We start from the raw sequence: 144,179 nt of genomic DNA on the forward strand, positions 1-144,179 counted from the left end.
GTAGGCAAAATAATATCCTGCGACCTGTGAAACCTAGACATAACTTTTGGACAAAACTTTGGATCCGTCTGTAATACTAACCTATCCTGAAAATAAGGACTTTTCATAGAGAAGGCCTGTAGCTCACTAACCCTTCTGGCTGTAGTGATGGCTACTAAAAATACTGTCTTTAATGTAAGAAATTTAAAAGAACTGTCCCCTAGCGGCTCAAAAGGACCTTTGGACAGCCCCTCTAATACTAACGATAAATCCCAAGGAGAAACGTATGGCTTGTAAACTGGCAGTTTCCTAGATGGAGCCTTCCGAAATCTCAGTATTGTAGAGGAAGACAAGGGGATACCTGAAAAGGCAGATAAGGTAGCAATCTGCACCTTAAGCGTACTCACAGAAATATTTTTATCCCAACCGTCCTGGAGAAACCAGGACTGCTGGGACTGACAAGCTATCAAACTCAGAGCCAGATAACCAAAGATGGAAAGTCTTCCAGTATTTCAGATAGATCCTCCTAGTAACTTCCTTACAGCTAGTAACCAATGTAGAGGCTGCCTTCTCAGATACTCCCAACTTTTTGAGTAAGGCTAATTCAAGATCCAAACTAACAGATTCAATCTGCCTGGATGCGGATGCCACAGGTTCCCTTGTAGCAGTAGATCCGGCCTGCAAGGAAGTCTCCAAGGGTCTTCTGAGGCTAACCTCCTGAGAGCTGAAAACCAGCTCCTTCTCGGTCACCAAGGTGCTATCAAAATCATCCAATTTTGACAACCTCTCCATTTGCTGATGACCGCCGGAATCAAATTGAGAGGAGGAAATGCATACAGAAGTGGAAAGTTCTACTCTTGAATGAACGCATTCACCCCCCGGCTTTGATCTCTTGGATTGAGAGAGAAAAAAGTCTGAATCTGGGTATTGTCTTCTGTTGCAAACAGATCGATTGACGGTGTTCCCCATCGTTTTATGATGTCTGCGAAAACACCTCCTTGTTTAGAGACCATTCTGATGACAGAATCCTGCTTCTGTTCAGTTTGTCTGCATCTATATTGAGTGTTCCCTTGAGATGAACAGCTCTCAAGGATGACACATTCTTTTCTGCCCAAAACAAGATGTCCTCCGCTTCCTCCTGCAACAACAGGAATCGCGTGCCTCTCTGTTTGTTGATAAACGCTACTGCCGTAACGTTGTTCGACTGGATCAGAACATTGGACTGCAACAGTATCGATTGCACCTGAAATAAAGCCAGCCTTACTACTGTTAATTCCTTTCAATTGGATAACCTTTGAGAATCTGATTTTGTCCATTTCCCCTGAAAAGCTCTGTGAGCTATATGAGCTCCTCAGCTCCAGGCGCTTGCATCCGTAGTTATTACGTTGTCTACAGGCCCATTCCAAGGCCTGCCCTTCACAAGGTAGGATTCCTCCAACCACTGTTGCAGAGACAACACACAGTTTGAGGGATTTTGACTTTGAAATCTAATGTTTGTGGACGACCGTCCCAATTTTCTAGGAGGAACCTCTGTATCTTCCTGATATGCGCTAATGCCCAGGGAACTGCCACCATCGTAGATGACATTAACCCAAACACCGACAAAATCGTTCTTAGGGAAACTTTGTCTTCCCCTTGTAATGATTTCACTGTCAAACTTCTCTTCAGAATATTCTTGGGAGGAAGGAAAATCATCTGTTTTACTGAATCCACTAGCATGCCAAGAAACTGAGTTCTCTGACTTGGAATTAGAGAGAACTTCTCTGGGTTGATGATCCAACCTAGGGATCGGAGATGTTCCGATACCAGATTCAAATGGCTTTTCAGCTGTTCTGCTGAACTTCCTAGAATAAGCAAGTCGTCTAAATACGGAATGGTTAAAATCGATTGTTCCCTTAACGGAATTAATGCTTCTCCCAGAATTTTTGTGAACATTCTTGGGGCAGAAGTGATCCCAAACAGGAGGCAAACAAACTGGTAGTGTTCTACCATCCCATTTTTTGTCACTGCAAAACTTAGGAATTTTTGTGATTTTTGGTGAATCGGCACATGTCAATATGCATCTCTTAGATCCAGAGATGCCATAAAAGCTTCTGGAAACAATAACTCCCTTACTGATTCCATCCGAAAAAATTTTCATAAACCGACTCAGGTTTGTTAAGTTCAGAATCAGGCACAGGATGAATTCCATTACTTTGTACAGCTCCACGGAATATGTTGGCGCTTTATAAATCAATATTATTATTTTTATTATTTCTGTCTTAGCATGTTCAGCAAAATGCTCAAAATCTCTGGAAACAGAGTTGGATCTCTTAGGGCCTTTGAGATCACAAATCTTGATGGTGGAGGAAGGGCAAACTATTTGGAAACCAAACATTATTGTCTGGCAAATAAATGGATTTTTTGCCACTTTTGCCCACCTAATAGAAAGTATCTTAGCCTTCCTCCCACCACCTGACACGAGTCATTGGGATTCTGACTGGGTCTCTAGAGCTTTAGACTTAAAGCCCCCTCTCCTGGACTTGTCAAAAGTCCACCTCCTGCCTTTACTTTGATCCTTAGAGGCATCCTTTTGATCACTCCTTGGCTTACGAAAAAATTGTTACCACAGTCTTATGTTTAAGCAAAACTTTATTTTTATTCGAGCTGAATCCAGCTTTGGACCAAACAACAATTCACCTGAAAGAGGGACACCACACAACCTGTTTTTGGATGAGATATTACCATCCCATATTTTAAGCCACAAGGCTCTAAGAGAAACATTAGAGCAATGGGCCTGGCTGTAAACCTAATTGAGACTGGAAACACAGGACAAGACTACGGGATATCACCTGTAAAATAACCTCGTCTCACCCTATATGAGAATAATCAATTTAGTACAAAGCATAAGGGAGCCTTAGGTATATACAAAATGGTAGCAAAATTTTATTCCTATTACTTGCGTACAAAACACCCCAAAAAAGACACCCAATAAAAAAATCCCACCCCTAAAACCACCGTAACCAACTGAATGCTTGGTCTGTGACCTGTAGAAGATAGTTGCAGTCCTGGAGTGCACTCCTATTTGAACCAGTGCTGTTATTTTTAAATCTTCAGGCCCATTCAGAGATCACAGCATATATGACAGCCAAGATAGTGTGGAGAGGGTATCTTCATCCTCAACCCGTATAGTTTCAAAGCATACCTCTAAACATTGTAGTTTTTACATGCGCATTACAGCCACGACTTGTGTCTAACCTCTCCAACCCTGTGTGGCAGCAGTAGCTTCAGGTAATAACTTTATAGCCTCCAACTCACGTGACCTTGCACGGAACAGTGCTCTTTCACCCCTCCAAGATGGTCTGGAGACCCGCAGTTGACAGCCGTTTTGCCGGCGGGGATGAGCTGCGAAATGGCGTGCTGTACGCTTGGCCGGGAGCAGAGCGAGAGGAAGCGCATGGAGGTACGGGGAGGACGCGGCACCGCCCACCTAGTCTGCGTCACAGGCGCACGTGACGCGTTTCATCCTATCGGATTTCATCAGACGTGTAACCCAGGTTACTCAAGCCTCCTATTTATGCTGGAAGCAAGCGGGTATAATATGTAAACGTATGCAAAACGCATATTAAAAGCAGAGTGTCTGGGTAAGTTCAAATGTTCATGCGGACCAGAGGTGGTGCATTTATTGTGAGTTTACAGAAAAGCCTTAATATTCATATCATGATTGAGTCCCTGCGGGTACAGACTTCCGCATTCATATATCCAGAACGATTCTTTCCTTAATAGTTGGTTATCATAGTCGCCTCTTCTTGGGCTGATATTCAGTTTGAAAATCCCCATTACTTTCAAATCTTTAGTTTCAGAGTTATGTACAGTTTTGAAATGTAATGCCAACGGGTTTAGCTTTTTTCTCTCAATTGTTGTGCTTCTAATATTTGACAGATGTTCGCCAATTCTGGCACTAAGAGATCTATGGGTTTTCCCAATGTAAATGAGGTCACATGGGCATCTAATTTGATATATTACTCTTTCAGTAGAACAGTTAATGAAATCATTCACATGAAAAGATCTGGAGCGGTCAAAATTGTAAAACACATCTGTTCTATCCACGTGTCTACACATGTCACAACCACCACATCGATACATTCCCTTTCGGGCTTTCTCCTTTTTGGCACGTCTATCCCAGCTGAATGCACTACTAGTAAGTAAATCATTTAGATTTGTACATCTACGTGCTGCCATGTGGGGATAATCCCCTACAATTTTGTGTATTATGGGGTCCCTCATAAGGAGATGCCAATGGCGATTCAGAATTTCTTTAAGGTCATTAAAATGTGCTCCATAGGTAGTGACTATCCTAGAAATAGGTTGACTATTTTCAGTTTAAAGACATTGAAAAAGAACTAGAAATCAGTACTCAGAAATTGAATGAATATAAAGATAGAAATGATTTCAAAGAATTGAATGAAAAATTAAAAAAAGGATGTAGAAAAGGAACAGATAAGGTTAAGAAATATGAAGGATAAAAAATTCCTACGGGACGTAGAGGATTACAAAAGGGGTGATATATTCAATTTAGGTGGCAGAAAGTATGGTTCTAGACCGGGGCCTGGAAAAAGAGTCGGCTGGGGTAGCAACTCCGAACCATCAGGGGGTGATTCCTCTGGAACAGATGATAGTACTAAGAGAAAACAGGGAATATTGAAAAAGAACCAAAGAAGGAGAAAAGGTAGATACAACAGAAATAAGAACAGGAGGAGAAGAGGAAGAAGAGGAAGAAAACATAGGGGTTTTGACGAGGGCCATGAGTGGGAGGAGCAACCCACAGAGCTGCTGACACCTGCCCCTAATTTGAATTTTGATGTTATCAACTTGACAAGTGAGGAGCTGTCACGGGAACAGCTTAATGTCCTCAGATATGGAATGAATTTTTGTCCAAAACAAAACGGTAATGAATTTGAGTTTTTTAAGGATATTCAACTTTTTCTGAGAAGGGTCTTGTTAAGACGCATGTACGCTCCTGAACTGCGAGGCACACCAGGGGGTGACAGTAATGAGCTTATACTGGATGTAGATGACATGGACTTGGAGGATCTCTTTGAAGAGGTAGACAGAGAAGTTGTACCCCTCCATACTAATTTACGCCCAAAATCATCATATATACCATCATTGAGCAGCAGTAAGTATACTGCTATGTTCATGGACCTAGTTAGTGAAGATCTAAAAACAATTAACTGGGGTAAAAAAGGAAGGGACAATCTGACCAAATCAGAGAGACAAGCTCTAAGGGAACTCCAAACAAATCCTGACATCATAATAAAAAGAAGTGACAAGGGAGGCAACGTTGTAGTTATGACCAGAGCAAACTATGAAAAAGAGGCTAGAAGACTTTTGAATGACACAGTAACTTATGAAAGAGTAAGATCTAATCCATTTCCAGCTTTGATGGAGAGGATTAATGTGAAATTACAATGGGGGTTCCTTGATGGTGTCCTCTTAGAAAAAGAATTGAAATACTTAACTATAAAGGAATATACAGTTCCGACTTTCTATATTCTACCGAAAACACATAAGAATCTTGAGAACCCACCAGGTCGCCCCATAGTTTCTGGGAATAATGGACCATTGGAAAAAATAGCAAGTTATGTGGATTTAAAGGTAAAGAAAATAGTGTGCAGCCTGCCTTCTTTTGTTATGGACACTAGAGATGTGCTTGCAGCAGTTCAGGATGTACATGTTGAAGAGGATTGGTTATTGGTGGGACTAGACGTGGAGTCCCTCTTTACCTCTATACCTAATGACAGGGGCCTTGAAGCTTTTCGTTTTTATCTTGATAACCATTATCGGGGACATGAATTACAAGCTGAGTTTGTGGCAGACCTCATGAAGTTGATACTTGAGAATAATTACTTTGAATTTGGTGGAATTAACTTTAGACAGAAGAGGGGTGTGGCCATGGGGGCGGCGTGCTCTCCGGCCTACGCGTGCCTCCACCTGGGATTTTGGGAGCAGGAGGTGGTGAGGGGCGCGCGTGGGTACGAGGAGCACGTCGCCCTCTGGATTCGTTACGTGGACGATATATTTGTATTATGGAGAGGCTCTGAAATTGACCTGAGGATATTCGTAGAAGAATTAAACAAAAATGATAGGAACATCTTCCTCACATATACATCTAGTCGGGACAGCATTGCCTTCTTAGACCTATGGATAGGAAAAGAGGGAAACTCCTTGACCACACGTACCTTCCGAAAACCGACAATGGGAAATACCCTCTTGTCCTCGGCCAGCTCCCATCTCCCCTCCCAAAAATGGGCAGTGCCCACTGGGCAGTTCCTGAGATTACGCAGGAACTGCGATAAAGTTGAAGATTTTATAAAAGAGTCTGGGGAGCTGCGGGCTAGGCTGCTGTCAAGGGGGTACCCCAATCGGATAATAATTACCGCATATCACCGAGCGTTGGCAAAAAATAGGAGAGATTTGCTCCTGAGCAAAAATTCCGAAATGGCACAGGATATTCCAGCTGAAAATAGTCAACCTATTTCTAGGATAGTCACTACCTATGGAGCACATTTTAATGACCTTAAAGAAATTCTGAATCACCATTGGCATCTCCTTATGAGGGACCCCATAATACACAAAATTGTAGGGGATTATCCCCACATGGCAGCACGTAGATGTACAAATCTAAATGATTTACTTACTAGTAGTGAATTCAGCTGGGATAGACGTGCCAAAAAGGAGAAAGCCCGAAAGGGAATGTATCGATGTGGTGGTTGTGACATGTGTAGACACGTGGATAGAACAGATGTGTTTTACAATTTTGACCGCTCCAGATCTTTTCATGTGAATGATTTCATTAACTGTTCTACTGAAAGAGTAATATATCAAATTAGATGCCCATGTGACCTCATTTACATTGGGAAAACCCATAGATCTCTTAGTGCCAGAATCGGCGAACATCTGTCAAATATTAGAAGCACAACAATTGAGAGAAAAAAGCTAAACCCGTTGGCATTACATTTCAAAACTGTACATAACTCTGAAACTAAAGATTTGAAAGTAATGGGGATTTTCAAACTGAATATCAGCCCAAGAAGAGGCGACTATGATAACCAACTATTAAGGAAAGAATCGTTCTGGATATATGAATGCGGAAGTCTGTACCCGCAGGGACTCAATCGTGATATGAATATTAAGGCTTTTCTGTAAACTCACAATAAATGCACCACCTCTGGTCCGCATGAACATTTGAACTTACCCAGACACTCTGCTTTTAATATGCGTTTTGCATACGTTTACATATTATACCCGCTTGCTTCCAGCATAAATAGGAGGCTTGAGTAACCTGGGTTACACGTCTGATGAAATCCGATAGGATGAAACGCGTCACGTGCGCCTGTGACGCCGACTAGGTGGGCGGTGCCGCGTCCTCCCCGTACCTCCATGCGCTTCCTCTCGCTCTGCTCCCGGCCAAGCGCACAGCACGCCATTTCGCAGCTCATCCCCGCCGGCAAAACGGCTGTCAACTGCGGGTCTCCAGACCATCTTGGAGGGGTGAAAGAGCACTGTTCCGTGCAAGGTCACGTGAGTTGGAGGCTATAAAGTTATTACCTGAAGCTACTGCTGCCACACAGGGTTGGAGAGGTTAGACACAAGTCGTGGCTGTAATGCGCATGTAAAAACTACAATGTTTAGAGGTATGCTTTGAAACTATACGGGTTGAGGATGAAGATACCCTCTCCACACTATCTTGGCTGTCATATATGCTGTGATCTCTGAATGGGCCTGAAGATTTAAAAATAACAGCGCTGGTTCAAATAGGAGTGCACTCCAGGACTGCAATTATCTTTTACAGGTCACAGACCAAGCATTCAGTTGGTTACGGTGGTTTTAGGGGTGGGATTTTTTTATTGGGTGTCTTTTGGGGTGTTTTGTATGCAAGTAATAGGAATAAAATTTTGCTACCATTTTGTATATACCTAAGGCTCCCTTATGCCTTGTACTAAATTGTAAACCTAATTGCTTCAGTAGAAGCATCTGCTAAATATGCAGCAGTTTAAATGAGAATAGCAATAGAACTCAACAATTGCTAAACAGGTGCACCAGCCAGTATGTTAGCTTTGAGCTGAATAATCCACAGCTCCAAAGTTGTGGCCACACATGTAGAGGTAAAAGCCAGCCTAAACATAGCCACACTAGCCTCCCAAGACCTTTTCAAATAAACATCCACCTTTTAAGTGGATCCTTCAGCTTTGTATAATTGATAATGAATAAAAAAAAACAGCTACCACATCCTCAATACAGAATTTAAACTTTGAAACAGATTCAAATTCTATTTCTCTAGCGTCTGAATCCTCAGAACTAGCTGCAAACTCAGCCCGACTAATATCAACTTCAGTCACAGATACTCCAAATACAGCAACCTGAGAAGTGGATGGATTAGCATTCAATAATGAGGACTTAATTGATTCCAATGAAGCATTAATCTCCTCTCTAAAGGATTTAGGGCCCGTTTCCACTATCGCGAATCCGCATGCGTTGCCCGCATGCGGATTCGCACAGTCAGTACAAGTGGATGGGACTGTTTCCACTTGTGCGTTTCCCCGCACGTTTTTCTGTGCAGAAAAAATCTGCAGGGTAGGGCCCTCAGAATTCGCCTGCGTGTGGAATGCAGGCGAATCGCACGCAATGTATTTAATAGGGAAATCGCATGCGTTTTCCCCATGCGTTTTTTGCCGCGATTTCACATGCGATTTCGCATAGGTATTAATGTTAATTTACACAGGCAGTGACATGGTTAAATTAGCATACAGCCTTACCTATGCGAAATCGCGGCAAAAAACGCATGCGGAATCGCACCCACATGCGATTTGCCTGCGGTGATTCGCCGGCGATTCCGCAACGCTATAGTGGAAACGGGCCCTCAATGTATCCTGAACAGAGTGACCCGGCTCCTCCCCTACAACCCTCTGTATGCACAACTGACAGAGTTTTTGCATAGGGCAACATAAAATTGCACAAAGGGCATGTTTTATCATTAGGAGGATGCCTATGCTTATCTGCAGCAGCAGCAGCAGATTTAGCAGAAGCCTTAGTATTGGCATAAACAACAACACAACAAGGCATGTAACTCTGCTCACACATATAGCACAATCAGCCCAGAAAGAGAAACCATTATCTCACCTTTTGGGCGGCCTGGTTGCTCTCAATCCTCTCAGCGTCTGACATGCTTGCAGCTGACACATCCAGCGCAGGACAAACTCTCTCTGAGCAACAGTGCTACAGGCCCGCGCAGCTTCCCCTTTAAACATATCTGGCCTGCCGCGAATGGATGAGTGGCGGCCCGGAAGCTGCAGAGAGTAATGAGCCGGCACTACAAATTGTTACCTTCGGCATACCCGCCGGAAAGTACGCATCCGGACGCGGCTAAGCGTCCTAATGGCCGCAATGCGCTCTACGCTGCACATGGCCGCCGGCTTACCTCCGTCCTGCTCACTCTGCCGCAAGGCCGCCAAGGGGAACCCACGCCTTCCACTCTTGCTCTCCCTGGAAGCGGGAGAGAAAGGTAGGCAAACCCCAGGAAAGCTCCAGCCTGGGGCGCATGGCCAGACTGCCTCAATACCACAGTCTCAGCCACCCAGAGAGATCCACCTGCAGCCCAGCACACAGGCTTCACCCAGAGGGGAGATGCCGACCTGCCTGGACGCAGGAACAAACAGCACTGAGGGTGGACTAACCATGTGACTTTTATAGGGGACGTGCTGTCTGTTCCTGTTCCTGGGAGGAGCTACGTCTCACCGTTGCCCTGAAGGATTGTGGGGAAAAATAAACACAGGTTTGTTCTAAGTAAAACTGTGACTGCCTATACATGTTTATCTCATCAGGTCAGTTGTCACGTCAGGCAGAACAGGCTCCAGCTTCGATGGCCATGTAATATCGGCATTGAGGTGGCGAGTCGAGCGCCCGATACTAGCCAATAAGCTATAACTAGCAGATCAGCAAGTAGTCTGGCTGCTGCTTTTAAGCAATACTAGCCAAATGGCTAGTACTGTGGCTGGTATATCAGTAACTTAGGGCAGGGCTTCCCAACCCTGTCCTAAAGTACCACCAACAGTGTTTTGTGAACATCCACTGAGGTACCGTATTTTCCGGACGATAAGACGCACCTTTTCTTCCCCAAAAGTGGGGGGAAATCGTCCCTTTGTCTTATAGTCCGAATGTGCTGCCAGGTGTCCCCCACAAGCAGGTGCAGTATGTAGCGGAAGCCCTCACCTGTCAAGCAGCTGGCTCAGAGTCCTGCTTCCTGCTTTATCAACGCGAGATGGTGGGGCTGATCAGGCGCTTACCCGGACTTTAGCCCACCCAAGATGGCACTGCAGGGCTCACATCCGCATAGAGCGACATTCAGGCTCCCTGGCTCTTCCTGGCTGTCCAGCTCACCTCCGCATTGAGCGACCACTCAGGCTCCCCGACTCACATCGGCACTGAGCAGCACTCGGGCTTCCCGGACGCCCTGTGCTCACTCTGTTATTGGCCGCGCACCACATGGGCAGCTCCTGCCTCCTCCAATTCTCCACCACTGCCGCTGATAACCCGGACCTTGACAGCAGCTTGCATCTACAGACCAACGTCCCAGAGGACAGCTTCTCTGGCTCCACCATCACCGCTACTCCGCCAGCGATGAGCGGCACTCGGGCGCCCTGTGCTCACTCTATGATTGTGGGGAACACCACGTGGGCAGCTCCAGCTCCTGGCTCGTGCAGTTCTTCACCGCCGCTAATATGTAGCTTAGTGTAGTTTGTGAGGACAGTGTAAGTTGTGGGGTCAGTGTAGCTTGTAGGGAAAGTGTAGGCTGTGGGGACAGTGTAGCTTAGTGTAGGTAGTGGGGGTAGCAAGGGTTAGTTTAGCTGGGCAGTGTAGTTCAGATAGAGACAGTTTGGAGGGAAAGGCCCATAAAGACACCCCTGCACTATATATGCACCAGGTTTAGTTTTTTGGTTTTTTTTCTGATTCTTGCCCTCTAAATCTAGGTGTGTCTTATAATCTGGAGCGTCTTATAGTCCGAAAAATACGGTAGTTAATCATTTCTGCTGAGACACCAATTACCTCTCCTATGAATGTTTGTGGTTTTCTGCAAAACATGCACTGTTGATGGTACTAGAGGACAGGGTTGGGAAGCCCTGACTTAAGGTACCAAGGGGTTAGTGTTAGGCATTAGAAAATGGGTAAGTGTTAGGGCCCTTTTCCACTAGCAATCGCTAGCACTTGCGCTAAACGCTAGCGATTGAGCAAGTTGCTATTTTTCAGCAATTGTGATTTTGCTATGCAATGCACTGCATAGCAAAATCACGGTAGAAATCACTCCGACGCGCGATCGCGCCTTAGTAAAAAACGAATCGCGGTAGTGGAAAATACCAACCGCGATTCCTATGTTATTTAGCAAACAGAGATTTTTAAATCGATAGCGATTTAGCATCTCAATCGCCGCTAGTGGAAAAGGGCCCTAAGACATGAGGAAGGGGGGGGGGTTACGATTAGGCATAATGAAGGGGGGGGGGTTAAGGTTAGGCATAAGGAAGGGGGTTAGTGTTAGGCATTAGGAAGGAGCTTAGTATTAGGCATTAGGAGGAGGGTTAGTGTACGGTGTTAGGAGAGAGGGTTACTGTGAGAATAGGGAACCAGATAAGTCAACACTGTAGTCAAATATTGGTAATAAATTACAGATATTTTAACAATTGGGATGAAAACAGCGCCTAATTAAAGAGGTGGAGCTGTTATACACATACTCACCTCAGGTGACCTTTAATAATGAGTTTTAAACTAGTAAATCTTCTCATTCCATTCCAATTCTTCATTCATAGCAGGTGTTGAAGAAGGTTTAACAGAACCCATCCACCCTTTCTGTCTGACTTGCCATTTCTAAATACAATATACCTCTCCAAATCATGGCTATTATTCACACAGGTCTCTGTTATTCCCACAACATCATCATTTTTATGTGTCGTAAGCAACTTAATTAGATTCGATAATTTTGTTCAATTATTCCGTTAGATAGAATATAAAGATTTTTCCAACATATCTGATCAGATTTCTATAGGGAAAAAAAAAAAAAGATGATTCTTTTTTCTTGATCGAAAAAAAAGAATTTTTTGATTTGATCATTTTGGTTGATAAACATTTTCATTGTAACGTGTATGGGCACCACAAGGCTTCTCGTTTTAGTTACCATCACATTTTACTTTTTATTTTGTTTTTTTGTTTTTTAGACTTTGGCCCATTTGCAATTGACTTTTTCTCCTGAGTTTTCTCTTAGGTGATATTTTCACATCTTGTAAATAAAATGCCTTTTAAAGGGAACCGAAACTGAGAGAGATATGGATGTTTCCTTTTTAACAATACCAGTTGCCTGGCAGTCCTGCTGATCTCTTTGGCTGCAGTAGTAAGTGGATCACACACCTGAAACAAGCATGCAGCTAATCCAGTCAACACCTGATCTGTATGCTTGTTCAGGGGCTGTGGCGGAAAGTATTAGAGACACAGGATCAGCAGGAGAGTCAGGCAACTGGTATTATTTGAAAAGAAAAAATCCATATCCTTCTCAGTTTAGGTTCCCTTTAATCCCATGTATATATATAAAACTTACTAACAGTTCGATGTGCATCTTTGACAGCGGTTCATCCGTATTCCCATTCTGAGGCTCAGGTTTGTGGTCTAGGCTCTCTGATTTTTCAGGTTCAGGAGGTTTTTGCTTTTTGGTTGAGCTGGATTCTAAAGCTTCAGTATTATTTGGTTTAGAATGTGCATGTTGTAGGTTTGCAGATCTGGTCTGCTCCTGCTTAACCATCTTCTGAGTATGTGTCTTCTTTTCTTGAGCCTGCACCTGTAATACCGGTACTTTCTTTCTTTGAGTCTGAGGGCGGCTTAAGAATGCTTCAGGAGGACAGTGTTCTTGATTGTGTGGTGAGCCTGTTTGTAAAATGAAAAAGAAAAAAAATGCAAGTCAATTTCCAAGAATGTTCCAGATCTCCATTCTAAAGAGGTTTTCAACTGAGTGTTAACAGAAAATCCTGAACTTGGATGCCCTTAGTGGATTAGTCCGACAAGTAAAATCAGGAAGAAGCAAAAACGATCACAAAACCGTGCATTGTTATAACTTCTACATTACATCTTGAAGCAAATCAGAAGCGATAATAAACTTATGAGATAATGAATTGCATGAGTACAGTGTTCTCCCCAGGCCCTTATAGCCGGGTGCTGCACTCGGCTAGTTTTGGCGAGTACCCGGCTGTCATCGGCTCCTCTCTTCCTCTGCTGTAAGCAGAATTGTGCAGAGAAGCGATGGCCCTGCATTCTCTCATCTTGCCCCACCCAGCTACTTTTTCATGCCACCCGGCTACTTTTCATGCCACTTGGATGGAAAAAAATTCTGGGCAGAACACTGGAGTAGTATGGATAATAAATAGAACATTAATTTGTAGCAAAGAAAATAGAATCTACACTCTGTATTTCACGTTGTAAAACAAAAGCAGAGCTAATTATCCTTTGAACTTTCCTGCAGTAAAACCTTAACTCAAGCTGCCTCCCACTGTTTTTTGGCTGTTTAAGCTCTTCAGAAAACAGGACTGAGTACAACCAGGTTAGTAGACTATCTCAGAGAAGCTCTTTAGCAAACTTGTAACAATTCTTTATCTCATAAGTTTATTTTTACTTCAGATTTACTTTAACCACTTCAGGATTCGGCGTACGCTTAACTACGCCCCTGAATCCTGAAGTGGATTGCATGGAAACGGCCGCTCGTATGAGCGGCCTTTCCATGTCAGTTCACGGAGGGTGTCTCCGTGAACACCCTGCGAGCCGCCGATCGTGGCTCGCAGGGTAAATGTAAACACACGGGGAAGATCTTCCCCGGTGTTTACATGTATACGGCGCTGCTGCGCAGCAGCGCCGTGGCGGAGATCGGCGATCCCCGGCCTCTGATTGGCCGGGGACCGCCGGCACCTGATAGGCTGAAGCCTATCCCATCAGGCGCAGGACGGAATTCCGTCCTGCGCCGCTCACAGGGGGAGGTAGAGGGAGGGAAGGGGAAGGCGGCCAGGAAGCGCTGCGGAGGGGGGCTTTGAAGAGAGCCCCCCCCGCAAGCGCAAGCAGCCGGCGGCGATCAGACCCCCCCAGCAGGACATCCCCCTAGTGGGGAAAAAAGGGGGGGGGGGGGGAAGTCTGATCGGCCTGGCTGCTAGCTGATCGGTGCTGCGGGCTGGAGAGCCCACGCAGCACCGATCAGCAAAACCACCCGGTATCCGGAAGTGGTTAAAGTGCAATAAAAGTCATTCAAAACTCCTTCCTGTTGTGACAAGAGGTTTAGGCCCCTTTTCTAATAGGAGCAAGCATTCTGGACTATGCATGTGTACAGATTTAAATTTGTATGCTTCGTGGGGGCTCTATAGAAGAACGCATCCATAGTCAGGCTTTTGGTTACAAGTGCGATTTCCTTTTCCACAAGCAAATACACGTAATTTCCTGCATTAAATCAAAACCGCAAAAATGACTTTGAATGGTCTGTTACACTTTATGAGATTTGTGTGTGCATTGGGACCTGTCCTGAAATTGCATTAAAGAGAACCCGAGGTGGGTTTGAAGAATATTATCTGCATACAGAGGCTGGATCTGCCTATACAGCCCAGCCTCTGTTGCTATCCCAAACCCCCCTAAGGTCCCCCTGCACTCTGCAATCCCTCATAAATCACAGCCACGCTGCTGACAAACAGCTTGTCAGAGCTGGCTGTGTTTATCTCTATAATGTCAGTCTGCTGCTCTCCCCGCCTCCTGCAGAACTCCGGTCCCTGCCTGCATCCCTTTCCTCCCTGCTGATTGGAGGGAAGGGACGAGGGCAGGGACCGGAGCTATGCATGAGGCGGGGGAGCAGCTGAGACTGACACTACAGATGTAAACACAGCCTCACAGCATGGCTGTGATTTATGAGGGATTGCAGAGTGCAGGGGGACCTTAGGGGGGTTTGGGATAGCAACAGAGGCTGAGCTGTATAGGCAGATCCAGCCTCTGTATGCAGAGAATATTCTTCAAACCCACCTCGGGTTCTCTTTAAGTAGAAATTGGGCTTTTTTCATTTCCTAGCTTGTTGCAGAGGGAGCATCTTAGAAAATACTAAGCCAAATTATCAAAAAAATGCAAACTGCAATTTTTAGTGTTAGAAGTAGCATCATTCGTAATCATCTTGGTTCAGATCTCTAAACTTCAAGCAGACAGCTAAATATATAGTTAAAGCAAACCTAAAGCAAAAAAGTGTATGGAGAAGGAATGAAACATTAGAAGCAAAGAAAAGGGTCTCATTTTTATTTTCAGTTATATAGCTTTTTTTTTCTAATAAAATTGCATCACTGTCATATATGCAGCTTTACAAATCACACTATTTTAAACTATAAAACAGAGCAGAGCTAGGGATTCTTTGAACCATCACGCAGTAAAACCTTATCTCAACCTGTCTTATTTCTTTAATGTATAAGTGCTTCAGAAAACAGGACTGTCTTCGACCCAAGTTGGGTTGAAGAGCTCAGAGAAACTCTTTTGCATAGTTAACAAATATAAAGAACAATGCCGATAGACAACACCTGGCTGGGTGGGTGTTACCCAATTATCCACAGTACTTAATAGCCCATCATGCAATGGGCACTTCAGCTCTGACTTGCTGCTGGGGGAATACTTTGTTGGTGGGTGTGGAGTTTTCTGTTTATTATTTTCTGCACGTTATGCTCCTGACGAAATCTGTTTAAAGGTGGCCATACACTGGTCGATTTGCCAGATTCGACCAACAGATAGATCCCTCTATGATCGAATCTGATCAGAGAGGGATCGTATGGCTGCCTTTACTGCAAACAGATTGTGAATCGATTTCAGCATGAAACTGCCGCTGCCTGCCCGCATACATTACCTGCTCCACCATCGCGTGTCCCCGCTGTCTTCTCCGCGCTGGTCTCCGGCTGCCTTCACTTCTTTCTGTCCGGGGAAGTTTAAACAGTAGAGGGCGCTATATTATTTAAACTTCCTGCCGGGACAGGAAGAAGTGAAGCCTGCTTGACTCTGAGCCCAGCGCGGAGACGGAGCAGCAGTGACTGGGGATACGCGCCGGCCAGATCAGGTAATGTATTGCGTCGGTCGTCGGGCATTTGAACGCTGCTATCGACGCACTCCCGACCCGCTGGTGATTGAGAAAAATCTTCCACACGGACGGCTCAACGGGAATCGACGGGAACGATTGATTTCGGACGGAAATCGATCGTTCTGTCAGTGTTTGCGCAACGATTTCACAGCATATTCGATCACAGTGATCGAATCTGCTGTATATAGGCGGGAAAATAGTTAGGTGTATGGGCCCCTTAAGATGAAACATGTCGAGCACTGTATATAATAATATGTATAGCACTCCCTAAACCCTGTATATAACTCCTCAGCTGCATTGTAACTTCTTTGTGTGAGCAAGGCGATTGTCCGCCATTGAAACAACAGGCTGGCAGAATCAAGCATATCAGCCAGCCTAAGTTGCTACCTGCCTGCCTCCATTGCTGCAAGTTTGGACACTTTTATGCTCTACACAACATTGGTAATTTACCTTAACCATTTCAGCCCGCAGGGATTTTTCACCTTATGCATCAGAGCAATTTTCACCTCCCATTCAATCGCTAATAACTTTATCACAATTTATTGATCTACATCTTGTTTTTTCCGCCACTAATTAGGCTTTCTTTGGGTGGTACATTTTGCTAAGAATTATTTATAAATGCATTTTAACAGGATTAATAATAAGAAAAAAAAATGGAAAAAAATGCATTATTTCTCAGATTTCGGCCATTATAGCATTTAAATGTTGTCCCTATCACAATGTATGGCGCCAATATTTTATTTGGAAATAAAGTTGCATTTTTTCCTTGTTGCGTCCATGGCTATATACAATCTTATAATTTAAAAAATGTTTGTAGTATAACCCCTTCAAATGCATATTTAAAAAGCTCAGACCCTTAGGTAACTATTTATGTTTTTTGTTTTTTTTTTAAATTGTATTTTTTCTTTTTTTTCATTAAAATGTATTTGGGTAATATTTTGGTGTGGGACATAAACAGGTCATTTTTAATGTTTTAAAATGTGTAGAGTGTAATGTAAAAAATGTGTAGTTGTAGTTTTACTATTTGGCCACAAGATGGCCACCTTCGTTTTTTTTCCCTCCTTGTACTTCTCGCTAAGCGTAAGTACAAGGGGGATGCGGAAATTGTGTCGGGCAGAAGAACTGAAGCCTCACGCGTGAGCGCTTCGGTTTTTCTGCGGGGAACAGGGATCGGTGATCGGGAACCATGTTCCCTTTCACTGATGCCAGGGCTAGCGGCAGACACCACGGGGACACGGGGCCGCGGGCCAAACAGCGGGAGCACAGCACGGCAGCCGCCCGGACGCGAGCTTCACGTCTGGGCGGCTGAAATGGTTCAACACCTGTATACTGCAACCCAGTGTTCTAGGGCTAGCCACATCCCACAGCATGTGCAGCCAGACATACAGCTGCCTGCACACTTACTGCCACACTTTTGAGTGTACTGTGGGGGGGGGGGGGGGGAGGCAAAGACACCCGCCTGGGCAGACAGTCACAATATCAGGTTGTTATTACTTTTATTGCATTTTTTAATAATCATTATGTAGTCTGTGCAGACACACAAACAAGTGGTCGAGATTTGCGACACTCTTTTCAGTACTTTTTAGGAAGTTTGAGCCAGTTTTGACTCCCGTGTTGTACATAGTTAAATGATATTGCTTAACTGGAAAACAATATGAGACTTATTTGCTACTAAATGTTCTATTTCTTAGCCGTACTACACATACAATTAATCATAATCACTGGTATTTCATACGTTTATTTTCTCTTCAGATTTGCTTTAAATGACCATGTGAATTATATGTTTTTGTCCTCTAAGGCCTGGTGCACACCAAAAACCGCTAGCAGATCCGCAAAATGCTAGCAGATTTTGAAACGCTTTTTCTTATTTTTCTGCAGCGTTTCAGCTAGCGTTTTGCGGTTTTGGTGTAGTAGATTTCATGTATTGTTACAGTAAAGCTGTTACTGAACAGCTACTGTAACAAAAAACGCCTGGCAAACCGCTCTGAAGTGCCGTTTTTCAGAGCGGTTTGCGTTTTTCCTATACTTAACATTAAGGCAGAAACGCATCCGCAATCCAAAATCTGCAGCAGCCCGGGAGTATGCGTTTCTGCAAAACGCCTCCCGCTCTGGTGTGCACCAGCTCATTGAAATACATTACCCTAGCGGATCCGCACCCGCAAGCAGATCGCAAACCGCAGCGGAAACGCTCCGGTGTGCACTAGGCCAAAAACAGTGTTCCCCAACCCTTTCCTGAAGGCCCACCAACAGTGCATGTTTTGTAGAAATCCACACAGGTAGCTGATCAGCTCTGCTGAGACACTAATTACTCCACCTGTGAATGATTCTGGTTTCCTGCAAAACATGTACTGTTGGTGGGCCTTGAGGACAGGGTTGGGGAACTCTGCTCTAAGAGACGTCATAATTCATCTTGACAAATCAATAATATAGATATAGTTTAGCAAGACAACCAGCAATCTTATGTGCACTCTCTTCAGCCTCTCTGCATCTCAAAAGCATGATTAACATTTTTCCAGAGCTGTGCATGTTTAACTTCAAATGACATGTTTTGTGGCAGAACTGTGAGCAATCACAGAACGATTGTGGATTGCAATCCAACATGAGACTGGACTGAGTAGGGCCACTTTTTTTTTTTTTATATATAAAAAGTCAAAGCCCCTTCAAAGCCTGGGTTAAAGGATACCAGAGCCGAAATCCTCCACCGCGGCTCGGCCCAGGGCGCCGGAGTTGGACGGTAGTACGCACAGCCAGGAGCGCTGATATCATCAAGCCACACGTAGAGCACTCCTGACCACAAATGCCTGCGCACTACCGGTGCCTGTGCACTACTAGGTGTCATGTGACACAGTGACACTATATAACCTGGGTGCAGTACACTCTCCAATAATTATAATCATTAACTGAGGTTATCGATATTCTATTACAGAAGAATCTCTAACTCCCAGGGACCAGAAAAAGTTGTTTACTATATCAGAATTGGTCATACATTGCATGTTTATACAGACATTTACTTGGACCTGAAGACTGAGTTTACTATAACGAGATTCTACTGTATTGACTTTACAATTGTGTTTTCTGCAACTCTGTTGTGTATCTTGTATATTCCTAACCTAATAACCTACCTCCCAGGTGTCAAACTCAAGGCTTATATGCCGCATGAGGCCCTTGCTATTTTTTGTGTGTCCCCGAGAGCTTCAAAAGTGCTATAGCGGAGTGCTGGGTGTCTAACTGTTATATATTCTGGCAGGACTTATTCTGGCAGTACATTTTGTAGCCAACAGGTGAAACTTAGTTGTAGCCCTGTGGCCAAATTACAAATCTGCCACCACCAGGAGTCTAAAATACATTACCGGTTTGGCAGCTATATAAAAACAACTGATATAACGTTGTTACTATCAAGACAACAAACGCGTACCTCAATGCTACCCTTTGCCTCCAGCTGAACCCAAAGTATCGTCAGCCACCAGGTTCTGCAGTGGGCATTCAAGGCCTGTTCATACAGGCAACGGTTCCAAGCTTGAACGCCCCCAGACACTGCTTGTGGCCACACAGGACTACAAAATAACGCAGCCCCATTGAATACAACTGAACACACTTGGATCACTCATCCACACCAGTGGAAAATGCACCTGGATCAGTAATGCATAAATAAATGAACAGTGCCTAATTCTAAGTACAGTAAAATTTAAAACAACAACTGTAACTGAAATGAAAAATGCAGTTGCTATTGATTTTGATTGGACCAAAAAAAGAAGAGAAGCCTGCCCATGCAGTGAAGTGAAGAAACTGAAGACGTGGCCTCAATTAGAGGCTATGTACCGGGCTGCAAGGTCACAGTACACCGTACACTGCCAAAACTCTGTCCTATGCTGCTCTTCATCTGGCCCGTTTCTTTCATCTCTCTTTTACTCCATGACAACTCTCTCAGACCTCACTCTTTGCCCTCTCAACTATCTGTAAAAGGTGACCATACACTAATAGATAGTCACCAGATCGACCAACAGATTGATCCCTCTCTGATCTAATCTGATCAAAGAGGGATCTAATTGTGCCCATAATTTTGATTTCAGCATGTGGAGCTGCCGCTTGCCTCGCCGCCCCAGGCCTCCCCCGGCCAGCAGCAACAACATCACCTGTCCGCCCGGCGCGAGTCCCCAAGATCCGTGCTGTCACTCACTTCTTCCCCTCTTCCCTTCCTGTCGCATCCTGTGACTAGCGGAAGTTCATACAGTAGAGGGCGCTCTACTGTTTGAAATTCGGCTAGTCACAGGATGCAATAGGAAGGGAAGACCGGAAGAAGTGAGACAGCAGGGACCCCAGGGACTCGCGACAGCCAGTCGTTGCCGAATCGAACGCCGCTAGTGACGCGCATCCAACCCGCTAACAATCAAGCAAAAATGTATTTCCATCGGGATCGATCGACTGAATCGACCGATGTCGAATGGCAATCGGTCAGCACTTGCGTTAACAATTTCACAGCAGAATCGATCATAGTGATCGAATTGGCTGTGTATTGGTGGTAATTCGACCCAGTGTATAGGTTACTTTACTCACTTGTTACTGTGATGAATCTCTGTCTTTAACCACTTACCGACCACCCACTGCACAGGGGCGGCCGGAAAGTGGATCCCGCAAGGACCGCCACATGTACAATTGGCGGCGGTCCTTGTACGGGCATGGGCGGAGCGATCGCGTCATCCATGACGCGATCCTCCGCCGGGGATCGATGGCCGGGGATTTAGCCTCCAGCTCGCTGGCCACTTAGCAGCGCCGGCGAGCGGAGGAATACAAATCTCCGCCAAACACGTATAAGGCACTTTGTTGTTAGGTAAACAAAGTGCCTTATACATGCTTCCTCCTCGCCTCGTGGTCTCATTGTTCCAGAGACCACCAGCGAGGAGGAAGCTATTGTGAGTATACACAACACTTTTTTTTTTTGCACCTAGCCCCCCTGATCTCCCACCCCAGCCTTCAGACCCCCCCTGATCAACCCAGCAGACCCCTGCCAGCACCCTTGCACCCCTCTAACCCCCCCCCCCCCCCACCATCGACGTTATCCCTTAGATTAGGTCCCTAACTGCCTCCTAATCACCCCTGATCCCCCCCCTACCTTTACATCACCCCCAGACCCCATCCCAAACTACCCCCCTGTATACTGTATACATCTGTATACAGCTACCTTACCCCCTGATCCCCCTCTGATCATCTGTCCATCACCCCTCAGCACCCCCACCCATCAGAGCAGACCCTAACTGCCACACGGGGGCAACCGATCACCTGCCCTGTCCCTCGATTGCCCTCAGACCCCCCTCCTGATTACATCCCCTGCGTATTGTTTACATCTGTCCTCCCCAGCAATCACTAACTGATCTTCGATCAGTAACCCCCTGTGTCTGCCTCTCATCAGATCAGGACTCAGTCTGCCCCGTGCGGGCTCCTGATCAACCCCCACCCCCTCAAATCACCCTCAGACACCCCCCCCCTCTCCCCCCAATCACCGTCCGAGTGCATTGTATTTGACTGTGCTGTGATTGTATTCGATTGTGCTGCAATTGTATTCGATTGAGCTGCAATTGTATTTGATTGTCCCATGATTTGCTTCGATTGTCCGGTGATTGTTTGATTGCCTCTGAGACCCCACTTCCCACCAACCCCCACCCCACCACCACCTTCCGAGTGCATCAGATTTGATTATGCGGTGATTGAATTTGATTGTGCTGTAATTGTATTTGATTGTCCCGTGATCTGCTTCGATTGTCCCGTGATTGCCTCTGAGACCCCATTTCCCGCCACCCCCAAACCCCCCCCCCCCCTCACCTCCAACCACCACCTCCCGAGTGCATCAGATTTGCTTGTGCTGTGATTGGATTCGATTGTGCTGTAATTGTATTTGATTGTCCCGTGATCGGCTTCGATTGTCCCGTGATTGTTTGATTGCCTCTGAGACCCCACTTCCCGCCACCCCCAACCCCCCCCTCCCCACCTCTAACCACCACCTTCCGAGTGCATCAGATTTGCTTGTGCTGTGATTGGATTCGATTGTGCTGTAATTGTATTTGATCATCCCGTGATTGTTTGATTGCCTCTGAGACCGCACTCGCCACCACCCTGTAAGGCTTGGTGGTGTATTCTCCACAGTCAGCATGCAACGCATGAGCTGGCATGGAGGAGGTACACACACCAGCACAAGGAAACAGGCTATCCCTAGTATAGTGGAGGGGAGGACTGACTCCAGTAGGAGATTGTGGCGCACAGAGCCGGTGCAGATCTGACAGCCACAAACAATGCTTTCGTTATAACGTCTCAGCGCAAAGTAGCGCTGAGCGCATAAACCAGAACTGAGGAGATCAGGACAGGTAGACAGAATGAACGCTTGCTAGCTAGCGGCTACTTAGCGACAGCAAGCGTCCAAAACAAGACAGACTGGAATGAGGCAGCCAATGCGATTGCAGCGATGGCGTGCCTCACAAAGACAGGACAGGATAGTCAGGAAATAGCAGGATCAAGATAGATGAACGTAACACAGACAAATATACAATAAGTATGTTTTCCTAGCGTATTACAATTACAGCTATCAATGAAACTATTTGTAACGTCTGACTAACATATGTATATATCGGCAATGAACCGATATATGACATAAGCAGGAACGCTGACTAGGACTGGAGTAATACAGGGAACAGGACTCAGAAGGATTCGCTATCTCTTCGCAGAGATGAACGCAATCCACAAACGGTAACAGGACAGGATTCAGAAGGATTCGTTATCTCCTCGCAGAGATGAACGCAATCCACGAACAGGACCAGGAGCAGGATACTAGCTCAGCACGGGTGCTCACGATACACGCAAACTACCAAAACGTGCTGGAAAGCTGACTAACTGCACACAGGATATAAACAGTTCGTGTACGTATACATCAGCGACACTGATGTATCAACGTAACACGAATACAAGGAAAATAATAAACGTGCTGGTATGCAAATATATGGGCAATGAACCAATATATGATGCAAAACCAGCAAAGTATCTTTTAGAACAAGAAACACGATCGGGGGCTGAAGCGACAGCAAGACAGGCTTAAACTGAAGCTATGAAAACCCGAGGAGTCCTGCAGGAAGCAGGATCTTTATACTGAGGTCATCCAATGGGAGCAGACATGCAGATTCCCACACAGGTGAATAATAATCAGTCACAAGCTGACAGCAGGGAAAGGCAGACAAAGCTATGCAGCTTGCATGGAAAGAGATCAGAACTGCCTGAGCTGCAGCACTACTACTTCCAGCAACACCTGCTGCAGCAGCCATCATTACACACCCCCAATACCTCTCAAATACTCCCTTTTGCTAGGTAGGTGCTTTTTTTTTTTCTAGGTAGTCTCGGAGGAAAACTCCATAAATTTAGCAGTCCACAATGGCAAAAAGGGGGATTTCCGATGAGGAGGTATACAGGTACATGGACCAGTTGGATGAGAGCGTTTGGGAAGACTTAGCCGACGAATCATCCGGGTCCGAATTTGAACCTGTGGAAAGCAGTGGTTCTCTGACCGAAAGTGATGACGAGGTTTTGGTCCCGGCTAGAGCCAGGCGTACCAGACTCCATGTCGTTAGACCGCAGGGGGCACAGGATCCGCCTCAAGGGCAGCAGGGTGGTGCTAGCGCTGATGAGTTTTCTTGGTGAGGCAGGCACCAGCAGCGCAGCATCTCCTGGACTTAGTACCAGTACTTCCGTAAACCCTGGTGAAGTGGTGAGCGCCAGCATGGAAGTTGAAACTGGTACGGTGGCACGTGCAGTAGTACCCCCGTCGCAGCCACCAAGAAGAAGACGGGCCCGTAGTACCCATAGACTCCCAGAGGTGCTGGCACATCCAGATTGGCAATCCCCTGATTCCTCCGCACCCGTAGTGCCCCCTTTCACCGCCTAGTCTGGAGTCCAGGTGGCGACAGCTCATCTAGGAACGGCCCTAGACTTTTTGCAGCTGTTCATCACCCAGGTTCTCTTGGACTTCATTGTGGTTGAGACCAACCGTAAAGCCACACAATTCATCACCGAGCACCCGGAGAGCAGCTATGCCCAGCCTTTCCAGTGGAAACCAGTCCAAGTTTCCAAAATTAAAATCTTCTTGGCCCTTATCCTTCACTTGGGACTAATGAAACAGAATGTATTGCGGTCGTATTGGTCTACGAACCCAGTACATCATGTTCCCTTGTACCCTGCTGCCATGTCCAGGACACGATTTGAGTCCATCCTGTGATTCCTGCACTTCAATGACGACAAAACCTGTCATGAAAAGGGCCACCCTGCTTATGACCGACTCCACAAAATTCGGCCCCTCATAGACCACCTGTCATCAACATTTGCAGATGCTTATACCCCTGAACAGAACATCTGCGTAGACGAGTTCCTCTTACGCTTTACCGGGCGCCTTGGCATCAAACAGTATATCCCAAGCAAGCGCGCCCGGTATGGGGTGAAACTGTATAAGCTCTGTAAAAGGGCCACAGGCTATACATGTCGTTTTAGGGTCTATGAGGGAAAAGACTCAAAATTGCAGCCGGTCGGATGCCCTGACTTCCTGGGGAGCAGTGGAAAGGTTTTGTGGGACTTGGTGTCACCCTTGTTCCAGAAGGGGTACCATCTTTATGTGGACAACTATTACACAAGTGTGGCCCTCTATCAGCACTTAAAGTTAGAAGGAATCCGATGCTGTGGCACTGCGCGGCCTAGTCGCCAGGGCTTCCCCCAACGGCTCGTTACCACCAGACTTGAACGGGGGCAGAGGGCCGCCTTGCGTACGGACGACCTGCTCGCGGTGAAATGGAGGGACAAGAGGGACGTTTACTTTCTGTCCACCATTCACACAGACCCGACAGTCCAAATTCAATGGGCAACTGGGGTCATTGAAAAGCCCCTTGTCGTCCACGAATATAATATCAACATGGGAGGGGTGGACTTCAATGACCAGAGGTTATCGCCCTATTTCCCGGAAAACAAGACGCTGGTATAAGAAAGTGTCTTTTTATCGGATTCAATTGGCAGTTTACAACAGCTTTGTTCTCGACAGTAAGGCTGGGAGAACTGGATCTTTCCTTCAATTTCAGGAACAGATCATTTTGGATCTCCCCCCCCCCCCCGATGCAACTAGCCGACTGCATGGAAGGCATTACGCCTATCAGCTTCCGAGTGCCCCAGGTCAACGCATCTGAAGAAAACGTTGTGTCTGCAGCAGTGCTAGAAGGACTGACACCAGTTTTTATTGTCCCAAATGTCCTGACCAGCCTGGTCTATGCCTAGGGGAGTGCTTTGAGAGGTACCACGAGCAGGTACACTATTAGAACATAGGGAACTCCAGACACAGGAGTAGGCACACACTCAGTGGTATTTCGCACATTGTCCCAGGGGGAGGAGAGGTAAGCTTGAAAACCAAACAGGTAAGCATAAAAGTCGGAAGAAGGATCGGTTTCCATGCTTGATATTGCTGATCTGTCCTGGGTTGGCGATATAAGACGGCATGTTTGAATTGCCCTCGAGTGTGGACACCCCCGGTTTATATGTGATTTACTTTGATAATACTTACTTTGATAAGCCTATGATGATACTTTAATGCCACACAGAGTCATCTCTATTGGCAGGCATATTGCTGTATACTACAGGCATAATGCTGTATACTAAAGTTCTGAGGCCCAGTCACATAAGTTGGTGGCTCACCTTTAGTGCAGGGTGGCACGAGGTGTCTCTCTCCTGAGGTTATCACTGCCATTGATGGGGAGCAAGGTATATTTGCCGTTCATTTTTCCTTTCAGCCCAGGGTGCATTACCCGTATACCCAATATAAGGAGTATAGCAGAAATTCCTAATACTGGCCATACATGTAATGATTGCAGAGACCCTAAAATGCCAGGACAGACTCCACAAATGACCCTATTTTGGAAAGAGGACACCCTAAAGTATTATGTGAGGTGCATGGTGAGTTCATAGAAGATTTTAGTTTTTGTCACAAGTTAAAAAAGATTTTTTTTTTTTTTTTTTTTTTACAGTGTCATTTTCCGTTAACTTGCGACAAAAAATAAAATTTTCAATGACCTCACCATTCCCCTCATGGAATACCTTGTTGTGTATTCTTTCCAAAATGGGGTCATTTGTGAGGTTTGTTAACTGTCCTGGCAAGTGGGCGAGGTGCTAAATTTTGAGCACCCCTGTAAAGCCTAAAGGTACTCATTGGACTCTGGGCCCCTTAGCGCAGTTAGGGTGCAAAAAAGTGCCACACGTGGTATCGCCGTACTCGGGAGAAGTAGTACAATGTGTTTTGGGGTGTATTTTTACACATACCCATGCTGGGTGGGAGAAATATCTCTGTAAATGGACAATTGTGTGTAAAAAAAAATCAAAAGATTGTCATTTACAGAGGTATTTCTCCCACCCAGCATGGGTATGTGTAAAAATACACCCCAAAACACATTATACTACTTCTCCCGAGTACGGCGATAACACATGTGTGGCACTTTTTTGCACCCTAACTGTGCTAAGGGGCCCAAAGTCCAATGAGTACCTTTAGGATTTCACAGGTCATTTTGCGGCATTTGATTTCCAGACTACTCCTCACGGTTTAGGTCCCCTAAAATGCCAGGGCAGTATAGGAACCCCACAAATGACCCCATTTTAGAAAGAAGACACCCCAAGGTATTCTGTTAGGACTATGGCGAGTTCATAGAAGATTTTATTTTTTGTCACAAGTTAGCGGAAAGTGACACTTGGTGAAAAAAAAACAATACAAATCAATTTCCGCTAACTTGTGATTCGATTGTTTTAGTAAAATAAATGGGAAAATCAAACGTTATTGTACTGTGTATGGCCACCATAAGAGATTTTGTTTCAGTAAGTAATCATCTATATTTACTCTAAAACAGTAAGGCCTGTTTTCCACAGACAGGTGAACTGCATGCTTGTTGGGAAGTTCAGCCTGTCGGCTGAAATTTCATACAGCCAAATGGAAGCGTTTGGCAACACCACGCGTGTCATCATTTGACACGTGATGGAGGTTACCAAGCGGCAAAAAGAAAAGCAACTTGTTATGTCTAAGCACAGCCGTGCTGAGATTTGACTGTAGGAGCCCTGCCTTTCCAATGCCCATGCCAAGGGCTAGCAAGCTCCCAGCCAGTGCACAGGAACAAGTGACACTGCCTTCAGCCTCCCATGGAAATGGGGCCTAAAGAGCATACATTTCATTCAAAAAGTGGTAAAAAAAAAAAAAAAAAAAAAAAAAAAAAAAAAAAAGGAAAAAAAGTTAAATACACTTTTCAACCAAACATAATTGCTTTTGAAGTCCATAGGTTTTTAACAATTGCCATCAGGCAAATAATCCCTATCCGATGCTAACAACAGTACCATTTATTAACAGTACTTTTTGATTGCTGTACTTATCCAGGTGGTGATTGGGCCAATCTCCAATTCATAACTAAACAACATCATCCACTTTCCAAATTAAGAACGCCACAGGCTACAATGGAGAACAACTTTCTTTGTTTAAAAGATACATCATACATCCGGGATTTTTTTTGTTTTTTAAACAGTTTTTTAAACAGCTTTACTCACCTGGTGCCCCGAGGCAGGCCCCCTTCTCCCCTCTGGAAGATAGCGACCTGTGGCCGCATCGGGGTGTTCTGTGCATTCGCGCCTCTCGTGACAGAGTTCAGAGAGAATCTGAACTGCATCCTGAACTGTATCCTTTAAGGCTACATTTACAGTGATGCATTGTGGAATAACAGCTGCTCTGTAATGCGGCTCGATGAACTGCAATTCACCACCTATGAGATGTTCACAGTGCAGGGGGTGCATTGCAGCACAACGGACTGCATGCAGTGCATTACCACAAAATACAAGTTTATTACAATAAAGCATACTTTTGATTGACTGCATGCAACAACGTGTGAGTAAAGTGCAGCACCGCTTTCCCGATCCACTGTGTTCCTGCTTACAGGAAGCGCAACACAACAGTCACTGTGAGCATGGCCAACTACCCTGTTTGCCAGATCCAAGCAAATCACCAACTCAAGAAGTAGTGCTACTAAGCAGTATTGAAAGTCAGGTGCAAGTGTCCGTCCATTACTTCATTCAAGTGACTGGACTTTTGGGTTGTCATTTTATGGTCAATATTGTATGTATGTAAATAAATATGTATGTATGTATAACAAAGCAATGATCAAGAAGAATAAAAATATTTTGCATTTAGCGTTATAAGAGCAGTCATTACATTCTGTAGAGCAGTGATGACTAACCTTGGCACTCCAGTTGTGACAAAACTACAAATCCCATCTGCCTCTGATTCCCCGATTTATGCTTAGAGCTGTCAGAGTATTGCAATGCCTCATGGGACTTGTAGTTCCACCACAGCTGGAGTGCCAAGGTTAGCCATCACTGCTGTAGAGGATAGAGATTTTTTTTCCTTTGAATTGGGCAAATCCTATTCAGAAACATTAGGGCTTGTTTCCACTTAGTGCGAATCCTGAATCAGACACGAATGCACACAAAATTGAGGGCATTTGTGTCTGGAAAAAATGGAGCTAGTCTAGTTTAGGGGACCCAGCAGCAGGAAACCTCATATCCTAACGTGATTGGGTGAATGGCACCCTCTGAAACTGCTAGGTTTCAGATAGGTTTTAGTAAACTATGTGAAACACGGAAGCAGAATGCAGGTCCATCCAATGCAAAACAATTTTTTTGTAGTGTCAGTCCAGTAAAATCCAGCTCCAACAAGACAGTTGTACAGTTACTAACAGCGACATGTGCTTGTGTCACTGTGCCTTTAACATCAGTACAGAGGTGGGTGGTAGGGCACTAGAATGCAGGGCTGTGGAGTCGGTACAAAAATCCACCGACTCCGACTCCCCTAATTTGGATTTTACAATCTTGGTGATTGAAAGTATGTAACATGAAATGCAGCTTTTAGCTGCCAATGCTTAGGAATTTTAAAAGACAACTGAAGTGTTTCACCGTATGCACCCGAGCAACTTTCCCCTCCCATTCATTCGCCAATAACTTTATAACTACATATCACAATTAACTGATCTATATCTTGTTTTTGCCACCACCAAGTAGGCTTTCTTTGAGTGGTACATTTTGCTAAGAATAATTTTTTTTCTAAATCCATTTTAACAGGAAGATTAAGAAATAATGAATTTTTTCAATTTCTTTCTTAGTTTTTGGCCATTATAGTTTGAAATTAATACATGCTACCGTAATTAAAACCCATGTATTTTATTTGCCCATTTGTCACGGTTATTACACCATTTAAATTATGTCCCTATCACAATGTATGGCGCTGATATTTTATTTGGAAATAAAGGTGCATTTTTTCAATTTGCGTCCATCACTATTTACAAGCTTATAATTTTAAAAAATTATAGTAATATATTCTCTTGACATGCATTTTCAAAAAGTTCAGACCCGTAACTGTTTTTTTTTTTTGTACTTTTTTTTTTAATTAAAAATGTTATTTGGGTAATTTTTGGTGTGGGAGGTAAACCGTTAATTTTAAAATGTAATATTGTGGGTTTGTTTAATAAAAATGAATGTGGGTGTAGTTTTACTATTTGGCCACAAGATGGACACAGTCAAAAAGTCCTGGAAGCAAACAATCTCGCTTTCAGGATCTACAAGGAGGACGGGAAACCTTTTTTTTGTGCAGAAAAACCCAAGGCTGTGGAGTCGGAGTTGGAGTCGGGGCAATTTTGGGCACCCGGAGTTGGAGTCGGAGTCGAGGTTTCAGAAACTGAGGAGTCGGAGTCGCATGATTTTTGTACAAAATCCACAGCCCTGTTAAGTATTAGACTAAGGAGTCGGAGTCGAGGAGTCGGAGTCTGAGCAATTTTGGGTACCCGGAGTCGTGGTTTCAGAAACTGAGGAGTCGGAGTTGGAAGATTTTTGTACCGACTCCATAGTTCTGGAAAAACCGTGGCCTCTAATAAGAGACCGTCAGTTTTTCTGCTGGGGACTTAGATCGATGGGGGCTATCGGAAGGCGGCGGGAGTGCGCCCGGTTCAGTGGCAGCAGCACAGTCTATCTGGACGGATAGAGCTGTTCAGATAGCCTTAGGTGGTTAAACAATACCAGTTTCCTGGATATCCGGCGGATCTTCTGCCTCTAATACTTTTACCAAGGACTAGTTTTCTTCTATGACTACGAGTAATTGTACAAGGTACAGACAGGAACAAAGAATATCTATAAGGCCCTAGGCAATGTAACTGTGGGTACATGTAAGGCCTGGAACTTACTACAGCGATTTTGCGAGCTTTTAGGGAGCGATTCAAACCGCTAGCGATTTCCCTAAATGCTCAGTTAATGGATGGACCAAATTCCACTGGAGCGATTCAGCCACTACTTGCCAAAATCGCGAACGCAGGACATGCAGCATTTTTAGCGTTTAGAGATTACCTTTAGCATTTCTGCATAGTAAAGTATATAAACGCTGGCATAATCGCTCGTCAAAACCTACACAGAGCGATTTTGCTAGCGTTTTTACATTATTGCACACTGTAAAAAAAAAAAAAGTTAAAAATTAATTGAAAGGACCGATCAGAATTAAAAACGCTCATTGCCACACAATCGCTGGCAATTTTTAAAATCGCTACCCAAATCACCAGAAAACGCTCATGAAGTCGCTTACAAACGCTCATACAAAACGCTAGCGATTGCGATTAGAGATAGCGATTTGTAGTGGGTTCCAGGCCTAAGAGTGATGTGCAGGTACTCTGCAGGAGAATGAGGCGATTCTTCCTCTATTACACATTCTTCAAGTACAATCTGAACCAGGTTTATGGGCGATAGACAACACCTCTGTGTCAATGTGCACAACATTCTCAGTGGATTCCCTGAAGCTCTGTGGAGAGTGCATATGTATAGTACTACTGTGTAACAAAGTAAACCTGAGACAGATTAAGTTTTATACATACCTGGGGCTTCCTCCAGCTCCCTTCAGGCTAATCAGTCCCTCGCTGTCCTCCTCCACCACCTGGATCTTCTGCTATGGGTCCAGGTACTTGAGCCAATCGGCCGTAGTGCGCATGCACACACTCTGCCGCCGGGAGCGTACTACACCTGCGCAGCACTATTGCACAGGTGCAGAATGCTCCTGGCTGTGGGAGCAGCACACGCCCGGACTGCGCCGAATGGCTGAATTACAGGGACTCATAGCAGAAGATCCTTGTGGTGGAGGAGGACAGCGAGGGACTGATTAGCCTGAAGGGGGCTGGAAGAAGCCCCAGGTATGTATAAAACTTTTCTTTTATCTCAGGTACCCTTTAATTCTTAGTCATCAAACCAAATTTTAACAACATATAAAATTATTTGATTTCATGAGCAAAGGGAGTGCATAAATTTGCATAAACCAGCATCAGTGCAGAATTATTTCCATCTCATTGACCATCTCTATTAGTGACACAGCTACACATCAGGCTTTATTCTTACAGGATAGATGTTATTTAGTATATTTGTTACGGCCAGAACCTGAAGTCTGGCCACTTCAGGATCTGGCCGGCCAAAACGCGACGTAGCCGTGCCCCTGCGGCCAATTTTAGAAATGAAATGATTCACGTAAGATTCATGTATTTTCTGGCCGTCTCACTGCGGGCAAATGTATTAAAAGTGAGTTCTTTACATTAAATTAAGCCGGCGGCAATGTAACAGATGAAGCTGCCGGTTCGGCTCTCGCTCTCCTCCCCTTTGCCTCTCTCCTATACAATACTGGCAGCCGGGGACACGCGTGTCCCCCCAGAGTCGTTCGTCGCGGCAGAGAATCCTGCCGTTCGTTCTTGCAGAGCGGGTGCTGGCAGAAGCAATGTCTGCAGCCTCCCCGCTCTGCTTGTTTCTTGCGACAAACGACTCTCGGGGACACCCGTGTCCCCCGGCTGCCAGTGTTCTATAGGAGAGAGGCAGGGGGAGGAGAGGAGGCAGAGCCGAAGCCGGCGGCTTCATCTGTTACATTGCCACCGGCTTAATTTAATAAAATTAACTCACAGTTGATACATTTGACCGCAGCGAGACGGCCAGAAAATACATGAATCTTACGGGAATCATTTCATTTCCAACATTGGCCGCAGGGGCACGGCCATGTCGCGTTTTGGCCGGACAGATCCCGAAGTGGCCAGACTTTGGGTTTTGGCCATAACATATATAAGAGATTCCTGTGTACATCATATATACCCTAGGTTCTCAACATGCGGTACGCGTACCCCAGGGGGTACTTCTGATGGGTCCAGGGGGTACTTCTGATGGGTCCAGGGGGTACTCCAGGGGGTACTCGGGCTTGATATACTTAACCAAGAATAACAAATTTAGAGATTTAGAAAATTATAATTCTTATTTAAACAACATCAAATTAGTATTTTAGCTAATTAAAAGCAGTAATAAATGCTTGCACATTGTTTAGAACCAATTATCATGTACTACGATTAAATATATATTTGTCAAGGGGTACTTGTGATCATGTTTACTATGCTAGGGGGTACTCGATGAGTACAGGGTTTTAAAAGGAGTACACACTTATAAAATGTTGAGAAACACTGATATATACAGTCACAATCAGATCTGTATATCTGACTTTAAAAATACAGGGACTGCTTTATTGAAGCAGCGCAAGTAACTATTTTTTGATTGGTTTATTTCATTTTTGTGGACTAAGCATAGCTATTCCTGTATATATAAATTATTTATGATGACTATTATCTGAGAAGTAGAATATTTTGTCACATTTTCTATTTCAATTACAGTTTAAATTCATTAGGAGTCGGAGTCGGTGCAGTTTTTCCCCGACTGACTCCAGGTACCCAAAAATTGCAAAAAAAAGGCACAGAGACACCAGCACATACCGCTGTTGGCAACAGTACAACTGTCTGGTTAAGTTAAAGTTTGCTGGACTGACACTACAATAAATTATAGTTTTGCATTGCATGGTGCCCACATTCTGCTTCTGTGTATTGCATGTTCTGTCTTCCTTCTACGCACATAGCTGGAGCACACCAATGAGCCATTTCAGCAAAGAAAGTGGAGACATAGTGAGGCATACATTTGCAATCGGAGCCGGTAGACTTGGGCGCAGGATACAGCCGGTATATGGCTGATCCTGCTTATGCACAAGTCCGGGCCGTGTTAATTACTTTTCCCCCCTCCAGGCCGCCATGGATAGTGGGGGAATGATATAATTTGGCTTCCAGCGATTGCTGGAGGCTGAATTATTGTGTTTTAAAAGCAACTTCGGCACTGTCTTCTGACAGCGCCGACGTTACTCACTGAGCGCCACTATACCGTAGTTGTGATTCCTATTATATAGTCTATGGTGGCGTCGGCTGCGCCCAAATCTAGCAGCGCTGAAAAGCACTGCTCCAATAGTGAGTTCTGCACTGACCACACTTTATCTTATGTATTGAATTTTAGAAAACTATGCCAACACTATTTAGCCAATTACAACGCTTTTTTGCTGTAGAGGGTGCTGTGGTTGGATAACTGTTCCCTATGAGGTTTTCTGCTGGGTATCCTAAAGCAGATAAGGGCCTCTTGCACACTACATGCGATTCCGATTTGCGATTTTTAATCAGTACTGCATGCTGCTTTTTTTCTGCATTTTTAGTTTTGTTTTGATAGTAACCAGCGAAAAATAGGAATCACAAACTGGTTTTGCAGTGTGCCTAGCTTCAATTAAATTTGGACCTGTGGCATATTCCTGGAGGAACAGGCCCGGATTTACCTCACAGGAGCCTATAGGCACAGATGTTCTGACACACTAGACTTCATCCTCCATGAACCTACAAACCTCCACTGAACTGCACAGCAAGTGTGCTGGCTAGCTCAGCCGTCACTTCTCCCTTACTTCCCTTGCTCATCATATGTAGCTACAGGTGCCCCTATTGGGTAGCCAGTGGTACCCTCAATATTATGTAGCTAGAGGTGCCCCAAGTTTTAGGTTGCTAGAGGAAGCTCAGTATTAAGTAGCTAGAGGTGCCCCTGACTGAAGGGAGAAATTGTCAGTGGATTGCCGAGAGCAGGGTGAGTAACCTTTCATTTACACTCTCATCAGGACTCTGCATAGGGAAGGACAGAGTCATTCTGAGAGGGGAGTAAGCCACCTTTCCATCATCAGGTGCCTGTAGGCACATGCCTACAGTTCCTTATGGTCCAAACGGTGTAATGTCAGATATTGCAGCCCGGAAGCAGCCTTCCTCAGAGTAGCGCGCATGCTCAGTGGGAAGTTGGACATTATTTACCTGAAATATCTCCGCTTCCGCAACACGTACACTCCTGAAATTTTCAGGAGAGGGAGGGGACCCCCAGATCTAGCTCTGTGTCGAATTGCAGCCCCCTAGCCCCGCTAGTTCCCACGATAGGTTTGCTGCAATCAGTCTCGGGAACCAGCGGGGCTCGGGGGCTGCAATTCGGCACAGAGCTAGATCTGGGGGTCCCCTCCCTCCCCTGAAAATTTCAGGGGTGTACGTGGTGCGGAAGCGGAGACATTTAGGACGTTTTACGTGGCTGCACAATTCAATGGGACGCAGGCTCCTACTGCGCATGCGGGGCTGCAATAGCTGACATTACACCGGCCCTGTGGACGAAGCATGCATTCCTCCACAGAGAATCAAAAGCATCAACCTCCCCACCCCACCCCCAAGCGTTCACATATTTCAGATTCATTTGTGAGCGTCATCCAGAATACCTCATTGGCCCTGGAATGGGACCCTACCATTCAAATCTAAGCAGGTCCATGTAAGGTTCTAGTTCTGTTCAAAGAAATTGACAAATTGGAATCCATAGGCCTCTTGTATAATGGAATTCATTATACCCCTATATATATATCCCTATATATATGGTATATCCCTATCCTGCTGCTTATTCCTTTTAGTTTTGATTAGTGAGGAAATCCTCAGATAAGAGGCGAGCATGTAATGTTTAGGCATTACAGTGCAATGATGCGAGACCAGGCAATACTAGACTGGATTACGCCGTGCATACCTCGCTGCTGTTTAAGACTCTTGAGCTCATCTTCAGAGAAGCCAGCCCAGCCTGCCATGATGTTCTACCTTTCATAGGTAAGTCCTGTGCAGTGTCCGCCTTTACATACAGTAATAAATCCTCAGCAACACTTCCGTGACCGTCTAGGCTTTGAATAGCCACGTCAAAGCCTTTTTCTAAGGACCTATCGTGTGGCTGGCCGTATTGCCTGCCGGGAAAAGTCAGTGTGAAAAGTCTTAACGGAGGTTTTGTATTGGCTGGGAATTGTTCTGTGCTGGAATTAGGCTCATATAAAAATGCGTTTAAAAAATTTTCTCTGAAAAGATGAACCAATGAGCAATAACCAGCACATCTGAACTGCAGGCACACGCTAACAGCTTGGTTGCCATAGTGACAGAAGTTTATAGAGATGGGAAGTTCGGATCTTTTCAATGATCCGGATGATTCGAATCGGATCATTGAAGAGATCCGGATCTTTGATCCGAATCTCGGATCATTTTACTACCGGAAGCATTCGGGGGTGAAATGAACAGCAGGACAGGTCTGTGGACAGGAGAAGGAGAGGGGGGTGGACACACAGAGAAGGGGAGAAGATGGACAGAGGGCAGGGAGTGGACAGAGAAGGGAGGAGGGACGAGCAGAGAGCAGAAATGTTTGCACACAATACCCACATGCTGAAGTCATATGCTTTACATATATTTCACCTATATGTTCATCTGTATACCTTGAAAGAAAAGGTCGCACAGTGAAAGAAAGCATTCCCAGAAGTAAAGTGCAGCTGTTTAGTGCCGAGTGCAGGAGGATTATATTGCCTTTCAATCACACTGTCTGCAAAGTTACTGAGCTGTGCTGAGCCAAAAGCTTCCCATGTGTTCACTCACTGTGCACAACTACGGAACAGACAGCCTATAATGAGCAGCACGTTATAGCCAGTATGTGGGCTCTACACATATCTGGCAGTGGCACCCATGTCCCCTCTCTCTCATCTACCTGCTGTCCCTGCAAGGCTGCCTCCCATCCAACAGAGCGATCCCTGCTTCCAGGACCCCGCTGCCCGCTGAGAGGGGGCGTGTCGCTCCTGGCCCCGCCCCTTTTGCGATCCGAATCGTTCATTTTGATGATTCGGATGATCGACTCATAAAATAGATTCGGATCAAAGATCCGAATCGTTCATGATCCGGACAACACTATTATTTAGTCATGTGATTCTTCATGGAATCGATGCGTGTAACCTTTCCAGATATGGTAAATAAATATGATGATGACGTTATATGTATGATCAAAGTTATAAAGCAGTGCAGTGCAATTATCCACAGTTCAATGCTTTAGGTAATATAAACATTTTTTCACGATGGTTTAAGTGTACCTGAGATCATAAATATCACTGTATAAATACTTACCTAGCCCCATGAGGTGCATGGGCTCCCTCGCTGTCCTCTTCGGTTGCTTCGTTATTCTTCGGCTGCTTTGTTATGCTGGATACACACGGTGCGATCCCGCACTCGATGCGCTCGTCGATTCGCATCGACTCGATTATTTCCGAGTATTTCTGAGCGCATTTTGATGATTGTTAGGTCGATTTACATGTAAAGTATGCCAAATCGACTCAACGATCCATCGAAACGCGAATCGGACATGTCGGAAATAATCAAGTCGACACAAATCGACGGGCACATCGAGTGCGGCAACGCACCGCGTGTATCCAGCATTAGCTTCTTATTGCCGCTTCGTTTGCTTCTTATTGCTCCTGATAATGTGGCCACTCGTGCGCTTTTGCACATGCGCAGCCTGGCTATGCGTGCACTCCCAGCTGCGGGAGCATGGCGTGGGGCGTGCCCGCAAGCAGACCTGCGGACGTGCCGAAGGGCACGGCTGGCCAGATTTCCGGTGGCGATAAGAAACTACATTGAGGGCGGTGAGGGAGCCCACACACCTCATAGTGGAGCAGTGCTTTTCAGCGCAGGTAGATTTGGGAGCAGCCGGCGCCACCATAGACTGTAATAGGAATTACAGCTACAGCGGCGCTCAGTGAGTAACGTCTTCTGACGGCGCCGAAGTTGCTTTTAAAACACAATAATTCGTCCACCAGCAATAGCTGAAAGCCGAATTATATCATTCCCCACTATCCATTGTAAGAAATACGATATTGCTGAAAATATTGCCTCAACAATGGGATATTAATAAAGACAACAATACCGATTTCTCGTAAGTTCTAGGTGGTCGTTTGGCAAAGAAATACACATCAACAAGAGTATAAATAAAGTTTATATTGCAAGTGGTATTTGCGAAACAGGTACAAATACTGATGAACTACAGAAAACAACATGTACAGAGCAATCCAACCATATGAACACACAAAGCTTAGGAAACAATGCCCACAATGGGCTCTATTCTCAAAGAGCCAAATTTTCCGCAAAATGTTACCGCTATATTCCCGCCAGCGGTAAACTCCGCATTTTTTCCACATTCACTAATATTTTCCGCATGTTTTCCGCATGCGGGAAAAAAGATGCGGAAACAGGCATTATTCATGCGGGAATCATGCGGTAAAAAGGTCGCATGAAAAAGTGTTTAAAAAAAAAAAGTTAAAGTCCACCAAGCACAGCCCTTAAGCCTCCACACTTCATTAAAGTCAATGGGATGCGGAATATATCACCTACTACTTGTAGGTGATAAAAATTCGGTAATTAACGAAGAAATGATGCGCCTGAACATCTTTGAGAATTGATCTTTTATTGCGGAAAATACCGACTTTTGCGGAAATTTTACCGCATGAATCCCGCACTTTTATCACACTTTTTCCGCATGCGGAAAAAACATGCGGAACATTTTGAGAATCCCAACTTGCCGGTATTTTGGGTGCAAACTTCCCGCATGTACTTTACCGCATGCGGGAAGTCTTTGAGAATAGAGCCCAATGTATCCATTAATACATAACATTAGTGCAGCTTCCCAATATATCTTCTAAATACAGCCCACAATGCGCAGATACAGCTTACCTAGCCATGGTTTCCCGCTAACAGCTCCACCAGCCCATTCCAGCAAAAGACCTAAAGAAGACCCTCGCAGATTCCAGCAAAAGACCCCCTCACAGCACATGGTCAAAGACAATATACCCCTTGACTCCACCCCCTCACCCTACATCACATCCCTTTGAGGAGGAGGCTCAGTGTGATTGGCTGAAAGGATGCAGATTTGAACTTTATCTCCGCCTTCGGTCAGTTAAGCAGGAAGTGACGTCCTTTGTCTGAAACATGTGCTCTAAGAATGGATTTTCAAACCGTCCATTTCTTACAATCCCCCACTTGAAGGTGATCGAAATTTATGAGAGAACCTTCACCAAAATGTAACAGTCCATAGATCCATGAATGGGATTAGATTGGATTCCAATGTCCATATAAAGAGTCCATCAATGTAAGTTTCCCACAAAAACAGTCCATAAAGTTCTCCTTCTATGTAAATATTTTCCAAATTGCAGATTTAAAAGTTCATAACGACTCCAGTGGCAATGCATTCAGTCTCTTGCACAGTCCCAGAAGTTATCAAGACGTCTGCAGATAGCACATCCGGCTCAGGGTTCCAGCACACTGGATTCTTGGTTGACCTACATTTGCGCAAAATAACAGAACACAAAACAACACAGTTCACAGAATCACAAGTCCTACCCCATTATTTACTTTAAGCAGCTTTGATAGGACTTCTGATTGAAAATGACAATGATATATCAAGACACTGCATGGGACCCATCGAATTTTCCAAGACTACCATTTTGGAGACTAGCACATGCTCTGTCCACTACTACTCCAAGATCAGGCCCCGCCTAGAATGCACACATCTGCAATTATCTGCCCAGCTCACAGTCTCAGCTCTCTGATCACTCACCACTCTGGGTGGTCACACTCCAGCTCTGTGTGGCTTCCATTGCCGAGTCCCTCTCCCAGCTCATACTGGTTCACAGTGGTTTTGCGCGGTTGCTGAGATTTGGACTTAGACATCCATGGCAAGTTACACCTGCCTCTCCACTTACTCAGCCCGCACTGACAGTACCACGTCACTCTCTGGCAGCACTCAAGCATGCCACTTACCAAGCCAGGATGGACTCATGATGCTCCCCCACTCAGTTTGTGAGGCACACAGCACCTTATATGCCACATGCACTGGAAAATTAGCCAAAGAGCTCTCCACTCCGTGATTCTGAAACAGACAGGTTAGCAGACAAAGCACAGCAATGGAACCTCATTATGAATTCATAGCTTCAAAAGCATATGTGTGAACTATATTACCTACTAAGTACAATAGTACTGCAAAACTGAGCCAATCACTAGGGTCACCCATGTCTTTGTACATCAGCATCATCTCCAATTGTGACCCTGTAAACTTGCAACTCATAGAAAACATTATAAAAAACATAACAGACTTTGATATCTGGACTGTAACACTCTAATTGCAATGCTATTACAACTATCTGGAAAAGGGTCTCTGTAGACATACACAGTTCAATCCCATTACACAGTTTTACAATCTTGTGGACCTTTGACTGCATTTATAAAAACTTTCATGGGTGAAGACACTCATAATGAAAGCACATGGGGCTTTCAACTTCTGCTGAATCTGTTCAACACTTCTGGCTAAATCTTAGCTTAGATGTGGTCTGCATATTGTATCTGTACACTTAATTATTTGGGCATTTACATTAACAATAGGGACAGTTTAATTTGTGCTTTCTGTAGTATAACATCTGTACTAGAGCAAACATCCCCCACTTGACTATCTATAAAACCCCCAACCCAGTAAAAGGATTGAAAGCAAAAACTGTTGTTGTGTGCTTTGCAATTCTCAAGTATATGCAAGGTACCTGAAACAAAGCTCACAACCAGAAACAAAAAAAACTCCAGATTGAACAAGGCCTTACCATTTGTTCCTTAACATAATTGACCTTACATTACAAATTTTAAGGCATTTTAAATCTGGTTTTCCCGAAATAAATTGTTGCCTTTGTAAAACGCTATATTCAAAAACATTTCAATGGCCCGCAACTTTGTGCATGGGTCCTTACAAGAGGTGAGGAAACAAAAATTCAGTCTCACCTGCCATGCCTTCAGGCCATTCACAAAACCCTCTACTATAGTAAAGTAACAAAGGCAACCCATTCAGATTTACATAGCTACAGTCAGCACCTGAAGCTACAACAGTAATTTAGAATTTAACTTTTCTGACTGTAGTTAAAATGATCAATTAAATAAAGAGGCTTATTCCTAACTCTAAAAATATGTTAGGATCCTCTTTATACATAAATGCATACATAGACAGACAACAAAACACAGCCAGGATCTTCTTTTGTTCCTCGGTTTCCTACAAAATAGAAACTGAAAAACCATTATTAACATTTGACAAAGTTCCTCCTAGGAAGACTGTGTTCTGGAATGTCCCTCATTGTTCTACATTCCAGTATCTCCTGCTTTATCTCACTAACCTCCTGAGCAAATTTCCCTCGAAGCCAACTTACCTCAGCTTGTAATTGCTCAGTCTGTGATCTGAGAACTTTGTAAGGAACCCAGGCCCTGTCCTGGCTCCTCTGCCCGTTCCCCCACCTAGGAGAGTACACCTCAATTTCTCTCCTCCTGGTAAGGAATTTGGTATCTCTGGAATAATTCTGCCTGTCTCTCCCAAGTGACGGGCAAAACCGTTTCATGTGTCCCTGTTCTCCACAGTGGTAGCAACGCCGGGTCTCATGCCTTCTCTGGGGCTTATTCACTATATGTACAGCGCTGTCCCTTACGGGCTGCACAGCAAACACCTTATTGAGATTTCTCTTGTGCTGCACTGACGATTTGAAACGGTTCCCTTTCAAATCATCTCTTGGACTCTCAAAAGTCCTGTTCCCCTGAATTGGCCTTTCCAGAGAATGTGCCTCCTGCTTACTCTCTGGCAACTCAATAACTGAACAACCACTGCATTCAGAAGAACTATTATCACCAGCATCACTTTCACCTGGACACTGATTAACTGCTTCACTACTGGAGGACACAGACAATGTTTCCAACTTGCGTTGTGCATCCTTCAACTGCTCAGTCAGACCTGCATTCTGACGAAGCAATCTTTTATTTTCCTCAACAATTTGTTGCTGGGTAATGGCAACCACATTGGCCTCTTCAGCAGCAATTGTTAAAATGGAGACTGCACTTTGTAAGTCTTTTACATTGTCCTTCAGCCTCTGAACCTCATGTTCTAGGTTTGATTTTTGTTCAACAACACCTCTGTATTTCTCTGCTATCCATTGAGCTGCAAAAGTAAGCATAGCTTTGCCCTCTTTTTCCTTCAACTTCTTATTATTTATCAGATCATACACATACATCTGGGCATGCTTCCACGGATCTACAGAGCTCTGCAATATATTCACAATACTTTCCTGGTTTTTCAATTTAGTCAGTTGCACAGAGGTCTCCATTTTGTTTACCCCTAAACAACAAAATGCACAGTCTATTCAATGCAAACACTGTGATCTCTGCACACAACAATAGGCAGAGTTTACACTGAAACCATGTGGCTGCTTACACAATTTCTCACAAAACCTTTCTGCAGTATAAGCTCAACATCAGACCTATCTCACAAATCCAGCATGCAATATTATACAGTTATTAATATGCCTTCCCGCCAAATCATAACACACCTCCTACCTGCCGCTCACCATTTATGTAAGAAATACGATATTGCTGAAAATATTGCCTCAACAATGGGATATTAATAAAGACAACAATACCAATTTCTCGTAAGTTCTAGGTGGTCGTTTGGCTAAGAAATACACATCAACAACAGTATAAATAAAGTTTATATTACAAGTGGTATTTGCGATACAGGTACAGATACTGATGAACTACAGAAAACAACATGTGCAGAGCAATCCAACCATAAACACACATAAAGTTTAGGAAACAATGCCCACAATGTATCCATTAATACATAACATTAGTGCAGCTTCCCAATATATCTTCTAAATACAGCCCACAATGCGCAGATACAGCTTACCTAGCCATGGTTTCCCACTAACAGCCTCACCAGCCCATTCCAGCCAAAGACCCCAGCAAAAGACCCCCTCACAGCACATGGTCAAAGACAATATACCCCTTGACTCCACCCCCTCACCATACAGCACTTCCCTTAATGAAGCTCAGTGTGATTGGCTGAAAGGATGCAGATTTGAACTTTATCTCCGCCTTCGGTCAGTTAAGCAGGAAGTGACGTCCTTTGTCTGAAACATGTGCTCTAAGAATGGATTTTCAAACCGTCCATTTCTTACACATGGCGGCCTGGAGGGGGAATAGTAATTAATACGCCCCGGACTTGTGCAGAAGCAGGATCAGCCATATACCGGCTGTATCCTGCACCCAGAACCACTACAGCAGTAAAAAGTAAGCAGTTAAAATCTGACAGAATTGACAAGTTTTGGACTAGTCCATCTTCTCATGAGGGATTCTGAGACAGGGGTCACACTTGTCTGCTTTGGTGCGTATTTTCTTCACAGAAACGGAGAACTCATGTTAATCAATAGTGACACCTGAATGCAGATTTCGCGCGCAGAAACAAATCTGACATCCTGCAGGATAATTCTGCACATTTTATCAGTTTTCTCTATCAATTACAAACACACATAGTATGCAGAAAAAAAGTGCACTGAAACTGAAAAACAAGTGTGATTCCTGCCTCAGGGGCCATTGACACTAGGACAATGCAGCATTTCACCGCAGCCTAACGCTAGGGCAACAAAAGTTTATGGGGCATATAACATTACACGGGACGTGGTGCACCGAAGTCCCTAATCTAATGCGAGTCGTGCAGCGGACTGGAAGTCATGTAAGTCTATGGGGTCGCGCATTTTAAAACAGACGCCGCAAGTTTTTCTTGTTGCGCATGCGCTGAAGCGTATTTTAGCAATACACTTCTGAGCACGTCATCGGTTCGGGCCACAGGAAGTGAGCATCACTTCCTGCTTGGCCTGCTGCCAGACAGGTATTACCATGTATTAACCTGGTAATCCCCAAAGGCTGTTTTTGGCGGTGCAGCCCCTGGGCCTTCAGGAAATGCTTTTGAAAACAAAGAAAACCCTGAGAATCCCCAATGAGGTGATGGGCAAGTTCAAAATCTGTTGGTTCTGTCAGATTTTAATTGCTTACTTTTTTTCGCTGTAGTGGTCCTTTTAAAGAGGAACTTTAACCAAAGATTGAACTTCTTTCCAATTGGTAGCTGATACCCTCTTTTCCACAAGAAATCTTTACCTTTTCTCTAATAGATTATCAGGGGGGTCTGTACGGCTAATATTGTGGTGAAACCCCTCCCACAGTGTGATGTCATAACCATGGTCCTGACAGTGTACTGTCTGTAAATCTTGTTGCATTATGAGAAATAACGGCTTTTTCCAAATGCCTAACAAGCAATATCTCCCTCTGTGCATAGAACTCTCAGTAACAAACATTCTGTACAGATCACCTGGCAGAACTAAAGATGTCATCATTAGAGATGACCCAAACGGTTCGCCGGCGAACGGTTCCCGGCGAACTTCGGTGGTTCGCGTTCACCAGCGAACGCGAACATTATGGCGGTTTGATTCGCCTCCCATAGTGCATCATTAGGGTCAACTTTGACCTTCTACATCACAGTCAGCAGACACATTGTAGCCAATTAGGCTACACTCCCTCCTAGAGCCCCCCCCCCCCCCACACCTTATAAAAGGCAGGCAGCGTCAGGCATTGGACACCCTTGTGTGCCTGCAGTAATTAGAGAAGGGAGAGCTGCTGCAGACTCTCATAGGTAAAGCTTAGTTAGGCTCTTGTAGGCTTGTTAGCTTGCTCCTTGCTGATTCTTATTGCTAAAAAAGCACCCCTCAACAGCTCTTTTGAGAGCTAATCTTGTTCTTGTGATCTATTTTTTTTTTTTGTGTGGTCCACTTCCATTATATACAGCCCTGTCAGTCAGTCGCAGCTGGCCTTTGGCACCTTGGTGGTATAATTACTACTGTGCCAGGTGCACATTGTAATACCCATCACTGCATATACCTACCTGTTGTTCACTTCAGTGCACCCACCTACCTACGTGAGCACACGCAGCGTCACTGTGCCTGTCCGGTACCTGTCTGTGTGTGACAGGTGCACATTTGTAATACCCATCACTGCATATACCTACCTGTTGTTCACAGTGCACCTACCTACCTACATAAAGGCACGCAGTGTGATATACCACTCCGTGCATACCTGTTAACTGCACCTGTGTGACTGCACATTCTGTTAGTCAAGTCAATGCATACCTTTCACTTCATCCCCCCCAATATGGACAAAACAAAAGGCAGAGGCAGGCCACCTGGCAGGTCTGTTCGAGGTCGCGCTGTCGTGATTTTGTGCGGCCCTTGACCAAAGTACAGTATTCAGAAGAAGGCACGTGCCATCAACCCCCAATATTGTCAGGATGTAGTTGACTATTTAACACAGAACACCTCATCTTTCTCAGCTTCCGCACGGAAGCGTGACATATCTTCCTCCTCCTGCTCTGATTCTGGCACCCCACTTAACACTAAGTCGGCCGCTACCACCAAAGTGCCATCACCCCAGGGCTCAGCAGTGTGGACATTTTTTGTGTGTGTCTGCCTCAGATGAGAGCAATGCCATCTGCAATGCACAAACTGCAATGGGATGAACACCTGAAGGAAAGCAGCACACAAAAGCAAATCCACACACCGCAGTGGAAGATATGCAATTATTTCTCAAAAAAGGCGATACCCAAACTGTACCGTGATGTTGAAAGGCAAGTGGTGTCATCTCTGGCACACAACGTTGGGTCAAGGGTCCATCTGACCACGTGGTCTGCAAAGCACGGTCAGGCCTGCCCGAAGACTAAGTCAGTCCCCACACACAGTATCTCTGCCTGCACGCCGTGTGACTGCCTGCCCCAAGACTAAGTCGCTCCCCACACAGCACCTCTGCCCGCAGGCCGCTTGACTGCCTTCTCCGCCACCACCAACAGGGTCCAGGACTCCAGGCGGATTCCTGAATTTTTAAGGCCGCTGCTATACTAATTTTTCTGGTGCGTGTACATGCCTGCCTAATTTTTCTGGCTGCACTGCAGCTGCAACAACAAAACAAAAGGCATGTACATGTGCCAATTCCCCTTCATGATCATTACCTTGCCGCGGTGAAGGGGCTTGCGTATCACAATGAACCAATGACCGACGGCGATATGAGTTTCTTTCGGGGGGGTGGGCACACCCAAGATAATAAGGTCATTGCTTCAATGTGGACAGACCAAATTTGATCAGCTGGACAGTCACTGTTGTTCTGAGCTACCACAGCCCGGCGACCATATGGGCTTGAAAACCGCCACGGCCTGCACTCTCGCCATGGTGCGCACCAGTCCAGCACGGCCGTCACTACACAAACAGCTGTTTGCGATGCGTTACACAGTGAGTTTGGTGTGTCAGTATGAAGCAGTACTCTAATTAAACTCCCGGAACACAGGTTTCGCAGGCACCAATGTAGTAAATTATAGCTTCTTTATTGGTCACATCAGACAAAGCAAAGGGTACAACGACAGACCGCTGTTTCGAGCAACCTAGCTCTTTATCACGTTGTTCAACACTGCATAAAAACCACATACAAATCATGTGCTTATATAAAGTCTAAAAACCAATCGAAATGCAGCGCTGGTATCATCCAATCACCGGACACTATGTCACCAGAGGACCTGATGGAAGACTTAGGTGTATCAGAAAAAAACTCCCCTTTTATCAGAAAAATTCCTATTAAACATTGTATATCTCAAGCGCTTACTCCAAAATGTACACACTGCATAGCGCTAACAGCACCTTATCATATGGTTGAAACACCGCCAGGTTCAATACAGCCATAAGAAATAAATTGTGTAAAATTATAGTCAGCCAATCCGCGCGAGGCACCCTCAAAGGGGCCTCCCACATATGGCCAACCGTATGAACGGGGTGGACAGACTTAGCCCCACCCTCCTGTAGTGCTGCCGGCCAATCAAATGGTCGCAAACTCATGACGCGTGGTCATGACGTATGCGGAACTAAGTACGCATAATACGCCATGAGGTATGCGGAAGAGAGAAAGACGTCCGCTAAGCGCATGTAAGCAAACATGCGGCATCTATTGCGCACGTCTATACATACTGAGAGGGCGCGTCCTACGTTACACAAAACACTAGGAGCCACGCCCACCAGAGAAGTACGCCCACCAAGTCGTCATAGTAGCAATTGGCAACAACTCTATAGGATATCGATATCAAAGCATTAAGGCATAAACCTAACGGTGATCAAAACCAATATGGGGTGGATAACCACCACAAGGGGGGTAAAAATTACATAGATGAAAAGTCTAAAAATTTATATTCAAAATTACACAAATACTTTATTGAAAAAAATTATTTTTTACCTTAGTCCAAAATTGAATAGAGACCAGCACTGCACCCATATCTAAAATAAATAAAAACAATCAGAATCAGAATCAGATTTATTTCGCTAAGTGTGACGGATGCCGCACTCAGAATTATTTTTGGTTCACATTGGCATTGGACATAGCAAAAGAAAACATAAAGCGAGGGAAATGGTCATAGTGCAGAAATACAAAAAACAGTCATAGTGCAGAAATACAAAAAACACAGACAATATAGAAGCACACGTGCACAGTATAGGGCATAGTACAGGGGTCTATATAGCATTAAGCTGTTGAGCGCGGTGTCCGTGAGGCCCTGCTGAGTGTGGAGGCGCTAGTTAAGGGCGAGCACAGCTTGGGGGAAAAAGGAGTTCCTGTGCCTGGAAGTTTTAGTTGGAATAGTTCTGTAGCGGCGGCCTGTGCGCATGTGGTTGAAAAAGCGACAGCCGGGATGGCGGGGGTCTTGTGCAATCCTGTTTGCCCTGCTGCTTAACCTGGAGGCATGAAGTAGGTCCAGTGATGGCAGGGAAGTCCCGATGATTCTTTCTGCAGCCTTGATCACTCTTTGTAGTTTATACTTGTCGCTAGCGGTGGCACCTGCATACCATACGATGATTGAGGAGCAAAGGATAGACTCGATGGTGGCCGTGTAGAAACTTGTCATCAGCTCCTGGGACATACCGAACTTCTTCAGTTGTCTCAGGAAGAACAGCCTTTGCTGGGCTTTTTTTTGGCATTTAGTTTTTCTGGGCTTTTTTTTGGCATTTAGTGATGTTTTCTCCCCATCTCAAATCATCGGTTATAGTTGAGCCCAAGAAACGAACGCTAGATACTCTGGCAACTTCAGTGCCTTCAATGATGACTGGGTTGAGAGGGGGAGGGCACTTCCTGAAGTCCACAGTTAACTCAACAGTCTTTGCAGCGTTTAGGACAAGATTATTGCTCCTACACCAGTTGCCAATCCGCTCAATCTCGCTATGGTAGGAGCGTTCGTCCCCTCCACTGATCAGGCCGAGGATAGTGGTGTCATCCGCAAATTTAACAACCTTGACGCAGTCTGCGGTTGAGACACAACAGTTTGTATACAGGGAGAACAGGATCGGAGACAGTACACACCCTTGGGGAGCACCAGTATTGGTGGTTCTCACCTGGGAGGAGCAGTCGCCGAGTCTTACTAGTTGCTTCCTGTTGGTGAGGAAATCCTTGATCCACCCGCAGAGAGTGTGATCGACGCCAAGTTGCACTAGGTTGTCGTACAGGATGTTAGGGCAAATGGTATTAAAGGCGGAGCTGAAGTCCAGGAAGAGGATTCTGGCGTAGGTGTCAGGCCTGTCTAGATGTTCCAGGATGAAGGCCAGGCTAATGTTTATGGCATCCTCTATGGATCTGTTGGCTCTATATGCGAATTGAAGTGGGTCCAGGAGAGCGTCAGTGGCCCCTTTCAGATGTGCGAGGACCAGTTTTTCAAAGATCTTCATGACGGTTGAAGTTAGGGCAACAGGTCTATAGTTGTTGAGGTCCGTGATGCCCGTTTTTTTGGGGACTGGTATGATGATAGACTTTTTGAGGCAGGTGGGAACTATTCCCTCCGTCAGTGATTTCTGGAATATGTGGGTGAGGACAGGGGCAAGCTGGCTGGCGCAGGTTCTCAAACAGGAGGAGGACACACCGTCTGGGCCAGAAGCCTTTCTGGAGTTCAGCTTTTGGAGGTGCCTTAGTACATCAGCCTCCTGGATTGCCACCGGCTCTGCTAGACCATGGACCATTCTTGGAGGGGCGGCTGCGGGAGGAGCACTAGGGGTGACTACCTTGCCCTGCGGGTGATTGGGTAGGTGCTCGAACCTGCAGTAGAACTCGTTGAGTTTTTCGGCCAGTTCGAGGCTTGGGGGCGCATGTTGAGGTGGTTGTTTAAGGTTCGTGGCTGCTCTGAGGCCCTTCCAGACCTCCCGAGGATTGTTGGACCTGAGGCTGAGGCCCAGCTTGTTGGAGTAGACACTCTTAGCGGCGCTGATCTCTCGTTTAAGGGTGTGCCTGGCTGCCTTGTATTCCTCAGGGGTGCCGGACTTGTGTGCTGCTTCCTTGATTTTGCGGAGCCGGCGTAGCTTGCCGTTGAACCAGGGCTTATTGTTAGGGTAGACCTTAAAGGTCTGTAGTGAACATCACTACAGGAAAACTCACAATCAGCCTATGGAGAATGATAAATCATAATCTAAATTGAGTCCCCCAATACCCAACGCCCCCAATTTACGGATCCAGAATGCCTCACATCTAGAGAGTTCCTTTTCTCTATCGCGCCCCGCCCCCCACCCTTTAGGTACCCCATCTATCACTTGTACTTTAAGTTGCGACAAACTGTGTCCAGTCTCAGTAAAATGCCTTGCCACCACATGTGAAGTGTCCCGGGTCCTGATAGTAGATTTATGTGCTGAAAGGCGCACTTTAAGGGGTTTAGTAGTCTTACCTATATATACCAGACCACACGGGCACTTCAACATGTAGATGACAAAGCTGGAATTACAATCAAAATGCTCTTTAATATGAAAAACTGTTCCCTTAGAGGGATGTCTAAAAACATCCCCCCTAGTGATGAAGTTACAAAGATGACAACTAAGACATGGGTATGTTCCTTTCCTGCCCTCCCTGGGTCTACCCATAGGGGGCCTAGTATGGACCAACTTATCCCTGATAGTGGGAGCTTTCTTAAACGATAGAAGAGGGGGGTAACGAAATTCTGGGATACGTGGAAATGCTTTCCTCAGCAAATGCCAGTGTTTATGAATGATCCTACCATTCTGCGGGCTACAAGTATTAAAGGTAGAAACAAAGGGAAGCCGGGGACCACCACTTTTGGTTCTCCCCGACCTACCCCTGTCACATAGAGTGTGAACCGGGTAACCTCTAGACGTAAATTTTCTCTTCATGTTATTTAATTGGTGATGCTGTTGTTGTTCATCTGAAACAATTCTGGTAATTCTTTTAAATTGACTATTTGGTATTGCATTTTTAGTCTGTAACGGATGAAAACTTGAATAATGTAGGATTGAGTTCCTATCGGTGGATTTTACAAAGAGATCTATCTCCAAACCTTTCCCCTCTCTGTACACTACAGTGTCCAAAAAGGAGACCCTCTCAGAATCTGTACGGGCAGTTAATTTAATGGTGGGGAATCGCTCCATCACACCAGAGAGGAACTGGTCAAGGGTCGAACGTGGCCCCGCCCACAAACAAAAAATGTCGCCATTATAGCGCCACCAGCACTTCGCGTGCTGGCGGAAAAGATCATCTACATAAATAAAAGTTTCCTCAAACAAACCCATAAAAAGGTTTGCATAGGAGGGGGCTACGTTCAACCCCATCGCAGTTCCCCAGTTCAAGATTTTTATGTATTTTGTGCAGTGTATAAAAACTTGGGGTCACTGGATGATCCTTAATCAAAAATTTTGATAACTTTTCATCAATAATACCACTCTCAAATGCTGCTAGAACCAGTGTTTTAATACGAGCCTGTATTGTACAAAGTGGATCACCCTCCTATACACATCCTTTTGACCCAATTGTCCAAGAATCTCCCCCCGGTAGTAATCTGCATCCAAAACAACTACTGCCCCGCCTTTATCTGCGGGGCGGATAACAATATCAGTTCTAGATTGAAGATCATGCAAAGCTTTAATTTCCCCTTTAGTGAGACTGAATCAGACCCTATCTTGTGTAAAGTCTTTTTCAATGACCTTGATGTCCTTCTCAACATTAGAGATGAACAAGTCCACCAATGCATTATTAGGGGGCGTAAAAGGTGCTTTTTAAACGTAAACCTGTAGAGGACAAAGTTAACTTGTCCACACTATCAGATGATTCCTCCTGTGTGGATATCGGCAGTGAACTGAAAAAAGCTTTCAGCTTGATGTTTCTATAGAACCTAAAAAGTTCCTGTTCTAGTAGGAAAAAGTTCGGACGATTCGTTGGGCTAAAAGACAGTCCATAATTCAAGACCTTTTCCTCAAGTTTCGAAAGATTATATCCAGAGATATTCACCACTAAATTTTTGGTAATGTATCCTTCCTCTGGCGTAGGGTCATCTGACTGTTCAAATTGCGGTGACCTCTTTTGTTGGAGCCTCTGTTGCTGACGGCGATATCGTTTGCCGCCCCTGCGCCTCCATTTTCTGCTGGAGAGGGATCCCTCGACCCTGGTAAAAAATCACTCTCAGAAGAATTGGGGCCCGAGTTTCCCGAGCCTGGTTTGCCACCTCTTGACCCTCTTGGTCGCCCCCTAAATCGTCTAGAATTCACAGGAACCATCCTCTGCCACGAATAGACGTAACCAGTCTGGTAGTCAGAGACATCACGGTTATATTTAGATCTCTTAATTTCCTCTACCAATTTCGTATACAGTTCCAATTTATTCTCTAGGGTTTCAGTATAATTTTTGTATTCATCCTCAGATAAATGAGGTCTCAATTTGCCCAACGTTTCAAAGATCTTAACATCTAGGGCTGGAAGTTCATGATGGATCTTATTAATCGTGTGCAACATCGCATCAAAAGAGGCTTTATTAACGATGCGTTCCCATATGGAGCAGAAGCTTGCGTCCCCTTGTAAATAACTGTGGGGCTACTTGAGCCCTAATAGAGCGAGGGATCCTTCTGTTGCGACAATATTCAGTCAATGTACGAGCATGGAGATCCAAATCGATTCTATGTCTTTTCAAATTTTCCAGCTCCCTTTTCAGTGGTTTCACGTCTGGAGCCTGTAGAAATACTATTTCTCCATCGGTAAGTGCAAGTATCCTTGTAGCTTGTTCATCTGTGAACGAGAAGACATCAGAAATGGTGTCTGATCTATTTTCTCCCATGGTGCTTCAGTCTCTTTGTGGTGTATATCAATAGAGTCCAAGAAGTGTGATTGGGACAGCACCCATGTATAGGAGATAATGTGCCCAAGCAGTCGGTCTTCCACACCACTGGAGCCGTCAAGTACAGGAACACAGGTTTCGCAGGCACCAATGTAGTAAATTATAGCTTCTTTATTGGTCACATCAGACAAAGCAGAGGGTACAACGACAGACCGCTGTTTTGAGCAACCTAGCTCTTTATCAAGTTGTTCAACACTGCATGAAAACCACATACAAATCATGTGCTTATATAAAGTCTAAAAACCAATCGAAATGCAGCGCTGGTATCATCCAATCACCGGACACTATGTCACCAGAGGACCTGATGGAAGACTTAGGTGTATCAGAAAAAACCTCCCCTTTTATCAGAAAAAGTCCTATTAAACATTGTATATCTCAAGCGCTTACTCCAAAATGTACACACTGCATAGCGCTAACAGCACCTTATCATATGGTTGAAACACCGCCAGGTTCAATACAGCCATAAGAAAAATCTTGAGTTCCCGCCGGGTAGACCAATAGTCTCCGGCGTGGACTCAATATTCGTCCCCTTGGCTCAGTTTCTAGATAAAGTCTTGCAGCCCCTAGTAGTTCAACTAGATTCATATATAAAAGACACGTCTAATTTTTTGGAGAAATTATCTACGATTGATGACCTTGGTGAAGAGATCTTACTGGTTACTTTGGATGTTGAAAGCCTCTACACCTCCATCCCACATGATGGAGGTGTAGAGGCTGTAGATTGGTATATGATGACGCATCTTGACCTCACGAGAGAGCAGCGTGAGTTCTTGATTGGTCTGCTAAAAAAATTGTATTACACTGTAATTACTTTAAATTTGAGGAGAGTTTTTATGTGCAACAGAGGGGAACTGCGATGGGGTCGAACGTGGCCCCCTCCTATGCAAACCTTTTTATGGGTTTGTTTGAGGAAACTTTTATTTATTTAGATGATCTTTTCCGCCAGCACGCGAAGTGCTGGTGGTGCTATATTGATGACATTTTTTGTTTGTGGGCGGGGCCACGTTCGACCCTTGACCAGTTCCTCTCTGGTGTGATGGAGCGATTCCCCACCATTAAATTAACTGCCCATATAGATTCTGAGAGGGTCTCCTTTTTGGACACTGTAGTGTACAGAGAGGGGAAAAGTTTGGAGACAGATCTCTTTGTAAAATCTACCGATAGGAACTCTATCCTACATTATTCAAGTTTTCATCCGTTACAGACTAAAAATGCAATACCAAATAGTCAATTTAAAATAATTACCATAATTGTTTCAGATGAACAACAACAGCATCACCAATTAAATAACATGAAGAGAAAATTTACGTCTAGAGGTTACCCGGTTCACACTCTATGTGACAGGGGTAGGTCGGGGAGAACCAAAAGTGGTGGTCCCCGGCTTCCCTTTGTTTCTACCTTTAATACTTGTAGCCCGCAGATAGGTAGGATCATTCATAAACACTGGCATTTGCTGAGGAAAGCATTTCCACGTGTCCCAGAATTTCGTTACCCCCCTCTTCTATCGTTTAAGAAAGCTCCCACTATCAGGGATAAGTTGGTCCATACTAGGCCCCCTATGGGTAGACCCAGGGAGGGCAGGAAAGGAACATACCCATGTCTTAGTTGTCATCTTTGTAACTTCATCACTAGGGGGGATGTTTTTAGACATCCCTCTAAGGGAACAGTTTTTCATATTAAAGAGCATTTTGATTGTAATTCCAGCTTTGTCATCTACATGTTGAAGTGCCCGTGTGGTCTGGTATATATAGGTAAGACTACTAAACCCCTTAAAGTGCGCCTTTCAGCACATAAATCTACTATCAGGACCCGGGACACTTCACATGTGGTGGCAAGGCATTTTACTGAGACTGGACACAGTTTGTCGCAACTTAAAGTACAAGTGATAGATGGGGTACCTATAGGGTGGGGGGCGGGGCGCGATAGAGAAAAGGAACTCTCTAGATGTGAGGCATTCTGGATCCGTAAATTGGGGGCGTTGGGTATTGGGGGACTCAATTTAGATTATGATTTATCATTCTCCATAGGCTGATTGTGAGTTTTCCTGTAGTGATGTTCATTGTTTTTATTTATTTTAGATATGGGTGCAGTGCTGGTCTCTATTCAATTTTGGACTAAGGTAAAAAATAATTTTTTCAATAAAGTATTTGTGTAATTTTGAATATAAATTTTTAGACTTTTGCATCTATGTAATTTTTACCCCCCTTGTGGTGGTTATCCACCCCATATTGGTTTTGATCACCGTTAGGTTTATGCCTTAATGTTTTGATATCGATATCCTATAGAGTTGTTGCCAATTACTACTATGACGACTTGGTGGGCGTACTTCTCTGGTGGGCGTGGATCCTAGTGTTTTGTGTAACGTAGGACGCGCCCTCTCAGTACGTATAGACGTGCGCAATAGATGCCGCATGTTTGCTTACATGCGCTTAGCGGACGTCTTTCTCTCTTCCGCATACCTCATGGCGTATTATGCGTACTTAGTTCCGCATACGTCATGACCACGCGTCATGAGTTTGCGACCATTTGAATGGTCGCGGCACTACAGGAGGATGGGGCTAAGTCTGTCCACCCCGTTCATACGGTTGGCCATATGTGGGAGGCCCCTTTGAGGGTGCCTCGCGCAGATTGGCTGACTATAATTTTACACAATTTATTTCTTATGGCTGTATTGAACCTGGCGGTGTTTCAACCATATGATAAGGTGCTGTTAGCGCTATGCAGTGTGTACATTTTGGAGTAAGCGCTTGAGATATACAATGTTTAATAGGACTTTTTCTGATAAAAGGGGAGGTTTTTTCTGATACACCTAAGTCTTCCATCAGGTCCTCTGGTGACATAATGTCTGGTGATTGGATGATACCAGCGCTGCATTTCAATTGTTTTTTAGACTTTATATAAGCACATGATTTGTATGTGGTTTTTATGCAGTGTTGAACAACTTGATAAAGAGCTAGGTTGCTCGAAACAGCGGTCTGTCGTTGTACCCTCTGCTTTGTCTGATGTGACCAATAAAGAAGCTATAATTTACTACATTGGTGCCTGCGAAACCTGTGTTCCTGTACTTGACGGCTCCAGTGGTGTGGAAGACCGACTGCTTGAGCACATTATCTCCTATACATGGGTGCTGTCCCAATCACACTTCTTGGACTCTAATTAAACTCCCTGATTGATGTATATGTTACGGCCAGATCCCGAAGTTTGGCCAGAACTAGAAGTGGCCGGCCACTTCGGGTTCTGGCCGGCCAATGTGCGAACTGGCCGCTGCGCTGCGGCCAATGTGAGAAATGCAACAATTCCTGTAAGGTTAATGGGATGTTGTGGCCGCAGCGCAGCGGGCAAATGTATCACACATCTTACTTTATTCAATGACATTAAGCCGCCCGGCTTTTTCTCTGCCTCTCTCCTCCCCCCCGCCTCTCTCTCCTCCCCCCGCCTCTCTCTCTTCTTCTCTTATGGGCAGCCGGGCGGGGACACGCGTGTCCCTCCGGAGTCGTTCGTCGCGGCAGGGGAATCCTGCCGTTCTTGCAGAGCGGGTGCTGGCAGAAGCGATGTCTGCAGCCTCCCCGCTCTGCTCTCCTGCCGCGACGAACGACTCTCCTGGACACGCGTGTCCCCGCCCGGCTGCCCATAAGAGAAGGAAGAGAGAGAGGCGAGGGGAGGAGAGAGAGGCGAGGGGAAGAGAGAAAGCGGGGAAAAAGCCGGTCGGCTTAATGTCATTGAATAAAGTAAGATGTGTGATACATTTGCCCGCTGCGCTGCGGCCACAACATCCCATTAACTTTACAGGAATTGTTGCATTTCTCACATTGGCCGCAGCGGCCAGTTCGCACATTGGCCGGCCAGAACCCGAAGTGGCCGGCCACTTCTAGTTCTGGCCAAACTTCGGGTTCTGGCCGTAACATATACACATGCAAGATGTTTTAAAGCACTTTAGGCCTGCAATTTAGCATTTAATGTGATTTCTGCTGCTTTGCGTCAAATCCAGATTTTTGCCCAGGACTTTTGGCATCTATCCCACTCCTTCATGCAAAAACTCAGATGTTAGACCCCTTGAAACATCTTTTCCATCACTTTTGGGGCCAGCATAAGTGTTTCTAGTTTTCAAAATTTGTCTCCCCATTGAAGTCTATTGCGGTTCGTGGAAGTTTACGCGAACCGAACTTTCGCGGAAGTTCGTGAACCGAAAATCGGAGGTTCAGGCCATCTCTAGTCATCACCAGTGATACATTTCAGAATGTAAATCACAGAGAGGAAAGATTTTACAATGGGCAAACACTGACTAAATAATTTATAAGGGAATATTGTAAAAATAATCAGTTTTATTCTTTGTTATTTTCAGTACAGTAACTCTTTAAAATGATCTCATTTACCACACACTCTACGATGGTAAGAGTGATTCCTGGGTACTACAAATGGTACTTAACCCCCTTGGCGGTATGAAAAATACCGCCAGGGGGAAGCGCAGCAGTTTTTAAAAAAAAAAAATTTTTTAATCATGTAGCGAGCCGAGGGCTCGCTACATGATAGCTGCTGCTCAGCGGCATCCCCCCCGCCCGCTTTGATCGCCTTCGGCGATCACCGATCAGGAAATCCCGTTCAAAGAACGGGATTTCCTGGAGGGCTTCCCCCGTCGCCATGGCGACGGGTCGGGATGACGTCACCGACGTCGGGACGTCATTGGGAGACCCGATCCACCCCTCGGCGCTGCCTGGCACTGATTGGCCAGGCAGCGCTCGGGGTCTGGGGGGGGGGCCGCGCGCCGCACCGGATAGCGGCGATCCGGCGCGGCGGCGGCGATCGGGGTGCTGGCGCAGCTAGCAAAGTGCTAGCTGCGTCCAGCAAAAAAAAATTATGTAAATCGGCCCAGCAGGGCCTGAGCGGCACCCTCCGGCGGCTTACCCCGTGTCACACACGGGGTTACCGCCAAGGAGGTTAAAGTAGACCTGTGAGGAAAAAAACTAAACTTGACAATGTACAGGATCTTCTCAAAAAATTAGCATATTGTGATAAAGTTCATTATTTTCTGTAATGTACTGATAAACATTAGACTTTCATATATTTTAGATTCGTTAACCACAACTGAAGTAGTTCAAGCCTTTTATTGTTTTTCTTATTGATGATTTTGGCATACAGCTCATGAAAACCCAAATTTCCTATCTCAAAAAATTAGCATATTTCATCCGACTAATAAAAGAAAAGTGTTTTTAAAACAAAAAAGTCAACCTTCAAATAATTATGTTCAGTTATGCACTCAATACTTGGCCGGGAATCCTTTTGCAGAAATGACTGCGTGGCATGGAGGCAATCAGCCTGTGGCACTGCTCAGGTGTTATGGAGGCCCAGGATGCTTTGATAGCGGCCTTAAGCTCATCCAGAGTGTAGGGTCTTGTGTCTCTCAACTTTCTCTTCACAATATCCCACGGATTCTCTATGGGGTTCAGGTCAGGAGAGTTGGCAGGCCAATTGAGCACAGTAATACCATGGTCAGTAAACCATTTACCAGTGGTTTTGGCACTGGGGGCAGGTGCCAGGTCGTGCTGAAAAATAAAAAATTTCATCTCCATAAAGCTTTTCAGCAGATGGAAGCATGAACCCACTTTTGAACCAGAAAAAGTGGCAGAAGCGCCTGACCTGGGCTACAGAGAAGCAGCACTGGACTGTTGCTCAGTGGTCCAAAGTACTTTTTTCGGATGAAAGCAACTTTTACATGTCATGGAAATCAAGGTGCCAGAGTCTGGAGGAAGACTGGGGAGAGGGAAATGCCAAAATGCCTGAAGTCCAGTGTCAAGTACCCACAGTCAGTGATGGTCTGGGATGCCATGTCAGCTGCTGGTGTTGGTCCAATGTGTTTTATCAAGGGCAGGGTCAATGCAGCTAGCTATCAGGAGATTTTTGGAGCACTTCATGCTTCCATCTGCTGAGAAGCTTTATGGAGATAAAGATTTCATTTTTCAGCACGACCTGGCACCTGCTCACAGTGCCAAAACCACTGGTAAATGGTTAACTGACCATGGTATTACTGTGCTCAATTGGCCTGCCAACTCTCCTGACCTGAACCCCATAGAGAATCTGTGGGATATTGTGAAGAGAAAGTTGAGAGACACAAGACCCTACACTCTGGATGAGCTTAAAGAGACTCTGTAACAACAAAAACCTCCCCTGGGGGGTACTCACCTCGGGTGGGGGAAGCCTCCGGATCCTAATGAGGCTTCCCACGCCGTCCTCTGTCCCACGGGGGTCTCGCTGCAGCCCTCCGAACAGCCGGCGACAGAGCCGACTGTAGCTTCAATATATACCTTTGCTGGCTCCAGCGGGGGCGCTGTGGCAGCTTTCGGCACGGAAATAGACGGAAATACCCGATCTCCGTCGGGTCCGCTCTACTGCGCAGGCGCCGGAAAGTTGCGCCCGCGCAGTAGAGCAGACCCGACGGCGATCGGGTATTTCCGCCTACTTCGGAGCCGACAGCCATCAGAGCGCCTGCGCAGGAGCCAGGAAGGTAAATATTACGTCACCGCTGCACGGAGGGCTGCAGCGAGACCCCTGACGGATGGAGGACGGCATGGGAAGCCTCATTAGGATCCAGAGGCTTCCCCCACCCGAGGTGAGTACCCCCAGGGGACGTTTTGTCGTTACAGTTCCTCTTTAAGGCCGCTATTGAAGCATCCTGGGCCTCTATAACACCTGAGCAGTGCCACAGGCTGATTGCCTCCATGCCACGCCGCATTGAAGCAGTCATTTCTGCAAAAGGATTCCCGACCAAGTATTGATTGCATAACTGAACATAATTATTTGAAGGTTGACTTTTTTTGTTTTAAAAACACTTTTCTTTTATTGGTCGGATGAAATATGCTAATTTTTTGAGATAGGAAATGTGGGTTTTCATGAGCTGTATGCCAAAATCATCAATAAGAAAAACAATAAAAGGCTTGAACTACTTCAGCTGTGTGTAATGAATCTAAAATATATGAAAGTCTAATGTTTATCAGTACATTACAGAAAATAATGAACTTTATCACAATATGCTAATTTTTTTTAGAAGATCCTGTATAGGAAAGCCTCTGGATGGCACAGAGGCTTACCATGTCTTCCTGGACCCCACTGCTGCCCGCCATTATCCTCTTCTAAGTCACACCCGTGCCCTTTTTCATTTACAAGTGTGGCTGTACTGTGCCTGCACAAGTCCCATCTGTGCCGGCACAGTAGCATAGAGCTGCTTTCGCATGGAGGAAAAAGCGGTGCACAAGGCCCAGATTTACATCAGAGGAGCCCATAGGCACAGTTGTCCTGGTACCCTAGACTTTGCCCTCCATGAACGTAAGAACCCCGCCGAACTGCACCGCAAGTGTGCTGGCTGTCCCAGCTGTCACTTCTCCCTTACTTCCCTTGCCCGTCATAGGTAGCTAAAGGTGTCCCTAAGGGCCCATTCACACCTGAGCGGGAATCGCACGATTCCCGCTCACGGCAAACCGCTAGCGGTTCTGCAAGAACCGCTACACAATATAGCGAGTGGCAGTGTTCTCACTGCCGCGGTTGCGGTTAGCGATAACCGCAACCGCGCTGCATGCAGCGGTTTGCCGGCGACGAGCGTTCCGTGATTTGCGATCGTGATTAGCGTGCATAGCATGCTAATCGCGATCGCTCCAAAACCGCCGCAGTGTCCAGTGTTTTTTCTGCGCTAATCGCAGGAAAATCACTCCTGCAAAACGCCGGCGCTGTGGTTCTAAGTGTGAACGGGCCCTTAGCATTAGGTAGCCAGAGGTACCCTCAATAGTAGTTAGTGATGCCCTTGACTGAAGGGAGATCTTGTCAGTGGAATGCTGGGAGCTGGGTGAGTAACCTCTCATTTACACTCTCATTAGTACTCTGCATAGCGAAGGAGGGTGAGAGGCACTTGGGATGGGGAGGAGGGTGAGCCCCCTTTCCATTATCAGGCGCCTGTAGGCAGGTGCTTACGGTGCCTTATGGTAAATCTGGCCCTGCACATGTCTGTTCTGGTGAATGGAGCAGAATGTCCCAACCTGCAACAATGAACAAAATGGACAGGATCCAAGAGAGCAATGGATGCAGTGCATTTCAGTGGAAACCGTCTCCACTACCCATTTTGCGAGTAGACCTATGATGACTAGTAGCAGCACAGAGAGCATTGCAGAGAGGAGAGCAAGCTTGCAGCAATGATTATTCTGTCCATTCCCTTAACTAATCTAAACTGATGCAAATGAATGTAAAATGGACTGGAACATATGTTCAGTAAACTACACATTTTTAATCCAGCATACTGTGAACCTAGCCTTAGTGTGTATACCGTAGTTACGTTCCTATCCTATCCTGTACATTTTCAACAGTTTTCATCTGTTTAAGGCCCCTTTTACCCTTTTTTTAGCATTGCGTTACCATTTCTGCACACAGGGTAACGCAACAGCAATGAAAGTGTATGGGGCCAGGGCCGGATTTACCATAAAGCACTGTAGGCACATGCCTACAGGCGCCCGATGATGGAAAAGCGTCTGACTCCTCTCCTTGAGTGCCTCCCTGCCTCCTTCCCTATGCAGAGTACTCTCGGCATTCCACTGATCAGATCTCCCTTCAGTCAGGGCACCTATAGCTACCTAATATTGAGGGTACCTCTGGCTACCTAATACTAAGGGCTGTAGCTGTAGCTACCTATGACAGGCAAGGGAAGTAAGGGAGGAGTGACAGTTGGGCCAGCCAGCACATTTGCAGTGCGGTTTGGTGGAGGTTGTAGGTTAATGGAGGGAGAAGTCTAGGGTGCCAGGACATCTATGCCTATAGGCTCCTGTGATGTAAATCCGGGCCTGTATGGGGCCCAGTAAACTTACTGCGTCTCCCCACGCCAGAAGTATCCAATTTGCTGCCGACCTGCTGCAAAGGCAACTGCATGTTACCATGCAAATTCTGCGGGAACGCAGAATGCATTGAATTCAATGCGCAACACAGGAATTTTAAACTTGTTGGTGGCAAGCAAATACGATGGGGAAGCTGGGAATCCCAGTGACGTACGTCACTGAGCGAGTGGTGGTGACAGGTGGTGAAGGGCGTATAGGGAGGGGCGGCGCTATGCATATGACCCTGGCAGTACACTCTGCCGCAGGGTCATATCAAACTCTGTTTTGGTGGTGCAATGCGAAGGGGCAACGCATCACCCCGCAACGCTCTCCTGAGGTATAAAACCAGCCTTAAGGTAACAAACAGTATCTGCAATCCTTCCAGCAATTCTCTCTGTGCTTTAAAGAGGAACTGTAACGACAAAACGGCCCCTGGGGGGTACTCACCTCGGGTGGGGGAAGCCTCAGGATCCTAATGAGGCTTCCCACGCCGTCCTGCGTCCCTCGGGGGTCTCGCTGTAGCCCTCCGTACAGCTGTGACGCAATATTTACCTTCCTGGCTCCTGCGCAGGCGCTCTGATGCCTCTCGGCGCCGAAGTAGGCGGAAATACCCGATCACCGTCGGGTCTGCTCTACTGCGCAGGCGCAAGTTTCCGGCACCTGCGCAGTAGAGCGGACCCGACGGAGATCGGGTATTTCCGTCTATTTCCGTGCAGAAAGTCGCCACAGCACCCCCGCTGGAGCCAACAAAGGTAAATATTGAACTGACAGTCGGCACAGTCGCCGGCTGTTCGGAGGGCTGCCGCGAGACCCCCGTGGGACAGAGGACGGCGTGGGAAGCCTCATTAGGATCCGGAGGCTTCCCCCACCCGAGGTGAGTACCCCCCAGGGGATCTTTTTAATATTACAGAGTCTCTTTAAAGAACATGAAATCATCATCCTGTAAAATGGAGAGTGGAAACAACCATCCCGATTTGCATGGGACTCTCCTGGACCCTGCCCCCTTGCTCTGTGTACCGCCACCTATTCACAAAATCCTGGATTCCTGCTATCTCCCCAGCCCCTTCTTCAATCTGCTGCAGCAGCGCTTTACTGTACATGCACACAGACAAAGGGTAGGGTCACATTTGTGGCTGCATAAAAATGGCAGTGTTTTCCCGTGGTCGAGTCTACATTCTTGGCCGACAGCCAGCTGAGAACAGGCGAAATGTCAGCAATAGGGAATCGCATTCATGCAATGCAGTGTCTGCTTTTTCTCACAATTGTATGAAGTGTGACCCTAGCCTCACTGGTATCTCTGTAAGTGATGGGAGAGAAGCAAAGCCGAATGCAGTCACTGTCATTGCTCTGACCTGGTGTACTCCAGGGCTCTGTACACCGTAGCCTGAAGTGAAGTTGAGGGAGGGAAGGCTGAAAGTGAGGGAGGAGGGAGGCATGGAGGTGAGAGTGAGGAGCAGGGGCGCCGCCAGCATACAAGGAGGCATGGGTACTTTGGTCCTCACTTTAGAGGGGGGCCTCACTTTCTTGCTGGCGGCTGACGGCCTGCCCTGTGCTGCACCAGGGGAGGAACAGAGGTGACACAGGGGGACAAAAGAGGCACAAGAATAACAGAGAGGAGACAGGAAGACATGAGGTGACATGGAGGGGGACAAAAGAGGCACAAACTAAGGTGACACAGAGGGGGGGAAAAAGAGGCAAGGGAGAACAGAGGGGGACAAAAGACAACAGATTCAGGTTAAGAACTGACCTACAGTCCCTATCTCATTTGTTAACCGGGGACTACCTGTATTTCGCTAGTATTTGGCTCCACCCACATCATGTCATGGCCACACCCACTTGAGGAAGTGGCAGGGCCATGCCCATTTTTCGCTGCAGCTTGCTTCATGCGGTGTTCCCTTTGGGGAGGGGAGACTCGAAATATGGGCTGCTTGGGGCCACCACCAACACCTTAGCTGTAACCCTGGTGTGGAGGGGAGCAGGCTAGGAAGAAACAGATGGCCAGAGAGAGAGGAGATCATAAGTAGCACTCATTGTAAATTACCACCCACAACAGCTGGGCTACCACTGCTACTTGGCACCTACTACTTGTCTGTTACCCATTATCTACAACTTGTTAAGCCAGTATCTGTCATTGCTACTACTTGCCTAACTATCACTACTTGCCTACCACTAGAATCCACCACTAAAATCTAACTATCGCTACCAGTTAACCACTAGGATTTACTGGTCACTACCTAATTGTCATTAGAATGTACCTATTGTTACCAATCACTATCTAGTCAATCATTTTTTGTGGAATGCTTGACTTAAGGTGCATACACACATCAGACTATAGTCTTTGGAAAATGAAAGATCACAGACCAATCTTACCACCCTTCATGTAGTAGGAGAGCCATACTCTACACAGTCTTTTCTATGGAGCTGAACTTCACATCAGGAAAAAATCTTTGCAAGATGCAGCACACACAGATGCTGTACAGACACAAAAGATCAGTATCTGCAAAAGATCTGTTCCTGCCAAAAATCCATTCCTGCAAATTGCAATGATAGTCTATGAGATCTGCAGATCATCATACACACATGATTTAACTGACATTCATCTGCAGATCAAGCAATCATCCGCAGATCTGAAAATCCATCCTGGTGGATCTGATCTGCAGATGAATGTCAGTTAAATCATGTGTGTATGATGATTTACATATATCAAACGAAAGCGCAATAAATTTCCTGACGGGGTTTCCAGGGGGTCTATACGCAGCCGCAGTGCTTTGGCCAGGGATCGCTATACAGCCGCAATATGGCTGTCTGAAGATCCCTTGCATTTTTTCCTATTTTCCCAATTTTTTCTTTTATGTTTAGAGTGTGGGAATTTAAAAAGAAAATTATGTGGGGTCCCCCCTCCTGAAACCTTTTAATCCCTTGTCCCCCATGCAGGCTGGGATAGCCAGAATGTGGAGCTCCGACCAATTGGGGCTTCACACCCTGACTATACCAGCTGCAAAAAAGGTCCCCTAATGCCGATTTTTGTTCCGGAGTATATGTTGGGGGGGCCCCCCAGGTTTATTTTGCCCTGGGGCCCCATTGTTGCTTAAACCGGCCCTGCCTGCAATAACATGACATCTGCTTTCATATCTGTGTTTACTGATGTGTGAACCAACTCTACAGAGATGACAACTTCATTTTTTAAAGCAAACGTGAGGTTTGCATAGGCTTTGTTTAGATAATTACCTTGGGGGGGAGCCTCTGGATCCTAAAGAGGCTTCCCCCTTCCTCAGCCAGCCTGTTCCATGCACTGGGACCCCCGAAGAACGATGTCCATGTGCACTAGCACTGTCCTGCTCGGGGTCCGGCAGAAAAAGCTGAACCTGACTGGGGTCCAAGCTACTATGCAGGTGCAGACTGCTCATGACTGCGCAGTAGCATGGACCCAATCCAACCTCAGTTTTTCCTGTGACAGCCAAGCAGGACAGCGCGCCTGCAGGAGATGTCGACAAGCTTCTTCAGGGGGTCTAAGTGCTGCAGAGGAGGATAAGGGAAGCCTCTTTAGGATCTAGTGGCTTTCCCTTCCTGAGGTAAGTATCCAACAGGGTCAATTTTTTTTTCGCTACAGGTACACTTTAACTCTTGCTGTATTTTAAAAAAGAAGAGGGATTTTAACCAATTTCTTAGTAGGTCTAGTAGTATATGTACGTATGTTTATCTCATCATGTCTCTTCAAGTATGCTTTAAAAAAAAATGATCACACTAAGAATTGATAGAACTAATAAGTATTGATCATGCCAACACCAATGAATGTTGAAATCTGTCCAAATTGTACCCCTCCCTTCTCTGTGCATCAGGCTGCTTGCCACCTAGCTTCACCTCATGGCAAGTGTACCCCTCAGCCTAAAGTCTCAAACTCATTCAGTTACTGTTGACCTTAAAGAACAACTATCAAAGAAACTGCTTTTCTATAAACCCCACATACCTATAGAGGTTTTAGCTAGGAACACTAAAATACATTTCAGAGGTCTCTTAGCACAGCTTGTGTGAAAAAAAGCCTTGTTTACCGGCTGTTTTATAACAATGTTGTGTCAGCATCTGGGGTACAGCTGAACTGTAACCTGCCTGCAAACTGTTTACTTTACACTGCATGGCACAGAGAGACACAGACAGGAACTTCAGCTGACGATTGTTTACAGACATTTGAAGCTATATTTCTGCTTTCTATCATACTGAACAGATTTAAGTCACAGTATTAGACCCAATGAAGATTTTTTCTGTATGCTGGATGTGATGGGCACAGTCCTCCATAGTAATGCCCACAGTGAGAACTGTTCTCTGTAAATGTAATTTTCTTCATATAAAACATGAAAAGATGAAAAAAAGCCTTTGTGTTGTTTTGCTAGTAATTCTAGCAATTACTGGAAATATACTGTATGTGGCATTTAGAATTTTAGTTAAAAGGAACCAGAGATGAACGATTCACACAAAATAAACATATCAGTTGATAGCTTGTAAAGAATAAATGCTCTACCTGATAATTTCACCACTTTGGTGTGCCTTTTTGAGTGTTTTTTTTATCCATTATTGCTCCAGGAAATATCCAATATGGCCGCCGGCTCATACCTGTTCTGCTTCCAGGTTATAAGCTGTTCTGGATGTGCTGTCTAGCCTCTGAGACTATAGACAAGCAGGGCTGCTGCAGCCTTTCATCTGTCTGCTTTCAACTATTATTCTGGTATGCTGTGTGGCTGCCTGTAGAAAGTGTCTCTCATAGAAATGAAACTGCATACAGTAGATAATGACAGACTGCACACAGGTACACTGTTTCAGAGCTTCTTTCAGCAGCCCCTCCCATGGATTTTTATCACAGTTGATAACAGATAGATTAGACTGAGAAGAATAAAACTAAAAGCAGGGTAGGTGTTTACTGTCATGTTCCCACTGATAAATGTAATAAAATACATGAGGGTGCTTCATCTCTGGTTCTCTTTAACTTTTATAGTTATCCTTTAAAGCAAACTTCAACTGAAAAATAACAGTCAAAATAAACACACACGTCATACTTACGTCCCGTGCAAAGGGTCCTTAAGTGGGGGGTGCTCAAATTTTAAAAAAAGAGACTCGCCCCCTAAGCCACCCCCCCCCCATGCAAAGTACTATCTATGAGTGGTGGAGGACCTTCCCCCCAATCCCCTTGCCCTGCAGTGGCATGCTTCACCTTCACCCCCCGTTCTCCAACTGTCCCAAACCATCCCCCTGAGCCTCCCGCTTGCCACATACATTCAGTCACAGAAGCGCTGCCTGCATTCAATGGTGTGGAATGAGTCGGACCTGTTACCAGTGGCCATATTCCCCCCCCCCCCCCCTCGTTTCTGGCTAGGGGGGTATTGGTTGTCATGTAGGTGCTGAATGCAGATGCTGGGTGCCATGTGGGTTCTGGCTGTGGGAATAGAAGAAAAAGACTGGGTCTCTACCTGGATAAATGAAATTGTAGCACTATTTTATTGCACCATAGTGACAAAACAACACTGCGTTTCGGCCAGCAGGCCTTTATCAAGGCCTTTATCAACACTTGATAAAGGCCTGCTGGCCGAAACGTCGTGTTGTTTTGTCACTATGGTGCAATAAAATAGTGCTACAATTGCATTTATCCAGGTAGAGACCCAGTCTTTTTCTTCTATTGCTGCTGACTTTTTGCACCCTGAGGGATCCGGGTGTGGACTGGTTGACTCTCTGGCTCAATTATATTAGAACAATTGAGCTCCTGGGACTGCTTCTTTTTTCCTGGGGTTCTGGCTGCTGGTACAGGGTGTCATGTGGGTTCTAGCTGTTGGTGGGTATCAAGTGTCATGTGGGTGTTGATTGCAGGTACTTAGTGCCATGTGAGATCTAGGTGCGTGTACTGGATGTTATGTGGGTGCTGGGTGTGACATGGGTGCAAATACTTGATGCCATACCTGTACTGGGTGCAGGGCCGCCATGAGAAATTTTGGGGCCCCTCACACATCATCAGGCCTGCCCCACATATTAGATCTGCAGAATCCACCCCAGATTAGGTACAGGTGTTCCCCAGTATGGGCTAGCTAGGTACAGGTGTTGCCCAGTATAGGCTAGCTAGGTACAGGTGTTCTCCGATATGGGCTACCTAGGTACAGGTGTCGGCCCAGTATAGGTTAGCTAGAAAGACAGGAGGAAAAGACAGAGGAGAGAGAGAGAGACAGACACAGGAGAAAGAGACAGAGGAGAGACAGAGAGAGCGAGACAGAGGGAGAGAGGCAGGAGGAAGATACAAAAGAGAGAGAGAGGCAGAAGAAAGACAGAGGGAATGAGACAGAGAGAACGAGACGGGGGAGAGAGACAGGAGGAAGATAGAGCGGAGAGAGACAGAAAGAAATAGACTGAAAAGAGAGAGGCAGGAAAAAGAGACAGAGAAGAGAGAGAGACAGGAGAAAGAGAGAGTGGAGAGAGACAGAGAAAGAGACAGAAAAGAGAGAGAAAGACAGAAGGGATAGAGAGAGAAGAAGAGAAAAGAGAGTGACAGGAGAAAAGAGAAGAGGACAAGACAAAGAAGAGAGACAGACAGATCCAGCCATGGTGTCTGGCATTGTGTGCCTGGAGTGGACGGTGGCCCAACTGGTCGTGAGATGAGCAGCGGCGAAAAAGCGGCGGCATCTTGCTCTCACGGTCTCAGCGGTGGAGGAGCAGCGACGATCAGACCACTCCTGACCATGGAGCAGCCATGTGCTTCACTCCTGTAGCGTCCGGGTCCTGTCTAGGGCCGCCAGGAATGGAGCCGAGCGTGCCAGCTTTGATAAGCTCTGACTCTCTGGCTGTGTTGCAGTTTTGGGGGGATCAGAAGATCATGTTCGGGTCCATAGCTGGTCGGGTTTGGGACCTCAGCCACCTGATGCGGGGCCGCAACATCAGGTGGGAGGCCCCAGCTAATGGCACACTTGATGAGCCATCACTCGGACCTCAGTACGAGCACTGGGGAGCTGGAGCCCGGAGAGCCAAGGCATGATTGCCAATCCGATAGCGTGGGGGAGCTAGAAGGAGCTCCTGCCACGATTTATGGCAAAGTTACTGCAGGAACCCCGTGGCCATTGCTACCCTGTCAGGCGTCCTCTTGGTGAAAAACCTACTGAGCGACAGAGGTTAATGCCAGTGTGTGGGGGGGCTCTGGGCCCCTCACACTAGTGTTAGTTTTGCCCCCCTGATGGCGGCCCTGGTTGGGTGCTGGCTGTGGGTGGGCATTGGGTGTGCCCCTCTGCATGTGCCTGTTGCGTAATCTAATTTTCAATCTCTTTCTCCTCTCATTCGTCCCGTTTGTCCTCTGTAATTGACACGTCCTGTTTGTCCACTGTAATGGAATTCTCTGTCCTCCATTTTAAAAATGGCAATGACCCCATAACAGCTTCTGGGTCAGCACAGCCTTTAAACTGTAATATCTCCCACTTGAGTCATAGGAAAACATGGACATTACCTTGCACATCAGTTATAACTGACAGCATCTTATATAGTGGAAAAGGGCCCTAAGGCCATCAGTTCTGACACGATCTAGTAAGAATTGTAGGAATTTGTTGTTACAAATAAATGGAGAGCTGTTGAGAGGAACTGAGTGTGAGGTAAGTATGTAATATTCCTTTGCAGGTACATCATCTGTTTATTTTACTTCAGGTTCCCCTTTATGCTATTTTTATATATGGTACGGTGCAATCATCCTGCAGCAGAAAAGCCCTGGAGCAGGATGATTGCATTGCACCTTTGCCCTGTGCATATTACCCTGCGGCAGAGTGCACCAACAGGGCAATATGCATAGCTCTGCTCCCCACTACCACGATTGGGCATTTACACTTACTCAGTCGCCCAGATCATGCGGCACTTATATGCAGAGTTTGTGGTGGTCTTGTGCTGATTTCGCTACTTCTGTCACACTGCACCATGTTGCCATGGTATGTAGGTCCCCACAGACTTACATTGCCCTCACAACAAGCTGCGGTGGGGAGAGTACCGCAATGCGATGCAAGTGTGAAAGCAGCCTCAATGATCATTTGAAAGACAGTTTTGGGAGTGGGCACTGCACATTCATTCAGTCTGGCAATAGCCAAGGAGCATGTGCTGTTGGATTATAAATAGGAGAATAGATAACGGGTGGTGAATGAGCAAGTGTTTTGCTGCAGTGTGCTGGAGAAAAGAGCACAATGCCCGTGTGTTGCTCATCGGTTACTAATCTGCCACAGTGGATCACTAAAGCACATTGTGGTACATCTGCACAAAGTAGGGTCTGAATCACACAAGAAAAAAGAATGCAGCTAATCTTGTACGATTTTACAGTAATGTCAGAAACACCTGATATGCTGCATGCATGCTTGTTCATAGTCTATGGATAAAAGTTTTAGAGGCAGAGGATAAGTAGAGTGACCAGATTTTTGAAGGCTCAACCTGGGACGGGGGGAATTGGACGATCCCTTTCCTGGACGATCTTCAATCTCCCGCTCAGCCTCTCACAGGCAGAGCAGGGCTACGGCAAGATGGCGTCCGGAGGCAGAGCCCTGTACTGGAGACAAATAGTCTCCAATACAGGGCTCCGCCTCCGGACGCCATCTTCCCGTAGCCCTGCTCTGCCTGTGCCTGCCGGAGGAGAACATTGCAGGCTGGAGCGGGGCTGCGGGGAATGAACTAGCTCAGCGTCTAGTAGACGCTGCGGCTAGTTCACTGTACGGTGGCCAGAGTCCCGAGGCCGGGACGTCCTGCTGCTAAAAGCGGGACGTTTCCCGGGACCTCATGCAGCCTGGGACAGCGCCCCCCGAAGGCGGGACGCGTCCCAGGTAAAGCGGGACATATGGTCAACGTAGGATAAGCAGGATAGCCAGGTAACTGGTATTGCTTAAAGAACAAGCGACACCCATGCTAACCTAGAAATAAAAAACACATATATAAGTAGATAAATACTACTTCTACTTACATAACAGATGTATTGTGCTATCCAGGTAATGATTCCTGTGAATTTTATAAAGGAAAAGCAGAAAATCCTATTCTAGGCAGTGGCCATCTTGCCAAGCTAATGCTGACATCATATCCTCCCTATGGCCCAGTGCACACCGAGCGGATTTGGATGCAATCCGCCGGCCGCATCGGCCTGTAAATCCGCTTGGCTAATGTATTTCAATGGGCTGGTGCACACCGGCGGTTTGAGGTTTGTAGCAAACCGCAAACGTGCAACAGGAGGCACGTTTGCTACAAACCTTTAAACCACCGGTGTGCACCAGCCCATTGAAATACATTAGCCAAGCGGATTTACAGGCGGATGCGGCGGGCGGATCGCATCCAAATCCGCTCAGTGTGCACTGGGCCAAATCTCTGCAATCCGCATCAAAAACCGCTAGCGTTTTGTGGATCTGCTAGCGGTTTTGGTGTGCACTGGGCCTGACTCTTGTTTTTCCTCCTCCCTTCTCTTGCTCATTGAGTATTCATTAGCTGCCCTCCTCCCAGAGTCTTCAGACACTCCCACTGAGGTGTATACTAGGAAGTGCACTGTCTTTTTTATTTACACATCCAATCACTGAGTCACCTCAGCCTTGCTTGTAAACACAAGTAATCAGAGGGTGTTTCTGATAAGCAGCTAGATAGGGAAATAAATGGAAGAGGAGGAATATATTATAGATAAAAACAACTCCCAGCATTCAACTCTTTGGCACTGTTTGGCACTAGGGCCAGTGCTCCTAAAGTATGTGATAATTACAAACCATAACAGCAGAAAAAGTTTAGCAAGTTTTGAATGCAGGATTAGCATATTTATCACTTAATACACTCAGACCATTTGCTGTTGAAATTTTTTTTGAAAGATTTTTATGTTGACAATAACGCTTTAAAAGGAAATACATATGGCAGCCTCCATATACCTTTCACTTCAGATTTTGTTTATGTGTCTACTAGAATTATTTTCAGTCTGTTTTAACTTAATACAAAACATTAAACACAAGAGAGTATGAGGTCGAACATGATTAAAATAGATTTGTTTTTTTCAGACACTTTCTATGGGTCCTTTCACACTGCATCAGATGCGTTGCAGAATAATTCTGCATGTCAACTCCTTGCCTATACAATTCTATAGCGCTGTTCGCATCTCTGCTTTGTAACAGTTTGCGTACCGTAATTATAAGGCTAGTTTCACACTGTGCATATTGCATAACTCGTGTTATAATATGTGTGAACTGAAATGTACATTGTGCACATTATACCATACACGTTAGTTCAAAACCTGCATGCAGAGAATTAGAAAAGCACGATCCGTTACAATACAGGGATGTGAACAGGTACATAGAATTATATGGGCAGAGAGTTGACATGCAGACTTACAGTATTCTGCAATGCAACTGATGCAGTGTCAATGCACCCTAACTCGCTGCACCCCCTTCAGTAGAGTCAGCACCGTTGTGCATTAAAGGTCTTTATTATATGAAAGTTTCATGATCAGTGACAGCAGCGACAGCCCCACTGTTTTGGTCCGATAGACCTGATGGAAGACTTCTCCTCCTAGTATGTAAATGGCCACATCCCATAATAATGGTAGTGTTGTGCCCAACTAGGAGGAGAAGTCTTCCATCAGGTCCGTTTGATGTCCGCTGTTCTCCCTTTGGCTGATGGGGTTAGAATTTGATTGGTGGGAGTCAGTTGGCTCCACTGTATAAAGCAAATGTTTTTAATCTGTGTGTGATGTGATACTGAGCAGCTTGAGAAAGGTCTATCGGAACAAAACAGTGGGGCTGTCGCTGCTGTCACTGATCATGAAACTTTGATATAATAAAGAGCTTTAACACAACAACGGTGCTGACTCTACTGAAGGAGGTGTGGAGTAGTGTCTGGAGGTACGGAGACACTGAGAGTCGGAGCATGTTGGCTTTCCTCTCCTGGGTGCTTGCTACATACTTTGGAGCCCTAACTCGCTGCATGCTGGCTTTGAATTAACATATATGATAAATGTCCATTGCAGTTCAGACACATAAATGTTGCCTTCCAATTTTGTAAGATGAAAAAGAGGGACACCTTTTAGCACAAAAGCATTTTCACTTGCCAGACCTCCAGTCATGCAAACCAAGAATAATTTATGAAACATTTACATTTTTAAACCACACTGCCTATTTATTATCATTTGGAAATAAACAAGGCAACAATGTAAAGGTTGGGCATACCATTTAGAACATGTTGTTACTTTACTGAGAGGTTTTTAAGTCTGATAAACAAATCCAATCTTGATGTTTGGGTCCATTGCTTAAGCCCCCATTTACACTGGGGATCGCAAAGTGTTTATTCTTTTTTCACTTTTGAACATAACAAGAATGCGATTTTTGAAAGATCCCAATTCGCTTTTTTAACATTTGAACTGCGATTGCTAAAAAATCGCGGTAAAGCACTGGCGATCGCTGCAATTTTTAAAGCATTAGTGGTCGCCAGCGATTCAAAGCACTGCGTGAATCCCCTGTGTGAATGGGCCCTCAGAGTCTCTCCAAGAATCTGAATTAGGGCCAGTGCACACCAAAAACCTCTAGCAGATCTGCAAAACGCTAGAGGTTTTTGAAGCAGATTTTCAGAGCGATTCTAGGCATGGTAGAGAGGTTTTCTAAACATGCCTAGCATTTTTTAGAGCGTTTTTGTGTGTCAGATGTCATATACTGTTACAGTCTGTAACAAATACGCCTGGAAAACCGTTCTGATCTAGTGTTTTTCCACTTTCCTATACTTTAACATTGAGGCAGAAACAGCCCATTGAAATACATTACCCAAGCGCTTTGCTATCCCCAAGCGTTTTAAGAAACGCTCCAGAACCGCTCTGGTGTGCACCAGCCCTTAGTGGGGGATGGGTGTTAAGTCAATTAACATCACCTATGTGTTTGTCCCGCCCTAGGAGACTTCCTCTGACTGTGACGATCTAATGTGGCTGCCATCCCGTCTATTTTTCAGACAGCTCCACCCATTTAGGGACATGGCTGATCACAAAATCAACCATTCGTAAGACACACACATTCCAGCAGTTCTGGAGCACTGGCGCATGCGGGGGGGTTACCGATGCCCCGAATTAACCCCCCCCCCCCCCGTGCTGCAAGGCTGGCAGTCATCAGCTGCTCTTCCTGGCCTGCCACCTATCGAGGCACTGTCGCCGAAGTGTAATGCGGGGAGGGAAGCCGAAATCACTCCTCCCTCCCTCTCCATCAAGTGCCCCCTCTCGAGTCTCCTTGCAGAGAACGCACAGCGGGCGTTTAGTTTACCTGTCCGTGCGCTCCGGCTGGCTTAATTCTATTTCCTGTTTCCCAACGAGCGAAACAGGAAATAGAATGAAGAAGCTGGACGGAACGCACGGACAGGTAAACTAAATGCCCGCTGCGCATTCTCTGCGAGGGGACTCGAGAGGGGGCACTTGATGGAGAGGGAGGGAGGAGTGATGTCAGCCTCCCTCCCCGCATTACACTTCTGCGGCATACACAGCAGTCCCGATGTCAACCAACACCTTAGCCAGCCATCAGCCTGGCAGATCAATCTTGCCAATCGCAGGCTGGGGGCATTTTTATTCCCATTCACCCCTCCCACTGGCTATATATGGGGGATCTCGCTACATACAGGGGGGATATGGCTATATATACAGGGGGATCTATATACACTGGTTATATACACTGGCTACATGCAGGGGGATCTGACTATATACACTGGCTATATGCAGGGGGATCTGGCTATATACACTGGCTATATACAGAGGAGATCTGGCTACATACAGGGGGATCTGGCTATATACACTCAGGGCAGCCATCGGGGGGGGATCAACTGACACTGCAGTGAGGGGCCCAGAGCTTCTGGGGGCCCTGGGCCCCCCACAAAGCGCTGGAAGTGCTGCATGTGCTGGCTGCGAGCCTGTGGCTCACTAATCAGCACACTGCATTCCAGCATTGAGAGAAGAGTGACATCAGCACTTGAACGTGGGGAGCAGATGAGTGAGTCCTCTACAGCAGACTTTCTATACTAGGGCACCACCTATATCTGACTACAGGCTACCTATACTGGGCCACCACCTATACCTGCCTACCTATACTGGGGCTGGAACCACCTATACCTAGCTACCTATGCTGGGGCACCACCTATACCTGGCTACCTATACTGGGGCACCATCTATACCTGGCTACCTATACTGGGGCACCACCTATACTTGGCTACCTTTACTGAGAGCACCACCTGTACCTGGCTACCTATACTGGGGTGCCTATAGCTTGCTACCTATACTGGGGGCACCTGTACCTGGCTAAACTATACTGGTGCACCACCCATACCAGGCTACTTATACTGGGGGCAACTATACCGGGGTACCACCTATAGTTGAATACCTATACTGGGGCGCCTGTATCTTGCTGGCCTATACTGGGGCACCAGCTGTACCAGGCTACCTATACTGGGGCACCATAGCTGGCTACTTATACTGGGGGAACCTATACCAGGCTACCTATACCGGGGCACCACCTATAGTTGAATACCTATACTGGGGCACCTGTATCTTGCTGGACTCTACTGGGGCACCAGCTATACCAGGCTACCTATACTAGGGGTATCTACACCAGGCTACCTATACTGGGGCACCACCTATAGCTGGCTACTTATACTGGGGAAACCTATACCTGGCTACCTATACCTAGCTAGGGCAGGGGAACGGCTGTGACAGAAGGGGACAAGAGGTAACACAGGGGGATAAAAGAGTCACGGAGGGAACAGAGGCGGACAAGAGAGTCACTGGGAGAAAAGAGAAGAGACATGAGGTCACACAGAGGGACACAAAAGAGGCACAAACTGAGGTGAGACAGAGGGGGGACAAAAGGGACACAGGAAGAAAAAGAGGGGGACAAAAGAGAACAGATAAAGGATAAGAACGGACCTACAAGTCACTATCTCATTTGTTAACCAGAGACTACTGGTATTTAGCTAGTATTTGGCTCCACCCACAACATGCCATGGTCACACCCACGTTTTGCCGCATCACGCTGTGCATGCCGCTTTCTTCAGTGTTGGAGCAATGCACATTTTTCGCCGCTGCGCACCTCACGCTTGGACACGGGGGTGGGGTGGCTAGTGGGCGGACACAGCAACCAGTGGGTGGGCCCAGGGAGGGGGGGGGCAGGCCTGATGATGTGTGAGGGGCCCCAAAATTTCTGATGGCGGCCCTGTATACACTGGCTATATATACAGGGGGTATCTGGCTATATACACTGGCTATATATACAGGGGGGATCTGACTATATACACTGGCTATATGCAGAGGGATCTGGCTATATACACTAGCTATATGCAGGGGGGGTCTGGCTTAATACACTGGCTATATGCAGGGAGGATCTGGCTATATACAGGGGGAATATGACTATATACATTGGCTATATACACAGGGAATCTTCCTATATACAGTGGCTATATACAGGGGGATCTGGCTATATACAGGAGGGATCTGGCTATATACACTGGCTATATACCCTGGCTATATACAAGGGGGATCTGGCTATATACCCTGGCTATGTACAAGGAAGATCTGACTATATACATTGGCTATATACACTGGCTATATACAAGGGGGATCTGGCTATATTCACTGGCTAGATACAAGGGGGATCTTGCTATATACAAGGAAGATCTGGCTTTATACACTGGTTATATACAAGGGGGATCTGACGAAATACAAGGGGGAATGTACTGAACGTGGAGTCATCTGGCTATATACTATAAATGGGGATCATGTGGTTACCTATCCTAACAGGGGGGTCATCTAGCTAGATATGCCGTAAATGGGGCGGACCTCCTCTGGCTACCTGTGCGATAAATGGGGGGTCATCTGGTCACCTATATTAAAGGTGATAATTTGGATATCCATAATTTGGATATCCATAATAAAGGGGGGGGGGGGTTATCTGGCTACCTAATCACTGCCACATTATATATATTTTGGCGGAACGCTACAGCATCATGTGTATTTTGTAGGGAAACACTATTTTGTGGGAAATGCTGTGCATTATGTGTATTTTGTGGGCAAGGGCATGTGCGGTAGTGTGCGGCTTGCCAAAAGAGACCTTTCAGGAATCCCCCCCCCCCTTGAAAATTCTGGGTTTGCCCCTGTGGAGGTGTGTTAAGCTTTCAGGGAGAACAAAGGTAGTTCAAGTTTCTGCTTTGCAAAGCCACTAGCAATTAAAGGGCAACTGAAGTGAGACGAATATTGAGGCTGCCATATTTATTATTGACAAGCAATCACAGTTGCTTGTCAGTCCTGCTGATCTAATTGGCTGCAGTAGTGCCTGAATGACACCTGAAACAAACATGCAGCTCATCTTGTCAGATCTGACAATAATGTCAGAAACACCTGATTTGCATATGCTTGTTCAAGGTCTTTGGCTAAAAGTATTAGCGGCAGAGGATCAGCAAGTCAGCCAGGCAACAGGTATTGCTTTAATGGAAATAAATATGGCAGCTTCCATATCACTCTGACTTTAGGTGTCCTTTAAAGGACTTCCGAGGCCAAAATCCGGGCCCAAACCATAAAAAAAGTTAGCTACCTTCATGGCTTTGTAAGGCACGGAGGACGCCGTCCGCACCCTCCGTGCCGTTCCGCCTGGTCCCCTCTGGTGAATAGCCCCCCGAAAGGCTGCGACCCCACGGTCCGGGTCGGCATCTTCTGCCCCTATAAAGATGGCCGCCGGAGCTGGCCACGGCTGCGCAGTCCGCATAGCCGCTACTGCGGCTGCGCAGCTCTAGGGCCAACCCCCCGATCACGTAACAGGCAGCGTGGATCGGAGGGTTGGCCCTAGAGCTGCGCAGCCGCAGTAGCGGCTATGCGGACTGCGCAGCCGTGGCCAGCTCCGGCGGCCATCTTTATAGGGGCAGAAGATGCCGACCCGGACCGTGGGGTCGCAGCCTTTCGGGGGGCTATTCACCAGAGGGGACCAGGCGGAACGGCACGGAGGGCGCGGACGGCGTCCTCCGTGCCTTACAAAGCCATGAAGGTAGCTAACTTTTTTTATGTTTTGGGCCCGGATTTTGGCCTCGGAAGTCCTTTAAGTTGTGTATTTGAAATGAAGTAATACAAACTACCACTGGATGTCAGTCTAATTCCATACAAGTATATGCAACCCATGTGACTGAAATCCATTTCTGTATGAAACATATTTCTGTATGAAACATTTTCCTTTCAGTTGTGGGGGATAAAGTACAGTATCCCTTTTATTGTGTATTTATGTAGCCCTGACATCTTTTGCAGCGCTTTACAGAGATCATAGTCATGTTACTAACTCTCCCACAGTGAAGCTCATAATCTAATTCCTACCATAGTCTAATGCTCCTAACCTAGGCTAAGCTCAGTTTTGAGGAGAACCAATAAAGATTGTGGGATGTGGGAGGGAACACACACAAATTCAGGATGAACATACAAAATCTGTGCTGATAGTGTCGTGGCTCAGATTTGAAACAGGGATTTGAGCACTGAAAGGCGAGAGGTTTTCCACTAAGCCATCATGCCACCACTCTTTCAATTCAGCTCTACACATTGCTAGGATTAATGCCACACATTTCAAATTGCTTACCTTGTACACCATTGAGTCACATTTCTCACATCTACCTCAGATGTGAAACAACTATCCACTGGATGAATGGACATGTCTTATGAAGAACTCATGGGTGCATAAAATGGAAAGTCAATATCATACATTGTAAATACTTGTTTAGGGCCACCAAGCGAATGGTGGCAACATTTTGGAAATGTCAGATATTTTGAACTGTTCACAGGCTGCTGTAATTAAAGTGTAAAACTATCACAAGAGAGGCCTGGTGCACACCAAAAACCGCTAGCAGATCCGCAAAATGCTAGCAGATTTTGAAACGCTTTTTGTTATTTTCCTGCAGCGTTTCAGCTAGCGTTTTGCGGTTTTGTGTAGCGGTTTTGGTATAGTAGATTTCCTGTATTGTTACAGTAAAGCTGTTACTGAACAGCTACTGTAACAAAAAACGCCTGGCAAACCGCTCTGAAGTGCCGTTTTTCAGAGCGGTTTGCATTTTTCCTATACTTAACATTGAGGCAGAAACGCATCCGCAATCCAAAATCTGCAGCAGCCCGGGAGTATGCGTTTCTGCAAAACGCCTCCCGCTCTGGTGTGCACCAGCCCATTGAAATACATTACCCTAGCGGATCCGCACCCGCAAGCGGATCGCAAACTGCAGCCGAACCGCTCTGGTGTGCACTAGGCCAGAGTGAGATGGTAACACAGCTCATTACTGAACAGCAGCTTTCCAAGTCACCTGCTGCTTGGTAATGAGCACTTAGCATCCCCCTCTCTTGTGATAAGGTGGGTACACACATCAGATAAAAATCTTTGGAAAATGAAAGATCACAGAACAATTTTACCCACTTCCATGTAGTATGAGGGCCATACCTACACAGTCTATTCTATTGAGCTGAACTCCCCATCAGATAAAAATCTGCAAGATTTGCACACAAAGATGTTGTACACATGCAACAGATCAGTATCTGCAAAAGATCAATTCCTGCAAAATGCATTCATAGTCTACGAGATCTGCAGATCCTCATACACACCATGTTTAACAGACATTCATCTGCAGATCAGACAATCATCTGCAGATCGGAAGATCCATCCTGGTGGATCCGATCTGCAGATGAAGGTCCGTTAAACAAGGTGTGTATGAGATCTGCAGATATCATAGACTATCAATGCATTTTGCAGGAACAGATCTTTTGCAAATACTGATCTGTTGCATGTGTACAGCATCTGTGTGTGCAGCATCTTGCAACGATTTTTATCTGATGGGGAGTTCAGCTCAGTAGAATAGACTGTGTAGAGTATGGCTCTCATACTACATGGAAGGTGGTAAAATTGGTCTGTGATCTTTCATTTTCAAAAGACTTTTATCGGATGTGTGTACCCACCTTTAGTGTAATTAAAGGGTACTGTGAGTGGATTCATGGAACCTTTTTAATGACCCAACATGGCAACTGTGACTGTCAGCTACACAGGCTGATGCTGGCTGCTCAGCACACTACAGCGTGGCAACTCATCGTCTGTATGAAACAGGGGGCTTCCAAATCTGTACAGCGTTGCCAACTCATCCCTTTAATTACTGAATTATACAAGTATTGTGGCTAGTTAGATGCAGTTTAGGCGATAACTATGAGTCAGTAGCTCCAGAACCTCCAAAACTTATATGTGTCATTATTTAAAGGGATGTTTTGGCAACCCCGGATGTATGTAAAAACCAAAACGACTGTGCAGTAAACCTTGTGGCTAGGTGCACACTTAGCAGAAACGCTAGCGTTGCTGAAAACACTGAGTTTTTGCCGCTATTGGAAGTCTATGGGCCGCAGGAAAAAAAACGCATATGTGTTTTGTATGCATTTTCAAATTAAAAACACGGGTTTTTTTGCATAATATTCAAAAACTCACATAATGAAAGTCAATAGGAACGCAATGGTATGTATTTTACATGCATTTTTATATGCATTTTTATTTAATTTTTTTTAAATTCTGATGTATTTCCGCTTCCAGTTGTCTTCCTAGTGATTAGCATAAAACGCAATTGAAAAACGCATGAAAAATGCAAAAACCGCATGAAAAACGCATCTGCAGGAAAAAAATGCTGATGCACACACAGTAAAATGCAGTAAAAGCGCACTAAAAATGCACACAAAAAACCCGCACATGACAGAAAACGCAGCCTTTCACGCTCTGTTATGTGTGCACCCTGCTTGTGAATGAGGCTTCGGTGCAGACAGAGGGGGATTGCACTCATGCTCATGAGGGTCCACCACAAAAAAAAATTGCAATTTGCATAGGAATACACAATAGTAGAGGTTTGCCTTCTCTGATAAGTCACATTTTAATTAATTTCCCTTGCCTCCAAATTCCCAAGACCTTAACCCAAATGAGCACATTTGAGTCAGGCTTTGGGCTAGTTCAGACAGATTTTGGCAGCGCGCATAGTGTGCGACACGCAAGAACGGTAGAAGGGCATAGACAGCCCTTCTAACGTTCCCATTGTATTGTGCTGCGCAGCAGCGAGATGCGCTATCGCGCTGCTGCAAGCATTTTCTGGAATCACACCGCAGATCCCATTCACTGTAGTGAATGGGATCTCTACCACAGTGCATAGTAGCGCAGATGAAGTGCGATTGGACGCGTTGCGTGCCGATCGCACAGCCATCTGCACTAAATGATGTGAACGAGGCCTTGATCAATCAGTTTGATGATTGGATTCACCTCCATAAAACCATCACCAGCTGACAGACGCACTTCAGTCTTCATGGCTGTAGATGTCACTAGTACAGTAACCATACAATATCTTACTGAGACATGCCCAGGTTAAGCAGCTGTCTGTGCAGAAAGACTCAATTATTCTGGATAGTAGTGGGTGGTCATAGTATTGTGAATTGATTAGGTATTAATTAATTCAAATGATCAGCTATTCCACAATGATCATCTGGGAGTGTAAATGCTTTTAGCCAGTCAGGGTAGTTGTGGAAAACAATAGACAATAATCCCTGGTCTACTCATGTGGGAAGGAGAAGATAAGTGCCCTGTTTGTATTGAAAACCAGTGCAATGGAGAGTAAAGATTACAGGTGTGAAAATATATGCAACTTTGGGCTTACATTCAAATTTGAAAATATATAGCTAATTAAAATGGAAAGATATTTTTTTAGTAACATTAAAGAGACACTGAAGCTAAAAAAATATATATGATATAATGATTTGTATGTGTAGTACAGCTAGGAAATAAAACATTAGGAGTTAGACATAAGTCTAATATTGTTTCCAGTACAGGAAGAGTTAAGAATCTCCAGTTGTTATCTGTAACAAGCGCAGCCGCGTCGGATTGCATCGCCACCGCGGCTGCTTCTGGGCCCCTGTCCGTCTCTCCGGCGTCTAGGACTCCAGGGACGGAACTATTTTTCCCTTGCAAGGTCGTTGTCTCGCACGATCGCGAATTTTCTCGCGAAACAATAACGTTTCCGCGTGCAAACACGAATTTTCCTGCGAAATCGATATAGTTTTCGCGGGAAAATTCGCGTTTGCACGCAAAAATGTTATCGTTTCGCATTAAAATTTGCGATTGCGCGCAATACGAAAATTCACGCGAAAACGCCCGTGCTAACAGTTAGCACTCTTTTGGGAATCAAGCCCCTAGTCTAGGATATTGCTTCATTGTTACTGTTTATTTGTTAGAATAGTTCCGGTGTGTTTGATCTGGGAGGAAACCAGGGATTTCACACAAGACTAGGAATCCTGTTCATTGTAGTTAGGTTCCTGTGGATGATAGATGTATATGCAATGTTTGCAATATACATCTATCTATAGTTAGTTCATTATTGTATTATTCTGTATTGATCTCCTGTGTATGACTCTTAGCTAGTATTCTGACTCTGATCCTGCTTTCCGATCCTGTACCTTTGCCTGTCTGCCTTGTTAGTTGCTGAACCTCTGCCTGATTACCGATTACTCTCCTGTCTCACGATTCTGTACTGATATTTACCTCTCTGTTGCCAAAACTTGCCTGTCTGACCACTCTACTCACCAGTGGGCCCTCGCCACTGGTGAGGTGCTAGCTTCACCTGTGCCTCTGGTGAAGTTATTCTTTAGCGCAGTCCTGGTTGTGTCTCCTAGGCTGCAGTACAGTCTGACTCACCCATTCCCAGGCAATTACTAGTGCAGTATTGGTTGTGTCTCATAGGCTGCAGTACAGTCTGAATCGCCTACTCCTTAGGCGACCAGTAGTTGCAGCATTGTCTGTGCCTCCTGCTCCTAGGCTGCAGTACGGTCTGAGCCGCCTACTCCTTAGGCGGCCATTAGTTACAGCTTTGCCTGTGCCCCTGCTCCTCTGGAGATTCTATCCCAGTTTCAGTATCCCCAGCTTGCTGGGGTTTGTACTTTATTATTCAGGTGGTCAGTGTATCTTTTGTACCTCACCAGCATCTCTGGTGAGGTCTTGCCAAACTACGAGGTCACCATATCCGTTAATGTGTTCACAGAGCCCCGGAGGTCCTGCCGTGTAGCTACTGTCAGCCAGCACCTCTGTAGGGGCCTAGCCTAGCTCCACTGATGAGCACTCGTTATTTATTTATTATCCTCACTAGCTTCACTGGTGAGGTGTTGCCTAGTGATTGAGTGGACCTTCCCAGCTTCTCTGGAAGGTTCAGCCAATACCGTCTGAGTCACTAGTATCACCTTTCCAGCTCCCCTGGAAAGGTCTGGCGTAGCTTTCTTGCTACCTGTCAACTAGTTCCTTGCCAGCTCCTCTGGTGAGAACTAGTCGGCCCATTCCTGCAGACGCCTGGTAGATATTCCAGGTCATCTGGTAAAACTCTGTTAGTACCTGTTTGAGTGGTTCTTGTCTCTCGCCAGCATCCCTGGCAGAGACCAGCTATATTACCTCTGTATTTCCTGTCCGTACCTTTCCCGGCCTCACTGGGGAGGTTCTGGTCAAATCTGTCCTGTTTAGTTCTGATAAAACTATTAAAGTTACGGTTGCACCAAATCACTACACTCAGCTCTTTGTCTGCTATACTAGTATTATTGGTGATTCTGCAGATCACACATAATCAGGTATAGCGTCTGCATTGTTGGTGATTCTGCAGATCACCAAATAATCAGATGTCTCAGTGGCGGCACTAGACCGTCACATTACCTATGCAAAAAGAGCCATTGAGCGCCACGACTTTCAAAGTCGCAGAGAGCTCTTTCTTCTTAGCTTGTTATCTCAACTGTCATTGTATTTTCTTCTTCTCTGCAGAGAAGGGTTCAAAAGTTCAATGGCCTGCACTGTAAAATCATTTAGAATGCTGATATTAGAGAATGATGAAATGTTATAAAAAAAAAACTATACAACTGAAAATAAAAATGAGTATATTTTCTTTGCTACTAATGTTCTAGCAATTATCCATACTACACAACCAATTCATTATATCATAATTTTTTTTCGCTTCAGTGTCTCTTTAAAGGGTACCTGACCTGAAGCAAAGCGACCTAAGTAAAGCACAGAGGTATGTTCATGCTCGATCCATCCTACCTCTTTGTGTTGTCCATTCCTCTTATGATTCCCCCAGGTTCCCATATTCTGTACTCTGAATCTGTGACTTTTGCCTAAAGCAAATTTTCAGACAGAAAAAGTCAGACTTGCTAAGATGTTCCCTCCTATCATCCTCCCGTTCCCTCCTTTTCCCTGCCCCATTCACTTTAACAGAGGAAGAATGGTCAGTAGGCAAAGGGCTGCACTAGCAACACAAGATGAGGTCAATAGGCAATACAAAGGTCAAGGCAGGTAGAGTTGGGCCGAACCTCCGATTTTAGGTTCGCGAACTTTCGCGGAACGTTCGGTTCGCGTTAAAGTTCGCGAACCGCAATAGACTTCAATGGGGATGCGAACTTTGAAAAAAAAAATAATTATGCTGGCCACAAAAGTGATGGAAAAGATGTTTCAAGGGGACTAACACCTGGAGGTGGGCATGGCGGAGTGGGATAGATGCCAAAAGTCCCCGGGAAAAATCTGGATTTGACGCAAAGCAGCGTTTTAAGGGCAGAAATCACATTGAATGCTAAATGACAGGCCTAAAGTGCTTTAAAACATCTTGCATGTGTATACATCAATCAGGTAGTGTAATTAAGGTACTGCTTCACACTGACACACCAAACTGTTCACTGAACAGAACAGGTATACAGTGGCGGGTTCACTGAACAGAACAGGTATACAGTGGCGGGTTCACAGAACAGGTATACAGTGGCGGGTCCACTGAACAGAACAGGTATACAGTGGCGGGTTCACAGAACAGGTATGCAGTGGCAGGTTCACTAAACAGGTATACAGTGGCGGGTCCACTGAACAGAACAGGTATACAGTGGCGGGTTCACAGAACAGGTATACAGTGGCAGGATCACTGAACAGGTATGCAGTGGCAGGATCACTGAACAGAACAGGTATACAATGGCGGGTTCACAGAACAGGTGCATTATGGGGCGAACCGAACTTCCGCAAAACGTTCGCGTGCGGCACCCGCACGCGAACCACCTAAGTTCGCGCGAACCACGTTCGCCGGCGAACCGTTCGGCCCAACTCTAAAGGCAGGCAGAGATCAATCAGAGTCTAATGTTGCGTACACACTTGCGATAATGATCGTTTGTAACACCTAATTAACGATCGCTCGTCCGACAATTGCGTAAAGTTCTTTCCGTTGCGATCAGAAGCGATCGTTAAGGTGAGCGAGAAAAGTGCAATCAGCGAGCGAATTTTCCAAAACGTTGGATCGTATTGCGCGATCATCGCTGTAAAAGAAAGGTGTGTACAGCAATTGCGCAAGAACAATCGTTGCTGAAAGCAGTGCACAACTGCGCATATAGATGTAACCTACGTATTTCCTGTGGTGTGTGTTTCGTAATTATCGTTCTTTGAAAATTAAAAAAAAATACACAATCAATCTTGCTGTGAATATAAATGTTTTTTACAACATTATTTGTTAAACAGCATGCAATGAACTTACATGGCTCCCTCTAAAAAAAAAAAATTGGCCCTAGACTTCAGTACTTACACTACATAATATAGACATATGGCAATGGTAGGGATTAGATTGTGAGCTCCTTTGAGGGACAGTTAGTGACAAGATATATATATATATATATATATATATATATATATATATATATATATATATATATATATATACACTGTACAGCGCTGCGTAATATGTCGGCGCTATATAAATACTACATAATAATAATAATATATGTTTTTAAATGTACACACTTAGGTATGTATTTATATATATGTTTAAATGTACACACTTTTCTTTTGATCCGCTTCGCTGCGTAACGATCGTTTTTTAACGGCCAAAGATCGTCACTGTGTGTATGTTCGTCGTGCGACGATCGCTAGCACGTCATATCCGTGTGCGCACGCACCTATTCTTTAGCGATCGTTCGTTTCAGTGATAACAATGGCTGCACTACGTTCTCTGTTACTAATTTGCATTTATTCCTTTCCTTGTGCAACTATCGTTCGTCATAGAACTATCGTTCGTAGTAAACGATCATTATCGCAGGTGTGTATGTAGCATAAGTCAGAACTCAAAGGTCAGGGCAGGTGGTATTCAATCAGTTGGAGCCACAGGCCACAGGTCTAGAGAAGCAGAATACAACCAACGTCAACCAACAGCTGAGTACAAGCTTAACCCCCTCCTAACCGCCTAACACCAATTGGCGTCGGCGGGAGGGTGGCAGCCGCAGGACTGCGTAACGCCCATAGGCGTCAAGTCCTGGGGCGGGGTTTTTCAGGAGATCGCACGTGCCGCTTGAATGACGGGGCTCGGCTCGGCAAAACCGCCGTCTATTTACACTGTACAGCGCTGCAATCTACTGTAGCGCTGTACTGGGGAAAGCTGTGTCACTCGGCTGTCCCCTGGGGAGGCACAAAAGCAATCGACTCTCATAGGCTAATTCCTATGACAGCAAATCGCTGTCATTGGCTGGCGGAGGGAGGGAAAATAAATTAATAGCAAAATTTTATGAAAATAAATACACAAACAAATAAATAAAAAAATAAACATTGTGGGAGCGATCAGAGCCCACCAACAGAGCCCGCTCTGTTGGTGGGCAGAGAAGGGGGGGATTCATTTGTGTGGACGGATGTGTGGCTCTGCAGCAAGCCATTAAAGCTGAGGGGGTTAAAGCCTGTGGTCCTTAAGTGGCTAAAAGGACCACTATTGCGAAAAAAGCAGGCAGTTAAAATCTCCTAGAACCGACAAGTTTTGGGCCAGTCCAACTCCTCATGGGGGATTCTTAGGGCCTATTTACACTTAATCAGTTGTTGTGCATTAGTACGTGTTGGTAGGCGTTAGCACGCGTTTTTTCCATAGCAGTGCATTGTGAAAAAAATTTCAGTTAAAATGCTTTAAAGGACCACTACCGCGAAAGATTTCATTTTTTAACACCCCCACAGTAGTTACACCAAGCATATAGAAGATTCACTATGACATTTATTTCAATATCTAATATGGCCCTTTAACTATCCACATGTCACTGTATCCTCTATGCATCAGTCCCTGCACTAGCCCTGACGGACTTCTGTAACTGTAATCCCATCATAGGGGAACCCTTGGCAAGCGTTGTAAATGACAAATAGTATAGTCCTTTATTTTTTACTTGGCCCCAACGGCCATAACCCGATGGAAACTCACGCTGTAACCAGCTGTTCTTCCAGCTTGCACTTTCTACATGCCAGCCAACCAGGGGAGCAGCTCTCAGCAGCACCGCTTTGCACTGCCCAATCACGCTGGAGCCGCTCTCCCAGTCCATCCAATCACCGCTGCTCTTGTCTCCTCAAAGCTGCTCTGCGCTTTGTTGATTCATATGAGTCATATGATTCATATGAATCATATCTCGCTTCTCTCCTCAAAGCTGCTCTGCGCTTGTGAGTCTTTGCAAGCAGACAAGAGCAGCGGTGATTGGATGGATGGTGAGAGCGGCTCCAGCGTGATTGGACAGTGCAAAGCGGTGCTGCTGAGAGCTGCTCCCCTGGTTGGCTGGCATGTAGAAAGTGCGGACCGGAAGAACAGCCGGTTACAGCGTGAGTTTCCATCGGGTTATGGCCGTTGGGGCCAAGTAAAAAAAAAAGGACAATACCATTTGTCATTTACAATGCTTGCCAAGGGTTCCCCTATGATGGGATTACAGTTACAGAAGTCCGTCAGGGCTAGTGCAGGGATTGACGCACAGAGGATACAGTGACATGTAAATAGTTAAAGGGCCATATTAGATATTGAAATAAATGTCACAATGAATCTTCTACATGCTTGGTGTAACTACTGTGGGGGTGTTAAAAAATGAAATCTTTCGCAGTAGTGGTCCTTTAAAGAGGAACTCCAGAGAAAATAATGTAATAAAAAAGTGCTTCATTTTTACAATAATTATGTATAAATGATTTAGTCAGTGTTTGCCCATTGTAAAATCTTATAAATACCTGATTTACATTCTGACATTTATTGCATGGTGACATTTTTACTGTTGGCAGGTGATGTAGCTGCTGCATGGTTTTTTGGCAGTTGGAAACAGCTGTAAACAGCTATTTCCCACAATGCAGCAAGGATCACAGACAGGAAACTGCCAAGAGTAAGTACTCTTTCTTTGTGGGAGGGGCTTCACCACAATATCAGTCATACAGCGCCCCTTGATGGTCTGTTTGGGAAAAGGAATAGATTTCTCATGTAAATGGGGGTAACTGATTGGGATAAAGTTCAATTCTTGGTCGGAGTTTCTCTTTAAGGCCCCGTTTACACCTAATCAGTTGCTCTCAGTTATAACTGAAAGCACAACTGATTTTCAAAGTAATGCCCATGTTTTCCTATGGCACAGTTTGCACTTAAAGAGGAACTCCAGTGAAAATAATGTAGTAAAAAAAGTGCTTCATTTTTTACCATAATTATGTATAAATTATTTAGTCAGTGTTTGCTCATTGTAAAATCTTTCCTCTCCCCGATTTACATTCTGACATTTATTACATGGTGACATTTTTACTGTGGGCAGGTTATGTAGCTGCTCCTAGCTGTTTTGGCTGTTAGAGACGGCTGTAAACAGCTATTTCCTGTCTGTGAACATTGGTACATTGTGGCAGTTTGCCCAGAGTACCGCGGTCCCAGAGCTTCTTGTGGGAGGGGTTTCAGCACAAAATCAGTCATACAGCGCCCCCTGATGGTCTGTTTGTGAAAAGCATTATTTTTCTCATGTAAAAGGGGGTATCAGCTACTGATTGGGATAAAGTTCAATTCTAGGTTGGAGTTTCTCTTTAACGTGTTTTAACTGAAATCTTTTTCACAATACGCGTACCAACTGATTACGTGTAAACGGGGCCTAAAGCTGGCCACTAATGGTCCAATTTCTAGCGAAAAATCATTCGAGCGATCAGAAATTCTGATCGGATTGGTTGTAAATAATCTCCATTGGTGGACACAATCGATTATGAACGAGTGAAAAAAATGTCGCCCGAATGAATTTTCGTCGAACGAAAATTTGGATTTTCTTGGTGGTCGTGATAGATAGGAAGCAATGATTGGTAGTTGATGGTGTAGTGAACGATTTTTCGTCCGATCAGAATTTCTGATCGCTCTAACGATTTTTCACTAGAAATTGGACCGTTAGTGACCAGCTTTAGTGTGAGGGTTTTCTTTGTTTTCAACAGCATTTCCTGAACAGCAGTTTAACTGCTGTGACACAGTGAATGGAAAATATTTATTCACTTTGTCTGGAATGGTGGTAGACGGAAGGTATGTTGCACCCAGGATCCGATGCTACATGCAGTAGCAGCTCCAGAGTTTGTGTGGCTTGGTTATGTGCATAGCTAAGTCTCACTTTTGGGCTGGAGCTGACCAGAAGCAGGGAGGGTGGGAGCTTCTGGTCGTCCTATCCTGGGTGGAATTGCACTCCAGGTTTTACCTGAACTGGTCAGCTTCACAGCTGACACATAAAAAAGGTGATCACTTCCTGGTTGTAAGTCAGCTGCTAGTCAGAGACTCTAACAAAACTGATGGTGATAATCCAGGATTGTACTACTCAAACGCTGCCACCTTTCATATGGACTTTGCATTGAAAGTGCTGTTTAAAATCCCACTGCATATTAAGGTTTGCATTGCTGTGGACTTACTGTGTTTGAACTGTTTGTGTCACTTTGCTGTGGAATAAAAACACAGCGTTTTGCACCTTGAAAACTGTGTCAGAGTCTGTTTCACTGTCTGCCAAGCCTACCAGTTGATGCTAGTCCCTCACACTGCCAAAATAACGGAAAATTGAATACTTACCTACCGGTAATTTTCCTTTCCTGTCGAATAACCATGGCAGCATACTATGGGTTAACCCCGCCCATTAACCAATCAGGACTGGTAACTATAAATCTTTCCACCCCATAATGGCTCCCTGCTTTTGTAACTATGTCCATAAAAAGACTGCATTTCTCTAGGGTGGGTATCCCGTATGCTGCCATGGTTATTCGACAGGAAAGGAAAATTACCGGTAGGTAAGTATTCAATTTTCCGTTTTCCTGTCAAATCCATGGCAGCATACTATGGGATCTAACTATCTATCTAAAATAATTGGGAGGGTACACATTTTGATGCTTGCATACATTTAATTTGTATATTTACATACATAGTGTCTTATTTACATAGAAACTGAAAATGCAAATTATGTTTATTTTCACATTCTATTTGACATTACGGCTGTAGTAATTAAACTTCTCCCAAACTGAACTGATGAAGAGGCAGCCGGGTCTACCTTGTAATGATTTACGAATGTATTCGCGGATGACCAGTTAGCCGCCCTGCATATGACATCCGCTGACACACCTGCCTGCGCGGCCCATGATGCGGAGATCGACCTTGTTGAATGGGCTGTTAGTGTTGTCGGTGCCATCCTGTCCATGATACTATACGTTGTACGTATAGCTTTTACTAGCCAGGTGGCTATGGTCCTAATGGACGCTGCCTGGCCCTTTCGATATCCTTCCGGTATAACGAAAAGTCTGTCTGATTTTCGTATTGTCTTTGTCATGTCTATATAGTGTTTTAATATCTCCGGAATGTTCCATGCTGATGGCGTTTGCGAATTCTCGTCGAGGAAAGTAGGTAGGTGCCATTCCTGTGCGAAGTGAAAAGCTGTGGCTACTTTTGGTATAAACTGTGTCATAGGTTTTAAAGTTACCCTGTCCGGAAAGAAATGGAGGTAAGATGGTAAACAACTTAAAGCTTGGATCTCGGAGACACGTCTTGCTGACGCAATGGCTACCAAAAAAACAGTCTTTAGCGTTAAATTAGTTAAATTACATTGTGTCAATGGTTCAAATGGAGCTTTTGCTAAACCGTTCAAAACTGTGGGTAGGTCCCACTGCGGGTATAGTTTGCGGCCTACTGGTCTCAATTTGTTTACTGCCCTTATGAACTGTATGATCAAAGGGTTGGTAGCTAATGGAGCATCTAGTAATGCAGCCAACGCTGATATTAGGACCTTAAGGCTGGTTTCACAGTGGGACGTTACAGGCGCACGTTAGAGCAGCCTGTAACGCAGCCCACCGCACAGTAATGAAAAATCAATGGGGCTGTTCACAGTGCGGACGTTGCGTTACATTGTAACGCTGCGTCACAAGACAGCGTACTGCATGCAGTACTTTGGACGCGGCTGAGCCACGTTAGACTGCTTGCACATGCTCAAATATGTTGGGGAGGAGCGGAGAGCGGCCAGGCACAGGGCTAATTAATATGCACTGCACGTTATGACGTGCAGTGTTTACTTCCTGGAGCAGCCGCTCTGTGCGGCGATTGGCCGGCGGGACCACGTGATGCCGCATGCGCACAAGAGTGCGCATCACGGCATCACTGACACCAGAGTGAGCTGCACAACGCGGCTCACTCTGACGTCCAGATCTAGCACCACCAGGCGTTCCGTTAGGGGGACATTATGCGACCTTAACGCCCCCTCTAACGCAACGTCCTGGTGTGAAATTAGCCTAATAGTCCGCACTCCTAAACCCATTTCTACTCCTTTCTGTAAGAATTCAAGTATAATAGGTATATCTGGAGTTTTGGGGTCCAGGGACCTGACCTTTAGAAACTGTAGAAACTTGTCCCATACGCGATGATAGGTTCTATTAGTAGACTCCTTTCTTGCTTTTAATAATGTGTCTGTAACTGCGGCCGAGCATCCTAGTGCTGTCAATTTAGACCTCTCAGTTTCCAGGCCGTCAAAGCTAAGATCTTGGGATCCGGGTGCAGAATGTACCCCTGCGTCAGCAGGTTCCTGGGGCAAGGTAGAGTCCAGGGAGGTTCTATTGCCAGTTTCCTCAGCATGGGAAACCAAGGTCTCCTCGGCCAGTATGGTAGTACTGCAATTACTATCTTCTTCTCTCTCCCTATTCGACTGAGTAATCGATAGATGAGGGGGACTGGGGGGAAGGCATAGGCCAGTTGAAAATCCCATTTTGTCGTTAGTGCGTCCCAGCCCACCGCCTGTGGGAACTTGTACCTGGAAAGGAATTTTGTGCATTTGGCATTGTGTGGGGTTGCCATGAGATCCACCTCCGGATATCCCCATCTCTGGCAGATCTGGACGAACACCTCCTGATTCAACTCCCATTCGTTGTTGTCGAACCATTTCCTGCTCAAGGTGTCTGCCAAGGTGATCCTTATTCCCGGTATATGTATCGCCTGTAGTGATGTCACCGTCTGCTGTGCTAACGTCATAATCGGAGAGACCTCCCTCAATAGAGATCGACTTCTCGTGCCTCCTTGGTTGTTTATATATGCGACCGCTGTCGAATTGTCCATTCTGAGGATCACTGACTTGCTCTGTATCGCTTCCCTGAAACTGAGAAGTGCATTGTGCGCTGCCTGGATCTCTAATACATTTGCTGGGACTCCAGTGGCAGGCTCTATCCACATACTTTGAACATATTTGGTGTCTGTGTGGACTCCCCAACCCCAAAGACTCGCATCGGTCGTTATGTAGTAGTGTTTGTTGACTTGTAGACTGTGACATTTGGTGAGGTTGTGATCCATTAGCCACCATGCCACCATGCTAATTCTGACTTCGCTTCTTGTCGCAACCAGATTGTCTGCTGTAGATGTTTTCCGTCCCACTGCTCCAAGAAGCTGTTCTGGCATAACCTCATGTTCCATGCGGCCCACCTCACCATGGGGATTGTTGATGAAAGGGTGCCCAGGATGCTCATGAATTGTCTGGCTGTTAACGTTTGCCGGGTCATAAATCCCGATATTCTCTGTTTGAGTTGTGTTTTCTTTACTTCCGGCAGGGACATGGTATTGTGTCTTGTATTGATCAGTGCCCCTAAGAAAATTCCTGGGTCTGTTCCAACTGACTTTTCTTTAAGTTTATGAGCCATCCGAACTGTTGTAAGGTACTTATGAGAATCTTTCTGTGTCCCATCAGTTTGTTTTGTGATTCTGCTATTAATAACACATCGTCTAAGTAATGATGTACTCGGAGTTTTACTTCCCTTAGCAATCCTATCACAGTCACTAATATCTTGGTGAATGTTCTTGGCGCCGTACAAATGCCAAAAGGCAGTACGTGGAACTGGAAATGTTTTTCCTCTACCGCAAACCTTAAATACTTCTGAAAGTGCACATGTATAGGGACGTGCAGATATGCATCTTCCAGGTCTGCGGACAGCAGCCAATCTCCTATCTGTATGGATGGCACAATGGTCTGTAGAGATTCCATTTTGAATTTCTGTTGTCGGATCTGTATATTCAAAAGTCTCAGATCTAGTACCGGTCATAGATCTCCCGACTTTTTGGTGACAAAAAATAGGGGTGAATAAAAACCTTTGTATCTCTCCTGTTGTGGTACTTCTCCAATAGCTTTCTTCTGAATTAATTCGTTTATATATTGGTAAAGGATTAATTTCTTTTCTGCACTGCCTGGTACTCGGGTTGGTACAAAGTGATTCGCTGGGGGATGCTGTTTGAAGTGCCATGAATGGCCCCACTTTATTGTTTTTAGGACCCATGGGTCCTGAATGTTGTCCGCCCACGTCTGAACATAGTTGCGCAGTCGTCCCCCAACTACTTCCAGATGGGCAGGCCGTATTTCAGAAGGATTTGGCGTTGTGGGTGTTGGCCGTGTTCCGCTGTTTGTTATATCTTGATAGATTGGACTGTGCTCCCTGCCATTGCTTACGAAATCCCTGATTTGTCTTCTGGGTCCTGTAGTTCTTGTTTTTTGACTGAAAAGGTCTCTTATCTACTTGCCTTCTATTAGGGCGTCTGTCCTGAGGGAGCAACCCAGACCTACCGCCCGTAACTCTCGCGATTGCCGTATCCATTTTACTCCCAAAAAGGTTCCTACCGTCGAACGGGATTTTACACCACGCCGCTTTGGAATTTCGGATCCGCCGACCAAGGCTTCAACCACATCGCCCTCTTTGCCGTTACATCATATAACATACCTCTCGTAGCGCACCTCAGGATGTCAAACGACGCTTCGCCTATAAAATCTGAAGCCATACGAAATTCCTCTAATCCTGCGATCAAAGTTTGCTTATCCGCGTCGGCCTGGATTGCCCCCTCAAGATTATCTGCCCATACCTTTATAGCTTTCGCTATCGAGGTTAGTGCTATCGCTGGTCTACAGGCACCTCCGGTGCTAAGGTAAGCTTTCTTCAAGTCCTGGTCCATTTTTCTATCTAGCGAATCTCTGAATGCTACTGAGTCCTCTAACGGCAGCGTCACGTGCCGGGCCAGTCTCATGACTGATGCATCGACCAGAGGAGCTCCCTCTAGTTGTTCTGCTAACTCTCCTTGAATAGGATACAATTTAGATAAGCGGTTGCCCAAAGCTGTTTTTTTCTCTATTCTGGACCATTCGTCCTTTACAAGTTCTGAGACCTCCTCCATTACAGGAAAAGACATCACCTTTTTCTTTAAATGTGGGTAATATTTCATTTTCTTTACTGGTGGCTCCTGGGGATCCTCCCACTGAATTGCTTCCCTGACTGATTTGATGAAAGGGTCAACAAGTGAAAAATCAAAACCTATTGTAAAGTCATCTTCTACCTCCCCCTCTTCTAGTGAGGGCAGCGTGTCTGTAGTACTGAAACTGATGATGATTAATTAAAGTAGGTAAGTCCTGTTGCGGAGCTTCCTCTTCCACTGGAAATGTGTAAAAACAATCTGCACATACAAGTTTTCCAGGTAGAGTCCTATGACCACATGCCCAGCAATATCGCTTATCCAGTCTCTCTGTGGGAATTGGGGGCTCCTTTGTCGTTTTGTTAGTTTTTGAGGTAGATCTGTGCCCTGAGGATGAGGAAGTGGATGCTTTGTCTTGAGGGCTGGGAGGATAAAATACACATTGTGTATTCATTCCACAGAATGACCCTCTGCCTCTATTATCCCTATTTGAATACCTACCTGACTACGGCCTTACCTATCATCAGTGTGCTGCTCTCTATCACGGGTAGAACTTTCCATTATTTCACTTGTAGAAAATGCTACAAAAGAAAAAATAATGGAGCACCATGAATACAGAGTAGAAGAATGAAGAAAAAAAGGAAAGAAATAACAAATTATGCATATGTTGTATACATATATCCACAGTATTAGCACAAAGGACATAGCAAAAATGTACCTGAACAAAATCAGCCGCTCAGTGAGGGTAATGCAAACAATACTGTCCCTGATGTTAGCCGCTCTGCAACAGATACAACATAACATACTGTAATGCCAGCCTTAGGGACACTCAGTATAGAAACAATAACAACCAGGAAGGAAAAAATTGATGCTTCATCAAATGCTCTCACCACCAAACTTGGCCTGACACGGACGGAGCAGAGGAAGAATGCTGTAAACAAACAACAAAAAACAGACTTGTAAGTCTTACGCAACCAAACCCTCAAGAGCCTCTAGCTCAGAGCCGCTGCCTCGCATATCTGAAAAAGATGTCCCCAGCTGGTCTCACCTTGTCACGAAGACGCAAACCGCTCTCCTTCTTGCTAGCCGACTCTGCACCTGCCGCCATATGCATTATATGCTGTGTAGGCGGCGTGACGGCGGCGAGACGTCATAGTTCCGCCCACTTCCGGAATTCAGAGTTGCGCTGTATTTCCGTAATAGTATTCTCCGCTCGTGGGACGCAATGCTTCAGGCGCTTCCGCGTGTCATTACGGAAGTAGAGATGTGAGAGAGAGAAAAAGGCGGTGCACGTTCTACCCAATGCACAGCTGACTTGCAGCCATATTTGCAGTGCCCATATTCCAATACCTCCCCGGAGAGAACAGCAGACAGGGGGATCTCCACTCACACACTCTTTTAGAGGTTCACAGAGGGAGCTTCGCGCGTGGGGAGGCACCCTGCGCGGAGACTGCATGAATACAGTCAGGTAAGGCCAAAATGAAACAACTTGTACTTTTTAAATGTAAGAACCAGTCCTGACGATTCGGACAGAGGAAAAAAAGCAGGAAGCCATTATGGGGTGGAAAGATTTATAGTTACCAGTCCTGATTGGTTAATGGGCGGGGTTAACCCATAGTATGCTGCCATGGATTTGACAGGAAAGTAAGATACCAGCCAGCCTCCCTACTCACTTTGTCAGTTAGACTTTGCAACTGCTGTTCAGGTAATGCTCCTGAAAAAAAAGAAAACCCTGAGAATCCCCCATGAGGAGATGGACTGGCCCAAAACCTGTCGGTTCTGTCAGATTTTAACTGCCTACTTTTTTGTGATAGTGGTCTTTTAAGTAGCAAGCAGCTGGACAGCTACAGAGCTGAAGCTCTAATGCCTGGTACAGACCATACAATTTTCCTTCAGATAGATGGGTAGAATAGATAATTTCCAACAGGCCTGATCTGAGATCCGATCATTTTTCTGATAACTTCTACACAAAATCAATCAGAAAAAGGATTGGAAATCAGATTAGATCTGTTGGAAATTATCTATATGACCCATCTATGTGAAGGAAAATTGTATGGTGTGTATCAGGCATAGCAGCAGCAGGGCCGGCCCGCTCATGAGGCGGGGTGAAACTTTTGCCTCAGGCGGCAAATTTCCAGGGGCGGCACCCGCCCGTCCGTGGGTGCGGGGAGCCGGCCCGCCGAGCTGGAGGGGTAGCTGGCAGGACGGGGGTATTGGGCCAGCGGCGGGGAGGGGGTCGGACCCCCCCCTCCCTCGCCTGGGTCCCCCGTCCTCCGCTCCCCTCCAGCCTAAATAGACGCAGCCGTATATGTAAGAGGCACGGGCGGGGAGACACTCACCTCCTCCTCGCTCCAGCGTGCGCTCCACTGACATCACTTCCTGCAACGCTGCAGGAAGTGATGTCAGTGGAACGCATGCTGGGAAGAGGTGAGTGTCCTCCCCGCCCGTGCCTCTTACATATACGGCTGCGTCTATTTAGGCTGGAGGGGAGCGGAGGACGGGGGACCCAGGCGAGGGAGGGGGGGGTTTGACCCCCCTCCCCGCCGCTGGCCCAATACCCCCGTCCTGCCAGCTACCCCTCTAGCTCGGCGGCCCCCCAGAGCGGCCCCCCCCGAGGGGGGGGGGAGGGGCGGCGGTGGCAATTTTTTTAAAAAAATTTGCCTCAGGCGGCAAAAAGTCTAGGGCCGGCCCTGAGCAGCAGTGTCTTCTGTTTTTTACTGAATGACTCTTCCTTCTATGTGCATGGTCATTCCATACCCTTTCCATTTAACAAAAATTTGCAGACCAACCCTAGATCTTCTGGAGTCAAGGACAGTTCAACTTCAAATGTTTTGTCTCCAACAATAACAACTGGTGCAGGAGGCACTTGATTGAGCTCAGGAACAGAATTAGGTACAAAGGTGTTTTTTAACAGGAAATAAACTGAAGCAGGTAATTCAAGTTCTACAGTGACAGGATTAATTATTCTCTTGATCTAGACCTGTATAGACCTGTAAACGTTGGTTTTCTGAGACGGGAAATGAAGTTTAACGTGAACTGTAGACAACCAGACTTGGTCTCAAGATTTATATATAGTATCTCCATTCTCTTCTTTTCAAAATTCATTTTTGTTGCACTTTCAGTTTGTACCAGAATAGTTTGAATAATCACAGGATCCTGGTGTCATGGGTCAACCACTGTCAGCAGCTTCTCTTTAACCACTTTACCCCCCCAGTGCTAAATTTCTCCGTCCCTCTGCGCACTGCTTCAACCCCAGGGACGGAGAAAGGCGCACTTGTTTGTTTACTGGCTGGGAGTGGGCGGGGACCTCGCACGCACACTCCAGCCAGCCAGCACAGCAGGTGACTAATTGGATGTTAGGAACAAGCGTTCCTAAATCCAATTAGACGCGCCGATTGCGGACACAATGGGAGACTGCTTCAAACAGAAGCAGTCTCCATTGATAACAATTAAATGTAAACAAATGTGCAGCGCGCGATCGCGCGCCCCCGCGACCCGCGCGCGCGTGCACACACCCCTGCTCTGCAGTGCAATGATTGGTTATGGGGACCCCAGTCCCCAATAACCAATCATATCACTGAAAACAATCAATGGAAGCAGCGCTGCAAGGCACAAATAGCGCTGGTGCTGCAGGGGTAAAACTCCTCCGTTGTGAAGTGGTTAATATTATCAAAGTAGCGTTGGATGATAGCATTATCAATAAACTAACAGCTGACGTTTTGAAGATGGAATCTCCTGTGGTCCAAACCTTCTAGAATCAGAATCAGTTTATTTCGCCAAGCATGACTGGGTCATGCCTGGAATTGGGTTTGGCACAAACAGAGAACTCAGCGACACAAAAAAAGGCAACACAAAAGGCAACACCAAAGACATTGACAACAACCATGACATCTAGCAACCAAAAACAAAACCAACAGTAGATGGATGACGCATTACAGTAAAAACACAATAGTGCAAGTAAAATGTACACTAAGACAGGTGTAGCTTAGCAGAGTAGGGCACTAATAGGGACACGGGTGGCAGGGGAAAACAGCAAACACAGCCAGTGGATGACCTATCACCCATATCGTTGGAACCATATGATCTGACTACTGGCCTGACGGAGGGAGCCGTTGAATGGAATTCAAGAGTTTAACGGCAGCAGGGAAGAAGGAGTTCATATGCCTAGCTGTCTTGGTGGAAATGGTCTGTAGCCTTCTACCGGATGGGAGCACATTAATGTAACGGTGGCCTGGGTGTGAGCGGTCGTTTGTGATCCTTTGTGCTCTGGAACGCAGTCTGGAGTTGTAGAGGAGGTCAAGCGAAGGGAGTGGTTTCCCAATGATTCTCTCCACCGACCTGATGACCCTCTGGAGCTTGTATTTGTCCCTGTTTGAGGATCCAGCATACCACACCAGGATAGAGGTGCAGATGACGGATTCTATAGTGGCAGAGTAGAAGTTAGACATAAGCTCCTGTGCCATCCCAAACTTCCTCAGTTGGTGAAGGAAGAATAGCCTTTGTTGGGCCTTCCTCTGTGTGGTGCTCGTGTGAGTCTTCCAGCACAGGTCCCTGGTAATCTGGGTTCCAAGGAGGCGGACACTAGATACCTTTTCCACCTCCATGCCTTAAATGAAGATTTGGGGTGGGGTGGGGGCCTGCTTCCTGAAGTCAATAACCATCTCAACGGTTTTAGCTGTGTTGAGGACCAGCCTGTTTTCCTTGCACCAGCGGCAAATTCTGTCGACTTGTTGACGATAGTCTTGCTCATCATTTTTTACACTAGACCAATGATGGTGGTGTCATCAGCGAATTTGACGACCTTGACCGAGTCTGCTGTGGATCTGCAGTTGTTGGTGTAGAGGGAAAACGGGATTGGCGACAGGACACAGCCCTGTGGGGCACCTGTGTTAGTAGACCTTACTTGGGAGGAGATCTTGCCCAGCTTGACGACTTGTGATCTGTTGGTCAGGAAGTCTGTGATCCAGTGGCGTAGGGACGAGTGAACGTCAAGTGCCTCCAGGTTGTTCTGGAGCAGTGCTGTCCAACTGGCGGCCTGCAGGCCGCATCCGGCCCGCCAGGCCACCTGCTGCGGCCCGCTCGCCTCCCTGGGATGCAGGCATGGCTTGCGCTATGGGCGCCATGCCTGCTCCCTCTTGTGTGGCCTCTCCTGTGTCCCCGCTGCCGCTGCCCCACAGCTCAGACCTCACAGATCGCGGTGACTGAGGTAAACAGAGTGTGCATGGTACCCGCACGGAGTACGTCACATGCGGAAGTGAATCATTAGTCACTTCCGCATGTGACGTTCTGCCGCGCGGGTGTCATGTGCGCGCCCTGCTTGCTTCAGTCGCCGCGATCTGTGAGGTCTGAGCTGTGGGGCAACTGCAGCGGCAGCGGGGACACAGGAGAGAGAGGTAACGGGCTCGCTACTGGTAGGGGCACCTGTCACTATCTAGCTGGGGGGTTCCTTTCACTATCTAAGTGGGGGGCACCTGTCACTATCTAACTGGGGGGGCTCCTGTCACTATCTAGCTGGGGGGGCACCTGTCGTCTATCTAGCTGGGGGGACACCTGTCACTATCTAGCTGGGGGGACACCTGTCACTAACTAGCTGGGGGGGCTCCTGTCACTATCTAGCTGGGGGGACACCTGTCACTATCTAGCTGGGGGGGCTCCTGTCACTATCTAGCTGGGGGGACACCTGTCACTATCTAGCTGGGGGGCTCCTGTGACTATCTAACTGGCGGGGCTCCTGTGACTAACTGGGGGGGCTCCTGTTCTGCGGGTCTAGCAAGAACCTTCGGACCTCCACCATGGGGTCTGAAGAAAAAATGGCCCTCCATGCCCATGAAGTTGGACAGCACTGTTCTGGAGGATGCGAGGACAGATTGTATTATATGCTGAGCTGAAATCGAGTAGGAGGATTCTGGCGTATGAATCAGGTTTATCCAGATGGTGACTGATGAGCTCTAGGCAGATGTTGATGGCGTCGTCAGTGGACCTGTTTGCTCTGTACGCGAACTGGAACGGGCCTAGTCGGGAGAGCGTCGAGTTCTTGAGTTCGGACAGGACTGCCTTTTCTAAGGTCTTCATGATGATCGAGGTGAGGGCCACAGGCCTGTAGTTATTTAGGTCGGATATACCCTGCTTTTTGGGGACAGGGATGATTGTAGACCTCTTGAAGCATTTGGGGACTCTGCCCTCCTGTAGGGACTTTGCATAGATGGAGGAGAGGACGGGGGCTAACTGCTGCGAGCAGGATTTAAGGCATGCTGGTGACACACCATCCGGGCCGGCGGCTTTTCTAGGGTTGAGTGAGGCCAGAAGGCGCCTGACCTCGGTCTCGCTTGCCCTCAGCAGAGGTCGGCTGGAATCTGACCCAGCCTCTGCGGGGGGGAGGGGGGGGCGCGGGGTATTGGTGGGGGCCCCGCTGGTTCTGGCTGGTTCTTGAACCTGCAGTAGAGGGCACTGAGCTCTTCGGCTAGCTTGATGCTGGGTGTGGCGTGCTGAGGGGGGGGGCTTATAATTGGTGGCAGTCTTGAGCCCCTTCCAAACGGCTCATGGATCGTTTGAGCTAAGATTGTGCCTCAGCTTCTCAGAGTATTCTTTCTTGGCTGCCCTGAGTTTCCTGTGGAGGTTGTTCCTCGCTGCCCTATACTCGTCCAGGTTGCCCGACTTGTGAGCTGTTTCTTTTCGTCTCCGCAGTTGCCGTAGTTTGTTGGAGAACCACGGCTTATTGTTCGGGTAGTCCTTGAAAGTCTTGGTTGGAATGCAGGAGTCCTCACAGAATGCGATATATGAGGCGACGTTGTCGGCCCACTCATCCAGGTCTGGTGCTTCCAGAGCCCTCCAGTCGGTGCTGTCAAAGCAGGCCTGAAGTTGGAGCTTCGCCTCGCTTGACCACACTTTAGTTGATCTCAGGACTGGTTTCGCTGTCTCCAGTTTTCGTTTGTCGGTTGGAATCAGGAGGATGAGGCTGTGGTCCGAGGAGCCAAGAGCTGTGAGCGGGACTGCTTTGTATGCGTTTTTCAGGACCGTGTAGCAGTGGTCCAGAGTGTTCAGATTCCTAGTAGGGCAGTCAACATGCTGATGATAGTGCGGGAGCTCTTGGCGGAGGTTGGCCTTGTTGAAATCACCCATGACAATGAACAGCGCGTCTGGGAGGGATGCCTCCCACTGCCAGATGGTATCGCTGAGGTCGCTCAGGGCTTGTTTGATGTCAGCGTGTGGTGGTATATATGCACCTGCAAGGACGAGGGAGGAGAACTCCCTAGGTGAGTAAGGGGGTCTACAGTTGATTAACAGAAGTTCGAGATCTGGCGAGCATTTCCTGGTGAGCACTCGCTAACTACAGTTCATAAAAGTCAGTCAGCCCCACCGGGGTGTCCGATAGTGTTGGGATGGGGGGGCTCTGACACAGAACATTAGCCATTACTTGGACATGCATCTTCAACCTCATATGTGAGCGATACCACACATATGTGAGGGCTCCACTCATGTGAGGGATACCACACAACTTTTGTTGATGCTGACATGCCATCATGGACCCCTGGGGGACCCTACTGGTGACCCTCGATGTCGAGGCCCTAAACATTACCAGGGTGTGAATGCAGTTGGCACATTTTTAAATCAATTGGGTGTCAAACAACATGCACATAATATTTTTTTACTACAGCTTCTTAAACTAATATTTGTTCATATTTAACATGTCCCACTAACTCTGAATCTGCACCTAGGAGAGTGGGAACATTCACTTTTATCTGGTGACACCTTCTATTGTGGCACAGGTAAATGTATGACCTATTTATCCTCCCTCTTTGTTATTTTTTACATTGCATTTCATTGAATTGGAAATACCATGTTTAGATATTAAGATTTGTGTGAATGTTGGCAGCATGATTCACACTAATCTGTTCTCCGTAAAAGCACAACCACCAATTTGATGCTTCATGCTTACAGCTGCCACCCTGGTCATATGATATACAATATCCCAAATGGCCAGTTCCTGTGAATATTCATGAATTTTTTAAGTATTCAGGACATCGAGGGTGGAGCTCGTGGACTGGCATCACATCTTATGGCATGGGGATACACACAAGATGATATCCAGCAGGCCTCATGGGACCTCCTTATCAGGGGGGCAAAAGAGAGAGGTGAGCAACACACAATACTTTCCTGGTCACGCGTTTTGAGATCAGCCATGGCTGATTAAGAGCCATTCTGGCATATTTTACACGCTGACCCACAGATGGTATCCCTAAGGATTATTGTTACACTTACCAGTCTCGAAGTCCAGAGCACGCCTCTCCATACGCCGTCTTGGAAGACTTCTGGGAATGGTGTGAACGCTGTCCCCTACTTGCAGCTGTGGGCGCGCACTCTAGGGAGCACATGCGCGCTTCTTAAAGTTTATTCTAGCCGCGGTGGAATTACAGCACTGGCGGGAAGGCCCAGGTATTTAAATCCTAGCCAATCGGCGGTCAGTGCTGTTCCGTCTTTTGAGCAGCCGCAGTGTCCCCGCACCGTCCGTGACTTCGGTCACCCCTGCCTGTCAGTTATGTCATTGCTCAGGCCTATCACCTGCCAGTCCTGTCTTTAGTCAGTCCTGTCATTGCTCAGTCCTGTCATCAGTCATTCCCACTTTCAATCAGCCCTGTCACTGGTCAGCCCTGTCACCTGACAGTCCTGTTATCAGTCAGTGCTGTCACATCAGTCCAACCAGTCCTCTTGTCATCAGCCTGGCATGTCCCTCGCTCTTCTTCCCTTATTGCAGGGTTAACGCCTCCTGTTCTTTTCATCACAGGTGGAGCAGCCCTGAGAGTTGTGACTTGGTGGGCACCAGGCAGCAAAGAAGTCCGTCTCCTGCTAGGGGTGATGGCCCATCATCCCCTGTGGGGTGCGCTGATGAAGACCTGTGCTCACTTAGACCCCAAGCCCTAGGATTGACAGCACCAATCACTGGTGCTGAGATCAACAGGACTATAACAATTATGTTCTGTAGATCTTGTTCATTATGGGATATGGTGGTCTACAGCCACTTTGTACATACCTCTAAGCCATACAGCACAACAGTGGGCAAATATACCCACAACAATTGTGCAACTTGCAGGTGGAATGGAGTAGGCCACACTGCTCAGATTGGAGACTGATCTTTCCATCAGACATGAATTTATATTGCGCATGGCTGAACATGTTGCGGAATTTGGAATTATGCCTATAATCCAATTACTTTTATTTTGATGAATATTTACGGATACAAGGTGTCTCTATGGGGGAAGTACATACTGGAACAGGTATAAAGATAGGCAACTCTCTTACCAAAAAAGGTTGGACAGACTGGGATTATTTATCTTGGAAGAAACATGGCTAAGGGATGACCTGATACACATGTATAAATACATCAGAGGCCAATACAAACGCTTGGCAGATGAGCTTTTTGACCCTAGACTTGTACATAGGACAAGGAGACGATGCATGATCTGCATATGGAGGAAAAAAGGTTTTGCCATCTATTTATGAAGGGATCCTTCAGTAAGGGCCCATTTCCACTGCTGTGAATTCACAGTGTTTTCCCGCATGCAATTTGGACAGGGAAATGCAGCCTATTAAAATCAACAGACTGCCATCCAAATTTGCATGCAGGGAAAAAAAATCAGACTCCATGCTGCATTTTTTCCATATAACTCATCCTAGTCCCTACAGCCGTGCATAGCATGACTAGAGGCATTCGGATGCATCTCCCAGCACAGCTGTGTCGGCATCATGTCTCGCAAGATGTATGCCAGCACCGCATGGAAATGAGCCCTAAGTCTGGAATATTTTTCCACAGCAGCATGCTGATGCACATGTAGTAAGTGTGCACAAGTGCTAGCGGTGCAACGCACATGCGCAGAGCGATGGTAATCAAGTCACATACTTCCTGTCCAGCAGGGAGTATTTCACTAAGCAGGGGGCGGTGCTACGCACATTACCCTGTTAGTGCACACTTCCATAGGGTAATGTGAAAGGGACATGGTCAATTGTCCTGCCCCAGACTCTCCTGCTGCAGGACGATCGCACCGCACCAAGTGTGAAAGTAGCCTAAATCATATCACTACTCCTGCCTGACATACAATTATGACCATGTACTCAAAATACACCCATAATCACTCTCTGTCTGTCTGTCATTTACACCCTATTTATTGCTGAACACTTTATAATACTGTATGATGGTGCTTTATAAATTACAGATAATAATAATTAATGTTGTATTAATTAACATCTCGTTTGTATTAAAAAACATTTATTAGAAAAATAGTGCATTCAAACAAGTTAATGCAAATGTTATTATCAGTTTGTTAATATACAGTAAAATGGACCACAATGATAGATATGAAAACTTTTAAATAAGTTATAAACAAAATTTATACAATACTGAAGATTGTTAAAACAATCCAAATTAAAGATAGATTTACATGACATGGCACGTTGAGAGATGTATGTATAATTTTAAATTAAATCCAGCTAAAACATTTTAGTGTGGTCTTGCATAGAGTGGAGGAATGTTAGGTTAGATTGTTATTGCTGCCTGTGTTTTTTTGGACGACGGGGGAGTTCCTCCTGCTTTCAGTTACTGTGATACATAAAAACAGAGAGCGGAGATAAAAATCTCCAAAATGACAAAAGCTATAACTCTTCTCCACTTCATTCAGAACACCCCCCCCCCCCCCAACAAAAAAAATGTCAGGAATTATATATTTAAAAAAATCATTCCAAAAGCAAAATCAATAGACAGATTGATGGTGTCTTATAGTATGTATGTGTGTCAACTATGTATTATTTCAGTGCAATGCAACATTTGTAATAAGCATCAAGAAAATATTACATGTGATCTGTTTACTTCAGTTTACCTGAAGTGTCAGGTGACATCAGGCTACAGCCACTGGCCTAAGAAGTCCTTTTATGGCTGTAAGAAGAGGCCATAAAATTCCTGAGCAGTGGAATTTGGAATTTAAGGTGGAATACATTGAAGGCAATGGTGAGGAGGGGAATCTGGATGATTACCTAAGTTTTGTCTAAATTTCACCATCCCGGTTGACTTCAATGCATTCTGCCTTTAATTCTAACACTCACTCCTATTTCCTAACCTGAATTTGGTTGATTATATTACCGATAGCTATAAAAATGCATTACACCTTTATAAAGGGAGTAAAAGTAAGCCTAACTATGATGGATGATGAAAAATCAATTTCCTGGGAAAGTTAGTTCTTGCTTTATACAGGGAGATAACAAATAGTTCCAATTTTGTTTAGGATAAGTAGATTTCTACTCTGCTCCAATACAATGAAACAAAATAACAGAAAAAACATTGAAACTTGTAATGTCTTTGTAGATTAAGTGCTTGCTGCCTTTGTTTAATAGATCACTTGATGCAATTTGTAATATGGAGGTTTTTTTTTTCTTCTATAAAATGTAAAGTCCCATGATGGCCAGAAGAACACAGCCACCAATTGCAGCCCATCTAAGCAGCACATTGGAGGACGTTGTCTTCTCTGATGTTTGAATCCAAGAACTGGAATGTCCTGTAAAAAAAAAGGAATAAAAAAAACTTTAGTACACAATACAAAAAGACATGTTGCTGCTAATATCAGTTGTTCAGTTCATATTATTTCTGAGGATAGTTTAGGGTTGACTGTGCATGGTGAGAATTGTTGTGCATACAGATAAGAGGGATAACTGCAGTGTGTGTTGATGTACACTGTAGAGGCACAATAATGGGTTATTGGCAGTGTGAATGTGCAGGGAAAGATGTAATTTAGGCCCTGCACAGAAAGGTAACGTCTGCTAGCTGAAACAACAAATTACTTGTGATCTTTTTGTCTGAACGTCTGTGACAATACATGCACAATGAGCTCAACCAACCTGTGTTACGTCTTAGGGTGTGTACATACATCCAATTTTGGTTGGCCAATTTTACCAGCTCTATGTAGGATGAGAACTTACGTACACAACCTGTTTATAGTATTCAATATCAGTTGGCCTTTATACTAAATGGAGGTGGTAAAATTGGCCACTGGGCCTTTGCAAAAGCCCGTTTAAAAATGCAAGTGTGTACCAGGCTTTATGGAGAGGCTGTGAAGGAGAATCAGGAGGTGGGATCTGCCATGGTCATTAAATGTTACTCATGTTACAATGGGTGCAGAACATAGAGGATGTCTTCACAGATAACAAACTTGTCCACACCTTCAACTTTGATTGCCCAATCACAGACCAATTTTACCACCCCCATGTAGTATGAGGGCCAACAGATTTTGAATACTATGAGTAGATTGTGTGGATAAGCTCCCATACTATAAGGAGGTGGTTAAATTGGTCAGTGGTTGGCCATTCAAAGTTGAAGTTGTGTATCAGGTTTTTGTTTTGGCTGTCAGGATTTTAGTGTCTATATGCACTTGGCAGTTATCTGAAAACTAGAAAGGGAATTAAAAAGCATGTCTAGCCTAGCAGTAAACAATTGACATTACAAAGCCCAAGGAAGTTTGTTGCTTTATGTTGTCAGTGGTGAGTGAGCAGATCTTACTGGGTGAGAGGAAGCATATGAGGAGTGACTCACTCAAGACTTAACTCCAAGCTAAGGTATTGTCTGGTATACTAAAGAGAATTAAAACCCATGAGCCAAGGGCAGGTGGGCTGGCAGCCACTTGTAGCCTGCTCGCTATCTGCACATTACTCTAGGCCCGTGTGGATTACCTTAAAAACACCAGCTGGTGAGACCTACAGTATGCTTCCTGTGCAGTGGCGTACCTACCACAAAACTGCAGGTGTCACAGCACCGGGTGTAAGCATGGCTAGGGGGTGCTGCTGTGGTGCTCAGTCACTGTGTTCTTCCACCTGGGACCTTTTTTCATAGTTGTGGCAACATTTGGGAAAATACTGTAGCAGCAGGCAGTACAGGGGACTGTACTACTTCCTGCACTAAATGAAACACCTCTTACTGTCCCATGGGCAATGTGTTTCCTTGCTCTCTGTACATTTTTTTCAGATTTCAGTGGCTTCTTTTAACAGCATGGCCCTGTCAAACAGCACTGGTGATGTCTGCAGTCCTGGTGAGAGGTCTTCCTGCTATTTCTCCTCTCCCACCAGGCTCTCTGTCTTGTGCCTCTACCTCTTTATCCCCTCTTCCCCCCTCCCCTCCCATTTTTTTTTGTGGGGGGGGAGGGGGGTTGTCTGTAAATAATCAACACCAGGTGTCAAATTCTCTAGGTACGCCACTGATCCTGTGTAAGCTGCTGCCTGATTACTGAGGGAATTGACTATCATCTGTGACTTATGCTGGATACACACCATGCGTTTCCGCGTCGAATGTGTCCGTCGATACGCGTCGATTCGATTATTTCTGAGCATTTACGAACGCATTTCGATGATTTTTAGGTCGATTGCCATGTAAAGTATGGCAAATCGACCTAACGATCCATCGAAACGTGAATCGGACATGTCGGAAATAATCGAATCGATGCGTATCGACGGACGCAACGAACGCGGAAACGCATGGTGTGTATCCAGCATAACTTGTGCATGGCAGCAATGCTACAGTATCATCCAGGCTGCACAGAAGTATGGATAGAGGAGCACACTATCAGTACTGCAACTGTATTAGCTGGTAGACCTATGCTTCCTGTGCGAGCTGTTGCAGGATTATTGCATGTAAATCGCTGCCTATTGAGCTCTGTGCATTTTGATTTAGCCTAAACGCTGTCTGTGCTCACTTGCTGAAGCATTGAAACTAAAAAATGAAACCCAATTATTGACTGAATTAAGATACAGTACTACAGTATACTTTATGTGCTTGACTATTAAAAATTTCTGATATAGTAAACTACTTATCCTGGTCCCCTGGAGTTTACTATCAAGGCATTCTTCTACTATACCAGGGCTGCCCAATAGGTCGATCGCGATCTACCGGTAGATCGCGACCGCCTGTAGAGTAGATTGCGGCCGCCTGGCCGTGTCTTGTCTAATTCTGCAGCTTCGGCTGTCAGATTTTGCTGCCAAGGCAGCATCAGTGAGGAGAAGGGAGAGGCGTGGCTGAAGGGGAGGCGTGGCTGAAGGAGAAATGAGCAAATAAGGATACAGCATCTCCTCCCCTCCAGGCTGAGAGAAATGTACAGCGTCTCCTCCCCTCCAGGCCACTTGTCTTTAGCGATGGGAAGTTTCGGATCTTTTCAATGATCCGGATGATTCGAATCGGATCATTGAAAAGATCCGGATCTTTGATCCGAATCTCGGATCATTTTACAAGGGAAGCATTCGGGGGGTGAAATGACTAGCAGGACAGGAGAAGGAGAGGGGGGTGGACACACAGAGAAGGGGAGAAGATGGACAGAGGGCAGGGAGTGGACAGAGAAGGGAGGAGGGACGAGCAGAGAGCAGAAATGTTTGTTTGCACACAATACCCACATGCTGCAATCATATGCTTTACATGTATTTCACCTATATGCTCATCTGTATACCTTGAATGGAAACGTCGCACAGTGAAAGAAAGCATTCCCCGAAGATAAGTGCAGCTGTTTAGAGCGAGTTCAGGAGGATCATATTGCACAGCAATCACAGTGCCTGCAAAGTTACTGAGCTATGCTGAGCTGAGCCAAAAGTTTCCAATGTGTTCACTGTGACAACTACGGAACAGACAGCCTATAATGAGCAGCACGTTATAGCCAGTATGTGTGCTCTACACATATCTGGCAGTGGCACCCATGTCCCCTCTACCTGTCCCTGTGCAAGGCTGGCTCCCGTGAGTCCCCTCCAGCAGAGCGATCCATCTCTGCTCTGCTTCCAGGACCCTGCTGCCCGCTGAGAGGGGGCGTGTCGCTCCTGGCCCCGCCCCTTTTGCGATCCGAATCACTCATTTTGATGATTCGGATGATTCGACTCACAAAATAGATTCGGATCAAAGATCCGAATCGTTCATGATCCGGACAACACTACTTGTCTTGCGTAGAGTCTCTTCCTGGATTGCCGGTCTGTAGAGAGAGTTCCCGGCTAGCAGAGAGCAGAGAAAGCACCTCCTTAGGTCAGTAGTGCTGCTCGCAGTGCCATATTCCTCTGAGTCCTGCCTCTGCTGCTTGCAGCTGTCAGCCTAATGCAAAGCACGCATCTTTCAGCTGTCAGCAATGCCTCTGTAATAATAACCTGGTCGCCCTTCCAGGAAAACAGCATTGGGTCACAGGAGGGATGGGAGAAGGGGGAAGCTGTTCCCCAGGCAAAGGCATGGGGGGTTGATGAGTAATTAATTAGGTGTGACGCAGGGAAGGAGAGTGTGATTTTCGGCTGAAACTAGAGCAGAGCTACTGTAAACAATTATCCTGTAAATAGCACAGGGACTCTGTTCTGAAGTGCAAATGAATTGTTTTATATTTATAACGGGTTGGGAGCTGCTCAGATGCTGGTAATATGGAAGCAGCAGTTCTGTGTGTGTCTACTGGAGGTTTACTTCCTGCTGTATAGCCTGAATCTGGGACAGGCAGGAATTACTTTTTCTCTGTGCAGAACCATGCCTATCTATGCTGGGATATGGTGTGTGTGTGGGGGGGGGGGGGGGGGAGGGGGCGGTGGCTACGAGACACTATATGTGGGGGGGGTGAGGTAGATCTCCGGGGCTCGGCGTTTTTTTAAAGTAGCTCGCGAACCGAAAAAGTGTGGGCACCCCTGTACTATACTATACATTGTTACAGAATGGAATTCAATCCTCTATAATAATCTCCCTGTGTCCCTGCGTCACACTGTCCCTGTGTAGCTGGGTCAGCACGGACCCAGCCTCAGAGAGACAGGAGGACAGGGCCAGGGAGCCGGGCGGGCGTGTGAGCGGGCGGCCAGGTGTGTGCGCGCGCACGTGTGCGGCAGGTGCTTTCGCAGTAACATGCGGCGGGGGCAGCGAGAAACACAGACCTAGAGCCCGTTTTTAAATGGGCTTGGCTCTGCTAGTGAAAATATAAAATGACAAACCTTTAATTGTCTGAGGCCCTCTGCTTCTTAACACTGGAGTATCAGCAGCAATATGGCCATTCTGTCCTTTTGATAATGTTTGTAGCTCTTCAAACAGCTTGGAAAAAAGAGGCAACATAATGGAAGTTAATATTAACAAAATGTAGCAATTATAAGTCATAAAATATACAGCTAAAATTAGAAGCATTGCCAGGTTTGATCTGCTTTGCTGCATTTTATTTCTGCCTGGCTAACTGTCAGGGAGATTTATGGGTTGATTTGATAAGGATGTGGTGAAGAGCACTGGAACACAGAACACATCCAGCACACTAGAAGTACATTCTTCAGGGGAAAAAATCAATGACCTAAAAATGATTTTAAAAAAGTCAGAATAGGAAAGAAGGAGCCAAGTAGACGACAGACCTGATTTATGAACACTTCTCTGGAGATCTCTAAGCATATCCAGAGGGAATATGATTCAGCAAACCTAGGCAGGAATTTTCAATGCATCAGCTTTGGGCGGCATCCCTCATCTAGGTCATATCAGAAGATAAAGAGCATTGCTGAAAGGTTAGTGAAATAGTGTTTGTGCCATTGTGTCACCTGCAACAGATTAGATTTATTCAAAATGTTATTGCTGCAGGTGCATGTATGAGGCTGTAAGCACACAATGTCTTATCCACTAACAGTTTGCCAATGCTCACTATATTCTGATATGATCCATGTTATGGTTCCAAACTTTAGTCAACTAGCAGCTTATATTTAACAAATAGACCCAGTTCAGGTTTGCTGCATGTTTTATGTTCTTCGGTGTTCTTCCATCATCTCAGCTGTGTATAGCAAAGAAGAATCATTACATATACAGGTGTTCCAATTAATAAACAAAGTAGGGATTGTGGATTTGTTCTTAACCTGAATTTGTTCCTACGTTGGAACACTGTGCCATTCCTGTCCCTTGTACCTCCTCTGTGCCTCCAGTGTCCCTCTCTGTGTCACCTGTGTCTCCCTGTGCCTATTTCCATTCCCCTGTGCCCTCAGTGTCCCCCTCTGTACCACCTGTGCCCCATGTGCCTCCACTGTTTTCCTCTGTGCCACTGTCACTTCTACCCCCCTGCCACCACTGTCCCTCCTTCTGTGTCCCTGTGCCTCCTTCTGTGTCCCTCTGCCTCTTTCTGTCCCTTTGTGACTCCTTTCCTTCTTTGCCTACATCTGTCCCCTTTTTAGCATTGTTTTACCCCCTTTGTGCCTTGTTTTGTCCCTTTTTTGCCTCATTTTGTTCCCCTTTGCCTCTACTGTACCCCCGTGCTTCTTCTATGTCCCTCTGTAGCTGTTCTGTGTCTCCGGTGACTGTTCTGTGTCCCCCTGGGCCTCCTGCGATCCCCTAGTTAAGTGCAGAGTATGTGCAGTGGAAGTAGCGCTTGTCTCACCTACTCCAGGTGCCTCCAGAGATGAGCAGACCTCTTATCACCCTCACTGTTCCCCCTAGTGCTGGCTTCTCATGATCTTGTCATTACACACAACACTTGCAGTAGGGGGAGCTGTCAGAGTGAGGAGAGGTTGTGCATCAGTGGAGGTGCCACTAGAGAAGGCAAAACAAGTGCTGTTGCGTCCAAATGGGGCTGAGGGAGCAGAGGACAGGGAGTCCGTAACATCGTGATGGGTTGGTGGGTCTTTCACATCAGCTGGTAGTTCGTACAGTGGGTGTTCGTAAATTCAGGGACTCCCTGTATTTTAGTTTTGCAATAATTTAAGCAAAGTAAAACAACAATAACAAGGCACACTCACAGATACTTAATCTATAAGATTAATCAGAGACGAAAAACTAACCGTAACAAGTAGCTTGTCTATATATCTTATCTAAAGTTTAGATTGTTTACACAGCAACTCTAGCTGCAACAGTTTATGATTATTTATTCCTGTGATACAATGAGCCATGCACTTGCCTGTGTGTAATGTTTGTCACATTACACATAGGTAAGCTGATAGCATCTCCAGCCCTCAGCCTTTGAAAACTTCACTCCTCCCTCCTCCACTCTGCCTCTGAAATCTCTGGCTGGTAACACCTCCTCCTGCTGTCCAGACTGAGCTCCCATGACTCCCCATGAGCTCCTAGACTGAGCTACATGAGTCTGAGAGTGCCAAGGCACTGGAGAAAGCTGTGGGCAAGGCTTGTTTAGTTTAAAGGGAATTAGAGTATTAAAACAAAACAAAAAAAAGTATTTGGCTTAAGGAATGCCCTATAAACTATATGAAAGGAACACAATTCTGCAATGAGTAAAAGTTTATCTCGGATCCACTTTAAGGTCTACGGATTTAAAGCTGGCCATACACACAGTGATTTTTAGTAGCAGATTCCCACACTGATGGTATCTGGAAGTTATCTCTGATGTAATGAGCCACGTCGATCATAATGACATTCATTTTGCAGCAGAAATCAATTGACATTACAATTGGATGGTAAATTTTAATCAAGCGGACGTTGCGGGGTAGTGGTGGTAGATCAACGTCCCATAGCGTTTCATTGTATTGAACAGTACAACGCTGCAGCTCGATAGATTTTCAATAGATATCATGTGGAAATTTATTGAAATCTGTGTGCAGTGTATGGGAGATTCGATCACTCCTTGATCAGAGCAATTTTGATCTTATTCAGATCAAAGAGGGATTGACTTGTTTGCCACACTGGGTGGCAATTTAAACGTTTATATGGCCACCTAGTATAAGGCTGGGCAGACAATGGTGAAAATAGGGATCAAAATGAGGTGTTTGCGCAAACGATGATTAACAGTAAGCAGTCATACCGGCAGCTGTCCATACATCTAAATGGACAACATTTTACCGCGTAGATCATTCGTGTGAACCAACCCTAACCCAACCACAAATGCAGGAAAAATGCTGCATGCATTTCCTTTGGTTTCAAGTAAAATCACATAAGTGAAAAAAGGGCACCACGATTACTATGTTAATCACGGTGCCCTTGCCAACAGCAAACCAAGTTTGATACAAATATCGGATTGAAACACATTGAGTGTGGAACAGCCCACACAGAAGATGATTTAAAGAAAAGAAGGGGATGCTTTTCTACCAGACTTAACTATAGAGAGCTATTCACATTTCTAATAATAATTTGTTTCATCCATGATTTTGAATGATTTTCACCCTCTCCTGAGGTCTCTGAGCAGGTTATTATTTGTTTACATATGATTGGCTAAATGAAATGGACATATGTATTTTTCAACTTAACTTTGTAACTATGCGAAACAATCAGGGGAAGAATGGACCAATGTAGCAGCAAGTAATTTATTAAAAATGCTGTTATATGTTTTACATATGCTTTAAATTTACCTTAATATTTAGCTTAAATGCAATCTTTGCTTCTTGTAAAATTCTCTGTTTGGTAGCATTGTTCACTTCTAAAGAGTTCATTCTTGAACGGTAGAGCTGTTTGAATTTTGTTGCACTAGCAATATTGTCAAATGTGAAAAAAGCCAGACCTTCACCAGTGGCTGGGAGCTGTAGTGCTTTCTGAGCTATCTTCTTGAGAACCTGGCCACCTGAAAGATCTCCTAAATATCTTGTGTATGAATGGGCCACCAGGAGCTCTGGTTCATTGCTACCAATATGGTGCAGCCTTGCTACATAATTCTTTGTGGACTGCGGGCAAATTATCTTCTCTCTCCACAAAGGTCCATAGAAATACTCAAGATCTTCCTCCAAGGCAGCTTTGCGAGAGAGTTCCAATGGGAAATACAATGGCAAAAACACTGGGCTGTCTTTGTTATGTTCAATCTCTTCTTCCAAGGCTTTGTAAATGAAATATAAGGAGGACATGACAAGCTATAAAGAAACACACAATTAACTGTCAACAGTCATAATATGATTAAGTTAAAATTTCTGTTATAATTTCTGTCTTTTTGTTCCTCTGTATTTTCAACCATGAGCTTATATTTATGAGTGAGAACAGCCAAAATAATATCAAAAACAAACCTGAAGCGAAAAAATCTTATGATATAATTAATTGTATGTGTAGTACAGATAACGAATCGACCATTAGTAGCAAAGAAAAGAGTATCATATTTTTATTTTCAGTTATATAGCTTTTTTTTCATAACATTGCATCATTCTGTCATATTTGCCGTTTAGAGAGCACACACAATCTTTTATGCTATAAAACAAAGCAATAATAACGACCCTTTGAACTTTCCTGCAGTAAAACCTTATCTCAAACTGTCTTTCTCTGGCTGTTTAAGTGCTTCAGAAAACAGGACTGTATCCAACCCATGTTCAAAGCTCAGAGAAGCTCTTATACATAGATAAAAAAAAAACCTGATGTTTTTTAACTCTTCCTTTACTGGAAAACAACATCAGACTTTTTTCTTTGCTACAAATGTTCTATTTTTTATCTGTACTACACATACAATTCATTATCTCATAAGTTTACTTTTGCCTTAGGTTTAGCTTAGCTTAGCTTTAATTACAATTAACAGTGTAAACTAAGGATTTGAATTCTTAGATGCAATGTTATTTGTGACCCCAATGTTTATGACATGTTATGACTACCTATTTCATATATGCAGTAGCAGTAAAGTATTGTACCAGATTAGCCATTTGTAAAAGCAAGAAATCTTGAATCGGGATGATACCATTTTTTGGCGTTTGATGTTGCATGTATATAAGCTGTTTGCTGTAACATCTTGTCAGCATTCAGGAATTGAGTCAGAAGAAGGCTCTTTTTCTTCTAAGGCAACAAATGGTATCATCCTGATTCAAAACTTCTTGCTTTTTCATATCTAGGATGTTTTTATATCACTGTTATGCATTTTACCTGTTGCACTTTTAAATGAATAATTATAAATTCCTGTATCTATCTTGTTATGTAAGCTTTTGAATAAAATACTTTTTGAAACTAATTCTACTTTCCCTCTGAAGTACAATTTAAAGTGTACCTTGAAGTGTACCTTGAAACTGCTAAATAAAAAAAAAATATCCACATTTTTCTTCTTCTACCAATGGCCAACATACATCAGTTATATATCCTCTAGTACATTATAGATTGTATACTTATCAGGCATTGCATTGAAAGCCTCATATTCATGCTAGATGGTTGCTTTTCTAGGTGGCCAGTTAGGGCTGCCTCTGGTGAGAATCTAGCATGTGTACTATGGCCTCTGAACCTCCCTGATACATCACTGAAAGATGTGGAGAGTCAGATCAACTTGACCAAGGGCATTGTTCTCCTCCTTAGCCCTCCTGCTTTTTAATGTATTGCATGTTGTTCCTCCTCCACTATTCATAGCAACAGTATGCAGTCTAGTGACACATCAGTACAGCACTCAGCCCCAAACTAGTCGTAGTACCTATGGGAGACAGTACTCATGCATTGTGTATGTATCTTAGAGAGAAAACGTAACCAAGAATTGAATTTCATCCCAATCAGTAACTGATATCCCCTTTCCCACAAGAAATATTTTCCTTTTCTCAAACTGATCATCAGGAGGCTCTGTATGGCTTATATTGTGGTGAAACCCCTCCCCCAGTTTGAAGTCAGAACCAGGTTTCTGACATCACACTGTGGGAGCATTGTTGCATTGTGGGAAATAACAGCTGTTTCCAACTGCCAAAAATGCATCATCTCCTTCCACAGACATCAACTGCCAGCAGTAAAGATGTTGCCATGTGATACATGTGATAAACGTCAGAATGTAAATCAGGGAGAGGAAAGTTTTTACAATGGGAGAACCTTGACTAAATCATTTATAAATAATTATTGTAAAAATTAAGTACTTTTTTTCATTACGTTATTTTCATTGGAGTTCCTCTTTAACACTTTATGCCCACTTAAAGGGACTCAGAGGTGACCAATTAAAAAGATTTTATACATACCTGGGGCTTCCTCCAGCCCCGTCTGCTCGAATCGCTCCCAAGCCGCCATCCTCCGCTGCCTGCAGCTACGGGAACCGGGTCCGGCGGCCTGCTACACAGGAGAAGTGCGCCCTCTATGTATCTCTCCAGCGGCTGCTGGAGAGATACGCAAACAGCGCACTTCTCTTACGTTAGACTGGCTCTGACTGACAAAAGTGCGAGGACCCGGTTCCCGTAGCTGCAGGCAGCGGAGGATGGCGGCTTGGGAGCGATCGGAGCAGATGGGGCTGGAGGAAGCCCCAGGTATGTATAAAATCTTTTTAATTGGTCAGCTCTGGTACACTTTAATTCATTTGATAGTGCTATCATCATTTGACATTATTTATTAGATGCAACCTTTTCATGTTAATAGTAGCAAAAACGTTTCTGTAACATGTTAGCCAAACAAATTATGTAGGTAGAAAAAAAGGTATTATTTCTACAAGACTTTGTTTTTTCTACCTACAGCCTTTCCATGTAAAATCTTTAAAGCATTACCTTGAACTCATGTAGTGAGACTTGGCCTTTTTGAAAATTCCTCATAAACTCTGTGTCTTCTGCTTCCTTATGGACTTCCTTTGTAGCCTCTTTTATGGCTTCAGACAAGTCCCCGAGAGCACTAGATGAAAAGATATAATAATGTATTAAATAACATTTCTAAGCAAACAGTAATATTTAGGTAAAACATACAGTGATAGGGAATTCACCAACAGCAAGTCACAGAGCCAGTCTACCAACAGCAACCTGTAGTGCCAGACATGGGTAGTTAAACAAGACTTTAATCAGCTGCAAGCATAGTGGTAAAAATCTTAAAGGAACAGCAAGGAGAAAAAAAAGAAGAAAAACTAGGAGGGCTGTATCAATACCAGCCACTGTGTTACTGCTGTATAGTTGCTGGATGCTGCTGAAGCAAAGCACTACCTAAACACAGGAAAATATGACAAGTTTTAATCTCTAGTATCATTCAATATTTCTACCCCCTGAGACTACTTTGCCCTACATTATTCAGTACAGAAAGCGGCTTTGCATATTCAAAGTGAAAGTGCACCAGACCTAAGGCTGCTGCAATTTATCAAACATTTTAGTTTAGCGTTGTGGCACTTCTCAGCTCAAAGCACTGTGTCATTTGCTAGATATGGGCTCTTACTGAAACACTATATTGGGCAGACAGGTATGGAAAAAGATCCACCTTGATACATAAGGCAATAAAAATTATGGTACTTATCCGTTAGCCGGGCGCATCCGGTAGGTGGCGCTGTTGATGTTAATTCCAATCATAATTACTTCACGTAAACCTGTGAATGTAAACGCCGGATGCGCCCGGCTTAACAGATCAAGCCGCCGGCTTGCTTCGTGAGTGTCTCGCTCTCCTCCCCCTCTTGCCCTCTCTCGTATGAGCCTTGGGGAGGGGACATGCGTGTCCCCCCAGAGTCGTTCGTTGCGGCATTGCGACGAACGACTCTGGGGGGGACACGCATGTCCCCTCCCCAGTGTTCTATAGGAGAGAGGGCAAGAGGGGGAGAAGAGCGAGACACAAAGCAAGCCGGCGGCTTGATCTGTTAAGCCGGGCGCATCCGGCGTTTACATTCACAGGTTTACGTGAAGTAATTATGATTGGAATTAACATCAAAAGCGCCACCTGCCGGATGCGCCCGGCTAATGGATAAGTACCAAAATTATTTATCCCTATTACAATAAAAGAAAACAATATAATAGATGGATTGCCTGTTTTTGTCTGACTATATCCTGTAGGAAATACGGATGTTAGAAATATTTCAACTAAATTATTTTTGTAAGAGAGGAATAAATACTACCACCCCCCCTCCTTTACCATTCAAACATGTTTTTATGCCATCACTGCTTGAGAGTGAAGCAGGGAGCAGCGGAAGGGTGAAAAGATCGGCTGTAGCACAGTAAAAAGATAAAAGCATTAAGGGTTGGTTCACACTCGGTCGATTCTTCAGCGCTTTGCAGATCACCGGCGATCTACATGCAGTGTTTTGGGGGCGATTGCTCTGTGATTCTCGTTCTATTGAACGGGAATCACAAGTGCAAATCAGGGCTGAATCATGAGATTTTCATTAAAAACGCGATCACAGAGCGTAACGCGATCGCGGGCTAGCGGCGCTCCAAGCTCCGAGTGTGAACTAGCCTTAAGAGGTTAGTGTAATATGAAGAGACTAGCTGGATACAGAAATGTGTTGCATTGAGATCTGAGACAAAAAGCATTACAGCAAAAAGTGTAGTTTTAGACTTTAACCTATCAAAAATGCATCCTGTGTTACATGTAAATTAAAGTTTCTATATTCATCATTGGAGATGAGCTCAAAATTCACACATTGCGAAACTGAGTTGAGCCATAAGCATTTTGCAAACTACTGTATGCCTAAAACAGAGGCTGGAAGTTCAGAGCTTCCTGTTAGTGCAGAATTTTAGGCAAACATTTTTTTTTCCTTACCAAGAACCCGAGGTGAGAGACATAAGGTGGCTGCCATATTTATTTCCTTTTTACCAATACCCCTTGTCTGGCAACCTGCTGATCTTTCAGGCATCAGTAGTGTCTGAATCGCACATCTGAAACTAGCATGTGACTTAACCAATCAGACTTTAGTCAGAAACATCTGCTCTTCATGCTTGTTCAGGCACTGCCAAGGAATTTGCATTGTTTAAAAAGATATAAATATGTCAGCCTCTATATTCCTCACATGTCAGATTCCCTTTAAAGCTATGTGCCCACATCGTGATTTTCCTGACAGTTTTTTGAACACCAATCGGTCATTTCTGCAATATCGTAGCGTGGGTACAGACGCACAACCACGCGAATGTCTTAGCATTGTGCCGCAATAACGACTGTCACGGTGGACCGCTTATATCCCCAACGACCCCCAGGCAAAAAAACGTGATCGCTTGAAGTCTCGTCTGCTCCCGACGTGTAACGCTGCGTGTCTTTGGGCATACCTGCCGGCAGGAAGAGGCGTTACTAACAGCCCCCATCAAGTGGTGAGTACACAGCTGAAGTCTGCAGACCACACTCCATAGTTCCAATGCTTGGAATGAAAAAAAATTGTAGTGCAAATATTTTTTTCTACGTGAAAAATGAATGATCATGTGATTGTAATTCCTAGCTCATGGTCTGGGTAGCTGTCAGGAGGTCAGGATCTATAGGACCTCAGTTATATTGCTAATAGTATTTTCATCACTAGTGTACCAAGGACAGCACTGGAGTAGTGTAGGAGGTGAGCTGTCTGATTTAATATTTGCAAAAAAAACATATTTTACTGACTTAGGGCTGGTGCACACCGAGCGGGTTTTTTGGCGTTTTTGCAGCCGCTTGCGGCTGCGGATACGCTTGGTCAATCAATAGCGGGAGGCGTTTTGCTGAAACGCATACTCGCGGGTGAGGCATTTTTTGGATTGCGGAGGCGTTTCTGCCTCCAATGTAAAGTATAGGAAAAACGCAAACCGCTCTGAAAAACGGCAGTTCAGAGCGGTTTTGCAGGCGTTTTTGTTACAGAAGCTGTTCAGTAACAGCTTTACTGTAACAATATATGAAATCTACTACACCAAAAACGCTTCACGTAGCGTGGATCGAGGAGGGAGGACCTAGAGCTGCGCAGCCGCACTCGCGGCGGTGCGGACTGCGCAGCCGAGGCCTCCTCCGGCGGCCATATTTGTGGAGGAAGGAGCGCCCGACCCGGGCTGTGGGGTCGGGGTCCGGCCGGGGGGGACAAAAGCAGCGGGGACCCGGCGGAGCTGCACGGAGGGCGCGGATGGCGTCCTCCGTGCGTTACAAATTCACAAAGGTAAAGACATTTTTTTCCTCTTTTGGGCTCGTAAGTCCTTTAAGGGCATAAGTGAGATATTCAGGTATCAGGAGGCAGCATTCCAGGAAGACTGCTGCTGCTGCTGCTGCTGCTGGCTGCTGCTATATGTAAAGCTGGAGGATTTGTGTTCTGAAAGAACAATTTAGCGGTTCAGTATCTGAATTTCAATTTGCTGGTCAAACACTAAATTACATTTCTATGGGGCAGCATGGTTGCGTAGTAGATAGAACTCTCGCCTAAAAGGCAATAAGGGCTCTGGTTTAAATCTGGGCCGAGTACTCCAATTTACTCCCACATCCAAAAAACATACAGATAGGTTAATTGGTCCCTCCAGAAAAATTGTGATAAGACTACTATAGGAACATAAGACAATGACGGACTATGATAGGGATAAGATGGTGGGGCAGCATGGTGGCTTATTGGTTGGCACTCTTGCCATGCAGTGCTGGGTCCCTGGTTTGAATCCCAGCCAGAGCACTATCTGCACAGAGTTTGTATGTTCTCCCCATAACTGCAAGGGTTACCCCGGGCACTCTGTTTTCCTCCACATTCCAAAAACATACTGATAAGTTAATCGGCTTCCCCTTAACTTGGCCCTAGACTACAATACATACACTACACGATGCATACTACGACATATGACTATGGTAGAGCTTAGAGGGACAGTTAAGTGATAAGACAATATACTCTGTGCAGTGCTGTGGAGGATGTGTCATAAAAATACTAATAATAATAATAGTAATAATAATAACATTGTGAGCTCCTCTGAAGAAAAGTTAGTGACATGACTAAAAACACTATGTAAAAGATGTTGGTGCTATATACATATAGGATAATAATAACCAGGGCCGGATTTAGGCCATGGCCTAGGGCACCACAGGAGCAAGGGCACCAAAGCAGCAGGCTAAACTGGTGCAGGATTTGCAAGCTTGCAAATGCTGCAATGCAGGGAGATCAGGCGCGCGCCTGACAGCGGTACTCTGCTGCTAGCTGCCTGTGCAGCAGCCATCTTGCTCTCTGTGCACATTTGCATTGTGGCTGGTGGCTATGGATTGGGCAGCATTGGAGATGGAAAAGAAGAGGAAGCTTCTGCACTGGAGACGAGTGGAGAAATGAGTGACACTGATGGCTGCTGCAGTGTGATGAAGAGTAGGCTACCTAGACTGGAGGGAAGGGGGAGGGGTCATCTCGCTACCTATATGGAAGGGGGGTGGCTGGTGACAGTGGCCTTGGGCGATAAAGAGGACAAATCCGGCCCTGATAATAACAATAATAATTGAGTGTGCAATGCTATCAAACATGAGTAGAACAATATCTCCAGAGCTATAACTCTATTCTGTAGATGAAGTGTATAGTAGTGTATAGAGTATAGTATAGTAGATGAAATGTATAGTGAATGCAAATATTCTAATGTATTGCAACAGTTCATTATTATTTATAGCATGTAGGCATCCTACAGGCACCTATGGACTGATAGACACATAAGCCTCTATTCAATTCACTTTTCTCCTGTGTTTTCTCCAAGGTGATGTTTTCACACCTTTCAATAAAATACATTTTAAACCACCAACAAGCAAGAAAAACTCAAAATAATTTGGATAGTACTTCACCTACTTTTTGGTACTTTTTCATCTACAAAGTGCAGAAAAGTTATTTTAAAGAGAAGATACAAAATGATAAGAAGGCAATTACACCAAGCTTTGCTTTTTTAATAGGAGGGCTTTTTGGTCCCTTTTATCCCCCTATACATTCCTAGTAGTTTGGGTCACCCTGAGCTGCTTGGTTACTCTGTTCTACTAAGAGAACATTCAGGAGAAAAAGTGAAAAAAAGAGATAAAAAGCAAACGAGCCATTGTTACTTATCCACAGTAGGGGCTACTTGGTAAGCACTATTATTTAAAAAAAAAAAAAAAAAGTTGTACAGTCTTTTTAAAACACTGCCCTGTGCTATATATTTTGTTTTTATGTAAACACGGGGCAGCTTACAGAGTAGAAGTTTTTCCATTCATTCACAATGTACAGTATGTTCCCTTTGAGGAACAGTGACATAAATTAATCAGTGCAATCTGTAAAGTACTGCAAAAGATGTCAGTGCTATATAAATGCATAATAATAATATATGAAACTAGTAACATGAACCCTACAATAAAGTGATGCATGCCCTTCCTTTGGGATATCGCAGAACAAGGATGTTCTCCGGATATAATCTTCATGGACAGGAATTCATAGATGACATAAACAATGCTACACAAGTACACATTCCAAAAGTTGTTCCTTGGACAGTCTATACTCTATTTGACTATTTTGGTATGGATCACACTGAGTTGGGATTAAGCAACTACAAGGATCAACTGTTAGCATAACAAAAAAAACATTATGTAGAAGCCTAAAAAGCTGTGATAAAAAAGAAACAGTAGTAGAAATGATATGTTAAAGTGAAAAATAAAAGTTTTATGCCCACCTATTATGTTTGTCCGAAGAATCCATCTCTGATCACTGCTTTTCGGTATAGCACAGAAACAAGAGTCACTCTACTAGCCTTCTGCAATCACAGTCCTAGCTGCTCTCTTTATAGGCAAACAGCTTCTCCTTCTGAGGTCACGTGACAAAGATTGAAGCGCTGACTCAAAGCTTTTCAACTACTCCCACTTCTCAGATTAACAGAAACAAGGATCTTAGAAGAACTTTGCTTAGTGCTGCATTTTAATGTTTCAACAGAGAAAGGAAATCATCTCAATATGTTGGTGGAACTACCTTATTTCTTTCTTTCTGCTGAAATAGTAAATCCTATACAAGTGGTGATAGAGTGAGAAGATGAGTTATGTTCTCTTTAGCTATTGCCACTTTTATGAAGACCTGAACAATATCATGCTTATTTTCTGCCAAACAGGATATCTGCTCTGCTATTGCAAGAAAAAAAAATCTGGATCTGCAGGAAACAAATATGGGTAATCCTGATATTCTGCCTAGTACAAATACTGGAACATAAGATGTATTTTGTCACAAGTTATTATTATTATTTAGAATTTATATAGCACCAACATCTTCCACAGAGCTGTACAGAGTATATAGTCTTGTCACTTAGCTGTCCCTCAGAGGGGCTTACAATCTAATCTCTACCATAGTCATATGTCTATGTATGTGTCGTGTAGTGTATGTATTGTAGTCTAAGGCCAATTTAGGAGGAAGCCAATTAACTTATCTGGATATATTTGGGATGTGAAAAGAAACCAGAGTGCCCGGAGGAAACCCACAAAGACACAGGTAGAACATACAAACTCCATGCAAATATTGCCCTGGCTAGGATATGAACCAGGGACTCAGCACTGCAAGGCGAGAGCGAACCACTACACCCCTTTGCGAGGATTGCCTGATGCTGGATTTATATGCTTGCCTGTTGCTTTAGAAGTCAAGCAACCATCGTGAAAAAATAATTCGGATTCACTGCACAGCGGTGTGCAGCAGAAAATGCCTACGAATCTTATGAGTGCAGTCCTTTTCACTTCTTGCAGCTCCCAGCTGCTTTGTGGCATCCTCCCTGCATGGCCCCAATGCATCATATGACCCCATGTGAGTCAGATGACATGCCAGCAAGCCATATTAGGATGCTGCAAAGCAAGAAGTGAAAAAAATGGTGCCCAGAGGATTTGTAACTAATTCCTGCTGCACACTGCTGTGCAATCTTAATTAGGAACATCCATATTTTGTCCTGCCAGGCATGCAGGTTAATTGAGAATGCCTGAGTTCTGTTTAACCAGGACTCTACTGTATATGTAATGTCAGACTGAACAGGTGGACTTTTAGGGCTGGTTCACACTTGGGCGATTCTTCAGCGCTTTGCTGATCGCTGGTGGTCAGCAAAGTGGTGCTACAATGTATCCCTATGGATACATTCATGCTGCAGTGGTTACAATTCGATTAATTGCAAACGCGCTGCATGCAGTGTTTCGGGGGCAATTGCTCTGTGATTCTCATTTTATTGAACGGGAATCACAAGATTAAATCGCGCAGAATTGCTGCTTTAGTTAAAATCACAATCGCGGAGGCGATCGCAGGCTAGCGGCGCTCCAAGTGCCGAGTGTGAACTAGCCCTTAGTCTGCATGTAAACACTTCCAGGGACGGAGCTGTCTTGATTGATTGTGGTAAGGATAAAATAGGATAAGAGCAGCATGGCAAAACACTCCGATCTCAAAGGTTTTGAGGTGGATTTTGGTGATAACTAGATTGTTAGATCCCTGTGATCTGAGGCTGCAGGATGTATAGTGCAGCTGCAGCAATTCTTTCAATAATCTGTAATGCCTGGCAGATCTCTTGTTTTTATACAGCCACTATACCCCAATCTAGTGCCTCATAGTTCTGAGCTCGGCCCACGGTCTTCACCTATAGACAAGCCCCCGCTTTAACAGGACACTGAATATGTCTCCTGACTTCGGCTGCCCCCCGGTCTTAAGGTGTAAGGTATAGCGGCTGAGGCCGGGAAAACCAGAGTACCACCAGGGCAAGCAAGACTATGCAGCTGGGTGATATTAGGTAATAGAGCAGAATGCTCTTATGGAGGAGATCACACCAGGAGCTATGAACAAGGGAGCAAGATTGCTCAGAGCGACTGCAGCTCTGAGCTTCCAATAACCGCCACAATAAACAAGACACAATGGTTGCTCAGTGTGACCGCAGAACTGAGCCTTTGATGTCCACCACACTGAGTAACAAGGACAGACAACAGACAGACAGACGGAATGCTTGCCAATCTAATTGCTGCCCCAGCAATAGCAAACATTCACACAGCTTCAGACAAGACAAACAGGAAGGAACGTAACTAATAGCAACCACAGCTATAGTTACATCCACAGGAACAGAACTAGCAGGAATACTCCCAGTCACCAACGTGGTGAAGGCAGTCTCCAAGCAATCAGGATAGTAAAGATTTCACTGTACCCCCGCGGGTGCAGTGAACGTCCAAGCAGGCAAGGCAAGGTAGTGCAATACAATTCAAACTTCACACAAGGAACTCAGCAGTCAACTAATGGCCCGTACTCACGGGCTGCAAAACTCGCCTGTCGCCAGCACACGTGAGCGTGTGGGCGACAGGCCGGCGACAGCTTCTCGCCAGGTCCCTCCGCGTACACATGAGGAAGAGGGACCAGCGGCAAGGCGGAAGCTGTCGCTGACGTTCCTCCTCCCCCCGCCGGAAGCTCACCGGAAGGTCTGTGAACCTCAATGGAGGTTGCTGTCGCTAGTCCGCGTACTCACGCGGACTAGCGACAGTTGCGGCGGGGGGGCAGCGGCGACTGTCGCCATGCGATTGAAAGTTTCAATCGCATGGCGACATAGCGACGGGCGACAGTTCGGGGGCGCGCGCACGTGCGACGGCCCATACTCACGGGCGACCTGTCGCCGCAACACGCGCGCGCCGCGTGTTGAGGCGACAAAAGTCCCTCGTGAGTATGGGCCATAAGGCAACGCTGAATGCTATGACGAGCAGGGTGTGAGAGGAAGAACAGACTTTTCTATGGACATCAGCCAATGAGAACTGACATGCAAATTCCCACACAGCTGAATGGTAATAACTCCATCCTGTGTCAGGCTGATTGAAGGCTACAAGCTGCCTGTGGATGGAAAGGACTCTCATTACAAATGCATGCCAAATTATGCAACAACATGCATGTAGGAAATCCAGTGCTGTCTGCAGCAAACCATAGGTGGATTCATGACAACATCTTGAGCTGCTCTGAAATGCAGAGTGATGGCAGATGGCAATGAGACTTATTGTGAATGCAATCAAAACCAAGCAACCGAATGCAAGCAGAGAAATCATATCTGTTTGGTTGCAGCTCCACTGCAAACGACAGGACATGCTACAGGAAGGATCCTTACAGTACTCCACTCATTTAAAAGCGACTTCCAGACGCCTACATAAACTGGCATAATTCTCCCGGACCGCCCAAACCAGAAAATCAGATGCAGAAAATCCAGCAAACTGATCTGATGATTCATGAAGGTCAGGACAGCCCGACAAAACCAAATTCCAAGACCGAAACAGTCAGACCCAGAACCTCCAGAACCATCAGTACTGCGAGTTTTAGAGTGATACCCATCAGAACCGTGATTTTCAGAACAATGCCCACCGGAACTCTGAGCGATACCCACTACTTTCCAGGCAATGTCCAGAAATGCCAAACCTTTCAGCGCAACGCCTACCGGAACTGTCCTCTTCAAAACAGCATTCACTGTCGAATAAGTCCAAGGTACCAGGGCAAGTTTGCTTAGATATCTCCCAGAACACTTTGAAGCTCCATAGAGACCCCAAGTGATTAGAATGCCCTTTAAGCTTGCATGGAGAACTATCAAGACAACCTATGTAACTCAGGACAATTCAAAAGCCAGGCTTACAAGGTCAATGATCGAGATCAGGGCTTTCAGGAACCTGAACCATATCTGGGCATGCGGGTAGACTGGCAATATCAGGACATGTCACACCCAAGGAAACATCTGAGTACGTGTCTGAGCATGGTGACACATAAGACACATCTGGGCATACTGGCACACAGTACTTCTGGGCACACTGGCACAAGAGAAACTTCTGGGCATGTCAAGGAGCTGCGGACCTCAGAGTCAGTCACAACAAGACCGTAACCAGAACAGGGCAGGGAGCCATCATGATCAGACTTCACAGTCACTGGACTCTCACTAAAGAATTCAGGATCAGACTTGGAAGTCACTGATTCAACTAAGGCTAGTGACAAGCCATGTTTAGAGGTATTAACAGGACAGGACAAATCTTCTGGTATATGCACTGAACTAGATCAGGCCTCCATGACTTCCTCTGAACGAGACAGAGATTCATCATTAACTACAGTGGACTGGAGCTCCAAAAGAGCTGCCAAGCAGGTCGCTTTATCAGCAACCCCCACTGAACTCGGCAGAACTGGGGAACTCGTGGGCAGGAAAGGAACCCTGGAACTTTTCCCATACTGGACAGAGAATCAAAATTCTCCAAGATACAAGGCAGGACTTCAGGAACACTCACTGAACAAGACTGAAATCCTGAGACCTCTGCTATATTTACCAGAGTCAGAATTATCCATGATACAGGGCAAGACTTCTGAAACATTCAGAGAACAGGGCTGGGATTCCCTGGCTGCTACTGCTTCAGACAGGGATTCAACGACATTAGCTAGGCCAGACTGTGTACAGGGTAAAACCACTGAAGCATTTCCTGGACAAAGTAATGATTCTGTGACTTCAAGTTCACATAAGAAAGGCTCTGAATCATTCACTGAACCAGACAAAAGTGCTGAAACAGGAGGATCAGAACTAGGGTTGCCACCCGGCCGGAATCTCCCCGGCCCGGCCGTTAAAACAGTTTAAAAGCCGGCACCGGTATTTAATTATTTCCGGCACGTCATTTGCCGGTAAAAATTAGCCCCAGGCTGATCACCTTCACACAATTTCCTCCTCTCTTCTCTCGGATTGGCTGGTCAGTACTGCCAGCCAATCAGAGGAGTGGCTGTATTTTTGCCGCGCTGCTGAGGACTGTGGGAGGAGGAGGAGGAGCCAGGACAGGGTGTGACAGTGAGAGAGAGCTCGGAGAAGCTGCAGCAGCAGCCAGCAGAGGCTGCAGAGCACATGGCCTGCCTGAGTAATTGCCACTGACTCCTCTCAGCTTGCCTTGCCGCAGCCTCACACAAGCAGCAGCCAGCTTGTTCAGCGGAGGTCGGAGGAAGTCACAGACAGTGACTGGGGAGTGTATGGAGGTGAAGTCACTTGCCAGGCTGGCCAGCTGCTGAGCCAGAGACTAAGGAGAGAGAGAGAGACAGACCAACAGAGGACGACAGACAGAGAAGAGAGAGAGGGAGGCTGGAAATTTTCTGCAGAGCCCAACCCCCCAGGCAACTCGTGGAGAGCCAGGACTTCAGTAGAAGAAGAGAGAGAGAGAGAACGAGACCCAGCCAGGCCTGCCAAACTTCAAGAGACACTGTGACACAGTCAGACAGTGCTATCTGATTCTGGGAGCAAGGCAGCAAGCAAAGACTCAGCCTCTGAGCCTCATCATCAACCAAAAGTTCCAAAAGGCAGCTGAGGCTGAGCTGAGAAGAACAGAGTGAGTAGACAGCAGCAGCTGCCTGGATTGAGCCTGTCCACTCACTCACTGTCCAGAGGGATTGGGATTTGGGAATCCAGTGTGAACTGAAGAGGAGAGCAGCACAGAGCCAGGCACCCAGTTGGCCACTTACAAAGCTAAAGAGGTGGGTAAAACAATCTTCTTTATATCCTGCTATAATATCAGTCTGTCACCTAGTGCACAGAAGTGCCTGTCCTTATTGCTATGCTGTCTTAAAGAAAGTGTACAGTCAGTACCCCCTGAGATCATGGGGGGTTGGGGGGATTCATACATACCTGGTGCAGTGAGGCTTCCTTCATACCTTTTGCTCCCTTGCCATCCATGGTCCTCCTGGGCTGCGTCGATTTCTCCGCTAGAGTCCACTGAAATTTCTCCAGTTTGGGCCAGTCAGCAGTGTATGTGCAGTTTAGCTGTGTGTTCGCCCCATCCCTTTTCTGTTGCTGCGTAACCCGCAAGGTCGATTCATGCATGCGCAGTTTGCCCCGACTGGAGAATCTTAGAAAACCCTATCAGAGGTTTGAAGTGGCCAGGAAGGATGACAAGAAAGGAAGGCAAAGGTTTAAAGGGGCTGGAGGAAGCTCCAGGTCACCGGCGTAACTACCGGGGATGCAACCCCATCAGCTCTGGGGCTCGCCAGCCGTGTGCGGGGGGAGTGCTGCTGCCTGTCCAATTCTGGGACCCCCCAGCCAGGTGTTGAACTAGACGCGGCATCTAATAGACGCCGTTCCAGTTCATTCCCCGAAACCCTCTCCCGGGAGGCAGAGCAGGGCTACGGGAAGATGGCTGCTGAAGCCCTGCACTGGAGACTATTTGTGTCTCCAGTACAGGGCTTTGGGCACCATCTTGCCATAGCCCTGCTCTCTGCCTGTCAGCGCGGGAGATGTGCTGCAGGAGGATCGTCGGGGGATCTGCGCATGAGAGGCCGGGAGAGGAGACTTCTGCCAGGTGAGTGAATTGTTTTTTTTCTTTTTTACAGGCGGATTTTATTCTGGTGACTGCTGCCCAGTGTGAGATTTTTCTGGTGACTGCTGCCCAGTGTGCGATTTTTCGGTGACTGCTGCCCAGTGTGCGATTTTCTGGTGACTGCTGCCCAGTGTGCGATTTTCTGGTGACTGCTGCCCAGTGTGTGATTTTCTGGTGACTGCTGCCCAGTGTGCGATTTTCTGGTGACTGCTGCCCAGTGTGCGATTTTCTGGTGACTGCTGCCCAGTGTGCGATTTCCTGGTGACTGCTGCCCACTGTACGATTTCCTGGTGACTGCTGCCCACATTGCGATTTCCTAGTGACTGCTGCCCACTGTATGATTTTCTGGTGACTGCTGCCCACTGTACGATTTTACTGGTGACTGCTGCCCACTGTACGATTTTACTGGTGACTGCTGCCCACTGTACGATTTCCTGGTGACTGCTGCCCACTGTAAGATTTCCTGGTGACTGCTGCCCACTGTAAGATTTCCTGGTGACTGCTGCCCACTGTACGATTTCCTGGTGACTGCTGCCCACTGTACGATTTCCTGGTGACTGCTGCCCACTGTACGATTTTCTGGTGACTGCTGCCCACTGTACGATTTTCTGGTGAACGCTGCCCACATTACGATTAATTTCTGGTGCATTACGATTATTTTATGGTGAAACGCTGCCCCATTACGATTATTTGGCACCTATAGGGCGGGGGCCCATCCACAATGTAAGGTTTTCAAATGTTCATAAGTTAAAGTGTACCTGAGAGCAGGAATCACAAAGATTTTATACTTACCCGGCGCATCCTCCAGTCCAGCCCCATGAGCACCGCTGTGTCTCTCGCCATCCTCCCGGGTGGCTCCTTTCGGCTGCAATAAGCCCCGGTAACTGACTGAATGTGGACGGCCGTACATGTGCAGAAAAGCCTGACTGACGTGACTGAGCCAATTACCGGAACGAATAACCACAGAATGGAGGCACACATCGGTACTCATAGGGCTGGACTGGAGGAAGCATAGGGAAAGTATAAAATATTTTTGATTCCTGCTCTCAGGTACACTTTAACTTGCCAGATGCCATCTACACTGTACTGTGTGACTATTCATTGGAGACTGAGTTAAGGTGCCCATACATCACTCTGTTGCGGCCTGATCAACTTTCCAGTTTCCTAATCTCATCAAATCAGTGCAGCACCAATTCTATTCCGATTTAATAAGATTATAAAATTGGAAAATCGATCAGGCTGCAATATAAAATAATATTGATTGTTTTGCCACTTATGTTTATACTGAGTTCTTTGTCATTTCTGCACAGGATTGTGATGGGCAAATAGCCCTCTTCTGCACCCGAGGTGAACCCTCTACTGCACCCTGCTATAGCTTCTAACACCAATTGTGGGTAAGGGTCTGTTTACGGTACTCTACAGTATATCTCTGTTATAAATGTAGCCATGCATATTCATCAGCATGAGTCTTCTCTCCATTTCTTTTAGTGTTCAGCCTCCAGTGTTTATCACAGGACACAGGCTCCTCGGGAGAGAAGAGACCGGGAGTGGCGCCTGGCGGTGGAGAGAGGACACGTGCAGGTGAATAGGTGAGTGTAAGCTCTGCTGTCTACACTCTACATAGAGGGATACGTAGATGGGGGGGTGGCAGGCTGATATGTAATGAAAAGCTGTGCCTGTTGTGGGAAAGGATTTTATCTCTCTCATGCTTGGTACACACTGAGATTTCCTGGCAGATCAATTATTTCCAACCTGTACGATCTAATTTCTGATAGATTTCTGTTGCTTCAATAAGAAATCGATCGGAAAAGATTGGACATGGTGGAAATAATTGATCTGACAGTACATCTGCCAGAAAATCTCAGTGTGTACCTAGCATCACATCCTGTTTGAGAGAGATCTATCTGGTGGCCTTTTATTAGTGTTTGGCCAACTTTTCCTGTAAGTGGTGTCTGTATGCACTGGTTGAGGGCACTGCGTCTCAAATATACCAGGGTTTGAAATCCTGGCTGAAGTCACTACCTATTCAGTTGTCCTTGGGCATGACTCCCTAACACCTCATGGATGGTGCCAATGAGCGCGCCCTAGTGGCTGCAGTGTATTGAGTCTAGCAGGAGAAAAGTTCTATACAAATGTTACTGTTATTCCCCCAAAAAGTCGCAACGCAACTTAAAGGGAACCAGAGACGAAGCACCCTCATGTATTTTACCATATATATCAGTGGGAACATTAGAGAAAACACCTACCTTGCTTTCTGTTTCATTCTGCACTGCACAGCTTGCTTCTAATCAGCCCTGATAAAATCCCCGACTGAGCATTCAGTCTGGCTTTGCTCAGGAATATTTATAGCTCAGTCTGTGTTCTCTGATGTCTTTTCAAGTCCAAGCCTGCCCCCTTCTGGCTCTGCTCAGGAATCATTATAGCTGAGTCATTTATAGCAAAGCCAGACTAAATGCTTAGTCGGGGATTTTATCAGGGCTGATTAGAAGCAAGCTGTGCAGGGCAGAATGAAACAGAGAGCAGGGTAGGTGTTTTCTCTAATGTTCCCACTGATCCATATGGTAAAATACATGAGGGTGCTTCGTCTCTGGTTCACTTTAATGCCCCATTATCGTCGCATACAGGCAATGAAAAGTATGCTTCCAACTCATTACTGAGCATGTGCAAACAGTCCAACGCAGCTAATAACGTGTATAACGCACAGCATGCAGCACTTTCACTTAACGTGCAGCGTTACTAACCGATGCAACGTGTGCACTGTGAATGGGGGATTGATTTTTCATTGCAGTGAGTTATTCTGCGTTAAATGTTGTTTTAACGTGCAATTTTTAACGTCGCACTGTGAAAGAGGCCTGAGAGCTAAAATCAAGCCAAATGGATCCACAATAATCAATTTTTAGTTGGTCGTAAAATAAATCATCATAACACAGACTGTAACATGGATCAAAAACTGAGTGATATTTGAATGATGTATGGCCAGCGTACAGGTAAAAGTTTAGACATTATTTGCATATTAAGGCTAGGTTCACAGGTTCTCAGTTGCGTTGCAGAAAAATACTGCATATCAACTAAATTCCCACACAATTCTATGGGGCTGTTCACAGTAATGGATTGCGTTATTCTAACTTGCTGTATGCAGGCTTTGCATTAGTCTATGGCCAGTCTCCATTGCAGTTCACACACATTTTAACACATGCGTTATGCAACTGACCGCTGTGATTTCAGCCTAAAAGTGGAGTCTTCCAAGTATGTTCTGTTTTTTATGGGGGAAGAGGCGGGCATGGCATATTCCAGAATCTTCTGTATTACTAAGGTGTGTGTCAGAAGTTCTGGTGGCTTTAGACTGCTGGTTAGTTGATTCCCAGCTAACGGTCACTACCGTATATAGGTTTATAAATGAATCTGAGAAATGTGACACTTTTTTTTTTTTTTTTTTTTCATGGTATTGCTGAAGATATGCATATGGTATGCATTATCTTTCTTGCTTGGTATCACAGCAATGGTATATTTTCATAGTTGGCTTTAGTTTCAAGTGTGTAGTCCATGTAGGCATTGCATTGGTATCATGTGCATTATTGGCTTAAATTGTGTATTGCACAGCAGCATTATAGCGTAGTGGTTAGCGCTCTCTCCTTGCAGTGCTGGGTCACCGGTTCATACCTCAGCCTGGGCACTATCTGCAAGGAGTTTGTATGTTCTCCCCGTGTCTGTGTGGGTTTCCTCTGGGCACGCCAGTTTCCTCCCACATCTCAAAAACATACAGATAAGTTAGTTGGCTTCCCCTTAAATTGGCCCTAGACTATGATACATACACTACACGATACATACATAGACATGTGACTATGGTAGGGATTCGATTGTGACAATGTACTCTGTACGGTGGTGCTGTGTAATATGATGGCATTATATAAATACATAGTAATATTTTTTGCCTGATGGTTTTTCATGTGCATCGCCCTGTGGTAATGGGGATTGCATCAATATTGTGTGGTGTGTTCTGGCTTGGTATGGCTGTACTGTCATATTTGCCTGTATTGTCATGTTTGTACTGCATCCCGATCCTGTGCATTGTAATTTTTTGCAAAAGTGTAAATGACTGCAAGGGGCTCAGAACCCATCATACAATTAAAAATATACAAAATGAGCATAAGCATCAGTTCAAAATGTACTTTTTATTATTGCTACTATTATGCTTGTCTTCAATATATGTAGATTAATTCTTTGTTCACACATCCTTTAAGTGAGCAAGACTGGCCAAAATGGCAAAAGTCTCTACTTTGCGTACATACAGAGTAGAATTCAATATTAGGACTACTTTTAGCAACTTTGTTGTTTTTTTTGTTGTTGATTTTTCTAAAAAGAACTCTTTTAACATATAAAATAGACCAGCTTTGAACAGGAACTTTCATTACAGCATACTAATAGATTTCCTTTTTTTTTTTTTATCCAAGATGCCAATACCAAGATGAATAGTACTAGAAAAAGAAGCACCCCCTTTAGCCACGAGCACTCGCCACCAAGAAAGACCCGATCCAGGAACTGCACTTTTAATAAGGAGTGGCTTCACAATCCAGAATTTAAGTCATGGCTGGCTCAAACCCCTGATAACAATTCTGCACGCTGCACAGTATGCAATAAAACATTTGGTGTGAAATTTGATGGCATTGATGCTGTCAAGCAGCATGCTAAGGGGAAAAAACATATCTTTGCCATGCAGTGCAAGAAAAAAAGTAATATAATTGAAAAGTTTTTCCCTACCAGTCGTAGCACTGATCAAGATGTTGTAAGTGCCACAGAGCTTACCCAAGTATTCCATGCCGTGCAACATCACCACAGCTACCTTTCCACAGATTGTGGAATGAAGTTAAATGCCAAATTGTTTCATGACTCCAAACTGTCAAGCAAAATGCATCTAGGTCGTACAAAAATGGAAAGCCTTGTGAGCAACGTTTTAGCTCCTTATGCCATTCACAGGGCAGTCGACGAAATAAAGAGTTCTGGCTACTTTGCTCTCGCAACTGATGCCAGTAATAAAGGAAACAGGAAGTGTTTCCCATTGGCAGTGCGGTACTTTACCAAGACTTCTGGTCTTTGTGACAGATTACTTGACTTTTATGAAGATCCTGACGAGTCTGCCACAGGTATAAGTAACCATTTAATTCAGGCACTACAGGCCCTGGATTTAAGTGTGAGCAATGTGATAGCCTACACCGCTGATAACGCTTCAGTAAATTATGGTAAAACATGCTCTGTTTATAAAAAGCTAAAAGCGATCCAGCCAAATCTCATCCAAGCAAACTGTAATTGCCATGTCATTCATAATACTGCAAAATATGCCCTTAAAACTTTGAGCTATGATGTGGAAAATCTGGTCATCAAAGTTTTTAATGAATTTTCATGTAGTGCTAAAAATGTGACAGAATTAAAAGCCTGCTTTGATTTTACTCACCAAGAGTACCATAAAGTCCTCCGTCATGTCCCAACACGTTGGCTAAGTCTCTTCGCTGCTGTTGAAAGGCTGCTTCTAAATTGGCAAGCTATTAAAATGTATTTTCTAGAGTGTGGGGAAGAAAACTGCCACACCGTTATTTGGAGCTTTATTAAGGATCAAGAAGATGGTATGAGTAGCACATTAACACTGCCAGAGTGTTATCTTTTTTTTGTCCATTCATTCATGGCTTTTTTTTCAAGATCTATCAAAACATTGGAAAAAGATTCACTGACATCCCCAGAACTGTACTCTGTAATGCTAGATGTCCAAAAACAATTGCAGAACAGAAGAGAAGATCATTTTTTTGGCTTTAGAGTAAACCTTGACTTGCCAAAACTTCCTAATGAACAACAGAGGGCCTTTAAAAAAGAAGCGTTGAGGTGTTTTGACAGAGCATTGGAATACTTAGAGAGGTGGTTCAGCTTCGAAATGTCACCCTTCAAAAGTTTTTCATGCTTCGATTTTATGAGCATTCCCACATTGGATGATATAACAAAAGCATGTGAAGTTCTGCAGATGAATGAGAGAGCCTGCAGTGAAGATTTGTATAGAGAATTTTGTTTACTGAAGACAGCAATGCCAGCAATAATGCAAATGGAAGACCTTTCCTGTTCAGAAAAGTGGCTAGAGTTTTTCAAAAACACAGAGGCCCCCAATTTACTTTGCATCGTGCAGGCTGTCCTGGCTGTTCCTTGCAGCAATGCATTTGTGGAACGTGTTTTCAGTGTAATGAATAACTTGTGGACTGATGAAAGAAATCGGTTGAGTCTGCCAATAGTCAAGAGTGAACTCTGTATCCGGTACAACTTGATGGTTCCTTGCCTTCAGTTTTATGACATGGTGATAAAAAACCGTCACCTTCTCAAAGCTGTTCGATCAAATTCCAAGTACACCTTTAAGAAATGCAACTCTCAACCAATAGAGGAATAGTCTGAGATATAAAGGTGGAACTACAGTTTCCTAGAGGACATATTGTTGCCAAGCCCAAATTGCTTGACAGTTTGGAGTCATGAAACTTTTTTTTGCTAAGATTTGTCTAGTTGGACATCCTTTTGTCCAGTAATTGGATTGAAATATTACAGCTTTTACGTTTCTTTGAATTGTGAGGGTAGAAAAATTATCGAATGAAGCCCATGGTGGTCTTGAATACATTTTCATGAGTGTCGTGACACTGCTTGTAGTTCCTCCCATTCCCAGTCCCCAGTACTCTTACCTCCTGGGCATTCCAGAACTTCCTCATGCATGGTGAATGAAAGCACTTGCTATACCTGTGCATATGCGTCTCACTCTTGCGCTGTTCTAAATTTCATGGTGCCACTTTGACAGGTTCCTCCAAATACTTTACTAGAAAGTTCCCCAAAGACTTAGAGGACCGGGAACTTTGGGGGACAATGAGCAGCGTTAGAAGACTGAAGAAAGGGTAATCGAGGCCACCAATGGGGTTCATTCATTTTCTGCTGCCCCTTCTGGTTCTAGTTCTTAGCCTGTGAATTCACCACACCTTTTTATGAGGGGATTGCCCAGAATATGATACTGCAAAAGATGTAACAGAGGAAACCAAGCAACCCAGAGCTATGAAACGTATCAATTTTATTTCACTGCACATAATCTACATGAAGTTAACAAACCATATTAAATCCCCTTAAAGAGAACGTGAGGTGGATATTTTATATGTTAAGCGAACACAGAGGCCTGTTCTGTGCATAATGACATGCCTCTGTGTCTCTGTATTGCCTCTAGTCCCCTGCGGGGTCTGCTGTGCCCCCCGAAAAAAGCGCTAGGCTAGTAACAATCTGCTTATTGATAGCTTTGTATTTACCTGCAACCTGTCATTCTATATCGGCACCCCCGCCTTTGCCCACCTCCTTGTGCTTCTTCCGATCGAGAAGCTAGCCGGGACCTGGGAGGTACTTCCTGGAGCACTGGCTGGAACACTTTTAGGACAGCCCATGTAAGGATCCACCCACTGACACGTTTTACCTGCCCACTACATGGGCTTGACAGATGCTGGTGTACACCAATGAACCACTAACAGCAGGAACACCCAATTTTTGCAAAGCTTAATCCACTCTATGTCAATCGCCCTCTAAGCCAGGTAAGCCCATACATGGGTACATATACTGCTGGGGTGACTCAAGGTAACAAGTTTACTCGCTGCCGATTGAATGTCTGTCCACAGGTCCAAATTCTGGATTCAGAGATGGAAATTCTGGCTCTGAATGTGGAAGTGTATGCCAATGGAGCCCACTAGCATGCAGGTGGAAGCCAGGTTAGTTAGCCCCGCATTTCCCGCTTTCGCCTCCTGCACTCTGCAGGACTTTATTACAAGAGTGTTTTGCATCATTTGTCAAGCCCATGTAGTGGGCAGGTAAAAAAAAAAAGTCAGTGGGTTGATCCTTACATGGGCTGGCCTAAAAGTGTTCCAGCCTACTGGCCCCCTTACACCTCGCTTACCTGGGATATACTTGTGCAGGAGAAGCAGAGGAACCAGCTGTGCTGTGACCATGTTGTTGGTGGCAGTGGTAATGTATGCTGAGAAGTTTAGGTTATTGTTCTGTCCACAGCTTGGTCATTATTTTAAAAGCTCTTGCTAATGTAATGCTATGGGTGGGTTCACATATTTGAGCAATGTGATTTTGTAAAAATCCCCCATAGCATGGCATCAGCTAGAGCTTTTTAAAGGGAAGGTTCAGGGACGCTGTGAAAAAAACAAAAATCCAAATCCACTTACCTGGGGCTTCCTCCAGCCCGTGGCAGGCAGGAGGTGCCCTCGTCGCGGCTCCGCAGGCTCCCGGTCTCCTCCGGTGGCGCGCCCGACCTGGCCAGGCCGGCTGCCAGGTCGGGCTCTTCTGCGCTCCAATGTGCGGCTCACTGGTGCGCGCTGACGTCATCGGACGTCCTCCAGGCTGTACTGCGCAGGCTCAGTAGTTCTGAGCCTGCGCAGTACAGCCTGGAGGACGTCCGATGACGTCAGCGCGCACCAGTGAGCCGCACATTGGAGCGCAGAAGAGCCCGACCTGGCAGCCGGCCTGGCCAGGTCGGGCGCGCCACCGGAGGAGACCGGGAGCCTGCGGAGCCGCGACGAGGGCACCTCCTGCCTGCCACGGGCTGGAGGAAGTCCCAGGTAAGTGGATTTGGATTTTTATTTTTTTCACAGCATCCCTGAACCTTCCCTTTAAATCACTATCGCTTAAAAAGCTCCTTCAGTTAGATTTGTGTTCATATATTATTACATTCACGCAGACGTGCAATGCAATAAAATTGATGTTTCATATCTTGTGTTGCTTAGTTCCCTCTTACATGGCCTAACTTATTTGTGTAAGTTTTTCAGCAACACTTCCATATTATACTTGCTGAAAAGTGGACACCACACTGGTAGTGGGCTAAGACCCTTACTCATATTGGAATATTACAGCATTTGGATTTCAGTGTGGCACAAATGTAAGTCATGGACAGAAATGTGATATGCATTATTGATGTTGGTCTCCTATCAAGTTATTGTATACGTATTGGAGTATGCTATATAATGTATTAACCTGTAGAGATTGAGCTGTAGCTGCCACACAGGTACAGGTTTTTAAGTTCTGCTGGTTATATGTCCTAGAAGTCAATTTATTTGTGCTGGGGGTGCCTCCTTTGCCTTTCCTTCTACCCTCCAAACTACCCACTGCAGGGTTTCCCTGCATTACTTCACAATCTGTACCCTTCTAAAAGCTTATCAGAAAATGGGAGATCCTCTCCTTCCTCACTGTTAATGCATAAAACATACCTAAAGTGAATAGTGAAATGTAGTAGAAAGTCAGCTCTGTATAGTACAGAGGCTTCCTTGATCCTCCTCAAGCCCATAAATGAGTCCCTCCAAGGAAATTCAACAAGGCCTTGTTGAATATGGTTTTGTGGCTGCACTCCTGTCAGAGTATGAGCTTCTCTGTACTGGACGTGCATGCGTATGGTCCATGCATGCCCAGTAGAACAAAGCCACTTGTGCACCACTTTTTCCTCTGTGCACAAGCAGCTTTGTTCTAAAGACCATGCATGGACCATACGCATGCACGTCCAGTACAGAGAAGCCTGTACTCTGTGTAGCTGATCGTGGCAGTAGCCTTGAGTAGAATCTGGAAGCCTCTGGATTATGCAGAGGCTTCTTAATACTTAAAGGAGTTCTTCCGCGAAAAAAGTAGGCAGTTAAAAAATGTGACAGATGACAGGTTTTGGGCCAGTCCATCTTTTTAAGGGGGATTCTCAGGGCTTTCTTTGTTTTCAACAGCATTTCCTGAACAACAGTTGCAAAATGTAACTGACATAATAGTGTGCAAGTGATTAGGGAGGCCGGCTGGTATCTTGCTATTTTGGCAGTTAAACTGTTCAGGAAATGCTGTTGAAAACAAAGAAAGCCCTGAAAATCCCCCTTAAAAAGATGGACTGGCCCAAAACCTCTCATCTGTCACATTTTTTAACTGCCTACTTTTTTTCGCGAAAGAACCCCTTTAAGTATGTTGCATTTAAACTGTTATTCCTCACAGGTTTGCTTTTAAGATCTGTACACAAGTTAGTTTTGTCTATCGAAACTGTATTTTGGTCCTGGGAGAGATAACTTTGATCACTATTCATGGCTGCTGTCTTCTCTCCTAAATGGGTGCTGCTCTGTTGTCCATGCCCTTCTCCTTTCCATAGACCTACATATGCTGCCTAACTGCTGAGCTTCCCATGTGTGCAGAGCACTGTCTGCCCACAAAAAAATAAGCAAAAATCATTTCAGCAAACAATCTTGCTCCAGGAATCCAAAGTTTTACCAGGCCTGACTTGCAGATTACTGATCACTAAAATACTTTAAATGGTGCACAGTTGCCTTTTTTTGGTCTGTTTTTCTTATTTATGTTCATAGAAGTTATTTGTGATGTTTAGAACTTAATAGCTTTATCCCTCCACCTGGACTGCACAACGGTGGGATATCCTGATGCCCCTAAGTACTGTTCATGTGATGGTCAGAAAAGTGTGCTTTTGATCCTGTATCTCCCAGACCTTTCAATTTACCTTGCCCGTACTGTGGGGGATCCCCACCATCACTGGGAGTACCTTGATCCTCTTTCCTAGCAACCATTGCTTTATATCATAAGGCCACTTGTGTTTCCCAGTTCAGGCATGAGAACGCATACGGTTTACCTATTTAATTAGTAAATAGTAGTGAAATAACCAACATACAAGAGATATAATCAGAAATGTAATACTAACTTGCTAGCTGTTACTTGCGAATGGTGGATGTGTACTCTCACCTGGTCTAAACCAATCTGGGATGCTCTGATGCAATCCATGAAAACAAACGTCTGTCCCTGTACTTCCCCAGATCCTTTCTTTGATCCTGCTCATACAGCAGGAGAGATGAAGGCTTCCTGCTGTCACTGGGCATCAGCTCATCCTCCTTCCTAGTAATGATACCTCAAAAATTCACATGCACTTCCTAGCTGAGGGTGCTCATGTTGTATTGGTGCATGGTCACTGATGTTCTCTTATGTAAAAAGGTGTAAACATTGTCAATTTACTCTACAGGCTGACTCAGTTGCTAGAGTCTATATATTACCATGTGTTATGGGTATGTTTCTCAAGCATTATTTCCTAACCACTGCTAATAGATTTGTTAACGTTAATCTAATGGTTGTGTGCCCTAGCTTGGATCAAACAATGGCTTGATGTCCTGATGCCCTCAAACACTGTCTATAAAGCAGTCAGAATGCACATTTAGAGTTATGTGAATTGCGGCCTGTACTTTTCCAGACCCCTTCCTTTGTTTACATATGCCATGGGGGGGGGGGGGGGGGGATTGAGAACTACCCACCATCATTGAGTGTTAACTGTCCCTTTAACCCATACATTATATTACAAAACCACTTGTTCCTCATGATCCAAGTATGGGTGTTCATGCTGTTTTACTGTTAGAGTCTCTTATGTTAAGAGGTTTTGAAGTTTGTTTCTTTTGTTTTTATCACCACATAATTCTTGTGAATTAAATAGGTGAACAGCTGGGAAGATTTAGTTCTGTTATCTGTATTACATAGTTTTTGACATTTCAATAAAACATTTGAAATTCTCAGTCATCTTGTGCTATTTTGGAAATCAAGTCTAACAAACCACGCCTACGTTTAGGCCACACCCCCAGGCCACACCCCGTAGCCGGTATTTTTTTACACAAAAGGTGGCAACCCTAATCAGAACACAGAATTTGTGAATCTGAACTCAAGTTCTTCAATTGTGAAACTGGAAAATTCAGATGCTGGAATTCTAAAGTTACCAAACGGAACTGCTGAGACTCATAAACTGAAGAGCTGGAGTAGTCCGCAACAGACTGAGTGAATCTAGTGGTGTCTGCAGGATCATATTGCTTGCAAGATGCAGAAAACAAATCAGAAGGAATTTGGTTGTACTTTTCCGCAAAACGTTTTGCGATCAATTTAACAATTTCCAGAGGGTTGTCCAAGATCTCCTCACTTTCATCAGCAGCTACCTCAGCCCAAGTTCTCTTCTTGCTATCAAGCAGGTATAAGATAATAAACCTCAACTGTTGATATGCTGTAGCTGATCTGAAAAAAAAGGACATGAATTCATAATTTTGCAATTCTGCAAGAAAGTCAGAAAATAATTGTTGCCTCCATTATAAATAGTAAAAGAAGCAAGATGTGCATCTTCTCTTGGTTGTCTGGAAGAAAAACTGACAGGTGAGGTCGTTGCTAGTGGCAATGGAGAGACAGGACTGACATTAGTTACTGAGTATTGCACATGCTGACTACTAGAGAGATCATGCAAAACCTTTTCCCAAGCATCAATCAAAAGCATCACAAAGTCACGCATGCACATACCCATTTTAATTAAAGTAGACTAAGACTCAATGCATGCATTCAAGAATGTATCACTCTTAGCGGTGTAGTATTCATAGAACGATTTCCATTCATACTCCAATTCATAAATGAATGCTTCAATTTCCTATTTCTCAAATGGAGGATCCCATTCACTCTTGACAGGAGCTGAAAAATTACCCTGAGCATAATTTACAGCTTGAACTGTCTGCATGGAGATATCAGGAACAGTAATGGACTTAGTCTGGTACTTCTGCAGGGGAATGTATGAAAGGAATAGAAACTGACAGGGAATTGGCTTGACTGGCTGGATAATTACTAGGGAATTTCTTTGCAGGATCTGCAACAATTCCTGCACTTCAGAATCGGCAAATCCCCCTGCTGCACAAAAAACTTGATTTGCTCAATACTCTGTAATATTTCATCATAAGAATATTCAAACAATTGTTTAAAACTAAATATTTTATCCTCCCTGGCTAGCAAAGAAAGGTCATTGGTAGTTTCATAAAACCATTTAAGTCCCATGACTGAAAAATGAATTTCAGTATCTCCTGGTGACAGAGTATTACTAGAGCTCAGATGCGCTGTTGCTATAGGCAACAGAGCATCAAGATTTGCAGATTTAGAATTTTGATCTGCTGTTGCCAGAGGCGATGACAACACAAACTGAAACGGTTTACTTAAAACATTAGACATTGCTGTTCTAGGTGGCTGCTGCACAGACGAGGCAATATTTTTAGTAAAGTTACCAGGCGTACAGATTGCTTTTGGATGCTGCTAAAGAGACATCTGATTGACTAGCAATCAGAAGTTCATTGTTTTCACCTCATTTATGTTACATTTTTAAGCTCCCAAAGAGCAAAAAAAAATGTGATTAAGGCAAGAAAAGTAATATTGAAATTAAGTAAATCAGGTACAACTTACTGAAAGGTTATTTTTTATTATTCAGGAGAAAAATAAGTATTTATGAGAAGTTTTGTGAATAGACCCCGATGTCTTTTTGTCATCTGATCTTTTCTCCTTTTTCAACTGGAGATTTTAGATGTAGGACGGTATTGTTGAATGTTAAAAATCAAGGCATATAAACTCTACCCTGTTATATCGTTCATCTGCAACTTCTGCACAATTATTTTTACATTATGTTTTATTTTTTATTTTTCAATGGCATAGCCCCCTCCCCCCAGCCCTTCCCCTGTCCACCATGAAGATTGGTATAGCTCAGAATGAGCTATACCATCCTTCATGGATCATAATATTGGGTACTATTCTCCAAAAGGGAATGGCAAAGCCATCTTTGCAAAATGCCCTTATTCAATATCAAAAAAGAGGGGCTCATCCCTATGTCTTGCTCACTGAGTTGGAACTAAGTACCTCCACACCTGTAGGTAGGCACTAGGTAGGACTAATGGTACATACACATGCTAATCTGAACCTAGTCGTGGTGGACTATTGTAATATACTACTTTGTAGATTACCAACTAACAGACTGGCACCACTCCAATCTGTACTGAACTCGGCTGCTTGATTCATCTTTCTTCTTGCTCTTCCACTGCTTCTCCTCTCTGTCAAGTTCTTTACTGGTTACCAATTAACCAGAGGATCCAGTTCAAACTCTTAACCCTAACCTACAAAGCTCTCCACAATCTTATCTCCCCTGTACATCGCCTCACCAGTTTCTAGATACCAACCCAATCGCAATCTCAGATCTAAAAACAAGGAACACCAAGAGCCCCAATAGTGTAATATGTACTGGTAAATGGTTACTAAATAGAGTAAATATTAATACTCACAAACCAGGGTTACCATTAGGTAACCACTGTAAAGGCAGGTGGGGAAATTTTCCTGACCCCACTCAGGAATAAGAAGTCGCTCTCTGTAGATGAGAAAAAGGGGGTTCAACCCTCCACCCAGGGTGGACTCAATATTATGCAGGAGAACAGAGGCGCCAAAAGGATAAAAGGAAGCTAAATGAGCTTAAAAAACAAATTCTGGTAAATAGAGGAGGTAGTGGTGGATTTACCTCCTCCAAGTAGACACACAACGACTGTAGTAAAGACAGTCAATATATTTTATTTATGAACTCCAAATATGCAACGTGTTTCGCAGGTTTGATCCCGCTTCATCAGGCAATAACAACGGAGCAATAGCATATGTGGTCACCTGGTGCCTGGCTCTTCTACTGACCACATATGCTATTGCTCCGTTGTTATTGCCTAATGAAGCGGGATCAAACCTGCGAAACGCGTTGCATATTTGGAGTTCATAAATAAAATATATTGACTGTCTTTACTACAGTCGTTGTGTGTCTACTTGGAGGAGGTAAGTCCACCACTACCTCCTCTATTTACCAGAATTTGGTTTTTAAGCTCATTTAGCTTCCTTTTATCCTTTTGGCGCCTCTGTTCTCCTGCAATCTCAGATCTGCACATGACCTCCTCTAGAATCACCTCCTCGCATTTACATATACAAAATTTTGCACGTGTTTCACCCCTACTCCGGAATCCCCTGCCACAACACATCCAACCTTTGATATCTCTAACTAGTTATCACACAGCGTGCAGTATATCTATGCCCTGCAGGACTATTTGTCTGCTGCTGTGAGCACTCCAGCATGCGTTCCTGTCGCCGCCTGTTAGTGGGATGAGATGCCTGCAGTCATTGTAACAAACTAAGTAACACATACGTGTGTTATTTCCTATTAGCTTACTAACGGTACGCACGGGAAGAAAAAGTGCGAGGACATCTTGTAGCCAAATAGTAAAATTACACCTACATTATTAAAATTAACCCCTTGCCTCACCTACTCTGCCATAGTTAAACAAATACATTTACATATTACAAAAAAAAGACAATTGAAAAAAAACAACAAATTGGTAACCCTAGGGACGGAACTTTTTTAATATGTATGTTGTGAGGGTATATTACTGTTATTTTTGTAAATATGGGCTTGTAATTAGTGATGGACACAAAAAGGAAAAAATACCTTTATTTCCAAATAAAATATTGTTGCCATACAATGTACTAGGGAAATATTTTAAACGTTGTAATAATTGGGACAAATGGGCAAATAAAGTATGCGAGTTTTATCCACAGCAGAACGTTTTAGTTTAAAACTATAATGGCAGAAAACGAATAAATATTTTTTCAATTTTTTTCTTATTATTCCAGTTACAATGCATTCAGATTAAACATTTTTTAGAAAAATGTAACACCCAAACAATGCCTACATGGTGGCAAAAAAAACCAAGATATACATCATTCTGTTGTGATACGTAATGATTATGTTATTGGCGAATGAAAAGGAAGAAGCTGAAAGGTGAAATTTGCTCTGGTCCTTAAAGCGCGAGCTGAACGATTAAAAAGATTTTATACATATCTGGGGCTTCTCTGGATCCTCTGCTGCCCGCAGCTTCAGGAACCGGGTCCTCGCACTTCCATTAGTCGGAGCCAGTCTAACATAAGAAAAGTTCACTGTTTGTGTATCTCTCCAGCAGCCGCTGGAGAGAGATGTAGAGGGTGCACTTCTCTTGCATATACTGGCCACAACTGACGTCAGTGACGAGACCCGGTTCCCGAAGCTGCGGGCAGGACGGCGGCGTGGGAGCGATCTGAGCGGATGGGGCTGGAGGAAGCACCAGGTATGTATAAATTATTTAATTGTTCAGCTCTGAGTTCCTTTAAGGGCAAAAAACCCTTAGTGGTTAACTAATGAAACACTCCCTTAAAACTCTCTTTTTCCGTCAAGTACATGCTCCACATTAGGCCATTCCCCTTTGACCTCTGGCCAAGTTGTACTCCTACTAAATAACCTACAAACACACTGCCTCTAGGTATGAATATTGTATACTGCACCACCTCTTGTCCCCTCCCCTCCCCCCCATTCCTTTAGGTTGTAAGCTTGCAAGGGCAGGGCTCTCTCACCTTTTTGTGTCTTGGAATTTTTTACACACTTCATTCATGTTTCTTTTGTTATTTTGTACCAATGCTGTATTTCATATTTTGGTGTATATTATTGTCTGTATTTTTATGTATCCCATATTTGTTTCTTACTTTGTACAGAATCACTGAATATGTTGGCGCTTTATAAATCAATACTAATAATTGTTCTTCCCACTCCCCTGCCCGCGGTAATTCGCTCCTTCGCACTCTACTCAGTCTCCCTCTTCCCCGCAGATGTGTCCTAGCCAAGAGGCTGATGATGCATCTGTACAGCGTTGGCGCTTCTTTGTCAACCAAGGGATTGTGTACCGATCCCTGCCAATGGCGGAGATCAAAGATCCTCCGGTGTGTACGGGGCTTTATGGTGGAAT

The 144,179-nt window shown here is 45.2% G+C and overlaps 2 protein-coding genes and 1 long non-coding RNA gene across 3 annotated transcripts; 2 read left to right on the forward strand and 1 right to left on the reverse strand.

Annotated features, from left to right (window-relative positions):
- The first annotated feature begins 36,326 nt into the window (after nucleotides 1-36,326).
- LOC137522592 (uncharacterized) lies at nucleotides 36,327-82,361 on the forward strand. Its single transcript, XR_011022355.1, has 3 exons — nucleotides 36,327-36,370; nucleotides 53,550-53,590; nucleotides 82,307-82,361. It is a non-coding gene; the product is annotated as an uncharacterized lncRNA (long non-coding RNA).
- A 20,663-nt stretch (nucleotides 82,362-103,024) lies between these two features.
- Nucleotides 103,025-121,010, reverse strand: HMOX1 (heme oxygenase 1). The gene is made up of 5 exons (XM_068240181.1): nucleotides 120,906-121,010; nucleotides 115,119-115,239; nucleotides 112,065-112,556; nucleotides 108,741-108,837; nucleotides 103,025-104,320 (listed from the first exon to the last, which is right to left on the reverse strand). Exons 1-5 carry the CDS (start codon nucleotides 120,929-120,931, stop codon nucleotides 104,202-104,204), a joined length of 855 nt encoding a protein of 284 aa, XP_068096282.1. The 5' UTR covers nucleotides 120,932-121,010; the 3' UTR covers nucleotides 103,025-104,201.
- Nucleotides 121,011-126,129: 5,119 nt separating this feature from the next.
- LOC137522083 (zinc finger protein 862-like) lies at nucleotides 126,130-133,951 on the forward strand. The gene is made up of 4 exons (XM_068242110.1): nucleotides 126,130-126,691; nucleotides 128,841-128,924; nucleotides 129,019-129,119; nucleotides 131,982-133,951. Exon 4 carries the CDS (start codon nucleotides 131,996-131,998, stop codon nucleotides 133,949-133,951), a length of 1,956 nt encoding a protein of 651 aa, XP_068098211.1. The 5' UTR covers nucleotides 126,130-126,691; nucleotides 128,841-128,924; nucleotides 129,019-129,119; nucleotides 131,982-131,995.
- Nucleotides 133,952-144,179: the final 10,228 nt, after the last annotated feature.

Source organism: Hyperolius riggenbachi, chromosome 6 (genome assembly GCF_040937935.1).
Source record: "Hyperolius riggenbachi isolate aHypRig1 chromosome 6, aHypRig1.pri, whole genome shotgun sequence".
Classification (NCBI taxonomy): domain Eukaryota; kingdom Metazoa; phylum Chordata; class Amphibia; order Anura; family Hyperoliidae; genus Hyperolius; species Hyperolius riggenbachi.

What these genes read in the sequence shown, in the direction of transcription:
- LOC137522083 (XM_068242110.1), top strand. Translation starts at nt 131,996, where the DNA reads ATGAATAGTACTAGAAAAAGAAGCACCCCCTTTAGCCACGAGCACTCG.
- HMOX1 (XM_068240181.1), bottom strand. Translation starts at nt 120,931, where the DNA reads ATGGATTCTTCGGACAAACATAATAG. An exon ending in CATTTAAGCTAAATATTAAG is followed by an intron (nt 108,838 to 112,064) that starts GTAAATTTAAAG and finishes CTTTTTTCCAAG; the next exon opens with CTGTTTGAAGAGCTACAAAC. An exon ending in AGGGCCTCAGACAATTAAAG is followed by an intron (nt 104,321 to 108,740) that starts GTTTGTCATTTT and finishes TTTTTTTTACAG; the next exon opens with GACATTCCAGTTCTTGGATT.